General features: G+C 41.8%; 7 protein-coding genes and 2 pseudogenes across 7 annotated transcripts; 7 read left to right on the forward strand and 2 right to left on the reverse strand.

The window, feature by feature from the left end:
• Window positions 1–5,030: 5,030 nt before the first annotated feature.
• Window positions 5,031–6,364, reverse strand: ch25h (cholesterol 25-hydroxylase). Its single transcript, XM_021564786.2, has one exon. It carries the CDS (start codon window positions 6,317–6,319, stop codon window positions 5,561–5,563), a length of 759 nt encoding a protein of 252 aa, XP_021420461.1. The 5' UTR covers window positions 6,320–6,364; the 3' UTR covers window positions 5,031–5,560.
• Window positions 6,365–43,268: 36,904 nt separating this feature from the next.
• LOC118939508 (interferon-induced protein with tetratricopeptide repeats 5-like) lies at window positions 43,269–47,703 on the forward strand. The gene is made up of 2 exons (XM_036946233.1): window positions 43,269–43,332; window positions 45,133–47,703. The coding sequence occupies exons 1-2, from the start codon at window positions 43,328–43,330 to the stop codon at window positions 46,559–46,561; spliced, it is 1,434 nt and encodes a 477-aa protein (XP_036802128.1). The 5' UTR covers window positions 43,269–43,327; the 3' UTR covers window positions 46,562–47,703.
• Window positions 47,704–51,054: 3,351 nt separating this feature from the next.
• LOC118939509 (interferon-induced protein with tetratricopeptide repeats 5-like) lies at window positions 51,055–54,955 on the forward strand. The gene is made up of 2 exons (XM_036946234.1): window positions 51,055–51,231; window positions 53,010–54,955. Exons 1-2 carry the CDS (start codon window positions 51,158–51,160, stop codon window positions 54,436–54,438), a joined length of 1,503 nt encoding a protein of 500 aa, XP_036802129.1. The 5' UTR covers window positions 51,055–51,157; the 3' UTR covers window positions 54,439–54,955.
• Window positions 54,956–59,489: 4,534 nt separating this feature from the next.
• LOC118939510 lies at window positions 59,490–64,018 on the forward strand (annotated as a pseudogene).
• A 3,351-nt stretch (window positions 64,019–67,369) lies between these two features.
• On the forward strand, window positions 67,370–71,732 carry LOC118939511 (interferon-induced protein with tetratricopeptide repeats 5-like). Its single transcript, XM_036946235.1, has 2 exons — window positions 67,370–67,546; window positions 69,325–71,732. Exons 1-2 carry the CDS (start codon window positions 67,473–67,475, stop codon window positions 70,751–70,753), a joined length of 1,503 nt encoding a protein of 500 aa, XP_036802130.1. The 5' UTR covers window positions 67,370–67,472; the 3' UTR covers window positions 70,754–71,732.
• Window positions 71,733–76,068: 4,336 nt separating this feature from the next.
• On the forward strand, window positions 76,069–80,593 carry LOC110491392 (interferon-induced protein with tetratricopeptide repeats 5-like). The gene is made up of 2 exons (XM_021564801.2): window positions 76,069–76,244; window positions 78,023–80,593. Exons 1-2 carry the CDS (start codon window positions 76,171–76,173, stop codon window positions 79,449–79,451), a joined length of 1,503 nt encoding a protein of 500 aa, XP_021420476.2. The 5' UTR covers window positions 76,069–76,170; the 3' UTR covers window positions 79,452–80,593.
• An 8,135-nt stretch (window positions 80,594–88,728) lies between these two features.
• LOC110491393 lies at window positions 88,729–94,398 on the forward strand (annotated as a pseudogene).
• Window positions 94,399–103,756: 9,358 nt separating this feature from the next.
• ifit10 (interferon-induced protein with tetratricopeptide repeats 10) lies at window positions 103,757–106,226 on the forward strand. The gene is made up of 2 exons (XM_021564803.2): window positions 103,757–104,073; window positions 104,239–106,226. Exons 1-2 carry the CDS (start codon window positions 104,039–104,041, stop codon window positions 105,659–105,661), a joined length of 1,458 nt encoding a protein of 485 aa, XP_021420478.2. The 5' UTR covers window positions 103,757–104,038; the 3' UTR covers window positions 105,662–106,226.
• A 13,007-nt stretch (window positions 106,227–119,233) lies between these two features.
• LOC110491395 (monocarboxylate transporter 12-B-like) lies at window positions 119,234–127,012 on the reverse strand (the record flags this gene model as incomplete). The annotated part of the gene is made up of 5 exons (XM_021564804.2): window positions 119,234–119,686; window positions 120,437–120,696; window positions 121,478–122,072; window positions 123,494–123,637; window positions 126,880–127,012. Coding segments are annotated over 5 exons (1,368 nt in total), but the record flags the coding sequence as incomplete, so codon positions are not given.
• Window positions 127,013–144,179: the final 17,167 nt, after the last annotated feature.

Raw genomic sequence — 144,179 nt, forward strand, 5'->3', positions numbered from 1 at the left:
GAGCAACACGGTTGGTAAAGTACTGTAGGATACGACTCACAGGAGTAGGTATTCACACATAGCCTGATGGAAAGAACCTCCATGAAAATATTGTTTTTGCCTGCTAGCAGAGTCTAAACACCATCATCCCCAGGGTAATATCCACATAGCAATTTGGTTCAAATTTGGTTTGGGAAGAGACAGAAGACCATGACACTTGTTTGTAAAAGTACATTATCTTATTGTCATTTAGCAGACATTCTTATCCAGAGCAATCAGGGTTAAGTGTGTTGTTCAAGGGGACATCAACAGATTTTTTTACCTAGTTATTTCAGGGATTTGAACCAGCAAACTTTTGGTTACTGGCCAAATACTCTCAACCACTATTCCACCTGCCGCAACAGGGAATAGTAGACTTGGAAGATTACTATTCTCAGTATGGGTGATATCGCTCCAAATAGTGGTTCCCCGCCTTTAGTTCACCCTTGACTCAGCGGGCTTTGTTCAATCACTGAGTTCAAGGTCAAGTTTTAATTTATACTTGGTTGAGTTGTCAACCAACGTGAATTCAATGTAAAATCAACCAAAAATGTCACCATGTCATTGAATTTAGGTTAAACGTTTTTGCAAATCCAATCAGTTTTCCACCATTTGATTCAACATCATCACATTGATTCTGTTGGTTGAAATGACGTGGAAACAACGTTAATTCAACCAGTTTTTGCCCAGTGGTCATTGCCTCCTATAAACACAATCCAGACTTGACCACATCACAGATTTGATCACAACCCATGGACCTGTGGTGACCCAGTATGGGCCGTAAACCACTATCTGGAAAACACTGCTCTGAAGGCTAAAACAACATTCACAGCGAATCTTACAGACGTAGGATCTTAATTTGAGGCAGTTTGCTACAGCAGGAAAATAATCCTGCAGCAACAGGAAATGTGAATTATTATGTGGATTATAATTCATGGACATTTTTTGTAGGGGTTAATAGATTTTTCATTAGGGCAAATCAAGTCTGAAATTGCAAATTTTAGAAGCCTCTTTAAACCTTGAATTCACTACAAGTTTGCATTTCCTGCTATGCAGGAAAATTCCCATCAACAAAAAATTGTGTTCAAATTAAGATCCTACATCTGTACATTCACAAAGATATAATCATACAATATTATAATGTGTTTGCATAGGCCAGCAAATCTTCAATTATTTATGGGAAATTCCCCATTGTCAATCTCAGTCCTTTCCCTTTTTAGATGAGACATCGGCGACTTCATACGTATTTTGATATTCGGAGGGTGAAAGGGTTGATTAAAGCTTCTTTGTAAGTAGTGGACTTCATTCTGTATTTCCCCTCATGAGGAGAGGTCAGGAAATGTCTGCATCCGTGTCAACAGGCGCTTTTGGCTCTTTCATCTGATTCCAGTAACATTGGAAAGGGCCTAATTAAAGTAAGAAAGTAAACTGTTTGTTAGAAACAATAAAATGAGTATGTGCTACTGTATACATTCCTGTTTCCTGGTCAGGTCACATGGCGGACGAACAACTCCTGGATGTAGCAATGTTTATCAACCTCTATCGCTCACAATGATATCACCTGATCATGATGGACAGAATAGCACATGGCTTGGGTCCCCAGAGAGAGGGACTTTCCAATGCATTGAGACATTGGTAAGAATAAACTTTCCACTTGGAGAACAGGATTCATGAGTCATCAGACTTATAAAAGCTCCAATGAACCACTAGTAGAATCTAAATTTGATTGCCAGAAAAAAAAGGTGCTAGGTAGAACCCTTTGCAGATGGTTTTACCTAGAACACGATGTAGGGTTCTTCAAAAAAAACACTGCATATGGTTCTACCTAGAACTCTCTATGTAGAGTTCTGCCCAAAACCATTTTATTATCTAAAGGTTCTTCCTAGAGCCCTCTATGAAGGGTTCTACCGATAACCCTTTTATTTTTGGAGGGTTCTTCCTAGAAGCCTCAATGAACAGTTCCACCAGCTTTAATGTCCTTTAAAATGCAATTAAGAAGTATATATCATAATGCCTTTCTTTCAGGGCCTAGTTATATCCTAACATAGTAGTGTTGGGAAACTTCTGGTTTACAAGTCACATTATGCTGGTTTGCAATGTGATCCAAAAAGTGGAAATTCTAATCACCTTCTTTCAGAATGACTGCTAGGGTAGGGAAGATTGAATTTTGAGACTACCTCAATCATCTAAGCTGTAACAACCATCTCAGTAACGTGTGCAATAAGTCAAAGTACTAACAGATTGGATGTATGCTATTTATCTTTGTGTAGCATATAATTAATCATCCAATCAATGTACATGCAAAACACAGATATGAAAACACACAAAAATCTGAAAATCACCTTGCAATAGAGCATACTGGGAAATATCATATATAGTTTTATGTAGAACCCTTCTTGTCTTCCAAAGAACCCTTTTTACCTTCCAAAGAATCATCAAAGAACTCTTTCTTCCAAAAACAGTTCTTAGGATGTTAAAGGTTTCTAGGGAGAACCCTTTGCTCTACAAATAACCCTTGTCTTCCAAAAAAGATTCTTCAGATCAAAAAGTTTTTTGGTAGACCCTTCTCCCTACGCAAAGAATCCTTTCCGAACATTTTTTTCTAAGAGAGTACAAATTATGTTTATGTACATTCAGAGTACTCATACATTTTAAGATCTGTAAAATACCTCTAAACTTATTCCACATTTTGTTGTGTTACAGCCTGATTTTTTTTTTTATCTTACCCATCTTCATCATGACAAAGTGAAACATGTTTTTAGAAATGTTTGCAAATATATTGAAATAATATCTAATTTACATAAGTATTCACACCCCTGTGTCAATACTTTGTAGAAGCAACTTTTGCAGCAATTACAGCTGTGAGTCTTTCTGGGTAAGTCTCCAAGAGCTTTCCACACCTGGATTGCACAACATTTGTCCATTATTATTTTCAACCATTTTCAGGTTTTGCCATATATTTTCAAGTATATTTAAGTCAAAACTGTAACTCGGCCACTCAGGAACATTCACTGTCTTCTTGGTAAGCAACTCCAGTGTATATTTGGCCTTTGGTTTTAGGTTATTGTCCTGCTGAAAGTTGAATTCATCTCCCAGTGTCTGGTGGAAAACAGACTGAACCAGGTTTTCCTCCAGGGTTTTTCCTGTATTAGCTCCATTCTGTTTCTTTTTAATCTTTTTTAAAAGGCACGGGGACGAAGCCAAAAACAAACACGTATACAAACACACAGGGGCGTAACCCAAACAGAAGAGCGAGGTAAAACCTCTTATAAATACACGGGACGAGACCCGTAACAACAATACACGAGACGAGACCCGTAACAACAATACACAAGACGAGACCCGTAATAACAATACACAAGAAGAGACCCGTAACAACAATACACAAGACGAGACCCGTAATAACAATACACAAGACGAGACCCGTAATAACAATACACAAGACGAGACCCATAACAACAATACACAAGACAAGACCCGTAATAACAATACACGAGACGAGACCCGTATTAACAAGGGCACAACAATACACGGGACGAGACCCGTAATAACGAGTACACACAACATGCAGCACGAAAGCCGAAACAACAAAGCACAGGTACTCACAAGACCAACGGACATGGGAACAATAACCGACCAAGACAATGGTGAACAGACGGCTAATCAGGGGAAATGGGAAACAGGTGTGCGTAATGAGACAGTTCAGGGACGCCTAGAGGCCGGTGACATAGGCCTCCGGGACTGGTGCACGGGAATGAGCAACAGTGGAAGGGGGGGGTCCATGACACATACTCATAACATGATGAAGCCACCACTGTGCTTGAAAATATGGAGAGTGATACTCAATAGTGTGTTTTATTGGATTTATCCTAGACATAACACTTTGTATTCATGGCAAAATGTGAATTGCTTTTCCACATTTTCTTGTTCTGGAATATTTTGATTCTGTACAGGCTTCCTTCTTTTCACTCTGTCCTTTTAGGTTAGTATTGTGAAGTAACTATAATGTTGTGGATCCATCCTCAGTTTTCTCCAATCACAGCCATTAAACTCTGTAACTGTTTTAAAGTCACCATTGGCCACATGGTGAAATCCCAGAGCGGTTTCCTTCCTCTCCGGTAATTGAATTAGGAAGGATGACTGTATCTTTGTAGTGACTGGGTGTATTGACACACCATCCAAAGTGTAATTAATTACTTCACCATCCTCAAAGGGATATTCAACATTTTACCCATCTACCAATAGCTACTCTTCTTTACACAGCATTGGAAAACCTCCCTGGTCTCTGTGGTTGAATCTGTGGTTGAATCTGTGGTTGAATCTGTGGTTGAAATGCACTGCTCGACTGAGGGGCCTTACAGATAATTGAATTGTATGTGTGGGGTACAGAGATGAGATAGTCATTCAAACATCATGGAAACACTAATATTGCACCCAGAGTCCATGCAACTTGTTATATGACTTGTTAAGCACATTTGTCCCCCTGAACTTTTTTAGGCTTGCTATAACAAAGGGGTTGAATACTTAATGACTCAAGACATTTCAGCTTTTCATGTTGTTATTTTTTTTTTAAATAGAAAAACACAAGTTCACTTTGATATTATGGGGTATTGTGTGTAGGACAATGACAAAAAAAATAATCTAAATTGAATCCGTTTTAAATTCAAGCTGTAACACAACAAAATGTGAAAAAAGTCAAGGGGTGTGAATAGATAGGCGCTGTAGATAAAAAAAAAAAAAGGGGGGTTCTATATAGAACATTTTGGTCAAGAAATGTTTTAACTGCCATTTCAATTAAAAAACTGCCATTCTAGCATGGCAATGCAAGAGAAGGTGCTTGAACTTGCAAATACGTATGTATCATATAAAACCCTCTGGTAGACTGTCTCCTGGTTGTTCTCACGCAGCTTTGTTCTAAATGAAATCTGAAACTGTCATCTCTAGAAATCAAGGACAGAAACTAAAAGGCTTATGAATAATGTAGATTAATGACAGCGAGCCACAGAGACCATTTCTGATATTAGTTTTATTGCTTCTTGTTTTGTAACAAAAATGAGGGGTTCATCCCTTTTTAATAATGCACACAGCTTGAAACAGCTGAACATTTTGTTCAGTGATGCTCACCCAGTAGCACTGAGAAGTTAACACAAACATTTCAATAGTCTTCAGTCATTCAATCCCAGTCAAATTCATTCCGATAGTTCAGTTAACTGGCATCAAAGGTCTAAACTGGTTAATGTTTTCAGTTTTGAAGTGTGACCTATAATTGATCCACATCCAACAATATGTGTTTGTAAATCGTAGAGTCCATAGCATGAATCTTTAGAGATAACCTTCATATACAAGAGTCATAGAAAATCAGCTATAATAAATAACACATTCGGTTGAATAAATACTTAGATTAAAACAGCTCTATCTTAACAATGATAAATAACATCAACATATGATACAATACATCACAAAGTGCCTGCACTCGGTATCCCATTCTTTTAATATAAAAGATATTCAACATATCCATTTGCACCTTTTTCTGTGCATAAATTCAGTCAGAGCTCTTGTGCAAGGTCCCAAAAAGCCTGTCCCAGTGTGTGAAGTACGGAGCGTAGTTGGATTTGAACTTCAGGTGGTGCATGTCATGGTGCGGAGCTCCACCGTAGAGCCCAAAGGGCACCAGTCTATGCGTGGACCAGGGCAGGTCATAGCCACAGTGGTCCTCCACAGAAAGCCAGATATTCAGTACATAGAAGAGCATCTCTGTCAGGGGGTGGCAGCCCAGCAGCAGAGGGTTAACCGACGAGAAGAAGCCCAGAGACAGGGTCTCCCAGGCCCCAGAGTACTCAGTGGTCAGGGCGAAGGTTGTTGTGTGCATGTGGTGCACCTTGTGGAATGTCCGGTACAGCCAGGGCACCTTGTGGTGCAGCATATGCCAGATGAAAGACTGAAAGTCGAAGAGCAGGAGGCAGGCGACCACGTCCCAGATGAGACGCAGCGTCCCCGGGGCTTCGGCTATGAAGCTGGCTGGTCTCCAGTACCAGTGCAGCACAGTGAGAGGGAAGAGGAACACCACATGGTTGTAGAGGGAGTGAGCCAGGCAGCTCCACATCATAGTCCAGGAGACATGGCTCTTCTGCTGGATCTTAAAGGTCCTGATCCAGGCCAGCCTGGGGGAGAGGAGGTCCAGCACCACAAAGGGCAGGCAGAAGGCGAGGTAGACACTGAGTGAGAAAAGCACAGGGAAGAAAGGCGACATAAGCCAAGCATTATACCCCAATATGAGATCCCATAGGCTCTGTAGAAGCATTGTGTCCAGGCTTGTGTGTGCATGAGCTGGAAAAGTGTTGTTCAAACAGGTTCCTGCCAAAGCTGTCTCTCCCCTTTTATGTGTTTGGTATGAAAAGTATCCACCCCCAGAGGTTCCTTATAAGGACTTCCTGAACATTCTGGGGCCTTTTAACTTAGCCCAGTTATCTGACTCTGAGTAAGATTGTTCTGAGGGCTTGTATTGGAAATCAAATTAACGTTTATTGGTTGCGTACACCGATTTGCAGATGTAATTGCAGATGCAGTGAAATGCTTGTGTTTCTAGCTCCAGCAGTGCAGTAATACCTAACAGTACAAAACAATACAGACAAATCCCCAAAATAAAAGGCAATTAAGAAATATTAGAATGAGCAATGACAGAGTCCGGAATATATATATATATATATATATACATATATATATATATATATATATATATATATATATATATATATATATATATATATATAAATAATGGTGTGTATGGACAGTATATGAATAGAAAAGATGTGTACAGCAGTAGTTATATAGGATGAGCCTTGACTAGAATACATGATATACATATGAAGTGGGTAAAACAGTTGGTAAACATTATTAAAGTGACCAGTATTCATTGTAGGGCAGCAGTCAATAAGGTGCAGGGTAGAGTACTGGGTGGTAACCGGCTAGTAAATTGACAAAATATCAATATAATCATTAAAATAAATCCATTCATAAATAGAAATGTGTTTTATTCGATTATACAGTATGTAAATGAGCAATGAGGGCATTCAACTGTTTGTAGACAGTCACAAGTCTGACAAATATTTTGGGGAAATACTGGCTGAAGAACTTCCCTACTTTGTGCATATGAAGCAATGCAACTTCTTTGAGAATTTCTCAAATGATGAATAATAAATGAATGTCTCTTGCATAACTCTGTAATTCGATAGAATAGTAGAATACTACTGTTTTCTCTGTTCTATTTTGGCTGGACATTTGCCTAAAGAGCCTCTGCTCTCTCCCTCATCTTACGCCTTTCCTTTTCCTCTTTATCTAGTACACTACACCGCCAAGTGGTCAAGTTGAATCATCTTATATTCTGCAACTCCATCCAGTTGTTGAGGGGACTGTTGTGTACTCACGTTCTAAAATTGGTTGTAAAGTTTTTGGCAGAATGGAAACTTGAAGTTTCAGATTCTATGCCAAGGAGTGGGTAGGTTTCGGCTGTGTATCAATTGTCAGGCCAACACACTACTCGCTGCCTTCAACAGTAAAGATGAGGTAAGAAGCATAAGAGACAGGATCTCATAGACAAAACAGCATCTTTGACATTCCTGCTTCCTGCTGAAATATGTGTAATTTCTGTTATACTAGTAATTTCTCGAATTGACATGGTATAACACAGTAACTCTAGACCACCTTTACTCCACACACAGAGAAGTGTACAAAGCTCTTCCTCGCCCTCCATTTGGCAAATCTGACCATAATTCCGTCCTCCTGATTCCTGTGTACAGGCAAAAACTAAAGCAGGAAGCACCAGTGACTCGGTCAATAAAGAAGTGGTCAGATGACACAGATGCTAAACTACAGAACTGTTTTGCTAGCACAGACCAGAAGAATCCCGGAACATATTCCAATGGCATTGATCAGTACACCACATCAGTCACTGGCTTCATCAATAAGTGCATTGACAATGTCGTCCCCACAGTGACCGTACTTACATACCCCAACCAGAAGCCATGGATTACAGGCGACATCTGCACTGAGCTAAAGGGTACAGCTGCTGCTTTCAAGGAGTGGGACTCTTACAAGAAATCCCGCTATGCCCTCTGACGAACCATCAAACAGTTAAAGCATCAACACAGGATTAAGATTGAATCCTACTACACCGGCTCCGGTGCTCATCGGATGTGGCAGGGCTTGTAAACTATTACAGACTACAAAGAGAAAGCACAGCCGCAAGCTGCCCAGTGACACGAGCCTACCAGACAAGCTAAATTACTTCTATGCTTGCTTCGAGGCAAGCAACACTGAAGCATGCATGAGAGCATCAGCTGTTCTCGACGACTGTGTGATCATGCTCTCCTTAGCCGATGTGAGTAAGACTTTTAAACAGGTCAACATTTGCAAGGCTGCACGGCCAGACTGATTACCAAGACGTGCATGCGCTGACTCTCCTCCTATGCTTTTCTCCTTATCTCCTCTCCATATCTCCTCTCTTGCTATAAACCTCCCATCCCATTTGTCTCTCTTGTTCAGAGGGAGTCATAGTTATGACAGTATCCTCTCTCTTTCTTGTCTCATCTCTCTCTCTCTCTCTCTCTCTCTCTCTCTCTTTTACAGAGCTGGGTTTCTATAATGGCTCTGTGTCTCAGAGAGTCCAACCCCTGGTGCTTCTTCAGACAGACCTCTGGGGCCATCGGCTGGGCCTACTGCGACTGCCACCAGGGTAAGTTTATAGCAAAAATACTTTATGTATACATAGAGACAATATACTAAGCAAATCCAGTATTATATGCCGGGCCTACTGCGACTGCCAGGGAGGCCGTGTTGTGATTCCACTGAGCCCGTCCTCCTATAGCTCCTCCCATCAGCCTCCCTTGCTGTACAGAGTATATATTCTGTATTTCCAGACAATTAATTGGCTGATGTACCTGTCCTTCTCACCCTCTCTTAGGTGCAGCTCGGCTGGTGGGCGGGACATCGTCAAGAAGTGGACGTGTGGAAGTGTATCTGAATGGTCAGTGGGGGCGGTGTGTGACTCTCATTGGACAGACATAGATGCCAGTGTGATCTGCAGACAGCTGGGGTTGGGGTAAGAGAGTTGTAGGAGTGTGTATGTTTGTGTGTGTGTGCCTCCTCATTGAGATCGGCATTGTAGCATCGCAGCATTTCCATTTCAACTGTGTGTGTGTGTGTGTGTGTGTGTGTGTGTGTGTGTGTGTGTGTGTGTGTGTGTGTGTGTGTGTGTGTGTGTGTGTGTGTGTGTGTGTGTGTGTGTGTGTGTGTGTGTGTGTGTGTGTGTGTGTGTGTGTGTGTGTGTGCGTGCGTGCGTGTGTGTGTCTGTGTCCCCTCAGTGAGATCGGCACTGCTTTGGAGCAGTCCAGGTTCGGCTCGGGCTCCGGCCTCTTCCATTACGAGCGGCTGAGTTGCCATGGTGATGAGAGCTCCGTCAGCCAATGCCAGAGCAGGACATTTGTTACCGGGGACTGTAGCCATGGAAATGAGGCGGGAGTTGTGTGTGTGCTCCACCAGAAGGTCAGTAGGAAGCTAGAGAGAAGGAAACACAGTGCGTACCTCGTGCCCCTACTCAGCATCCATATTGTGCTGTTGTGTCCTCCCCCAGGCAGTGGTCTTCCTCTATGATTGGTTGGAGGAGAAGAATACTTTGAGGGGCGTGTGGAGGTGTTCCACAGTGGTAGGTGGGGCTCTGTCTGCGATGACCAATGGGACGACAGACATGCAGAGGTGGTCTGTCGACAGCTGGGCTTCGGGTGAGTGTGTGTGTGTGTGTGTGTGTGTGTGTGTGTGTGTGTGTGTGTGTGTGTGTGTGTGTGTGTGTGTGTGTGTGTGTGTGTGTGTGTGTGTGTGTGTGTGTGTGTGTGTGTGTGTGTGTGTGAGAGAGAGAGAGAGAGAGAGAGAGAGAGAGAGAGAGAGAGAGAGAGAGACTATAGGAGTAAATATATTAAAGCTAGAGGAAGAGTCATTATTGTTGTTTTGACCCATGTGTGTTTAGGGGTGTGGCGAAGGCCTGGTCGTGGGCTCACTTCGGACAGAGCTCAGGTCCCATCCTATTGGACACCGTGAGGTGTCTTCACTGACATTTTCAACCTGTCCCCAACTGAGTCTGTAATACCAACATGTTTCAAGCAGACAATCATAGTCCCTGTGCCCAAGAACACTAAGGTAACCTGCCTAAATGACTACCGACCCATAGCACTCAAGTCTGTAGCCATGAAGTGCTTTGAAAGACTGGTCATGGTTTACATCAACACCATTATCCCAGAAACCCTAGACCCACTCTGCCTCCAATAGAACCACAGATGATGCAATCTTTATTGCACTCCACACTGCCCTTATCCACCTGGACAAAAGGAACACCTACATCAGACTGCTGTTCATTGACTACAGCTCAGTGTTCAACATCATATTGCCCTCAAAGCTCATCACTAAGCTAAGAACCCTGGGACTAAACACATTTCACTGTAAGGTCTACCTGTTGTATTCGGCGCATGTGACACATGACATTTGATCTGATTTAATGTGTGGGTTCAATTCAATTGAATTCATAATATTTAAATCTCCAAGGGGCAATTATTGCTGGGCATAAAAGGCCATAGGCTGCATGCAGACAATAGGCCTATAATGAAAACATGATCATAAATAAACTACAGGACCGGTGGCGACCCGTAATTCAGAGCAGGTGGGGCAATTTTGACCCCCACCTGTCTAGCACAAAAATATATATACAGTACCAGTCAAAAGTTTGGACACACCTACTAATTTCTCTATTTTTACTATTTTCTACATTGTAGAATAATAGTTAAGACATCAAAACTATGAAATAACACATATGGAATCATGTAGTAACCAAAAAAGTGTTAAACAAATCCAAATATATTTTACATTTGAGATTCTTCAAAGTAGCCATCCTATGCCTTGATGACATCTTTGCACACTCTTGGCATTCTCTCAACCAGCTTCACCTGGAATGCTTTTCCAACAGTCTTGAAGGAGTTCCCACATATGGTGAGCACTTGTAGGCTGCTTTTCCTTCAGTGTGGGCAACATAAGAAAACAACTGGCTGTCTTCAACAAGAGTAGGTATTGGATTAAGAATTTTACTCTGAAATACAAACAGGATCTCTTGATGCGATATAAATATATATGTTACGTTTGAATTTTATTTCATCAATTAACTGAAGGCACACTTTGGCATCACCTGTGATATTTCTCCTTAAAATCGTGATTTATTTAGCCTATACCGTTTTTGTAATTTAGTACTGCTAATAATACCTTTTATTTGTATGATCGACTTGACATAAAACAGTAATAAACACACAGCAACTTTGATATTGCTAGTGCAATATTAATGCTGGGGCAGTAGAGGGAGCTAGGCATTAGTGTAAGTATGTGAAAGCCTAGAGAGGAGATAGATAGTGCCTGTCAGGACTCAGGGGAGAGGGTGTTGATTAACCTGACTACCTTGGGCTCAAATGGGATTATGTGACACTCTGCTTTATGGTCCGACACCTTGGGAGGAGGAAGTGCCAACAACAGTTCAAATGCTGGATGGTAATAATTGTATTTTTCAAGGTAGATATGGAAGTGAAGCTGAAAGCACTTGAGTGTCACTTCACTTGGGGCATAAGGAAGGCTGACATTAAGGAACTGGACAGCCTTCCTGAAAAACTCCTGTATCGCATCATGAAGTTCAGCACTCTGAACCATGCCATACATATCAACTTACTAGCCTTTCTGAGACACCTGGAGGAAAACAATGTTAGTGCTCTTGAGTATCTCCACAAGGCTGAGAGTGCATTGAAGAATAGACAGGATGATACAGAGTTACTGGTAACCTATGCTAACTTTGCATGGGTTCACTATCACTCAGGGAACATGAATGATGTGGATGCCTACACTCTAAAACATTTCAGCCACTCAGTAGCCAGTATATTACTGTAAATTTACAGTACATTTCTTGCAGCACAGAAGCCAGTAAATTACTGTAGATTTACAGGACCTTTACTGTAACAAAAATGTATAACATATAACTGGAACACCTTACTAGAGTACCATACTGTATTTCTAGAATTTACAGTGCATTACTGGAAGCACAGAGGTTAGTAAACTGTTGCATATTTACAGTGCATTACTGGAAGCACAGAGGTTAGTAAACTGTTGTATATTTACAGTGCATTACTGGAAGCACAGAGGTTAGTAAACTGTTGTATATTTACAGGGCATTACTGGAAGCACCGTGGTTAGTAAACTGTTGTATATTTACAGGGCATTACTGGAAGCACAGAGGTTAGTAAACTGTTGCATATTTACAGTGCATTACTGGAAGCACAGAGGTTAGTAAACTGTTGTATATTTACAGTGCATTACTGGAAGCACAGAGGTTAGTAAACTGTTGTATATTTACAGTGCATTACTGGAAGCACAGAGGTTAGTAAACTGTTGTATATTTACAGTGCATTACTGGAAGCACAGAGGTTAGTAAACTGTTGCAGATTTACAGTGCAGGTAGCTTGTGCCACAACAGGTAGTATTTATGTTACATGTATTTGATATTTCAATATTTTAAATACCTATTTTGTATTTTTTTTTTTACTCTGTTTATTAAGTTTTACACACACACACACACACACAGACAAGACAAAGCAATATAAATAATATACTCAACTAGAAACAAATACAAATAAAAATACAAATAAAAAAATAGCTTTAAAGATACCATACTTTAGACAAGTTAAACACACCGGGCAGAAAGCTACAGAGGTTAAAGGGCAATCTATAGTACAGGGACAGAGCAAACACCTCACCATTGTTCCTGTAAACAGTCAAGGGATAAGGGTGGAGAAATGCAACCACTCACAGAGGGTCATGGCCACAGACCTACCATCCACTGGACCAAAAATAAAGTTTACAATGCTTTAAAATAAAAAATAAAAAAATTGAATGATTGTTCATGTAGGCGTGAACAAAATGTAAAAATAACTGGGAAAAACAAGCTCACACTTCAGTCTCTGCCCGGGCAAGATGAACAAGGCATCTGCGGATCACAATCAATAAGCACATGGACCTTAATGCCCCCCCCCAGCAAAAACACAGAGAGAAGCTCCTCCAACCCTTAAGTCACAGACTTATTTTAGTTTTAATTGGAATGCCATCAGAGGATGGACTGTTTAAAGTAAGACCGGAATGGAGCCCAAGCTTCATTAAACAGTTTGGGGTTCCCACGTGAATTGAATTGAATTTTTTCTAGTTTCAGAGACCACAACACATCTCTCACCCAATATTTATAAGATGGGGGAGCTGCCATCTTCCAGTTCTGTAGTATTAGCCGTCTAGCTAAAAGAGTTGTATAAGCAACAGTGTCCGACTGGATTCTTGATAGGGGGTACCCAAGGGCAGTACTCCAAAAAGGGCTGTGAGGGGAGACGGATCTATAACAGTGTCATATATATCAGAGAAACATTTAAATATTAATTCCCAGAAACTTGAGAGTTCATGACAGCCCCAAAACATATGCAACAGTGTGGCTGGTTCCACTTTACATCTGACACAGATAGGATCAAAATCAGAGAATATTCTTCCAAGTTTGGCCCCCGACCAGTGGATACGGTGAACCACCTTGAATTGAATGAGGCTGTGTCTAGTGCTAAAAGAGGACGAGTGCACCCTGTGCAGCACAGATTCCCAGGCATCTTCCCCAAGTTCCTCCCCCAAATCCTTTTCCCATCGAGTCTTTAAAGGCACCAAAGAAGGGTTCTGTAAGTCATGAATGATTGCATATACATCTGAAATTGCGCCCCTAGGAAGCTTGTTCAACTCCAAGATGCTCTCTATAGCTGTATTCGCAGGCCTATTGGGAAATCCAGGTGTGTTAGCTCTGACAAAGTTTCTAGTCTGGAGATAGCGGAAAAAGTGGGATTGGGGGAGATTGAATTTTTCCTGCAGCTGAGAAAAAGAGGCAAATGTATCATCAAAGAATAATTGGGCTAGCGAGGAGAGGCCTAGTGAGTGCCAAATGCCAAAAGCCCCATCATTCAAAGATGGAGGAAATAAAATGTTCTGATTGATTGGGCCTGATAGAGAAAAGCCTCGGAGGCTAAAGGCTAAACAGAACTGATTCCAAATTTTAAGAGACTGCTTTACAATTGGGTTGACACACCTTTTGCCTAGGGACACTGGGAGAGACGAGCACAACACAGAGGAAAGTGCTGCAGGTTTACAAGATTCAGACTCCATCTGGACCCAGAGTGGTCTAGGGCCAGTAGGATCAGTCTGCAGCCAGTACAGAACGGCTCTGAAATTTGCAGCCCAGTAGTATGTCTGAAAGTTTGGCAGAGCTAAACCCCCCAAATGACCTAGGCTTCTGTAAATGTTTTCTACCAATCCGTGGTACCTTGCCATCCCAAATAAAATGCATGAATGTTTGATCCAGTGAAATAAAAAAAGATTTTGGAATAAAAATGGGTACACATTGAAATAAATATAAACATTTGGGCAACACATTCATTTTAATGACATTAATCCTTCCGATAAGAGAAAGGGGTAGCGAATTCCAAAAAGTAAAATATTGTTTCAAGCTGTCTGCTAGAGCAACAAAGTTTTTCTGAAACAAATTTGAATATTTCCTTGTCACTTTTACTCCCAAGTAGGTGAATTGATCCTGGACAATCCTAAACTGAGAACTTGTAAAAGAGCACTTTAAAGCAGCCTTGTTTACCGGAAAAAGCTCACTCTTGCCTAGATTCAGCTTGTACCCTGAGATTAATCCAAACGTTTTAAGACCAGATAGGGCACGTGGCAATGAGGTATCGGGGTTGGAGATAAACAAAAGGAGGTCGTCAGCATATAGCGAGACTTTCTGCTCCCAGACCGCCCTGATTATACCTTGAATGGCATCATTAGAGCGTAGTGCAATGGCCAAAGCAAACAACAAAGGGGAGAGTGGACAACCCTGTCTGGATCCATGGTGCAAGGGAAAATAGTCAGAGGACAAGTTATTAGTCCGTACCGAAACCATGGGGGGAAAATAAAGAATCTTTATCCACGCAATGAATTTGGGGCCAAAGCCAAATCTATAAAGGGCAGCTGTTAGGTAATCCCACTCAACGCGGTCAAACGCTTTTTCGGCATCAAGTGAGACCACCACCTCCGGGTCCTCTGACGCTGGGGAGTACAGTATCTTCATAAGGCGCCTAATATTGAAAAATAAATGCCTATTTCTCACAAAGCCAGTCTGGTCAGAGTCTATTACTTGGTGCAGCAAGCCTTCCATACGGATGGCTAGAAGCTTAGCTAGGATTTTGTAATCACAGTTTAAAAGCGAGATTGGGCGATAGGATCCACATTCCAGGGGGTCTTTGTTTTTCTATAGTAGTAATGAAATTGAAGCCTGATAAAGGCTGATAAGCCTGATAAAGGCGGTAGCTTTGAAGTATTAAGGCACTCTGCAAATAGTCGAGACAAGAATGGGCAAAGCAGACCAGAAAACGTCCTGTAAAATTTGGTTGGAAAACCGTCCAGACCCGGTGATTTACCACTTTTCATTGCGGACACTGCTGTTGCAATCTCCTCAAGCGTAAATTCTTCTTCTAGACAGTCATGGGAGTCTGTATCAATTGAAGGCATATTCAAGCCATTAAAGAAGGAGTCAATCAGCAAAGGGTCTTGAGGGGATTCAGAGCTGTATAGCGCAGAGTAAAATTGTTTAAATTGATCATTGATCTCTTTATGTACAACTGTGGTGGCACCAGACGGGGTCCTTATTTGTGGGATTAAACGTGAAGACTCAGATTTACGGATCTGATGCGCAAGGAGTTTACTGGCCTTGTCGCCTTGTTCATAGACTTTGTATCGAGCTTGCAAGAGTAACTGTTCAGTTTGCCTGGTAGAAAGCTCATCAAATTCAGATTGGAGTAGTTGGCGCTCTTTATGCAGATCAGAGGAAGGATCCGTAGCATATTTCTCATCCAATGTGGCTATGGACTCGCTCAGGTCCCAAAGTCGCTGGGAGCAAACTCTGTTTTGGTTGGCTGTATAAGAAATAATTTAGCCACGTAGGTATGCTTTGAGAGACTCCCATATGGTAGAGCAGGACATACCTGGTGTTGAATTAGTCTCTAGGAATAAGGTGATTTCAGAAGAAATGAAATTGACAAACTCCTTATCTGAGAGTAAAATGGGGTTGAGACGCCATTGATAACACATAGGAGGTCGCTGGGGAAACTCTAGTTCAAGCACTAATGGTGAATGGTCAGAGATAACAATACTCTCGTAAGTACACTGCCGAAGGTTAGGCAGAAGTTTTTTGTCCAAAAAGAAGTAATCAATCCGGGAGTATGTTTGATGAACATGAGAATAAAAGGAATACCGTCTATCTGTAGGATGTAGGAAACGCCAGGCCTCAAACATAGCATATTTCTGAAGAAAGGATTGAATAAGTAGGGCACATTTAGATGGGCCTGTATTTGTTTGTGAGGACTTGTCAAGAACTGGGGACCTTTTACAGTTGAAATCCCCCCCTAAAATCAACAAATGAGAATCTAAATTGGCAATAGCAGACAGAAAGGAAGAAATGAAACTTGTGTCATCCCAATTGGGAGCATAAACACTAGCCAAAACAAGAGGGGTAGAAAACAGTTCACTGGTTACTATGACGTATCGTCCCTTAGGATCAGCAATAACCTCAGAAGCTACAAAGGGAGTAGCTTTATCAACCAGAATAGCAGCACCTCTTGATTTACTATGAAAGTTTGAGTGGAACACTTGACCAACCCAGTCCTTACGCATCCTAAGATGCTCACCAGTCCTCAAGTGAGTCTCTTGTAGAAATGCAATATTTGCATTCAACCCCTTTAAGTGTGTCAACACCCTCTTACGCTTCACCGGGTTGTTAACCCCTTTGGTGTTCCATGAAATGTACTTGATCGCATTATTTCGGCCCCTCTGGGCATTCCCGTTATTCAACCATGTCATTAGAGCATAGATTGGAAAAGCAATGAGCGCCCAAAACCCCCAGAATAACTTGTCTCAGAGTAATAATGTACGGTGGTAAATGTTTGGAAAAAGTACAGGAAAAAAAAAAAAAAAAAGACAGAATGACAACATTAGAACTGAACAATTCAACCTGCCCCCTACCCCCTCCCCCCATCCCATCCCATCCCATCCCATCCCAGACAATACCTCCGCAAACGAGGTACAAGCCTAAATAGAACATGTTCTCTTCGCACAGTATGTCTGTGAGAGTGCGGTCTTAAACCTAAACCCACAGTCCCGCTCTTTAAAGTCGCGTTTTGTTAGTGGATCAAGCAGCAAAAAGAAAGATTTGTATGTATTTTTTCAAATAAAAAAAAGGCGAATCCCTTGTGCAAACGGAATGACAAAAGCACCACTTGTAGATGTATATAATTGTATTCCCAGTCTTATAACAGGCATTGAGAGAGAAAATAAATAAAATGTATAAAGGCTCTCAGCCAAAAATCTAATTTGAAGTAAGGAAATCGTAGTAATAGTAATTATAATAGTAGTCTAGTTGACGCTGAGACAGCTTACAACCAATACCAAAAAACTACGAGTGCGCAACGTTGAACGTTTGCTGGGCATAAATGACGCTCAAAACTTTTAAAATTAAAGTGAGACCCCAAAAACCGTGTAGCCTCGGGAGACATTTACTGTTTACTGGGTCAATGCAAACGGATGCAGTAAAAAAATAACCAAAAATATTTTGAGTCACTGAGACAATGTGTAAACAAACTAAATAGGTGAGCGAGATAGCCTAGAAACACAGGAGTTAAGTAAAACCTCAATACAATTAAATTAAAATGACTGAATGCTTGTAAGGCACGCATACTAGATGATCGGTGGGCTCGATCAATTAGGGGCTTTTCATCTAAGGCAAGAACATCCTTCAGCAGCCCTGAAACGAAATCCGTGGCGCGATGCATTTCCGCTGACTCTGGGACCGATACAAGTCCGAGATTATTGCAGCGAGAGAATCCCTCTAAACTCACACAGCTCTCCTTCACCTTTTTCAAATCCGCAGCTAGGCGTTTAACTTCAGCCTCCAGGGATGTAGTTAAATCGGAGACATTAGTAGCGGAGGTCTCCAGTGCTGCAATCGTTGTAGTGTGTGACGCAGTTGTTGTTTTGAGTAATGTGATTGCTGGCACAGTCTCGTTCCACAGGACGGTTAAATCTGCTTTTAAAGTATCAGAAACCTCCTGTATTCTGGCCTCAATCGTAGCAGCTACCTGTGTTTTCATTTCAACTATCTCAGAGCGTAGTAGTTTGATGGCTTCGAGCATGTTCATTTCAGCGCCGACAGGCCAAGCCGCACCCCTGGGTAAAGTGTGCGTCCCCGGGCCCTCAGAATCAGGAGAGGGCGGTGATGAGAGCCTTATGTTTGGTCGACATGCTGACATTCGGAAGCAAAGTAGTCTTGGTTTTTACGGAAAGGGATCACCAAATTAATATTTGAAAATAAATACGGTTCTGCTGCAAAATTCACATAAACTTTAAGAATACCACGGGAGCAAAAGGAAAACACGTCAGTCGCACATGGCGTCCCCTACCACCCCCCCCCCCCCCCCCCCCATTTTGTAATTTGCATTTCACTGGCCCGAACTAAATTTCATGTAGCCTATTTTGTAAGAGTTTATTTAGAATACTTTTATTTTGTATTTTCTAATACAAATATGTACTTGCAAGTAACACCTCTCTCCATCTTATCCTCTCAGCCTCTATGAGTGCCATCTCATGCTTATCAATTTATTCCCTTTTTTTGATCCTCATTGCCAGTTCTTTCCATGTTTTCATGCAGTTTTGGTGTTCTGGACTGCTGTCGTGTGAAGTCAGCAAAGAACGTGCATGTTTCCAGTCTGTCAGTCCTGGGTTTGCTAAATACATGTTCTTCTTAGAAAAGAACGTGCATGTTTCCAGTCTGTCAGTCCTGGGTTTGCTAAATACATGTTCTTCTTAGAAAAGAACGTGCATGTTTCCAGTCTGTCAGTCCTGGGTTTGCTAAATACATGTTCTTCTTAGAAAAGAACGTGCATGTTTCCAGTCTGTCAGTCCTGGGTTTGCTAAATACATTTTCTTCTTAGAAAAGAACGTGCATGTTTCCAGTCTGTCAGTCCTGGGTTTGCTAAATACATGTTCTTCTTAGAAAAGAACGTGCATGTTTCCAGTCTGTCAGTCCTGGGTTTGCTAAATACATGTTCTTCTTAGAAAAGAGTTTGCATGTTTCCAGTCTGTCAGTCCTGGGTTTGCTAAATACATTTTCTTCTTAGAAAAGAGTTTGCATGTTTCCAGTCTGTCAGTCCTGGGTTTGCTAAATACATGTTCTTCTTAGAAAAGAGTTTGCATGTTTCCAGTCTGTCAGTCCTGGGTTTGCTAAATACATTTTCTTCTTAGAAAAGAGTTCGCAGCAGAAGCAGAAGAGGCTGTTGTTTCTTTCAGAATACACCAACCAACTTCAAGGTCTTCCTGAAATACAAGTGGTGGCATCTTCTTACATCCCTCTCATTCCGTGGGAAAACAAAGTTAGGTGGTACCTCACTTGGTCCTCTGCAAACTAGTTGTGTCCGGATTCTGTCAGTCAGAACTTAAGGCCAGTCAGCAGGGTCTGTAGACAGTGGTTCATCCTCAGCAGCAGGATTTGGTGAGGATGCTGCTACAGGCATTTCTAACAGAGAGCACATGGGCATTAGTTTACACACGTTATTCACAGCATTTATAGTGGTGGAACATCCCACATACAGTGCCTTGCGAAAGTATTCGGCCCCCTTGAACTTTGCGACCTTTTGCCACATTTCAGAATCAATAACAAGTGGGACACAATCATGAAGTGGAACGACATTTATTGGATATTTCAAACTTTTTTAACAAATCAAAAACTGAAAAATTGGGCGTGCAAAATTATTCAGCCCCCTTAAGTTAATACTTTGTAGCGCCACCTTTTGCTGCGATTACAGCTGTAAGTCACTTGGGGTATGTCTCTATCAGTTTTGCACATCGAGAGACTGACATTTTTTTCCCATTCCTCCTTGCAAAACAGCTCGAGCTCAGTGAGGTTGGATGGAGAGCATTTGTGAACAGCAGTTTTCAGTTCTTTTCACAGATTCTCGATTGGATTCAGGTCTGGACTTTGACTTGGCCATTCTAACACCTGGATATGTTTATTTTTGAACCATTCCATTGTAGATTTTGCTTTATGTTTTGGATCATTGTCTTGTTGGAAGACAAATCTCCGTCCCAGTCTCAGGTCTTTTGCAGACTCCATCAGGTTTTCTTCCAGAATGGTCCTGTATTTGGCTCCATCCATCTTCCCATCAATTTTAACCATCTTCCCTGTCCCTGCTGAAGAAAAGCAGGCCCAAACCATGATGCTGCCACCACCATGTTTGACAGTGGGGATGGTGTGTTCAGCTGTGTTGCTTTTACGCCAAACATAACGTTTTGCATTGTTGCCAAAAAGTTCAATTTTGGTTTCATCTGACCAGAGCACCTTCTTCCACATGTTTGGTGTGTCTCCCAGGTGGCTTGTGGCAAACTTTAAACGACACTTTTTATGGATATCTTTAAGAAATGGCTTTCTTCTTGCCACTCTTCCATAAAGGCCAGATTTGTGCAATATATGACTGATTGTTGTCCTATGGACAGAGTCTCCCACCTCAGCTGTAGATCTCTGCAGTTCATCCAGAGTGATCATGGGCCTCTTGGCTGCATCGCTGATCAGTCTTCTCCTTGTATGAGCTGAAAGTTTAGAGGGACGGCCAGGTCTTGGTAGATTTGCAGTGGTCTGATACTCCTTCCATTTCAATATTATCGCTTGCACAGTGCTCCTTGGGATGTTTAAAGCTTGGGAAATCTTTTTGTATCCAAATCCGGCTTTAAACTTCTTCACAACAGTATCTCGGACCTGCCTGGTGTGTTCCTTGTTCTTCATGATGCTCTCTGCGCTTTTAACGGACCTCTGAGACTATCACAGTGCAGGTGCATTTATACGGAGACTTGATTACACACAGGTGGATTGTATTTATCATCATTAGTCATTTAGGTCAACATTGGATCATTCAGAGATCCTCACTGAACTTCTGGAGAGAGTTTGATGCACTGAAAGTAAAGGGGCTGAATAATTTTGCACGCCCAATTTTTCAGTTTTTGATTTGTTAAAAAAGTTTGAAATATCCAATAAATGTCGTTCCACTTCATGATTGTGTCCCACTTGTTGTTGATTCTTCACAAAAAAATACAGTTTTATATCTTTATGTTTAAAGCCTGAAATGTGGCAAAAGGTCGCAAAGTTCAAGGGGGCCGAATACTTTCGCAAGGCACTGTACATACCCAGTAATAATAAAATCATCATTGTTACCTACAATATGGAAACTTAAAACTTTGCAAAAGGGAAATTATTTATTTTGTTTATGTTATGCAGGGTTGCACGCATAAACACATGTGCGTGTACCCATACACACACACACACGTGCGCATGCGCACAAACACACCTGAAGAATCCTGCTGGTGAGCACTGGAAGTAAATGGGTCTTCATCCTCATCCTCAGGCTCAGACAACATTTCTGAAGAGGCCTGTGTGGCTGAGGAGGTAGATGGCTCCTCATCCTGAGGCTCCGAGATCATTTCTGAAGAGGCCTGTGTGGCTGAGGAGGTAGATGGCTCCTCATCCTGGCCAGTGCCAGAGGGTGCTCCAAAATATTTCAGAAGTGCCCCTGAATTTGCATTGAAATACAGTATATGAGTCTGACACCCTAACTACATTTATTCCACAATTAAAATATACATGTCATCATGCACAATTTATCAAACTTTCAGAATAGGAACCAAATTAACCCCACAACCTCCTTGGTTAATTCTAGGCATAAGACACCCCAAAAGACTCAATATATCACAAAATATACAAAATATCAGCATAATATATACGTCTTTTAAGTTAGCCTACAGCATTGGAAATTCCCTTTACTGAGTTCAGGACCTAGTCAATACAATCACACAAAACCTTTATGTCACCTCAATGAAAGTTAACCAAATCAATAATGTGCTAGTTAGGTTGTAATCGTTTTGCAGCAGGCTACACACATTATTATGATGAAACTGTGTGAAATGATATCCAATGTTATGTAAACTAGTTGAACAAAAAACTGAATATTGTCATCCTATGTGTTATAGCACAGCAAGCAACATAGCAACATAGGCTAACAAACATAAGTGTTACACTAACCTATATGGGGCGGCAGGGTAGCCTAGTGGTTAGAGCGTTGGACTGGTAACCGGAAAGTTGCAAGTTCAAATCCCTGAGCTGACATGGTACAAATCTGTTGTTCCTAGGCTGTCATTGAAAATAAGAATTTGTTCTTGCCTAGTTAAATAAAGGTAAAAAATGTCATTCAATGCATAACATTATACTCATAAAGAGATGATATAGTTGCATACCTTTATCTTTTGCATGTTTCTCCTCTTCTTTCCTTTTTTTCCTAAACTGGGCATCTGATGGCTTAGACCTTTTCTTATCCATTTGTGTTGATTTGGCACTGGAGCATCAATACATTACCCATCCCCCAACACTGTCAACCAAGAGTCAAGACTAAACCAATTCACCTTGGTGGTGTGCAGACTGGTTTTGGATTTCACACAAACCAGAAACAAATGCAACAATACTGTGTCGTGTCTTTGGCTATGCTGGATTAAGTGATATGACATGCTATTCTATAAAATAATTAATCCATAATTAATATCACCTGATTGAGCTAATCATGTAAATGTAATTAACTAGAGAGTTGGGCACCACAAAATAATATTTATAGAGCTGTTATCTTCCGAATAAACTCTTCAAGACGTAGTAATATTTTACATCAATAGCAGTCAATATCAATAGTCATCTTAATTCAAGTCTCATCTGAAAGTTGTAAATTATTTTATCTGCACGAACCCTGGCTAACAAGTTGAATCAGCAATACAAAATTGGGTTTAAATATTTATTTACTAAATACCTAACTAATCATGCAGAATTACACATACACACCATTAATCATAACTTGATTACAAATTGCGTCATAAAGGAAAATGTCCCTGGCGGGCGTGACAGATATGACAGCTTGTTACACAAAGGAAAAGGGGCTGGGTTGAGTGAAAGAGCGGGAACAAAGGTGAAGCTGTGCTATCGTAAATATGGTATTTTATGCATTCTAAATTACTGCCCATTTGGAAAAGGAAAATGCAATAAATATTTACTCTGAGCTGCGCTTCAGTAGGTTGGTTGTAGATGGAAGGCCGTGTTGCCCAACCAAGTCCTTTGAAGAATGTCACTGCTAGTAAATTGGATACGTTGTAGTAACATCGCTGTGTGGTAGACGGGATACTCTGTCTGTTCCTTCCTAACCTGCGTTTGCAGCTGCTGTTGCTAACTCAACGGCTAGGAGGTATCACTTCTGTAGTGAATAAGAGTTCAAAGTTCATACCATTCGCAACCAAAGCTCACTCTGATGTTGGCTTCGTTCCGTAGTTATTATCTGGACCATTCTGACATAGGACCGTCATCCTAATGTACCCGGGAACAGAAAGTTATATTGTCATCAAGGCTTTATATAGGAAGGGAGAGAAGGGCATGTTTGAAAATGTGTATAGCCCATGTCCCTTCAATGGGCGGGCCACTGATTGAGCAGCCCTATCTTATGAAAACTCAAATCTCACATTTTAGAAGCTAAAATCACATTTCATCCCATCACGAATAATTTCATATTCAAACATTTAAATTGAACAACAATTCCATGTGAATCCGATAACTCTGATGTGTAGACTTTCCACTGTGGAGTTTATGTCATCTTATCATTGATGAGAATGTCTCAGATGACAACCAAACTGGCATCATATTCATTAAGTACCACCGCATATGTTCAATTGGTCGCATTACCAGAATATAGTTAATTTCCTGCCACCTTCTGATGTTTCCCGAATCTCTATGTTAACCAAGGGTTTTGCAAATGTAACCTCAGTAGGGTAGAGAGAGGAAAAAGGGGGGAAGAGGTATTTATGACTGTCATAAACCTACCCCCCAGGCCAACGTCATGACAACTGTATGTCTGTGAAACTATATATTCACAGTATTATGAATGAATTGTGGTTTATTTTGTAGCATTTCGTAGTGTGATGGATTTAGTATTGTACATAGTAGAGGTGCGTTATTTATACTCCCCCTACCTCGGGCTTCTAGTGGGGAGTTCTGAGGTCAACCTACCCCCGCCCCCCTCCTGATCTTGTACTTCTGAGTGGGAGACCTTCCCAGGCAATAGCCTGTCTAGCTCACAAACTAGAATCAGGGTGCCCACTCTGACAAGGTTAATTGACCCACATTCCCACACGGTGACATGATATTATTGACATAATATTATTGACATGATATTATTGACATGATATTATTGACGTGCAGTGCAAATGAGCGATAGAAAACCGATTGCGCAAATGTCACCGTTCCCCAAAAAATTGTGCAGGTGCCCCGTGCCGACCCCGGCAAGATGCCGCCCTGGGAGGCTGCCCATGTTGCCCATACCTAAATCTGCCACTGTAATAAGTAAAGGTTCTTCCAAGGCACGCCTCATAGCAAATTTTTTCACATTATTCACACACTCTGCTTCAACTTCAGTAGCCTACCTCTCCTAGTTGGGTATGAGAGTTGAAGTGCGCCTAGTACTGTATGTGTGGTGTCATTGAAATAGAGTAGGCTGCCTACATAGACGGAGAATCACGTGGCGGTTAACTTCAGTGGCGACTTGTCATTCAGGGCAGGTGGGGCAGAGACCCACATTTTTGGGGGGGCTTGTTTTGCATGTTGTTTTGGCATTAATACGTGTCCCATATCAGTTCGCAAACAATGTCAAAATATATATATATTTGATAAAGCCGCATACAAACGTTTTTGTTTTCTTGAGTAATACAGCTCCAAAATGCAGGTGTTCAGCTTAGCTCAGTGCTTTCTGTGGTGGTGGGGCAAAACAGCAGACAATATGGAGCGCTGCGCCTTGATTGGCTCAGTATTCTGTCACTCATTGGGACACTACGTCACTGCCAAGTCTAACGGTAGAGGTGTACATTTCTAGCCCATTGGGTGCTGCCATAGAGTTACATTAGAAGTGCCCATCCAAGAAGGCTCAAGGTCATTAGCCACAGACAAAATCACGTCAAATCACGTTATGTCTACAGCAGCTTTGATTGGACTGATCATGTCAACATCATACTTTCAAAATCTTAGCTAGCAGTCATCATCATGAATCAAGTCAACAATCTACTGGCAAATCCTTTTTAATCCTTGTCATATGAAGAGAAATAAAGGAGAGAAATAACAGATAAAATGTATCGGTGCTCATCGGCCATTGGACATAAACATTACACAACAAGATGGAAATCGCAAATTCAACAATGAGTGGTTCGGAAGGAATCAGTGGCTAACTGCAAGTATTGCAAAGCAATCATTAGCCTGCTATTCAGTGGAGTGGCATTGGATGTGTGGTCTCAAGTCTAAGATTAAGGGTCTCTTTTCCTAGTTAAAAATGTAAATGCTGTCAAGGAAGTATAATTTGTGTCGCGCTTAAAACAACTGTTAACTTCGGAACTGCAAAATCGGACTTTAGTGAGTTCAAGACTAACTGGGAATTTGCGAAAAATGAGCTATGACTGGGAAAATACTTTTTGAACTTTCATCCAACTCGAAATTGTAAAATCGGGAACTCGGGCCTCTTTCTAGAGCTATGACCTGAAGATCACTTATGTCATCATGATTCCACCTTTTTTGTCCACCCCAACTCCCAGTTGTCTTGAATGCACCACAAATCCAGAGAATGCCAGACTCTGATGACAAAGTTTGATGACAAAGTTTGCCCACAAATGACCGCCACGCCACCGTACTGTTCAAGTGAGCACAGCACAACAGGATGAGGCTGCATAAATGATGTAATATGCCAGGGAGATACAGTTGAAGTCGGAGGTTTACATACGCCTTAGCAAAATACATTTAAACTAAACTTTTCACAATTCCTGACATTTAATCCTAGTAACAATTCCCTGTCTTAGGTCAGGTAGGATCACCACTTTATTTTAAGAATGTGAAATATCAGAATAATAGTAGAGAGAATGATTTATTTCAGCTTTTATTTCATTCATCACATTCCCAGTGGGTCAGAAGTTTACATACACTCAATTATTATTTGGTAGCATTCCCATTAAATTGTTTAACTTGGGTCAAACATGTTGGGTAGCCTTCCACAAGCTTCCCACAATAAGTTGGGTGAATTTTGGCCCTTTCCTCCTGACAGAGCTGGTGTAATGGAGTCAGGTTTGTAGGCCTCCTTGCTCGCACACAATTTTTCAGTTCTGCCCACAAATGTTCTATAGGTTTGAGGTCAGAGCTTTGTGATGGCCACGCCAATATCTTGACTTTGTTGTCCTTGAGCCATTTTGCCACCACTTTGGAAGTATGCTTCAGGTCATTGTCCACTTGGAAGACCCATTTGCGACCAAGCTTTAACTTTTTGACTGAGGTCTTGAGATGTTGCTTAAATATATCCACAGAATTTCCCTTGCTCGTGATGCCATCTATTTTGTTAAGTGCACCAGTTCCTTCTGCAGCAAAGCACCCCCACAACATGATGCTGCCACACCAGTGCTTCACGGTTGGGGATGGTGTTCTTCGGCTTGCAAGCCTCCATTTTTTTCCTCCAAAAATAACAGTGGTCATTAATTGTCAAACAGTTCTATTTTTATTTCATCAGACCAGAGGACATTTTTACAAAAAGTTCGATCTTTGTCCCCATGTGCAGTTGCAGACTGTAGTCTGGCTTTTTTATGGAGGTTTTGGAGCAGTGGCTTCCTCCTTGCTGGGTGGCTTTTCAGGTTAGGTTGATATTGGACTCGTTTTACTGTGGAAATAGATACTTTTGTACCTTTTTCCTCCAGCATCTTCACAAGGTGCTTAGCTGTTGTTCTGGGATTGATTTGCACTTTTTGCACCAAAGTACGTTAATCTCTAGGACACAGAATGCATCTCCTTCTTGAGCAGTATGATGACTTTGTGGTCCCATGGTGTTTATACTTGCGTACTATTGTTTGTACAGATGAACGTGATACCTTCAGGCATTTGGAAATTGCTCCCAAGGATGAACCAGACTTGTGGAGGTCTCCAAAAAAAAAAAGAGGTCTTGGCTGATTTCTTTTGATTTTCCCATGATGTCAAGCAAATAGGCACTGAGTTTGAAGGTAGGCCTTGAAATACACCCACAGCTACACCTCCAATTGACTCAAATTATGTCAATTAGCGTATCCGAAGCTTCTAAAGCATTGAAATCATTTTCTGGAATTTTCCAAGCTGTTTAAAGGCACAGTCAACTTAGTGTATGTAAACTTCTGACCCACTGGAATTGTGCTACAGTGAATCTATCTATCTGATCAGTCATCTATCAAACCAATTAGTCAGAACCAAACCAACTATCAAACCAATTAGTCAGATAAGTATCCACCCCAGAGTTTTCTGCCAAACCGTGAGCCATGGTGGTCAAACCAGCTGAGGCTTCGGTCACTGATTCGTCCGGAGCTGTGTTATTTGGGATGTAAGCACAAACATGGTCACGAAAATCACGCATACTCCTCCCTTTTCAGCCAATAACATGTCTAATGTAATTCTATTCTGCCAAGCCATCAGGCTGGTTGCTTCAGTCTGTTCTGCAAAACCTTTAATAGCATCTCTGGTACAATTGGTAAAACGCTGTTGATTATAATAAATATAATTAATCCAGTCCATGTTCTTATTGAGAGTAGACCACCTGGAAATGCTTAACTCTAATCCTGCTAGGATCTGATTTCTTGCTTTGAACTCATCTGGCACCCCCCCCCCCCCCCCCCCCCCCCGTGGAACCCCAATGTTATCAATGTATACTTTGTCATCAAAAGACCCAGATGGAGTAGCTCTTTTCTCCCATTTGGCTAAACTTCATGTCTTGGTGTTGAATGAGTGTGAAAGGCATTCCCAAATGTACAAGGGAGCATAATCCTGTTCAATCTGCCGGTAAAACCTCACCCTGACATAATTTCCCAAGAGTACTGTACCGGGCCAAATGGTAATAATCTCCTCCGGTCACTGTAAAGGGAGGAACCTGTGGATATAAATAGTGCAAATCAATGAAACTGTCATTATCTGGCATTCCTGTTTTCGTGAACAGCTTTACCATACTGGCCTAACCTCCTCTACCCGGAACAGTACTAGGGTGTTGACCAAAAACTGGTCATATCCATCATACCACAACCCTAGATCCTCCTTCATTACTGTTTAAAGGGTAAGGCGTATCTTTATGCAATACATCCCTCTCTCCGGATTACAGTCAAAAACTCTCACCTTCACTATACTCCACCTCCTTCCATACTGGGTGAGTGGATTCATATAGCCCTCTCTCTCCTATGACCTGTGTCCATGATCAATATGGGGACCTGCACCGATATATACCATAATGGCTCAGAGTCCTAGACTGCCATGTAGTTAGGGACCCCATTTGGTCTACATAAAACTCCATTGAGAGATCCTTCCCACCCTCTACTCTAACTTCCTGTCTACCCAGATCTAGGGATCTCTTATGCTTGTTTTGTAACAAAATCCTCATTGTCTAAACCATGGGTCAAATTACCACTTTCCGCATACTCAGGTAGGACGTGCTGTATCAGGAATATGGCACCCGCGATAAGACAGCTCAGACGAACAGTGCCCATGTGAAGCCCCACCCTCTCCCCGAGAACACATCACTAGCAAGAGCCAGACATACCTTCACTTCTATGAACAAAAACAGGGGTGAAAAGACAGGAAGGATTTTCTTCATTCGAGAGATGTCCCCCAGAATTCTGTTAATTCCAGTTCTCCTCTTGAACACTGTTTATTGTTCGACAGTGTCATTGTGTCTTACCCTCCCGCCGTGTGATATGAATCCGGGTAGCTCTTTCAGCTAGCTGTCACCAGGAGTCCTTGGTATGGTCCCCCCAACAAGCCTCAGGGACTGGATTGAGTGACTTCACCTGTAGTTCACCTGTAATGCATAAAATCCTGGACATACAGGCTTGGTTAACAAACAGTTTCTCATAGGTTTTATCTGATTATATCTTTAACTTCTATGCCTATTTGTTAGCTAAACATTTTTTTATTTTATTTTTATTTTATTATTAGTTTATTATCCAATAGGCCACTAACTTACCCATCCCCCTTTGATACCTGGCTCTGCCCAGGTAACAACCTTATATACCCTAAATAATGACTTAGGTAGGATTAGTAAATTGTCCTTATATTCTGACATTATCATGTATGTCCAATTCTCCCTTTGGCATCCATTCATATCAATTCTGTATCAATTCTCTGTCAAGTGTCTTATCTAGTTTAAGAAGTATCTGTGCTATTTATATATGTTCTTAAATATATATATTTATCGATTTAAACAGTAACCCCTTTCTCTCCTATCTCTCAAATGCCACTAAGCGTCTCACTGTTTGACTTCATCTAAAATCATTGATTTTAGAAAAAACATGTCTATAAGTGGCAATCTCTAAAGTCCTTACAATTCCTTAATCAATCTATCTTAATCCTTACAATAATCCTAAATCATCACAGATGTCCTATATTCCTGTTAAATGTAATACTATTTTTAAAAAACTCCTAATAGTCAAACAGAGCCAAAACAAATGCTAACCATATCAAAATCCTTCCTACACTTACAAGCTCTTTCCTTCAGGGATCCTCAGTATTCTATCTGACAATAACATTAATTGAATATGTGTTGCATAGTGTGGAATACCTTATCTACAGTAATTTATCACCCCTAAGAACTGAAACTTATTTTTCTATGTAATTTCCTGCCCTATTGGCTTAATACAGTGTCCTGTCCAAACCTCAAAGGACCATGCTTTATCTCCCCCTATTTATTCTCAATGATAAATTTGATCTTTCCTGTTGTAATACCAAATCAATAATAGCCAATTAAAAAACTGTGAGCATGCCTCTTTAAAATACCTTTGCACTAAAATAAATAGTCATAACAAATGTTTTATGTGTATATATTTGCAAACCTTAATGAATAAACAATACTTCTGGGCCTTTTTCAATTTGGTCGTTTATGGCCTCACTCTCCCCAAGATTATAATCCCAGGAAACATCTAAAAGTGAGACACATAAACATCAATTTTCCCAGAAGAACACAACACGCCTAACTAGCATTCACTATGCTACTTCGATTCAGAAACTCAAAAGTGAACTATAAACTAAACCTAATGATAATTCCCCTTTTTACCTCAAATCATTAATCATAAATTGTAAACAACGTCTATGTATATGTTTACTTAAATGACCATGCTACCCTTAAATACAATTAACCTGATAACATTATTATCCAATGTATTCCTTTTTCCCTCTGCCGCAAATGTTGTACATTTCTCAGTGTAAGAAATCCGTAATTTAATCCCAGATATTTAATAAAAATGTAAACGCATTCTCCCATGGCTCCTTCAACTTACATATTTTAGATAACTTCCATCCGTCCCGGGAATAAGGAAACCTACTTAAACACACCAGAATACAATGATTAATTAAGTTAAATCAAACCCTAAAATTGACCATAACCAGTAACCAAATAAACAAAACACTTTCATCAGCAAACAATTTTCTCCGTTTCCCCCAGTCACAGCATCATTTCCGTGGCGACAAAAGTGCCTTGCGAGTGATGTCATCAACAAGCGCTCAACCTCAAGAGCCGATTTGCAACGACCTTCAATGAACAGTAAATAATTGTTGGCTGTCTGCAGCATCAGTAGTAGGGTTCGACAAACCAAACCAAATGTATCACATCTGTTGAATCCTGAATTAGAATTTACAACCTCAATCAACATCTCTCATCTCTCAAGTCGCTAAATTTATACGAACATTTCGATGGGCATAAATCGTAATTGTCTCTTCGTTATTATTTAGAATTCATTTTGATTTAAGTAACTGTCTCGTCTTTGACTTAGCATTTTAATTACGACTCTATTCACAATACTTATCTAATTAAAACTCCTAATAATCCATGTGAGTGTACCCCTTTATGATATCTTGTCCCTGGGAACAGGGAAATCCCCTTAACCCAAACTTTTACTACTACAACGAAACCTAATAATTATGATAATCCCTTCACATCATTTGTTTTAAATCTCTCGATGTTTCATGTAACTCATTCAGTCTATCTACAAATTGTCGTCCCAAAATATTTTATACACTGCCATACACTCAAACCACTGTGATAAACGTGCACTGTCCCTTTAAGATAAGACATTTACTTGTTCCCCTTAATGAAAACAGATAATGTTTTTAGAATACGTTAACTTCTTGTTCGAATTCACTGGCGTTACCTAACCAAAAATCAATACTCGGGAAAACAATCACAAGTTTTTACGATTCAACTATTCTTACCTATTTTATAGTCCAAAGTAGTGCACTATATAGGGAATAGGACTCTGGTCTAAAGTAGTGCACTATTTAGCCCAATTGAATGCCTAGCAATTCCGTTGCTAGCTGTAGCATCTTTTCAGACTATTCTTACGATATTTAGCTCCTTTAAAAAAAATGTATTTGGAACTTTTAGCCACTTTTGAAAAGTAACTCCAAGCTATAATGCACGCATTTTCCCTCTAAATGCCACAACCCATTTTCTGTGTTTAAATTTGAGGAACGGCGTTGTCAACGTAAAACGACGCCGCAAGTCAGCCTGCCTCTGTAAAATATATATTCCCTATTCAGATTGAGTTCTGCTTTAAATTCTATCAACAAAGTAAAACCAACCAAACTTCTCAACTTTCTATACCCTAACATTTAAACGTACCATGTTCTGTGCTAAATTTATCGTATGTCAGTCAATTCATAAAAAAATATAACATCCTGGTAGCGCAAAACTGTATATCTCTCCGTTATTCCCTACATTTAACTTTAGGTGACTTTCTCTTCTATGATACATTTATTTAAATATGACTCCCATCTCAATACATTATTCCAGCAGATCATTTTGGTCAAAATAGCGTATTACATCGAAATTGTCTCGCCATTATTTTTAATGACTTCTTTTTTCAATTCATTCTAAAACAACATATTTTACGTTCAGTTCATATCTTATACAAACACTAGCGACCGTATTTTTTCAGGCAAAACATACAAATAGATGAATTACAATCTAAAATCTATTTTAGTCTATCGGTTTCAAAGCTGAAATACGAACCTCGGTGTCCAGCTATTAAAATGATTGAGTTTCCCCGCCAATAACTATATTATTATAACTGTCTGTAGTCGCAAACTTCGACACCGAGAATTCTCAGAAAATCGTGCTAATTTAAAACCCTTCCTGACTATATTAGTAATATCAGCTTCTATTCAGGTTCTTTGTCTGAGTCAGATTTTGGACGCCTCCCTTTCATTCTCTTTGTTCTCCTATAACGGCAATCTCCCGTTAGTTCCGGCACCCCCTTTGAGGAATTTCTACCCATCCTTAATCGTTACCGTTACTAGTAGCTATGGTATTTAATTACTTATCTATGCCTTTCTATATTTAATTTTACCTTCTATGTGGGTGTATTTCTATGAATCTGCTATTTACCGTTACTTAGTTACTTTAGTTGCTTTTCTGTCTGACTATGTGTGTGTCTCTTTAATGATAATCAGTATGTATTTCTCCTTTCTGGAAACCTCATCTATAGATGACTTTTGATCGGACATTACATTTCACCCGTATACAATTATAAGCTCATTATAAACTATTGTTCCTTGGGACTTTCAACGTTAATATCTCATATCTCACTACTCTAGAATTGGCTTCCCTCTCCTCCCCTTAGATATGAATTTCTTTCAGCACTGTACAGGTTCAATTATGCTGTTCGCCTAGAATTACCCTGCCTTCTCACCAAGCCTAATTTATCCTCACCTGTTTTAATATATTTATCTGCTACTTCTTCATAGTCAGACTACTTCCCATATACAGATAGACTACTCAGGTTAAAACTTTATTTAGGTATGTTTTTTGAATTAATGGCTATCCTATTTGTACAGAACAAGCATCCTATCACACAATACGTATTATATCTCTCCTTAATAACCTTCCGGCTTGCAAAACCAGGATTTATTAAGCTCTTGTTTATTTATGGTAGTGCACCTTACCACAGGTCAATTTCAGACCTGTTTCCTTCCTATCGATTTTGGTTAAAACACAAAGTAGAAACCCATTGTATTTGTTCAGAATATTCAAGCAACTATCATTGATCAAATCCAAACTCCTTTAGAACATTCAATCAAAAATATCCCAAATAATCCCTCCCAAATTTGAGAATAAAGGCTACTGACCTTGCTGCCGACTGGGAAAAGCACTGTTCGTTGGATCTAGTCACCGTCCCTGTCGGTCTGGGGTGTACATCGGCCTAGTCTTTTCCCTCAATTCAGAGGCCAGGTCTTAAATAACGGGACCAGACCCGCTCGAGTACGATTTTTTCGGCGTACGACCTCCAGATGGCAGGGACGGATATTTAGATCCCGGTTCGAAGGACCAATTGTTGCAGGAATTAAATTCCTCTGTTTTAATACCCAATTAAAATTAAAGACTCTGTCAATTCATAAGGATTTGTATGACCCTTATTTTATAAAAATGGACATAGCCCAGTCTTAAAGTCAAACAGCAGATTTTATTCACGAGAGTACTGCTCCTTACACATTTTACCACAGGTTATAAACTGAAAATGACGTCAGCGTTTTCTAAATGTTCCGTCTCTTCTTGACACTGGTAGAAAGGCTCTATAGTTCTCAAGCCTTCCCACCTCACCTAGAGCCAAGGTCAGCCTGTGTAGATAAGCATTCTAGCCAGTCTGGCGATATAGTTCATTCATTTCTACCAAGGAACAGACAGTCATTGTTCTAATTCTTGATTATATTTACACACATTATATTCAGTACTAGGATTAAAAAGAAAATTCATACATATACAGTAACATAATAGTATTCTGATTAGTACATATACAGTAACATAATAGTATTCTGATTAGTACATATACAGTAACATAATAGTATTCTGATTAGTCAGTCCTGATTGAAATGTATACATAATTAGTCATTATTGATAAAAATGCCCTTAACAGTAATACTAATTGTTTGTTGTGTAGTATCTGACAGATAACTAGAGGCTAGAGCCGACCCCTGGCTGTGGTAGCTACTTGCTACTGTGGTAGCTACTGAATCCCAAACAGATTGTTCACATCAGTCACCACGTCTGAATCCCAAACAGATTGTTCACATCAGTCACCACGTCTGAATCCCAAACAGATTGTTCACATCAGTCACCACGTCTGAATCCCAAACAGATTGTTCACATCAGTCACCACGTCTGAATCCCAAACAGATTGTTCACATCAGTCACCACGTCTGAATCCCAAACAGATTGTTCACATCAGTCAGCGTGTCTGAATCCCAAACAGATTGTTCACATCAGTCACCGTGTCTGAATCACAACACAGATTGTTCACATCAGTCATCGTGTCTGAATCACAACACAGATCATTCACATCAGCCACCCCGTCTGAATCACAACACAGATCGTCCTTTCACATTACAGGGAAACACTTAGAGGCACCACTATTATGTACTGGGGAATGAAGGATGGAAAGATGTGTGTGTGTGTGTGTGTGTGTGTGTGTCTGTGTGTGTGTGTGTATGTGTGTCTGTGTGTGTGTGTGTCTGTGTGTCTGTGTGTGTGTGTGTGTGTGTGTGTGTGTGTGTGTGTGTGTTTTGAACACTGCATCTGCTCTCTGCTGGTCTCTGGGTCTTCAGCTTCAAAAGGAGAAGATAACAAAAACCTGAAAGATCAACATACACCCACATCGTCCGTCCGTGAAGAGCACTTATCCTTCATTAGAATCAGAAAAACATTCTGTGGTAACATTGCATTCACCTAAATCGAGAGGGGATAAAATATTACCTAACGTTACATGTCAGTTACAATACTAGCTCAGCACTGCAAATAAACAGTAGTTCAGTTGTTTTCTTTTAAGTTAAACAAGTTACCTTGCCAGCTACATCAGTCAACTAAAGAGCAGCTAATCTCTTCTCTGCTTCCTTTTACAACTTGGTGATGAAAGAGCGCAACACATACACTGAACTATGCTCATACACACTGAACTATGCTCATACACACTGAACTATGCTCAACTCTCCTGTGCTGGTCCAGCCAGAATGTCAGCCCACTCTGTGGTGTCTCACGGTCTAAAATCCAGCTGGTTACACACACCAGACAGCCTACCCGACAGCTTGGAGGCATCTGCATGGTTTTAAACCATACTGTTACCAATCTTTGTCTCACATTCCAATGATAAAACTGGACGGCACACAAATGCAATTTCAGAATGGTGAGGGTTGTTGCACCCCTGATCCCAACAGCCTGGTTATTCACACAACCCTGGCTGGGTCAAAATTACTCAATGTGTGTTCTGTCCAATATTTACCCGGCGCTGGGTAACCAAATCACACAAATTGGGTTGTTTTTAACCCAGCATTTTGTTTGAGTGTAGCTACAAATCGCCATCAATAGGTTAAAACAAGTCATGACAAAAAAGATGCATGCCGTTAGGATGGTGCGTGCACAATCTAGGTAAGTTTAGATTCAGTTGTTGATGGTACTGTTCTTCTTCATTCATAGCTTGTTGGCAGAATGAACATACAGTGGGGAGAACAAGTATTTGAAACACTGCCGATTTTGCAGGTTTTCCTACTTACAAAGCATGTAGAGGTCTGTAATTGTTATCATAGGTACACTTCAACGGTGAGAGACGGAATCTAAAACAAAAATCCAGAAACTCACATTGTATAATTTTTAAGTAATTAATTTGCATTTTATTGCATGACATAAGTATTTGATCACCTACCAACCAGTAAGAATTCCGGCCCTCACAGACCTGTTAGTTTTTCTTTAAGAAGTCCTCCTGTTCTCCACTCATTACCTGTATTAACTGCACCTGTTTGAACTCATGGATTAAAATCCTGCAGCGCACGCAAGGTCCCCATGCTCAAACCAGCGCATGTCCAGGCCCGTCTGAAGTTTGCCAATGATCATCTGGATGAGCCAGAGGAGGAATGGGAGAATGTCATGTGGTCTGATGAGACAAAATAAAGCTTTTTGGTCTAAACTACACTCGCCGTGTTTGGAGGAAGAAGAAGGATGAGTACAACTCCAAGAACACCATCCCAACCGTGAAGCATGGAGGTGAAAACATCCATCTTTGGGGATGCTTTTCTGCAAAGGGGACAGGATGACTGCACCGTATTGAGGGGAGGATGGATGGGGCCATGTATCGCAAGATCTTGGCCAACAACCTCCTTCCCTCAGTAAGAGTATTGAAGATGGGTCGTGGCTGGGTCTTCCAGTATGACAACAACCCGAAACACACAGCCAGGGCAACTAAGGAGTGGCTCCGTAAGAAGCATCTCAAGGTCCTGGAGTGGCCTAGCCAGTCTCCAGACCTGAACCCAATAGAAAATCTTTGGAGGGAGCTGAAAGTCCGTATTACCCAGCGACAGCCCCGAAACCTGAAGGATCTGGAGAAGGTCTGTATGGAGGAGTGGGCCAAAATCCCTGCTGCAGTGTGTGCAAATCTGGTCAAGAACTACAGGAAACGTATGATCTCTGTAATTGCAAACAAAGGTTTCTGTACCAAATATTAAGTTCTGCTTTTCTGATGTATCAAATACTTATGTCATGAAATAAAATGCAAATGAATGACTTAAAATTCATACAATGTCATTTTCTGGATTTTTGTTTTAGATTCCGTCTCTCACAGTTAAAGTGTACCTGTGATAAAAATTACAGACCTCTACATGCTTTGTAAGTAGGAAAACCTAAAAAATCATCAGTGTATCAAGTACTTGATCTCCCCACTGTATATGGCAAGCACGTATCAGTTTCGTTTTCCTTTCTGCTAAATGAAAAGCTTTGATATAACAGGATGTGGGTAGTGTCTCTGAGGTTTATTATCTTAATACTGTAGCCTATCTTCTCTGCCATTGACTATAAAATGAGGTAAGAATTGTACAAAATTATAACATACTTGAATGACATGCATATACATAATCTCTCTCTCTAATGTACTTAATATAACACAATAATAAACAATGTTGTTGTGTTAGGAGTGAGAAAGAGAGAGTGGAGTTATGGTGGACTGAACACTTTGCTGCAGAACGTCTCAAGATAAAAACGGAATATTCAATATTTGTAAATTTGACTAAATATTAGCACTTGAATCCACCTACTCGTGTGCAATAACCTTCCATCTGGATAACACAAAACAAATTATAAGGCTAGAGAAATGTATCGACCAATATTACCAATATAATCAACACTCAAACATGTTGGAAAGTAAGCATGGTGAACCAATCCCCAAAAGAAAACACAACTCCTCGATAACTATTGTAAAATAAACTGTGTCCATAAAATGTACATAGGTTCAGATCTTTTGTGAAACAGCACAGTTAAAAATATATGGCAAATAAAAATCTAACTGGATGGTCTTCAGAGATAGATCGGAAGGGTTGAGGGTAGATGAAGAAAAACAAACAAAAGATAACTATTGTAAAATATATTGTGTCTGTAAAGTGTATAAAGTATGTATAAGCTGGAAGTAGAAACCTATGTGTTGTCGTCCATTAGTTTACTCCAATTATGGGAGAGTGGTAAGGTTAGGGGAAAATAATAAACAAATATATATACAGTGCCTTGCGAAAGTATTCGGCCCCTTTGAACTTTGCGACCTTTTGCCACATTTCAGGCTTCAAACATAAAGATATAAAACTGTATTTTTTTGTGAAGAATCAACAACAAGTGGGACACAATCATGAAGTGGAATGACATTTATTGGATATTTCAAACTTTTTTAACAAATTTAAAAACTGAAAAATTGGGCGTGCAAAATTATTCAGCCCCCTTAAGTTAATACTTTGTATCGCCACCTTTTGCTGCGATTACAGCTGTAAGTCGCTTGGGGTATGTCTCTATCAGTTTTGCACATCGAGAGACTGAAATTTTTTCCCATTCCTCCTTGCAAAACAGCTCGAGCTCAGTGAGGTTGGATGGAGAGCATTTGTGAACAGCAGTTTTCAGTTCTTTCCACAGATTCTCGATTGGATTCAGGTCTGGACTTTGACTTGGCCATTCTAACACCTGGATATGTTTATTTTTGAACCATTCCATTGTAGATTTTGCTTTATGTTTTGGATCATTGTCTTGTTGGAAGACAAATCTCCGTCCCAGTCTCAGGTCTTTTGCAGACTCCATCAGGTTTTCTTCCAGAATGGTCCTGTATTTGGCTCCATCCATCTTCCCATCAATTTTAACCATCTTCCCTGTCCCTGCTGAAGAAAAGCAGGCCCAAACCATGATGCTGCCACCACCATGTTTGACAGTGGGGATGGTGTGTTCAGGGTGATGAGCTGTGTTGCTTTTATGCCAAACATAGCGTTTGGCATTGTTGCCAAAAAGTTCAATTTTGGTTTCATCTGACCAGAGCACCTTCTTCCACATGTTTGGTGTGTCTCCCAGGTGGCTTGTGGCAAACTTTAAACTACACTTTTTATGGATATTTTTAAGAAATGGCTTTCTTCTTGCCACTCTTCCATAAAGGCCAGATTTGTGCAATATACGACTGATTGTTGTCCTATGGACAGAGTCTCCCACCTCAGCTGTAGATCTCTGCAGTTCATCCAGAGTGATCATGGGCCTCTTGGCTGCATCTCTGATCAGTCTTCTCCTTGTATGAGCTGAAAGTTTAGAGGGACGGCCAGGTCTTGGTAGATTTGCAGTGGTCTGATACTCCTTCCATTTCAATATTATCGCTTGCACAGTGCTCCTTGGGATGTTTAAAGCTTGGGAAATCTTTTTGTATCCAAATCCGGCTTTAAACTTCTTCACAACAGTATCTCGGACCTGCCTGGTGTGTTCCTTGTTCTTCATGATGCTCTCTGCGCTTTTAACGGACCTCTGAGACTATCATAGTGCAGGTGCATTTATACGGAGACTTGATTACACACAGGTGGATTGTATTTATCATCATTAGTCATTTAGGTCAACATTGGATCATTCAGAGATCCTCACTGAACTTCTGGAGAGAGTTTGCTGCACTGAAAGTAAAAGGGCTGAATAATTTTGCACGCCCAATTTTTCAGTTTTTGATTTGTTAAAAAGTTTGAAATATCCAATAAATGTCCACTTCATGATTGTGTCCCACTTGTTGTTGATTCTTCACAAAAAAATACAGTTTTATATCTTTATGTTTGAAGCCTGAAATGTGGCAAAAGGTCGCAAAGTTCAAGGGGGCCGAATACTTTCGCAAGGCACTGTATTTTTTAAAGATATACAGTACCAGTCAAAAGTTTGGACACACCTACTCATTCCAGGGTTTTTCTTTATTTTTACTATTTACTACATCAAACTATAAAATAACACATATCATATCGGAATCATGTAGTAACCAAACAGTGTAAAACAATATATATTATATTTGAGATTCTTCAATGTAGCCACCCTTTGCCTTGATGAGAGCTTTGCACACTCTTGAAATTCTCTCAACGAGCATCATGAGGTAGTCACCTGGAATTAATTTCAATTAACAGGTGTGCCTTGTTAATTTCTGGAATTTCTTTCTTTCTTAATGCGTTTGAGCCAATCAGTTGTGTTGTAACAAGGTAGGGGTGGTATACAGAAGATAGCCCCATTTGGTAAAATACCAAGTCCATATTATGGCAAGAACTTCAAAAATAAACAAAGAGAAACGACAGTCCATCATTACCTTAAGACATGAAGGTCAGTCAATACGGACAATTTCAATAACTTTTAAAGCTTCTTCAAGTGCAGTCGAAAAACCATCAAGCGCTATGATGAAACTGTCTCTCATGACGACCTCTACAGGAATGGAAGACTCAGAGTTACCTCTTCTGCAGAGGATATATTCATTAGATTTACCAGCCACAGAAAAAGCAGCCCAAATAAATGCATCACAGAGTTCAAGCAACAGACATATCTCAACATCAACTGCCAACAAGTGCTCAGCATATGTGGGAACTCCTTCAAGACTGTTGGAAAAGCATTCCAGGTGAAGCTGGTTGAGAGAATGCCAAGAGTGTGCAGTGCTGTCATCAAAGCAAAGGGTGGCTATTTGAAGAACCACAAATATAACATTTATTTTGATTTGTTTAACACTACTTTTGTTAATACATAATCCCATACATGTTATTTCATAGTTGTGATGTCTTCACTATTATTCTACAATGTAGAAAATAGTTTAAAAAAATAAAGAAAAACCCCTGAATGAGTAGGTGTTCCAAAATGTTTGAAACGGTAGTGTAAGTATTCAGACCCATTGCTATGAGACCCAAAATTGAGCTCAGGTGCATCCTGTTTCCATTGATCATCCTTGAGATGTTTCTATAACTTGATTGGAGTCAACCTGTGGTAAATTCAGTTGATTGGACATGGTCCCAAAGTTGACAGTGCATGTCAAAGCAAAAACCAAGTCATGAGGTTGAAGGAATTGTCTGTAGACCCCCGAGACAGGATTGTGTCAAGTTACAGATCTGGGGAAGGGTACCAAAAAAATGTCTGCAGCACTGAAGGTCCACAACAACACAATGGCCTCCATCATTCTTAAATGGAAGAAGTTTGGATCCACCAAGAGTCTTCCCTGAGCTGGCTGTCCAGCCAAACAGGGGAGAGCGGCCTTTCAGAGTTCCTCTGTAAAGATGGGAGAACCTTCCAGAAGGACTACCATCTCTGCAGCACTCGACCAATCAGTCCTTTATGGTAGAGATGCCAGACGGAAGCCACTCCTCAGTAAAGACACATGACAGCCCACTTTTAGTTTGCCAAAAGGAACCTAAAGGACTCTCAGACCATGAGAAACAAGATTTTCTGAGGAGGTTAGGGCCCTGGGAGTGTGGTGCCAGGAAAATAACCTCTCACCCAACATTAACAAAACAAAAGAGTAGATTGTGGACTTCAGGAAAGGGCAGAGGGAGCAACCCCGTGTCCACATCGATGGGACGGCAGTGGAGAAGGTGGAAAGCTTCAAGTTCCTCAGCGTACATATCACTGACAAACTGAAATGGTCCACCCACACAGATAGTGTGGTGAAGAAGGCACAACAGCATCTCTTCAACCTCAGGAGGCTAAAGAAATTTGGCTTGGCACCTAAAACCCTCACAAACTTCTACAGATGCACAATTGAGAGCATCTTGTCGGGCTGTATCACCGTCTGGTACGGGAACTGCACCGCCCGCAACCGCAGGGCTCTCCAGAGGGTGGTGCGGTCTACCCAATGCATCACCGGGGGCAAAATACCTGCCCTCCAGGACACCTACAGCACCCGATGTCACAGGAAGGCCAAAAATATCATCATGGACAACAACCACTTGAGCCACTGTCTGTTCACTCTGCTATCATCCAGAAGGCGAGGTCAGTACATGTGCATCAAAGCAGGGACCGAGAGACTGAAAAATAGCTTCTATCTAAAGGCCATCAGACTGTTAAGGATCTGACAGCAGGGGTTAAAACTGTAGAAACTAGTTCCTACATTAGAATATAAAAATTGATTTTATCAAACAAACCAGTTGTCAAAATTACTCAATGTGTGTTCTGTCCAATATTTACCCGGTGCTGGGTAACCAAATCACACAAATTGGGTTGTTTTTAACCCAGCATTTTGTTTGAGTGTAGCTACAAATCGCCATCAATAGGTTAAAACAAGTCATGAAAAAAAAGATGCATGCCGTTAGGATGGTGCGTGCACAATCTAGGTAAGTTTAGATTCAGTTGTTGATGGTACTGTTCTTCTTCATTCATAGCTTGTTGGCAGAATGGACATACAGTGGGGAGAACAAGTATTTGAAACACTTCCCGATTTTAAAGGTTTTCCTACTTACAAAGCATGTAGAGGTCTGTAACTGTTATCATAGGTACACTTCAACTGTGAGAGACGGAATCTAAAACAAAAATCCAGAAAATCACATTGTATAATTATTAAGTAATTAATTTGCATTTTATTGCATGACATAAGTATTTGATCACCTACCAACCAGTAAGAATTCCGGCTCTCACAGACCTGTTAGTTTTTCTTTAAGAAGCCCTCCTGTTTTCCACTCATTACCTGTATTAACTGCACCTGTTTGAACTCATGGATTAAAATCATGCAGCGCATGCAAGGTCCCCATGCTCAAACCAGCGCATGTCCAGGCCCGTCTGAAGTTTGCCAATGATCATCTGGATGACCCAGAGGAGGAATGGGAGACTGTCATGTGGTCTGATGAGACAAAAATATAGCTTTTTGGTCTAAACTACACTTGCCGTGTTTGGAGGAAGAAGAAGGATGAGTACAACCCCAAGAACACCATCCCAACCGTGAAGCGTGGAGGTGGAAACATCAATCTTTGGGGATGCTTTTCTGCAAAGGGGACAGGACGACTGCACCATATTGAGGGGAGGATGGATGGGGCCATGTATCGCGAGATCTTGGCCAACAACCTCCTTCCCTCAGTAAGAGGATTGAAGATGGGTCGTGGCTGGGTCTTCCAGCATGACAACGACCCGAAACACACAGCCAGGAGAACTATGGAGTGGCTCCGTAAGAAGCATCTCAAGGTCCTGGAGTGGCCTAGCCAGTCTCCAGACCTGAACCCAATAGAAAATCTTTGGAGGGAGCTGAAAGTCCGTATTACCCAGCGACAGCCCCGAAACCTGAAGGATCTGGAGAAGGTCTGTATGGAGGAGTGGGCCAAAATCCCTGCTGCAGTGTGTGCAAACCTGGTCAAGAACTACAGGAAACGTATTATCTCTGTAATTGCAAACAAAGGTTTCTGTACCAAATATTAAGTTCTACTTTTCTGATGTATCAAATACTTATGTCATGAAATAAAATGCAAATGAATGACTTAAGAATCATACAATGTAATTTTCTGGATTTTTGTTTTAGATTCCGTCTCTCACAGTTGAAGTGTACCTATGATAAAAATTACAGACCTCTACATGCTTTTTAAGTAGGAAAACCTGCAAAATTGTCAGTGTATCAAATACTTGATCTCCCCACTGTATATGGCAAGCACGTATCAGTTTCGTTTTCCTCTCTGCTAAATGAAAAGCTTTGATTTCACAGGATGTGGGTAGTGTTTCTGAGTGTTATTATTTCAATACTGTTGCCTTCCTTCTCTGCCATTGACTGTAAAATGAGGTAAGAATTTTACAAAAATTATAATGACATGCACGTGCACATAATCTCTCTCTCTAATCAAATGTACTTAATATAACACAATAATAAACAATGTTGTTGTGTTATGAGTGAGAAAGAGAGAGAGTGGAGTTATGGTGGACTGAACAGTTTGCTGCAGAACGTCTCAAGATAAAAGCAGAATATTCAATTTTTGTAAATTTGACTAAATATTAGCACTTCAATCCACCTACTCGTGTGCAATAACCTTCCATCTGGATAACACAAAACAAATTATAAGGCTAGAGAAATGTATCGACCAATATTACCAATATAATCAACACTCAAACATGTTGGAAAGTAAGCATGGTGAACGAATCCCCAAAAGAAAACACAACTCCTTGATAACTATTGTAAAATATACTGTGTCCATAAAATGTACATAGGTTCAGATCTTTTGTGAAACAGCACAGTTAAAAATATATGGCAAATAAAAATCTAACTGGATGGTCTTCAGAGATAGATCAGAGGGGTTGAGGGTAGATGAAGGAAAAACAAACAAAAGATAACTATTGTAAAATATATTGTCTCCGTAAAGTGTATAAAGTACGTATAAGCTGGAAGTAGAAACCTATGTGTTGTCGTCCATTAGTTTACTCCAATTATGGGATAGTGGTAAGGTTAGGGGAAAATAATAAAGAAATATATATATTTTTTAAAGATATACAGTACCAGTCAAAAGTTTGGACACACCTACTCATTCCAGGGTTTTTCTTTATTTTTACTATTTACTACATCAAACTATAAAATAACACATATGGAATCATGTAGTAACCAAACAGTGTAAAACAATATATTTTATTTATGAGATTCTTCAAAGTAGCCACCCTTTGCCTTGATGAGAGCTTTGCACACTCTTGACATTCTCTCAACGAGCATCATGAGGTAGTCACCTGGAATTAATTTCAATTAATAGGTGTGCCTTGTTAATATCTGGAATTTCTTTCTTTCTTAATGCGTTTGAGCCAATCAGTTGTGTTGTAACAAGGTAGGGGTGGTATACAGAAGATAGCCCCATTTGGTAAAATACCAAGTCCATATTATGGCAAGAACTTCAAAAATAAACAAAGAGAAACGACAGTCCATCATTACCTTAAGACATGAAGGTCAGTCAATACGGACAATTTCAATAACTTCAATAACAATAGCTTCTTCAAGTGCAGTCGAAAAACCATCAAGCGCTACGATGAAACTGTCTCTCATGACGACCTCTACAGGAATGGAAGACTCAGAGTTACCTCTTCTGCAGAGGATATATTCATTAGATTTACCAACAACAGAAAAAGCAGCCCAAATAAATGCATCACAGAGTTCAAGCAACAGACATATCTCAACATCAACTGCCAACAAGTGCTCAGCATATGTGGGAACTCCTTCAAGACTGTTGGAAAAGCATTCCAGGTGAAGCTGGTTGAGAGAATGCCAAGAGTGTGCAGTGCTGTCATCAAAGCAAAGGGTGGCTATTTGAAGAACCACAAATATAACATTTATTTTTATTTGTTTAACACTTTTTTGGTTAATACATAATCCCATACATGTTATTTCATAGTTGTGATGTCTTCACTATTATTCTACAATGTAGAAAAAAGTAAAATAATGAAAAACCCTTGAATGAGTAGGTGTGTCCAAACCTTTGACTGGTACTGTCCATGCTGTTGTGATGATGATGAGGATGATGATGGCTGATAACAACGACAACAATGATGGGCTAATAATAATATTATAATAACAAATACTAATGGGTATTTTTCTTTTTTCTCATAGCGCTTCTGTCACAACAGATATGGAAGTGAAGCTGAAAGCACTTGAGTGTCACTTTACATGGGGAATAGAAAAGGATGACATCAAGGACCGGGACAGCCTCCCTGAAAAACTTCTGGATCGCATCATGAAGTTCAGCACTCTGAACCATGCCACATATTTCAACTTACTAGCCTTTCTGAGCCACCTGGAGGAAAACAATGTTAGTGCTCTTGAGTATCTCCACAAGGCTGAGAGTGCATTGAAGAATAGACAGGATGATACAGAGTTACTGGTAACCTATGCTAACTTTGCATGGGTTCACTATCACTCAGGGAACATGAATGATGTGGATGCCTACATTGGAAAGCTGGAAAACATCAATAAGGGTGTTACGACTGCTATTCAAGGCAATTTACCTGCAATACATGGTGAGAAGGCTTGGAGTTTTCTAAGGCTTGGGGGGCTATTTTATTTGGGGGCAAAGGAGAGCTTTCAGAAAGCTCTTAAGGGAGAACCAGAAAATGCATCCTTCAACGTGGGCTATGCCATGGTCCTGTACAGGTTGGAGGGATTAGCCATGGATGGAACAGAGAGATTGGCGCATACTGAAGGTGCTACTCAGCTAAGGAAAGCCTTATCCTTAGAGCCCGATAACACTGAAATCATGGTCCTACTAGCTGTGCAGCTTCAAAACCAAAGTCGACATGAGTCCATGAAACTCATCAAAGAGGCCCTCAGACTGTCTCCTGACGTGCCTCACGTCACATATTACTTGGCCGAGTATTGCAGGCATGCGGACATCAATGAGACCCTGGAGGTTTTGGAGGAAGCTGTCGAACTGTCTGTAAACTCCCCCTTCATGCATTACCAAATCGGCCTGTGTCACAAACAGCAGTTCCACCAGATGTCTGAGCAGAAGAGGGAAGGGAGTTGGATCAAAGCACGCCAGATAAAAGAGAAGAGAGAGCTCTGCATCCATCACTTCTCCAGAGCTGTGGAACTGAAGCCATCCAACGTCCAATTCAGATTGAACCTGGCTGAGGCTTACGGAGACAACTACCAGCTGGAGGAGGCGATGAAGATCTTCACCAACCTGCTGAAAGATGAGTCCCTTAGTGACTCAGACAAGCAGCAATGCCACTCCTGTTTCGGACGGTTTCTGTACTACAAGAAGAAAGACGTGTATGGTGCTGTGACCCAGTTCAAAAAGGCCTACCAGATTCCGATTGAGAGTTGGCACAGGAATAAGGCTAGGAAGATACTGATGCAGATAGCAGAGTGGTGTCAGACTAAAAAGAAGACAGTTGGTGATGCCTCTGAGATTTTGGAATTCCTCGCAATTGAAGACAAAAAAGGCAGGAATGCTGAAGAGCCAAGGAGAGTCGAGGTGCACTCTTCAGACACAGATGACCTTACAGATGCCCTAGGCAAAGGAATGAAACTGATATGATATAGGGGAGACCGGTGATGGTTGTCACAGTGCTAATTACTCCCAATTGAAATGGCGCTGTGTAATAATTGGAAGGTTAAAATGTATGAATTTGAAAGAACTCATCCACCTGGTCAATTTATGTCAACATGACAAAACATTGTGGTGAGATGAATTTGTGTTTTTCATAGGTAAAAGTTTTTTAAAAAAGTATGACATTTTCTTTGTAAATGTTTGAATTATCAGAGTATCCATGAACAAGGATGTTTGTTGAAAAAAGGAAAGGGAGAGATATTTAAATTCCTAGGTCAAGTCATGGGGTAACTAACATCTTAATTAGCATTGGGGGGTGGTGTAGTTGGGGATGGTTGTCACATGGAATACGGGGTTGGTTGTCACTTTCAACATTGCCACCCCCGGTATACAATAAATTGCAAGCTATTTTGTTCTTGTGATATAAAGAGCTCCCTTCGTTGCTTTTCTCTCAAACACACATGTTTTCTGTCACACACCCACACACGCATGTGCAAGCACACACACACACAAATTCACTGAAAATGTCACGTGTTATCCTCACGGCATAAAATGCTGAATTTTGTTAGAAATATTGTTTGATCAAGTAAAGGAATAAGCTACTAGCAAATATTGTGACAACCAACCCCATACTGTGTGACATCCAAACCCGCAATGGGACTGGTTGTCACAAGTGGACAGAGTGTGTTTGATGGCTTTTAACTCCATGTTGGGATAAGATAAGAGGATAAAAACAGGTCCCCATTTCAACCCATGACCTTGGTCTTTCTCCTAACATCGAAAAGAGTCTTGTAAGATATACTGGTGCTGAGAAATACACATATTGTTACACAACACATGGCTTATTGGAGTACTGCTACATGCATTTTAAATGGTTTTAATCATAAAGTGTAACAGTAACTTCAAGTTGCGTGCATTTTTCTTATGTTCGATTTTTTTGTGTAAAATTCCAACATGTATTTTTTTTAATTAGAATGTATTACTTTAGGAAAACATGTTTTTATGTCTTTGGATGTGTCACCTTTCAGGTAGTTGATTAGATATCTTCACCGACCGTTCAACTGTTGTTGCTCTTGTAACTGGCATTAACATTGTGAAAGAGATAATAAAACATACTGCCATAAACTTGATGATCTTTGAGCTTGTTAACGTGCTTCTTTCTACTTTGCTCCAAAAACCAACCAACCTTGTCAAATAAGACAATAATATTTTGATGTTGTTCACATTTAAAGATACATTCCTTAACTAAATAAAACATATTTCATTACAGATATTAACAAGTGTAGTGATTGGATAGGCTATGTAGGCCTAATGCAATTTCCCTGCGAATTCTTCAAGGCCACGAATAAAAGAAAGCTTGCTTCAGATTAAAAAGTCAAAGTGAGAGATCATGAATCAGTCTCTTAACGTCGTAATATCCTAAGTAGAATGCTGCTGATTTTTCTGCTCTATTTTGACTGAGCATTTGCCACGGATGGAGCCCAAACTTTAAGCACACTGTATGTTTTTACATCTCAATAGCTTTGCCCCTCTACACCAAAACATACTGGGTTGTTTGGTTGACCCAACTGCTGGTTTGCAGGCGATGGGTCACTTAGTTGGGTTGTTCTCTTTAAAAACTGTTGGGTTATTGATGCTGGGTGCTGGGTTGTCGCTGATGGGTTACTGAGATCAGAACACTGGAGGTGTAGTTTATTAGGGGTGTGGCTTTCAGGTAGTTATTTTTAGCCACCAGTGAGAGTAAATGTCATTCCTATTCATCTGTTCTGTTGTATAGTTATCAAATGTTAAGGTCGAACATTGATCATGTTGTAGTTTCAATGACGCTTACAGAAGAGTACGAGTTCCCGAAAAGTTCCTTAACCTGGCAGTGTGTCAGGGGGTCCTCTCCTAGAATTTGTTGAGCATCTAAAGGTAATTTAAAGATTTTTACACAATCCAATATGCTGTCTCCGTTTAGAACAAAAAGTAAGCAAAAATACCCACAGTCATCAAGCTAGGTAAGAGATCATTATTCAAAATGCTTACGTGATTAATAAGACTGAACTAGACCAAAGGTAATTCAATAATAAATATTGTGTTGCACCTTTGACCAAGAGCCTAACAACTGAACAACTCTTGAAAAAAATACAAAGACTTTTGATTGTCTTTATTAAAACTCTCTATATAAAAATTTTCCCAGACCGACCAGCCAGCCCTAGCCGCCTGCACGCCCAACCCCCACCAAATTAGTCAATAACTCAACTCCCTCGCAACACAATTTCCTTCCCAGTTCACAACATTCATTTTTTAAATTGGAAACAAAAAAAATAATTAAAAGAAACATATACACCGCAAATATAAAGTACATTAACACACAGAAACAGCAAATCCGCCATAAAATGTATCTCACTGTCACGTTCTGACCTTAGTTTATTTTTATGTCTTCGTGTTAGGTGGGCAGGGCGTGAGTTGGGGTGGGTAGTCTATGTTCTTTTTCTATGTTATATTTCTATGTCTTGGCCGGGTATGGTTCTCAATCAGGGACAGCTGTCTATCGTTGTCTCTGATTGAGAACCATACTTAGGTACTCTTTTCCCCCACCTGTTTTGTGGGAAGTTAACTTTGTCTTTGTTCAGGGCACATAGTCCAAAGCGTCACGGTTTGGTTTTTGTTCTTTGTTTTGTCGGCGTAATTTTTGATCATCATTCTATCATTCTTAGACGGAAGAAGTTTGGATCCACCAAGAGTCTTCCCTGAGCTGGCTGTCCAGCCAAACAGGGAAGAGCAGCCTTTCAGAGTTCCTCTGTAAAGATGGGAGAACCTTCCAGAAGGGCTACCATCTCTGAAGCACGCGACCAATCAGGCTTTTATGGTAGAGTTGCCAGACGGAAGCCACTCCTCAGTAAAAGGCACATGACAGCCCGCTTTTAGTTTGCCAAAAGGAACCTAAAGGAATCCCAGACCATAAGAAACAAGATGTTCTGGTCTGATGAAACCAAGATTGAACTCTTTTGCCTGAATGCCAAGCGTCACGTCTGGAGGAAACCTGACATCATCCCTACGGTGAAGCATGGTGATGGCAGTATCATAATGCTGTGTGGATGTTTTTCAGCTGCAGGGACTGGGAGACTAGTCAGGATCGAGGGAAAGATGAACGGAGCAATGTACAGAGAGATCCTTGATGAAAACCTACTCCAGAGCGCTCAGGATCTCAGACAGGGGCAAAGTTTCCCCATCCAACAGCACAACGACCATAAGCACACAGCCAAGACAACGCAGGAGTGGCTTCGGGACAAGTCTCTGAATGTCTTTGAGTGGCCCAGACAGAGCCCGGCCTGACACCCTAGGCCCACTTCAATTTGCTTACCGCTCCAATACATCCACAGATGATGCAATCGCAATGCACGCTGACCTATCCCATCTGGACATGAGGAATACCTATGTAAGAATGCTGTTCATTGACTATAGCTCAGCATTCAACACCATAGTACCCTCCAAGCTCATCATTAATCTTAAGGCCCTGGGTCTGAACACCGCCCTGTGCAACTGGGTCCTGGACTTCCTGATGGGCCACCACCAGGTGGTGAAGGTAGGAAAAAAACACCTCCACTTCGCTGATACTCAACACTGGGGCCCCACAAGGATGCGTGCTCAGCCCCCTCCTGTACTCCCTCCAACTCAATCATTAAGTTTGCAGACAACACAACAGTAGAAGGCCTGATTACCAACAATGATGAGACAGCCTACAGGGAGGAGGTTAGGGCCCTGGGAGTGTGGTGCCAGGAAAATAACCTCTCACCCAACATCAACAAAACAAAAGAGTAGATTGTGGACTTCAGGAAAGGGCAGAGGGAGCAGCCCGGTGTCCACATCGATCGGATGGCAGTGGAGAAGGTGGAAAGCTTCAAGTTCCTCAGAGTACATATCACTGACAAACTGAAATGGTCCACCCACACAGATAGTGTGGTGAAGAAGCATCTCTTCAACCTCAGGAGGCTAAAGAAATGTGGCTTGGCACCTAAAACCCTCACAAACTTCTACAGATGCACAATTGAGAGCATCTTGTCGGGCTGTATCACCGTCTGGTATGGGAACTGCACCGCCCGCAACCGCAGGGCTCTCCAGAGGTCATTGGCAAACTTCCATGATCATTGGCAAACTTCAGAAGGGCCTGGCCATGCGCTGGCTTGAGCAGGGGGACCTTGCGTGCGCTGCAGGATTTTAATCCATGAGTTCAAACAGGTGCAGTTAATACAGGTAATGAGTGGAGAACAGGAGGGCTTCTTTAAGAAAAAGTAACAGGTCTGTGAGAGACGGAATTCTTACTGGTTGGTAGGTGATCAAATACTTATGTCATGAAATAAAATGCAAATGAATGACTTAAGAATCATACAATGTCATTTTCTGGATTTTTGTTTTAGATTCCGTCTCTCACAGTTGAAGTGTACCTATGATACAAATTACAGACCTCTACATGCTTTGTAAGTAGGAAAACCTGCAAAATCGTCAGTGTATCAAATACTTGTTCTCCCCACTGTATATGGCAAGCACGTATCAGTTTCGTTTTCCTTTCTGCTAAATGAAAAGCTTTGATTTCACAGGATGTGGGTAGTGTTTCTGAGTGTTATTATCTCAATACTGTTGCCTTCCTTCTCTGCCATTGACTGTAAAATGAGGTAAGAATTTTACAAAAATTATAACATATTTGAATGACATGCACATACATAATCTCTCTCTCTAATGTACTTAATATAACACAATAATAAACAATGTTGTTGTGTTATGAGTGAGAAAGAGAGAGTGGAGTTATGGTGGACTGAACACTTTGCTGCAGAACGTCTCAAGATAAAAGCAGAATATTCCATTTTTGTAAATTTGACTAAATATTAGCACTTCAATCCACCTACTCGTGTGCAATAACCTTCCATCTGGATAACACAAAACAAATTATAAGGCTAGAGAAATGTATCGACCAATATTACCAATATAATCAACACTCAAACATGTTGGAAAGTAAGCATGGTGAAACAATCCCCAAAAGAAAACACAAATCCTTGATAACTATTGTAAAATATCCTGTGTCCATAAAATGTACATAGGTTCAGATCTTTTGTGAAACAGCACAGTTAAAAATATATGGCAAATAAAAATGTAACTGGATGGTCTTCTGAGATAGATCAGAGGGGTTGAGGGTAGATGAAGGAAAAACAAACAAAAGATAACTATTGTAAAATATATTGTGTCCGTAAAGTGTATAAAGTACGTATAAGCTGGAAGTAGAAACCTATGTGTTGTCGTCCATTAGTTTACTCCAATTAGGGGAGAGTGGTAAGGTTAGGGGAAAATAATAAAGAAATATATATTTTTTTTAAAGATATACAGTACCAGTCAAAAGTTTGGACACACCTACTCATTCCAGGGTTTTTCTATTTACTACATCAAACTATAAAATAACACATATGGAATCATGTAGTAACCAAACAGTGTAAAACAATATATATTATATTTGAGATTCTTCAAAGTAGCCACCCTTTGCCTTGATGAGAGCTTTGCACACTCTTGACATTCTCTCAACGAGCATCATGAGGTAGTCACCTGGAATTAATTTCAATTAACAGGTGTGCCTTGTTAATATCTGGAATTTCTTTCTTTCTTAATGCGTTTGAGCCAATCAGTTGTGTTGTAACAAGGTAGGGGTGGTATACAGAAGATAGCCCCATTTGGTAAAATACCAAGTCCATATTATGGCAAGAACTGCAAAAATAAGCAAAGAGAAACGACAGTCCATCATTACCTTAAGACATGAAGGTCAGTCAATACGGACAATTTCAATAATTTCAATAACAATAGTTTCTTCAAGTGCAGTCGAAAAACCATCAAGCGCTATGATGAAACTGTCTCTCATGACGACCTCCACAGGAATGGAAGACCCAGAGTTACCTCTTCTGCAGAGGATATATTCATTAGATTTACCAGCAACAGAAAAAGCAGCCCAAATAAATTCAAGCAACAGACATATCTCAACATTAACTGCCAACAAGTGCTCAGCATATGTGGGAACTCCTTCAAGACTGTTGGAAAAGCATTCCAGATGAAGCTGGTTGAGAGAATGCCAAGAGTGTGCAGTGCTGTCATCAAAGCAAAGGGTGGCTATTTGAAGAACCACAAATATAAAATGTATTTTGATTTGTTTAACACTTTTTTGGTTAATACATAATCCCATACATGTTATTTCATAGTTGTGATGTCTTCACTATTATTCTACAATGTAGAAAAAAGTAAAATAAAGAAAAACTCTTGAATGAGTATGTGTGTCCAAACCTTTGACTGGTACTGTCCATGCTGTTGTGATGATGATGAGGATGATGATGGCTGATAACAACGACAACAATGATGGGCTAATAATAATATTATAATAACAAATACTAATGGGTATTTTTCTTTTTTCTCATAGCGCTTCTGTCACAACAGATATGGAAGTGAAGCTGAAAGCACTTGAGTGTCACTTTACATGGGGAATAGAAAAGGATGACATCAAGGACCGGGACAGCCTCCCTGAAAAACTTCTGGATCGCATCATGAAGTTCAGCACTCTGAACCATGCCATATATTTCAACTTACTAGCCTTTCTGAGCCACCTGGAGGAAAACAATGTTAGTGCTCTTGAGTATCTCCACAAGGCTGAGAGTGCATTGAAGAATAGACAGGATGATACAGAGTTACTGGTAACCTATGCTAACTTTGCATGGGTTCACTATCACTCAGGGAACATGAATGATGTGGATGCCTACATTGGAAAGCTGGAAAACATCAATAAGGGTGTTACGACTGCTATTCAAGGCAGCTTACCTTCAATACATGGTGAGAAGGCTTGGAGTTTTCTAAGGCTTGGGGGACTATTTTATTTGGGGGCAAAGGAGAGCTTTCAGAAAGCTCTTAAGGAAGAACCAGACAATGCATCCTTCAATGTGGGCTATGCCATGGTCCTGTACAGGTTGGAGGGATTAGCCATGGATGGAACAGAGAGATTGGCGCATACTGAAGGTGCTACTCAGCTAAGGAAAGCCTTATCCTTAGAGCCCGATAACACTGAAATCATGGTCCTACTAGCTGTGCAGCTTCAAAACCAAAGTCGACATGAGTCCATGAAACTCATCAAAGAGGCCCTCAGACTGTCTCCTGACGTGCCTCACGTCACATATTACTTGGCCCAGTATTGCAGGCATGCGGACATCAATGAGACCCTGGAGGTTTTGGAGGAAGCTGTCAAACTGTCTGTAAACTCCCCCTTCATGCATTACCAAATCGGCCTGTGTCACAAACAGCAGTTCCACCAGATGTCTGAGCAGAAGAGGGAAGGGAGATGGGTCAACGCACGCCAGATAAGAGAGAAGATGGAGCTCTGCATCCATCACTTCTCCAGAGCTGTGGAACTGAAGCCATCCAACGTCCAATTCAGGTTGAACCTGGCTGAGGCTTACGGAGACAACTACCAGCTGGAGGAGGCGATGAAGATCTTCACCATCCTGCTGAAAGATGAGTCCCTTAGTGACTCAGACAAGCAGCAATGCCACTCCTGTTTCGGACGGTTTCTGTACTACAAGAAGAAAGACGTGTATGGTGCTGTGACCCAGTTCAAAAAGGCCTACCAGATTCCGATTGAGAGTTGGCACAGGAATAAGGCTAGGAAGATACTGATGCAGATAGCAGAGTGGTGTCAGACTAAAAAGAAGACAGTTGGTGATGCCTCTGAGATTTTGGAATTCCTCGCAATTGAAGACAAAAAAGGCAGGAATGCTGAAGAGCCAAGGAGAGTCGAGGTGCACTCTTCAGACACAGATGACCTTACAGATGCCCTAGGCAAAGGAATGAAACTGATATGATATAGGGGAGACCGGTGATGGTTGTCACAGTGCTAATTACTCCCAATTGAAATGGCGCTGTGTAATAATTGGAAGGTTAAAATGTATGAATTTGAAAGAACTCATCCACCTGGTCAATTTATGTCAACATGACAAAACATTGTGGTGAGATGAATTTGTGTTTTTCATAGGTAAAAGTTTTTTTAAAAAGTATGACATTTTCTTTGTAAATGTTTGAATTATCAGAGTATCCATGAACAAGGATGTTTGTTGAAAAAAGGAAAGGGAGAGATATTTAAATTCCTAGGTCAAGTCATGGGGTAACTAACATCTTAATTAGCATTGGGGGGTGGTGTAGTTGGGGATGGTTGTCACATGGAATACGGGGTTGGTTGTCACTTTCAACATTGCCACCCCCCGGTATACAATAAATTGCAAGCTATTTTGTTCTTGTGATATAAAGAGCTCCCTTCGTTGCTTTTCTCTCAAACACACATGTTTTCTGTCACACACCCACACACGCATGTGCAAGCACACACACACAAATTCACTGAAAATGTCACGTGTTATCCTCACGGCATAAAATGCTGAATTTTGTTAGAAATATTGTTTGATCAAGTAAAGGAATAAGCTACTAGCAAATATTGTGACAACCAACCCCATACTGTGTGACATCCAAACCCGCAATGGGACTGGTTGTCACAAGTGGACAGAGTGTGTTTGATGGCTTTTAACTCCATGTTGGGATAAGATAAGAGGATAAAAACAGGTCCCCATTTCAACCCATGACCTTGGTCTTTCTCCTAACATCGAAAAGAGTCTTGTAAGATATACTGGTGCTGAGAAATACACATATTGTTACACAACACATGGCTTATTGGAGTACTGCTACATGCATTTTAAATGGTTTTAATCATAAAGTGTAACAGTAACTTCAAGTTGCGTGCATTTTTCTTATGTTCGATTTTTTTGTGTAAAATTCCAACATGTATTTTTTTTAATTAGAATGTATTACTTTAGGAAAACATGTTTTTATGTCTTTGGATGTGTCACCTTTCAGGTAGTTGATTAGATATCTTCACCGACCGTTCAACTGTTGTTGCTCTTGTAACTGGCATTAACATTGTGAAAGAGATAATAAAACATACTGCCATAAACTTGATGATCTTTGAGCTTGTTAACGTGCTTCTTTCTACTTAATATCCTAAGTAGAATGCTGCTGATTTTTCTGCTCTATTTTGACTGAGCATTTGCCACGGATGGAGCCCAAACTTTAAGCACACTGTATGTTTTTACATCTCAATAGCTTTGCCCCTCTACACCAAAACATACTGGGTTGTTTGGTTGACCCAACTGCTGGTTTGCAGGCGATGGGTCACTTAGTTGGGTTGTTCTCTTTAAAAACTGTTGGGTTATTGATGCTGGGTGCTGGGTTGTCGCTGATGGGTTACTGAGATCAGAACACTGGAGGTGTAGTTTATTAGGGGTGTGGCTTTCAGGTAGTTATTTTTAGCCACCAGTGAGAGTAAATGTCATTCCTATTCATCTGTTCTGTTGTATAGTTATCAAATGTTAAGGTCGAACATTGATCATGTTGTAGTTTCAATGACGCTTACAGAAGAGTACGAGTTCCCGAAAAGTTCCTTAACCTGGCAGTGTGTCAGGGGGTCCTCTCCTAGAATTTGTTGAGCATCTAAAGGTAATTTAAAGATTTTTACACAATCCAATATGCTGTCTCCGTTTAGAACAAAAAGTAAGCAAAAATACCCACAGTCATCAAGCTAGGTAAGAGATCATTATTCAAAATGCTTACGTGATTAATAAGACTGAACTAGACCAAAGGTAATTCAATAATAAATATTGTGTTGCACCTTTGACCAAGAGCCTAACAACTGAACAACTCTTGAAAAAAATACAAAGACTTTTGATTGTCTTTATTAAAACTCTCTATATAAAAATTTTCCCAGACCGACCAGCCAGCCCTAGCCGCCTGCACGCCCAACCCCCACCAGTTTAGTCAATAACTCAACTCCCTCGCAACACAATTTCCTTCCCAGTTCACAACATTCATTTTTTAAATTGGAAACAAAAAAAATCATTAAAAGAAACATATACACCGCAAATATAAAGTACATTAACACACAGAAACAGCAAATCCGCCATAAAATGTATCTCACTGTCACGTTCTGACCTTAGTTTATTTTTATGTCTTCGTGTTAGGTGGGCAGGGCGTGAGTTGGGGTGGGTAGTCTATGTTCTTTTTCTATGTTATATTTCTATGTCTTGGCCGGGTATGGTTCTCAATCAGGGACAGCTGTCTATCGTTGTCTCTGATTGAGAACCATACTTAGGTACTCTTTTCCCCCACCTGTTTTGTGGGAAGTTAACTTTGTCTTTGTTCAGGGCACATAGTCCAAAGCGTCACGGTTTGGTTTTTGTTCTTTGTTTTGTCGGCGTAATTTTTGAATAAAGAGAAAATGTACGCTTACCATGCTTCACCTTGGTCCAGTCCTTCAGCCAGCCGTGACAGAACGTCCCATCACCAACGGACCAAGCAGCATAGTAAGGTGGACTCCTGGACATGGGAGGATGTTCTGGACGGCAAGGGAGTCTACACATGGGAGGAGATCAGGTGGAGAACAGGTGGAGGCAGCTAGGAGAGCAGAGGCAGCCGGAGAAAGGAACCAGCGGTATGTGGGAACACGGCTGGCAAGGAAGCCCGAGAGGCAGCCACCTCATGAAGCTGGTTGAGAGAATGCCAAGAGTGTGCAAAGCTGTCATCAAGGCACAGGGTGGCTATTCGAAGAACCACAAATAAAACATTTATTTTGATTTGTTTAACACTTTTTTGGTTAATACATAATCCCATACGTGTTATTTCATAGTTGTGATGTCTTCACTATTATTCTACAATGTAGAAAATAGTAAAAAGAAAGAAAAACCACTGAATGAGTAGGTGTTCTAAAACGTTTTACCGGTTGTGTAAGTATTCAGACCCATTGCTATGAGACCCGAAATTGAGCTCAGGTGCATCCTGTTTCCATTGATCATCCTTGAGATGTTTCTACAACTTGATTGGGGTCAACCTGTGGTAAATTCAGTTGATTGGACATGGTCCCAAAGTTGACAGTGCATGTCAGAGCAAAAAACAAGCCATGAGGTTGAAGGAATTGTCTGTAGACCCCCGAGACAGAATTGTGTCAAGTTACAGATCTGGGGAAGGGTACCAAAAAAATGTCTGCAGCACTGAAGGTCCCCAACAACACAGTGGCCTCCATCATTCTTAGACGGAAGAAGTTTGGATCCACCAAGAGTCTTCCCTGAGCTGGCTGTCCAGCCAAACAGGGAAGAGCAGCCTTTCAGAGTTCCTCTGTAAAGATGGGAGAACCTTCCAGAAGGGCTACCATCTCTGAAGCACGCGACCAATCAGGCTTTTATGGTAGAGTTGCCAGACGGAAGCCACTCCTCAGTAAAAGGCACATGACAGCCCGCTTTTAGTTTGCCAAAAGGAACCTAAAGGAATCCCAGACCATAAGAAACAAGATGTTCTGGTCTGATGAAACCAAGATTGAACTCTTTTGCCTGAATGCCAAGCGTCACGTCTGGAGGAAACCTGACATCATCCCTACGGTGAAGCATGGTGATGGCAGTATCATAATGCTGTGTGGATGTTTTTCAGCTGCAGGGACTGGGAGACTAGTCAGGATCGAGGGAAAGATGAACGGAGCAATGTACAGAGAGATCCTTGATGAAAACCTACTCCAGAGCGCTCAGGATCTCAGACAGGGGCAAAGTTTCCCCATCCAACAGCACAACGACCATAAGCACACAGCCAAGACAACGCAGGAGTGGCTTCGGGACAAGTCTCTGAATGTCTTTGAGTGGCCCAGACAGAGCCCGGCCTGACACCCTAGGCCCACTTCAATTTGCTTACCGCTCCAATACATCCACAGATGATGCAATCGCAATGCACGCTGACCTATCCCATCTGGACATGAGGAATACCTATGTAAGAATGCTGTTCATTGACTATAGCTCAGCATTCAACACCATAGTACCCTCCAAGCTCATCATTAATCTTAAGGCCCTGGGTCTGAACACCGCCCTGTGCAACTGGGTCCTGGACTTCCTGATGGGCCACCACCAGGTGGTGAAGGTAGGAAAAAAACACCTCCACTTCGCTGATACTCAACACTGGGGCCCCACAAGGATGCGTGCTCAGCCCCCTCCTGTACTCCCTCCAACTCAATCATTAAGTTTGCAGACAACACAACAGTAGAAGGCCTGATTACCAACAATGATGAGACAGCCTACAGGGAGGAGGTTAGGGCCCTGGGAGTGTGGTGCCAGGAAAATAACCTCTCACCCAACATCAACAAAACAAAAGAGTAGATTGTGGACTTCAGGAAAGGGCAGAGGGAGCAGCCCGGTGTCCACATCGATCGGATGGCAGTGGAGAAGGTGGAAAGCTTCAAGTTCCTCAGAGTACATATCACTGACAAACTGAAATGGTCCACCCACACAGATAGTGTGGTGAAGAAGGTACAACAGCATCTCTTCAACCTCAGGAGGCTAAAGAAATTTGGCTTGGCACCTAAAACCCTCACAAACTTCTACAGATGCACAATTGAGAGCATCTTGTCGGGCTGTATCACCGTCTGGTACGGGAACTGCACCGCCCGCAACTGCAGGGCTCTCCAGAGGTCATTGGCAAACTTCCATGATCATTGGCAAACTTCAGACGGGCCTGGCCATGCGCTGGCTTGAGCAGGGGGACCTTGCGTGCGCTGCAGGATTTTAATCCATGAGTTCAAACAGGTGCAGTTAATACAGGTAATGAGTGGAGAACAGGAGGGCTTCTTTAAGAAAAAGTAACAGGTCTGTGAGAGACGGAATTCTTACTGGTTGGTAGGTGATCAAATACTTATGTCATGAAATAAAATGCAAATGAATGACTTAAGAATCATACAATGTCATTTTCTGGATTTTTGTTTTAGATTCCGTCTCTCACAGTTGAAGTGTACCTATGATACAAATTACAGACCTCTACATGCTTTGTAAGTAGGAAAACCTGCAAAATCGTCAGTGTATCAAATACTTGTTCTCCCCACTGTATATGGCAAGCACGTATCAGTTTCGTTTTCCTTTCTGCTAAATGAAAAGCTTTGATTTCACAGGATGTGGGTAGTGTTTCTGAGTGTTATTATCTCAATACTGTTGCCTTCCTTCTCTGCCATTGACTGTAAAATGAGGTAAGAATTTTACAAAAATTATAACATATTTGAATGACATGCACATACATAATCTCTCTCTCTAATGTACTTAATATAACACAATAATAAACAATGTTGTTGTGTTATGAGTGAGAAAGAGAGAGTGGAGTTATGGTGGACTGAACACTTTGCTGCAGAACGTCTCAAGATAAAAGCAGAATATTCCATTTTTGTAAATTTGACTAAATATTAGCACTTCAATCCACCTACTCGTGTGCAATAACCTTCCATCTGGATAACACAAAACAAATTATAAGGCTAGAGAAATGTATCGACCAATATTACCAATATAATCAACACTCAAACATGTTGGAAAGTAAGCATGGTGAAACAATCCCCAAAAGAAAACACAAATCCTTGATAACTATTGTAAAATATCCTGTGTCCATAAAATGTACATAGGTTCAGATCTTTTGTGAAACAGCACAGTTAAAAATATATGGCAAATAAAAATCTAACTGGATGGTCTTCTGAGATAGATCAGAGGGGTTGAGGGTAGATGAAGGAAAAACAAACAAAAGATAACTATTGTAAAATATATTGTGTCCGTAAAGTGTATAAAGTACGTATAAGCTGGAAGTAGAAACCTATGTGTTGTCGTCCATTAGTTTACTCCAATTAGGGGAGAGTGGTAAGGTTAGGGGAAAATAATAAAGAAATATATATTTTTTTTAAAGATATACAGTACCAGTCAAAAGTTTGGACACACCTACTCATTCCAGGGTTTTTCTATTTACTACATCAAACTATAAAATAACACATATGGAATCATGTAGTAACCAAACAGTGTAAAACAATATATATTATATTTGAGATTCATCAAAGTAGCCACCCTTTGCCTTGATGAGAGCTTTGCACACTCTTGACATTCTCTCAACGAGCATCATGAGGTAGTCACCTGGAATTAATTTCAATTAACAGGTGTGCCTTGTTAATATCTGGAATTTCTTTCTTTCTTAATGCGTTTGAGCCAATCAGTTGTGTTGTAACAAGGTAGGGGTGGTATACAGAAGATAGCCCCATTTGGTAAAATACCAAGTCCATATTATGGCAAGAACTGCAAAAATAAGCAAAGAGAAACGACAGTCCATCATTACCTTAAGACATGAAGGTCAGTCAATACGGACAATTTCAATAATTTCAATAACAATAGTTTCTTCAAGTGCAGTCGAAAAACCATCAAGCGCTATGATGAAACTGTCTCTCATGACGACCGCCACAGGAATGGAAGACTCAGAGTTACCTCTTCTGCAGAGGATATATTCATTAGATTTACCAGCAACAGAAAAAGCAGCCCAAATAAATTCAAGCAACAGACATATCTCAACATTAACTGCCAACAAGTGCTCAGCATATGTGGGAACTCCTTCAAGACTGTTGGAAAAGCATTCCAGATGAAGCTGGTTGAGAGAATGCCAAGAGTGTGCAGTGCTGTCATCAAAGCAAAGGGTGGCTATTTGAAGAACCACAAATATAAAATGTATTTTGATTTGTTTAACACTTTTTTGGTTAATACATAATCCCATACATGTTATTTCATAGTTGTGATGTCTTCACTATTATTCTACAATGTAGAAAAAAGTAAAATAAAGAAAAACTCTTGAATGAGTATGTGTGTCCAAACCTTTGACTGGTACTGTCCATGCTGTTGTGATGATGATGAGGATGATGATGGCTGATAACAACGACAACAATGATGGGCTAATAATAATATTATAATAACAAATACTAATGGGTATTTTTCTTTTTTCTCATAGCGCTTCTGTCACAACAGATATGGAAGTGAAGCTGAAAGCACTTGAGTGTCACTTTACATGGGGAATAGAAAAGGATGACATCAAGGACCGGGACAGCCTCCCTGAAAAACTTCTGGATCGCATCATGAAGTTCAGCACTCTGAACCATGCCATATATTTCAACTTACTAGCCTTTCTGAGCCACCTGGAGGAAAACAATGTTAGTGCTCTTGAGTATCTCCACAAGCCTGAGAGTGCATTGAAGAATAGACAGGATGATACAGAGTTACTGGTAACCTATGCTAACTTTGCATGGGTTCACTATCACTCAGGGAACATGAATGATGTGGATGCCTACATTGGAAAGCTGGAAAACATCAATAAGGGTGTTACGACTGCTATTCAAGGCAGCTTACCTTCAATACATGGTGAGAAGGCTTGGAGTTTTCTAAGGCTTGGGGGGCTATTTTATTTGGGGCAAAGGAGAGCTTTCAGAAAGCTCTTAAGGAAGAACCAGACAATGCATCCTTCAACGTGGGCTATGCCATGGTCCTGTACAGGTTGGAGGGATTAGCCATGGATGGAACAGAGAGATTGGCGCATACTGAAGGTGCTACTCAGCTAAGGAAAGCCTTATCCTTAGAGCCCGATAACACTGAAATCATGGTCCTACTAGCTGTGCAGCTTCAAAACCAAAGTCGACATGAGTCCATGAAACTCATCAAAGAGGCCCTCAGACTGTCTCCTGACGTGCCTCACGTCACATATTACTTGGCCCAGTATTGCAGGCATGCGGACATCAATGAGACCCTGGAGGTTTTGGAGGAAGCTGTCGAACTGTCTGTAAACTCCCCCTTCATGCATTACCAAATCGGCCTGTGTCACAAACAGCAGTTCCACCAGATGTCTGAGCAGAAGAGGGAAGGGAGATGGGTCAACGCACGCCAGATAAGAGAGAAGATGGAGCTCTGCATCCATCACTTCTCCAGAGCTGTAGAACTGAAGCCATCCAACGTCCAATTCAGGTTGAACCTGGCTGAGGCTTACGGAGACAACTACCAGCTGGAGGAGGCGATGAAGATCTTCACCATCCTGCTGAAAGATGAGTCCCTTAGTGACTCAGACAAGCAGCAATGCCACTCCTGTTTCGGACGGTTTCTGTACTACAAGAAGAAAGACGTGTATGGTGCTGTGACCCAGTTCAAAAAGGCCTACCAGATTCCGATTGAGAGTTGGCACAGGAATAAGGCTAGGAAGATACTGATGCAGATAGCAGAGTGGTGTCAGACTAAAAAGAAGACAGTTGGTGATGCCTCTGAGATTTTGGAATTCCTCGCAATTGAAGACAAAAAAGGCAGGAATGCTGAAGAGCCAAGGAGAGTCGAGGTGCACTCTTCAGACACAGATGACCTTACAGATGCCCTAGGCAAAGGAATGAAACTGATATGATATAGGGGAGACCGGTGATGGTTGTCACAGTGCTAATTACTCCCAATTGAAATGGCGCTGTGTAATAATTGGAAGGTTAAAATGTATGAATTTGAAAGAACTCATCCACCTGGTCAATTTATGTCAACATGACAAAACATTGTGGTGAGATGAATTTGTGTTTTTCATAGGTAAAAGTTTTTTTAAAAAGTATGACATTTTCTTTGTAAATGTTTGAATTATCAGAGTATCCATGAACAAGGATGTTTGTTGAAAAAAGGAAAGGGAGAGATATTTAAATTCCTAGGTCAAGTCATGGGGTAACTAACATCTTAATTAGCATTGGGGGGTGGTGTAGTTGGGGATGGTTGTCACATGGAATACGGGGTTGGTTGTCACTTTCAACATTGCCACCCCCCGGTATACAATAAATTGCAAGCTATTTTGTTCTTGTGATATAAAGAGCTCCCTTCGTTGCTTTTCTCTCAAACACACATGTTTTCTGTCACACACCCACACACGCATGTGCAAGCACACACACACACAAATTCACTGAAAATGTCACGTGTTATCCTCACGGCATAAAATGCTGAATTTTGTTAGAAATATTGTTTGATCAAGTAAAGGAATAAGCTACTAGCAAATATTGTGACAACCAACCCCATACTGTGTGACATCCAAACCCGCAATGGGACTGGTTGTCACAAGTGGACAGAGTGTGTTTGATGGCTTTTAACTCCATGTTGGGATAAGATAAGAGGATAAAAACAGGTCCCCATTTCAACCCATGACCTTGGTCTTTCTCCTAACATCGAAAAGAGTCTTGTAAGATATACTGGTGCTGAGAAATACACATATTGTTACACAACACATGGCTTATTGGAGTACTGCTACATGCATTTTAAATGGTTTTAATCATAAAGTGTAACAGTAACTTCAAGTTGCGTGCATTTTTCTTATGTTCGATTTTTTTGTGTAAAATTCCAACATGTATTTTTTTTAATTAGAATGTATTACTTTAGGAAAACATGTTTTTATGTCTTTGGATGTGTCACCTTTCAGGTAGTTGATTAGATATCTTCACCGACCGTTCAACTGTTGTTGCTCTTGTAACTGGCATTAACATTGTGAAAGAGATAATAAAACATACTGCCATAAACTTGATGATCTTTGAGCTTGTTAACGTGCTTCTTTCTACTTTGCTCCAAAAACCAACCAACCTTGTCAAATAAGACAATAATATTTTGATGTTGTTCACATTTAAAGATACATTCCTTAACTAAATAAAACATATTTCATTACAGATATTAACAAGTGTAGTGATTGGATAGGCTATGTAGGCCTAATGCAATTTCCCTGCGAATTCTTCAAGGCCACGAATAAAAGAAAGCTTGCTTCAGATTAAAAAGTCAAAGTGAGAGATCATGAATCAGTCTCTTAACGTCGTAATATCCTAAGTAGAATGCTGCTGATTTTTCTGCTCTATTTTGACTGAGCATTTGCCACGGATGGAGCCCAAACTTTAAGCACACTGTATGTTTTTACATCTCAATAGCTTTGCCCCTCTACACCAAAACATACTGGGTTGTTTGGTTGACCCAACTGCTGGTTTGCAGGCGATGGGTCACTTAGTTGGGTTGTTCTCTTTAAAAACTGTTGGGTTATTGATGCTGGGTGCTGGGTTGTCGCTGATGGGTTACTGAGATCAGAACACTGGAGGTGTAGTTTATTAGGGGTGTGGCTTTCAGGTAGTTATTTTTAGCCACCAGTGAGAGTAAATGTCATTCCTATTCATCTGTTCTGTTGTATAGTTATCAAATGTTAAGGTCGAACATTGATCATGTTGTAGTTTCAATGACGCTTACAGAAGAGTACGAGTTCCCGAAAAGTTCCTTAACCTGGCAGTGTGTCAGGGGGTCCTCTCCAAGAATTTGTTGAGCATCTAAAGGTAATTTAAAGATTTTTACACAATCCAATATGCTGTCTCCGTTTAGAACAAAAAGTAAGCAAAAATACCCACAGTCATCAAGCTAGGTAAGAGATCATTATTCAAAATGCTTACGTGATTAATAAGACTGAACTAGACCAAAGGTAATTCAATAATAAATATTGTGTTGCACCTTTGACCAAGAGCCTAACAACTGAACAACTCTTGAAAAAAATACAAAGACTTTTGATTGTCTTTATTAAAACTCTCTATATAAAAATTTTCCCAGACCGACCAGCCAGCCCTAGCCGCCTGCACGCCCAACCCCCACCAAATTAGTCAATAACTCAACTCCCTCGCAACACAATTTCCTTCCCAGTTCACAACATTCATTTTTTAAATTGGAAACAAAAAAAATAATTAAAAGAAACATATACACCGCAAATATAAAGTACATTAACACACAGAAACAGCAAATCCGCCATAAAATGTATCTCACTGTCACGTTCTGACCTTAGTTTATTTTTATGTCTTCGTGTTAGGTGGGCAGGGCGTGAGTTGGGGTGGGTAGTCTATGTTCTTTTTCTATGTTATATTTCTATGTCTTGGCCGGGTATGGTTCTCAATCAGGGACAGCTGTCTATCGTTGTCTCTGATTGAGAACCATACTTAGGTACTCTTTTCCCCCACCTGTTTTGTGGGAAGTTAACTTTGTCTTTGTTCAGGGCACATAGTCCAAAGCGTCACGGTTTGGTTTTTGTTCTTTGTTTTGTCGGCGTAATTTTTGATCATCATTCTATCATTCTTAGACGGAAGAAGTTTGGATCCACCAAGAGTCTTCCCTGAGCTGGCTGTCCAGCCAAACAGGGAAGAGCAGCCTTTCAGAGTTCCTCTGTAAAGATGGGAGAACCTTCCAGAAGGGCTACCATCTCTGAAGCACGCGACCAATCAGGCTTTTATGGTAGAGTTGCCAGACGGAAGCCACTCCTCAGTAAAAGGCACATGACAGCCCGCTTTTAGTTTGCCAAAAGGAACCTAAAGGAATCCCAGACCATAAGAAACAAGATGTTCTGGTCTGATGAAACCAAGATTGAACTCTTTTGCCTGAATGCCAAGCGTCACGTCTGGAGGAAACCTGACATCATCCCTACGGTGAAGCATGGTGATGGCAGTATCATAATGCTGTGTGGATGTTTTTCAGCTGCAGGGACTGGGAGACTAGTCAGGATCGAGGGAAAGATGAACGGAGCAATGTACAGAGAGATCCTTGATGAAAACCTACTCCAGAGCGCTCAGGATCTCAGACAGGGGCAAAGTTTCCCCATCCAACAGCACAACGACCATAAGCACACAGCCAAGACAACGCAGGAGTGGCTTCGGGACAAGTCTCTGAATGTCTTTGAGTGGCCCAGACAGAGCCCGGCCTGACACCCTAGGCCCACTTCAATTTGCTTACCGCTCCAATACATCCACAGATGATGCAATCGCAATGCACGCTGACCTATCCCATCTGGACATGAGGAATACCTATGTAAGAATGCTGTTCATTGACTATAGCTCAGCATTCAACACCATAGTACCCTCCAAGCTCATCATTAATCTTAAGGCCCTGGGTCTGAACACCGCCCTGTGCAACTGGGTCCTGGACTTCCTGATGGGCCACCACCAGGTGGTGAAGGTAGGAAAAAAACACCTCCACTTCGCTGATACTCAACACTGGGGCCCCACAAGGATGCGTGCTCAGCCCCCTCCTGTACTCCCTCCAACTCAATCATTAAGTTTGCAGACAACACAACAGTAGAAGGCCTGATTACCAACAATGATGAGACAGCCTACAGGGAGGAGGTTAGGGCCCTGGGAGTGTGGTGCCAGGAAAATAACCTCTCACCCAACATCAACAAAACAAAAGAGTAGATTGTGGACTTCAGGAAAGGGCAGAGGGAGCAGCCCGGTGTCCACATCGATCGGATGGCAGTGGAGAAGGTGGAAAGCTTCAAGTTCCTCAGAGTACATATCACTGACAAACTGAAATGGTCCACCCACACAGATAGTGTGGTGAAGAAGCATCTCTTCAACCTCAGGAGGCTAAAGAAATGTGGCTTGGCACCTAAAACCCTCACAAACTTCTACAGATGCACAATTGAGAGCATCTTGTCGGGCTGTATCACCGTCTGGTATGGGAACTGCACCGCCCGCAACCGCAGGGCTCTCCAGAGGTCATTGGCAAACTTCCATGATCATTGGCAAACTTCAGACGGGCCTGGCCATGCGCTGGCTTGAGCAGGGGGACCTTGCGTGCGCTGCAGGATTTTAATCCATGAGTTCAAACAGGTGCAGTTAATACAGGTAATGAGTGGAGAACAGGAGGGCTTCTTTAAGAAAAAGTAACAGGTCTGTGAGAGACGGAATTCTTACTGGTTGGTAGGTGATCAAATACTTATGTCATGAAATAAAATGCAAATGAATGACTTAAGAATCATACAATGTCATTTTCTGGATTTTTGTTTTAGATTCCGTCTCTCACAGTTGAAGTGTACCTATGATACAAATTACAGACCTCTACATGCTTTGTAAGTAGGAAAACCTGCAAAATCGTCAGTGTATCAAATACTTGTTCTCCCCACTGTATATGGCAAGCACGTATCAGTTTCGTTTTCCTTTCTGCTAAATGAAAAGCTTTGATTTCACAGGATGTGGGTAGTGTTTCTGAGTGTTATTATCTCAATACTGTTGCCTTCCTTCTCTGCCATTGACTGTAAAATGAGGTAAGAATTTTACAAAAATTATAACATATTTGAATGACATGCACATACATAATCTCTCTCTCTAATGTACTTAATATAACACAATAATAAACAATGTTGTTGTGTTATGAGTGAGAAAGAGAGAGTGGAGTTATGGTGGACTGAACACTTTGCTGCAGAACGTCTCAAGATAAAAGCAGAATATTCCATTTTTGTAAATTTGACTAAATATTAGCACTTCAATCCACCTACTCGTGTGCAATAACCTTCCATCTGGATAACACAAAACAAATTATAAGGCTAGAGAAATGTATCGACCAATATTACCAATATAATCAACACTCAAACATGTTGGAAAGTAAGCATGGTGAAACAATCCCCAAAAGAAAACACAAATCCTTGATAACTATTGTAAAATATCCTGTGTCCATAAAATGTACATAGGTTCAGATCTTTTGTGAAACAGCACAGTTAAAAATATATGGCAAATAAAAATCTAACTGGATGGTCTTCTGAGATAGATCAGAGGGGTTGAGGGTAGATGAAGGAAAAACAAACAAAAGATAACTATTGTAAAATATATTGTGTCCGTAAAGTGTATAAAGTACGTATAAGCTGGAAGTAGAAACCTATGTGTTGTCGTCCATTAGTTTACTCCAATTAGGGGAGAGTGGTAAGGTTAGGGGAAAATAATAAAGAAATATATATTTTTTTTAAAGATATACAGTACCAGTCAAAAGTTTGGACACACCTACTCATTCCAGGGTTTTTCTATTTACTACATCAAACTATAAAATAACACATATGGAATCATGTAGTAACCAAACAGTGTAAAACAATATATATTATATTTGAGATTCTTCAAAGTAGCCACCCTTTGCCTTGATGAGAGCTTTGCACACTCTTGACATTCTCTCAACGAGCATCATGAGGTAGTCACCTGGAATTAATTTCAATTAACAGGTGTGCCTTGTTAATATCTGGAATTTCTTTCTTTCTTAATGCGTTTGAGCCAATCAGTTGTGTTGTAACAAGGTAGGGGTGGTATACAGAAGATAGCCCCATTTGGTAAAATACCAAGTCCATATTATGGCAAGAACTGCAAAAATAAGCAAAGAGAAACGACAGTCCATCATTACCTTAAGACATGAAGGTCAGTCAATACGGACAATTTCAATAATTTCAATAACAATAGTTTCTTCAAGTGCAGTCGAAAAACCATCAAGCGCTATGATGAAACTGTCTCTCATGACGACCGCCACAGGAATGGAAGACTCAGAGTTACCTCTTCTGCAGAGGATATATTCATTAGATTTACCAGCAACAGAAAAAGCAGCCCAAATAAATTCAAGCAACAGACATATCTCAACATTAACTGCCAACAAGTGCTCAGCATATGTGGGAACTCCTTCAAGACTGTTGGAAAAGCATTCCAGATGAAGCTGGTTGAGAGAATGCCAAGAGTGTGCAGTGCTGTCATCAAAGCAAAGGGTGGCTATTTGAAGAACCACAAATATAAAATGTATTTTGATTTGTTTAACACTTTTTTGGTTAATACATAATCCCATACATGTTATTTCATAGTTGTGATGTCTTCACTATTATTCTACAATGTAGAAAAAAGTAAAATAAAGAAAAACTCTTGAATGAGTATGTGTGTCCAAACCTTTGACTGGTACTGTCCATGCTGTTGTGATGATGATGAGGATGATGATGGCTGATAACAACGACAACAATGATGGGCTAATAATAATATTATAATAACAAATACTAATGGGTATTTTTCTTTTTTCTCATAGCGCTTCTGTCACAACAGATATGGAAGTGAAGCTGAAAGCACTTGAGTGTCACTTTACATGGGGAATAGAAAAGGATGACATCAAGGACCGGGACAGCCTCCCTGAAAAACTTCTGGATCGCATCATGAAGTTCAGCACTCTGAACCATGCCATATATTTCAACTTACTAGCCTTTCTGAGCCACCTGGAGGAAAACAATGTTAGTGCTCTTGAGTATCTCCACAAGGCTGAGAGTGCATTGAAGAATAGACAGGATGATACAGAGTTACTGGTAACCTATGCTAACTTTGCATGGGTTCACTATCACTCAGGGAACATGAATGATGTGGATGCCTACATTGGAAAGCTGGAAAACATCAATAAGGGTGTTACGACTGCTATTCAAGGCAGCTTACCTTCAATACATGGTGAGAAGGCTTGGAGTTTTCTAAGGCTTGGGGGACTATTTTATTTGGGGGCAAAGGAGAGCTTTCAGAAAGCTCTTAAGGAAGAACCAGACAATGCATCCTTCAATGTGGGCTATGCCATGGTCCTGTACAGGTTGGAGGGATTAGCCATGGATGGAACAGAGAGATTGGCGCATACTGAAGGTGCTACTCAGCTAAGGAAAGCCTTATCCTTAGAGCCCGATAACACTGAAATCATGGTCCTACTAGCTGTGCAGCTTCAAAACCAAAGTCGACATGAGTCCATGAAACTCATCAAAGAGGCCCTCAGACTGTCTCCTGACGTGCCTCACGTCACATATTACTTGGCCCAGTATTGCAGGCATGCGGACATCAATGAGACCCTGGAGGTTTTGGAGGAAGCTGTCGAACTGTCTGTAAACTCCCCCTTCATGCATTACCAAATCGGCCTGTGTCACAAACAGCAGTTCCACCAGATGTCTGAGCAGAAGAGGGAAGGGAGATGGGTCAACGCACGCCAGATAAGAGAGAAGATGGAGCTCTGCATCCATCACTTCTCCAGAGCTGTGGAACTGAAGCCATCCAACGTCCAATTCAGGTTGAACCTGGCTGAGGCTTACGGAGACAACTACCAGCTGGAGGAGGCGATGAAGATCTTCACCATCCTGCTGAAAGATGAGTCCCTTAGTGACTCAGACAAGCAGCAATGCCACTCCTGTTTCGGACGGTTTCTGTACTACAAGAAGAAAGACGTGTATGGTGCTGTGACCCAGTTCAAAAAGGCCTACCAGATTCCGATTGAGAGTTGGCACAGGAATAAGGCTAGGAAGATACTGATGCAGATAGCAGAGTGGTGTCAGACTAAAAAGAAGACAGTTGGTGATGCCTCTGAGATTTTGGAATTCCTCGCAATTGAAGACAAAAAAGGCAGGAATGCTGAAGAGCCAAGGAGAGTCGAGGTGCACTCTTCAGACACAGATGACCTTACAGATGCCCTAGGCAAAGGAATGAAACTGATATGATATAGGGGAGACCGGTGATGGTTGTCACAGTGCTAATTACTCCCAATTGAAATGGCGCTGTGTAATAATTGGAAGGTTAAAATGTATGAATTTGAAAGAACTCATCCACCTGGTCAATTTATGTCAACATGACAAAACATTGTGGTGAGATGAATTTGTGTTTTTCATAGGTAAAAGTTTTTTAAAAAAGTATGACATTTTCTTTGTAAATGTTTGAATTATCAGAGTATCCATGAACAAGGATGTTTGTTGAAAAAAGGAAAGGGAGAGATATTTAAATTCCTAGGTCAAGTCATGTGGTAACTAACATCTTAATTAGCATTGGGGGGTGGTGTAGTTGGGGATGGTTGTCACATGGAATACGGGGTTGGTTGTCACTTTCAACATTGCCACCCCCGGTATACAATAAATTGCAAGCTATTTTGTTCTTGTGATATAAAGAGCTCCCTTCGTTGCTTTTCTCTCAAACACACATGTTTTCTGTCACACACCCACACACGCATGTGCAAGCACACACACACACAAATTCACTGAAAATGTCACGTGTTATCCTCACGGCATAAAATGCTGAATTTTGTTAGAAATATTGTTTGATCAAGTAAAGGAATAAGCTACTAGCAAATATTGTGACAACCAACCCCATACTGTGTGACATCCAAACCCGCAATGGGACTGGTTGTCACAAGTGGACAGAGTGTGTTTGATGGCTTTTAACTCCATGTTGGGATAAGATAAGAGGATAAAAACAGGTCCCCATTTCAACCCATGACCTTGGTCTTTCTCCTAACATCGAAAAGAGTCTTGTAAGATATACTGGTGCTGAGAAATACACATATTGTTACACAACACATGGCTTATTGGAGTACTGCTACATGCATTTTAAATGGTTTTAATCATAAAGTGTAACAGTAACTTCAAGTTGCGTGCATTTTTCTTATGTTCGATTTTTTTGTGTAAAATTCCAACATGTATTTTTTTTAATTAGAATGCATTACTTAAGGAAAACATGTTTTTATGTCTTTGGATGTGTCACCTTTCAGGTAGTTGATTAGATATCTTCACCGACCGTTCAACTGTTGTTGCTCTTGTAACTGGCATTAACATTGTGAAAGAGATAATAAAACATACTGCCATAAACTTGATGATCTTTGAGCTTGTTAACGTGCTTCTTTCTACTTTGCTCCAAAAACCAACCAACCTTGTCAAATAAGACAATAATATTTTGATGTTGTTCACATTTAAAGATACATTCCTTAACTAAATAAAACATATTTCATTACAGATATTAACAAGTGTAGTGATTGGATAGGCTATGTAGGCCTAATGCAATTTCCCTGCGAATTCTTCAAGGCCACGAATAAAAGAAAGCTTGCTTCAGATTAAAAAGTCAAAGTGAGAGATCATGAATCAGTCTCTTAACGTCGTAATATCCTAAGTAGAATGCTGCTGATTTTTCTGCTCTATTTTGACTGAGCATTTGCCACGGATGGAGCCCAAACTTTAAGCACACTGTATGTTTTTACATCTCAATAGCTTTGCCCCTCTACACCAAAACATACTGGGTTGTTTGGTTGACCCAACTGCTGGTTTGCAGGCGATGGGTCACTTAGTTGGGTTGTTCTCTTTAAAAACTGTTGGGTTATTGATGCTGGGTGCTGGGTTGTCGCTGATGGGTTACTGAGATCAGAACACTGGAGGTGTAGTTTATTAGGGGTGTGGCTTTCAGGTAGTTATTTTTAGCCACCAGTGAGAGTAAATGTCATTCCTATTCATCTGTTCTGTTGTATAGTTATCAAATGTTAAGGTCGAACATTGATCATGTTGTAGTTTCAATGACGCTTACAGAAGAGTACGAGTTCCCGAAAAGTTCCTTAACCTGGCAGTGTGTCAGGGGGTCCTCTCCTAGAATTTGTTGAGCATCTAAAGGTAATTTAAAGATTTTTACACAATCCAATATGCTGTCTCCGTTTAGAACAAAAAGTAAGCAAAAATACCCACAGTCATCAAGCTAGGTAAGAGATCATTATTCAAAATGCTTACGTGATTAATAAGACTGAACTAGACCAAAGGTAATTCAATAATAAATATTGTGTTGCACCTTTGACCAAGAGCCTAACAACTGAACAACTCTTGAAAAAAATACAAAGACTTTTGATTGTCTTTATTAAAACTCTCTATATAAAAATTTTCCCAGACCGACCAGCCAGCCCTAGCCGCCTGCACGCCCAACCCCCACCAGTTTAGTCAATAACTCAACTCCCTCGCAACACAATTTCCTTCCCAGTTCACAACATTCATTTTTTAAATTGGAAACAAAAAAAATAATTAAAAGAAACATATACACCGCAAATATAAAGTACATTAACACACAGAAACAGCAAATCCGCCATAAAATGTATCTCACTGTCACGTTCTGACCTTAGTTTGTTTTTATGTCTTCGTGTTAGGTGGGCAGGGCGTGAGTTGGGGTGGGTAGTCTATGTTCTTTTTCTATGTTATATTTCTATGTCTTGGCCGGGTATGGTTCTCAATCAGGGACAGCTGTCTATCGTTGTCTCTGATTGAGAACCATACTTAGGTACTCTTTTCCCCCACCTGTTTTGTGGGAAGTTAACTTTGTCTTTGTTCAGGGCACATAGTCCAAAGCGTCACGGTTTGGTTTTTGTTCTTTGTTTTGTCGGCGTAATTTTTGAATAAAGAGAAAATGTACGCTTACCATGCTTCACCTTGGTCCAGTCCTTCAGCCAGCCGTGACAGAACGTCCCATCACCAACGGACCAAGCAGCATAGTAAGGTGGACTCCTGGACATGGGAGGATGTTCTGGACGGCAAGGGAGTCTACACATGGGAGGAGATCCTGGCGGGAGGCAGCCATGGGAACAGGTGGAGGCAGCTAGGAGAGCAGAGGCAGCCGGAGAAAGGAACCAGCGGTATGTGGGAACACGGCTGGCAAGGAAGCCCGAGAGGCAGCCACCTCATGACGCTGGTTGAGAGAATGCCAAGAGTGTGCAAAGCTGTCATCAAGGCACAGGGTGGCTATTCGAAGAACCACAAATAAAACATTTATTTTGATTTGTTTAACACTTTTTTGGTTAATACATAATCCCATACGTGTTATTTCATAGTTGTGATGTCTTCACTATTATTCTACAATGTAGAAAATAGTAAAAAGAAAGAAAAACCACTGAATGAGTAGGTGTTCTAAAACGTTTTACCGGTTGTGTAAGTATTCAGACCCATTGCTATGAGACCCGAAATTGAGCTCAGGTGCATCCTGTTTCCATTGATCATCCTTGAGATGTTTCTACAACTTGATTGGGGTCAACCTGTGGTAAATTCAGTTGATTGGACATGGTCCCAAAGTTGACAGTGCATGTCAGAGCAAAAAACAAGCCATGAGGTTGAAGGAATTGTCTGTAGACCCCCGAGACAGGATTGTGTCAAGGTACAGATCTGGGGAAGGGTACCAAAAAAATGTCTGCAGCACTGAAGGTCCCCAACAACACAGTGGCCTCCATCATTCTTAGACGGAAGAAGTTTGGATCCACCAAGAGTCTTCCCTGAGCTGGCTGTCCAGCCAAACAGGGAAGAGCAGCCTTTCAGAGTTCCTCTGTAAAGATGGGAGAACCTTCCAGAAGGGCTACCATCTCTGAAGCACGCGACCAATCAGGCTTTTATGGTAGAGTTGCCAGACGGAAGCCACTCCTCAGTAAAAGGCACATGACAGCCCGCTTTTAGTTTGCCAAAAGGAACCTAAAGGAATCCCAGACCATAAGAAACAAGATGTTCTGGTCTGATGAAACCAAGATTGAACTTTTTTCCTGAATGCCAAGCGTCACGTCTGGAGGAAACCTGACATCATCCCTACGGTGAAGCATGGTGATGGCAGTATCATAATGCTGTGTGGATGTTTTTCAGCTGCAGGGACTGGGAGACTAGTCAGGATCGAGGGAAAGATGAACGGAGCAATGTACAGAGAGATCCTTGATGAAAACCTACTCCAGAGCGCTCAGGATCTCAGACAGGGGCAAAGTTTCCCCATCCAACAGCACAACGACCATAAGCACACAGCCAAGACAACGCAGGAGTGGCTTCGGGACAAGTCTCTGAATGTCTTTGAGTGGCCCAGACAGAGCCCGGCCTGACACCCTAGGCCCACTTCAATTTGCTTACCGCTCCAATACATCCACAGATGATGCAATCGCAATGCACGCTGACCTATCCCATCTGGACATGAGGAATACCTATGTAAGAATGCTGTTCATTGACTATAGCTCAGCATTCAACACCATAGTACCCTCCAAGCTCATCATTAATCTTAAGGCCCTGGGTCTGAACACCACCCTGTGCAACTGGGTCCTGGACTTCCTGATGGGCCACCACCAGGTGGTGAAGGTAGGAAAAAAACACCTCCACTTCGCTGATACTCAACACTGGGGCCCCACAAGGATGCGTGCTCAGCCCCCTCCTATACTCCCTCCAACTCAATCATTAAGTTTGCAGACAACACAACAGTAGAAGGCCTGATTACCAACAATGATGAGACAGCCTGCAGGGAGGAGGTTAGGGCCCTGGGAGTGTGGTGCCAGGAAAATAACCTCTCACCCAACATCAACAAAACAAAAGAGTAGATTGTGGACTTCAGGAAAGGGCAGAGGGAGCAGCCCGGTGTCCACATCGATCGGATGGCAGTGGAGAAGGTGGAAAGCTTCAAGTTCCTCAGAGTACATATCACTGACAAACTGAAATGGTCCACCCACACAGATAGTGTGGTGAAGAAGGTACAACAGCATCTCTTCAACCTCAGGAGGCTAAAGAAATTTGGCTTGGCACCTAAAACCCTCACAATCTTCTACAGATGCACAATTGAGAGCATCTTGTCGGGCTGTATCACCGTCTGGTACGGGAACTGCACCGCCCGCAACCGCAGGGCTCTCCAGAGGTCATTGGCAAACTTCCATGATCATTGGCAAACTTCAGACGGGCCTGGCCATGCGCTGGCTTGAGCAGGGGGACCTTGCGTGCGCTGCAGGATTTTAATCCATGAGTTCAAACAGGTGCAGTTAATACAGGTAATGAGTGGAGAACAGGAGGGCTTCTTTAAGAAAAAGTAACAGGTTTGTGAGAGACGGAATTCTTACTGGTTGGTAGGTGATCAAATACTTATGTCATGAAATAAAATGCAAATGAATGACTTAAGAATCATACAATGTCATTTTCTGGATTTTTGTTTTAGATTCCGTCTCTCACAGTTGAAGTGTACCTATGATACAAATTACAGACCTCTACATGCTTTGTAAGTAGGAAAACCTGCAAAATCGTCAGTGTATCAAATACTTGTTCTCCCCACTGTATATGGCAAGCACGTATCAGTTTCGTTTTCCTTTCTGCTAAATGAAAAGCTTTGATTTCACAGGATGTGGGTAGTGTTTCTGAGTGTTATTATCTCAATACTGTTGCCTTCCTTCTCTGCCATTGACTGTAAAATGAGGTAAGAATTTTACAAAAATTATAACATATTTGAATGACATGCACATACATAATCTCTCTCTCTAATGTACTTAATATAACACAATAATAAACAATGTTGTTGTGTTATGAGTGAGAAAGAGAGAGTGGAGTTATGGTGGACTGAACACTTTTCTGCAGAACGTCTCAAGATAAAAGCAGAATATTCCATTTTTGTAAATTTGACTAAATATTAGCACTTCAATCCACCTACTCGTGTGCAATAACCTTCCATCTGGATAACACAAAACAAATTATAAGGCTAGAGAAATGTATCGACCAATATTACCAATATAATCAACACTCAAACATGTTGGAAAGTAAGCATGGTGAAACAATCCCCAAAAGAAAACACAAATCCTTGATAACTATTGTAAAATATCCTGTGTCCATAAAATGTACATAGGTTCAGATCTTTTGTGAAACAGCACAGTTAAAAATATATGGCAAATAAAAATCTAACTGGATGGTCTTCTGAGATAGATCAGAGGGGTTGAGGGTAGATGAAGGAAAAACAAACAAAAGATAACTATTGTAAAATATATTGTGTCCGTAAAGTGTATAAAGTACGTATAAGCTGGAAGTAGAAACCTATGTGTTGTCGTCCATTAGTTTACTCCAATTAGGGGAGAGTGGTAAGGTTAGGGGAAAATAATAAAGAAATATATATTTTTTTTAAAGATATACAGTACCAGTCAAAAGTTTGGACACACCTACTCATTCCAGGGTTTTTCTATTTACTACATCAAACTATAAAATAACACATATGGAATCATGTAGTAACCAAACAGTGTAAAACAATATATATTATATTTGAGATTCTTCAAAGTAGCCACCCTTTGCCTTGATGAGAGCTTTGCACACTCTTGACATTCTCTCAACGAGCATCATGAGGTAGTCACCTGGAATTAATTTCAATTAACAGGTGTGCCTTGTTAATATCTGGAATTTCTTTCTTTCTTAATGCGTTTGAGCCAATCAGTTGTGTTGTAACAAGGTAGGGGTGGTATACAGAAGATAGCCCCATTTGGTAAAATACCAAGTCCATATTATGGCAAGAACTGCAAAAATAAGCAAAGAGAAACGACAGTCCATCATTACCTTAAGACATGAAGGTCAGTCAATACGGACAATTTCAATAATTTCAATAACAATAGTTTCTTCAAGTGCAGTCGAAAAACCATCAAGCGCTATGATGAAACTGTCTCTCATGACGACCGCCACAGGAATGGAAGACTCAGAGTTACCTCTTCTGCAGAGGATATATTCATTAGATTTACCAGCCACAGAAAAAGCAGCCCAAATAAATTCAAGCAACAGACATATCTCAACATTAACTGCCAACAAGTGCTCAGCATATGTGGGAACTCCTTCAAGACTGTTGGAAAAGCATTCCAGATGAAGCTGGTTGAGAGAATGCCAAGAGTGTGCAGTGCTGTCATCAAAGCAAAGGGTGGCTATTTGAAGAACCACAAATATAAAATGTATTTTGATTTGTTTAACACTTTTTTGGTTAATACATAATCCCATACATGTTATTTCATAGTTGTGATGTCTTCACTATTATTCTACAATGTAGAAAAAAGTAAAATAAAGAAAAACTCTTGAATGAGTATGTGTGTCCAAACCTTTGACTGGTACTGTCCATGCTGTTGTGATGATGATGAGGATGATGATGGCTGATAACAACGACAACAATGATGGGCTAATAATAATATTATAATAACAAATACTAATGGGTATTTTTCTTTTTTCTCATAGCGCTTCTGTCACAACAGATATGGAAGTGAAGCTGAAAGCACTTGAGTGTCACTTTACATGGGGAATAGAAAAGGATGACATCAAGGACCGGGACAGCCTCCCTGAAAAACTTCTGGATCGCATCATGAAGTTCAGCACTCTGAACCATGCCATATATTTCAACTTACTAGCCTTTCTGAGCCACCTGGAGGAAAACAATGTTAGTGCTCTTGAGTATCTCCACAAGGCTGAGAGTGCATTGAAGAATAGACAGGATGATACAGAGTTACTGGTAACCTATGCTAACTTTGCATGGGTTCACTATCACTCAGGGAACATGAATGATGTGGATGCCTACATTGGAAAGCTGGAAAACATCAATAAGGGTGTTACGACTGCTATTCAAGGCAGCTTACCTTCAATACATGGTGAGAAGGCTTGGAGTTTTCTAAGGCTTGGGGGGCTATTTTATTTGGGGGCAAAGGAGAGCTTTCAGAAAGCTCTTAAGGAAGAACCAGACAATGCATCCTTCAACGTGGGCTATGCCATGGTCCTGTACAGGTTGGAGGGATTAGCCATGGATGGAACAGAGAGATTGGCGCATACTGAAGGTGCTACTCAGCTAAGGAAAGCCTTATCCTTAGAGCCCGATAACACTGAAATCATGGTCCTACTAGCTGTGCAGCTTCAAAACCAAAGTCGACATGAGTCCATGAAACTCATCAAAGAGGCCCTCAGACTGTCTCCTGACGTGCCTCACGTCACATATTACTTGGCCCAGTATTGCAGGCATGCGGACATCAATGAGACCCTGGAGGTTTTGGAGGAAGCTGTCAAACTGTCTGTAAACTCCCCCTTCATGCATTACCAAATCGGCCTGTGTCACAAACAGCAGTTCCACCAGATGTCTGAGCAGAAGAGGGAAGGGAGATGGGTCAACGCACGCCAGATAAGAGAGAAGATGGAGCTCTGCATCCATCACTTCTCCAGAGCTGTGGAACTGAAGCCATCCAACGTCCAATTCAGGTTGAACCTGGCTGAGGCTTACGGAGACAACTACCAGCTGGAGGAGGCGATGAAGATCTTCACCATCCTGCTGAAAGATGAGTCCCTTAGTGACTCAGACAAGCAGCAATGCCACTCCTGTTTCGGACGGTTTCTGTACTACAAGAAGAAAGACGTGTATGGTGCTGTGACCCAGTTCAAAAAGGCCTACCAGATTCCGATTGAGAGTTGGCACAGAAATAAGGCTAGGAAGATACTGATGCAGATAGCAGAGTGGTGTCAGACTAAAAAGAAGACAGTTGGTGATGCCTCTGAGATTTTGGAATTCCTCGCAATTGAAGACAAAAAAGGCAGGAATGCTGAAGAGCCAAGGAGAGTCGAGGTGCACTCTTCAGACACAGATGACCTTACAGATGCCCTAGGCAAAGGAATGAAACTGATATGATATAGGGGAGACCGGTGATGGTTGTCACAGTGCTAATTACTCCCAATTGAAATGGCGCTGTGTAATAATTGGAAGGTTAAAATGTATGAATTTGAAAGAACTCATCCACCTGGTCAATTTATGTCAACATGACAAAACATTGTGGTGAGATGAATTTGTGTTTTTCATAGGTAAAAGTTTTTTTTAAAAGTATGACATTTTCTTTGTAAATGTTTGAATTATCAGAGTATCCATGAACAAGGATGTTTGTTGAAAAAAGGAAAGGGAGAGATATTTAAATTCCTAGGTCAAGTCATGTGGTAACTAACATCTTAATTAGCATTGGGGGGTGGTGTAGTTGGGGATGGTTGTCACATGGAATACGGGGTTGGTTGTCACTTTCAACATTGCCACCCCCGGTATACAATAAATTGCAAGCTATTTTGTTCTTGTGATATAAAGAGCTCCCTTCGTTGCTTTTCTCTCAAACACACATGTTTTCTGTCACACACCCACACACGCATGTGCAAGCACACACACACACAAATTCACTGAAAATGTCACGTGTTATCCTCACGGCATAAAATGCTGAATTTTGTTAGAAATATTGTTTGATCAAGTAAAGGAATAAGCTACTAGCAAATATTGTGACAACCAACCCCATACTGTGTGACATCCAAACCCGCAATGGGACTGGTTGTCACAAGTGGACAGAGTGTGTTTGATGGCTTTTAACTCCATGTTGGGATAAGATAAGAGGATAAAAACAGGTCCCCATTTCAACCCTTGACCTTGGTCTTTCTCCTAACATCGAAAAGAGTCTTGTAAGATATACTGGTGCTGAGAAATACACATATTGTTACACAACACATGGCTTATTGGAGTACTGCTACATGCATTTTAAATGGTTTTAATCATAAAGTGTAACAGTAACTTCAAGTTGCGTGCATTTTTCTTATGTTCGATTTTTTTGTGTAAAATTCCAACATGTATTTTTTTTAATTAGAATGTATTACTTTAGGAAAACATGTTTTTATGTCTTTGGATGTGTCACCTTTCAGGTAGTTGATTAGATATCTTCACCGACCGTTCAACTGTTGTTGCTCTTGTAACTGGCATTAACATTGTGAAAGAGATAATAAAACATACTGCCATAAACTTGATGATCTTTGAGCTTGTTAACGTGCTTCTTTCTACTTTGCTCCAAAAACCAACCAACCTTGTCAAATAAGACAATAATATTTTGATGTTGTTCACATTTAAAGATACATTCCTTAACTAAATAAAACATATTTCATTACAGATATTAACAAGTGTAGTGATTGGATAGGCTATGTAGGCCTAATGCAATTTCCCTGCGAATTCTTCAAGGCCACGAATAAAAGAAAGCTTGCTTCAGATTAAAAAGTCAAAGTGAGAGATCATGAATCAGTCTCTTAACGTCGTAATATCCTAAGTAGAATGCTGCTGATTTTTCTGCTCTATTTTGACTGAGCATTTGCCACGGATGGAGCCCAAACTTTAAGCACACTGTATGTTTTTACATCTCAATAGCTTTGCCCCTCTACACCAAAACATACTGGGTTGTTTGGTTGACCCAACTGCTGGTTTGCAGGCGATGGGTCACTTAGTTGGGTTGTTCTCTTTAAAAACTGTTGGGTTATTGATGCTGGGTGCTGGGTTGTCGCTGATGGGTTACTGAGATCAGAACACTGGAGGTGTAGTTTATTAGGGGTGTGGCTTTCAGGTAGTTATTTTTAGCCACCAGTGAGAGTAAATGTCATTCCTATTCATCTGTTCTGTTGTATAGTTATCAAATGTTAAGGTCGAACATTGATCATGTTGTAGTTTCAATGACGCTTACAGAAGAGTACGAGTTCCCGAAAGGTTCCTTAACCTGGCTGTGTGTCAGGGGGTCCTCTCCTAGAATTTGTTGAGCATCTAAAGGTAATTTAAAGATTTTTACACAATCCAATATGCTGTCTCCGTTTAGAACAAAAAGTAAGCAAAAATACCCACAGTCATCAAGCTAGGTAAGAGATCATTATTCAAAATGCCTACGTGATTAATAAGACCAAAGGTAATTCAATAATAAATATTGTGTTGCACCTTTGACCAAGAGCCTAACAACTGAACAACTCTTGAAAAAAATACAAAGACTTTTGATTGTCTTTATTAAAACTCTCTATATAAACATTTTCCCAGACCGACCAGCCAGCCCTAGCCGCCTGCACGCCCAACCCCAGCCACCTGCACGCCCAACCCCCACCAGTTTAGTCAATAACTAAACTCCCTCGCAACACAATTTCCTTCCCAGTTCACAACATTCATTTTTTAAATTGGAAACAAAAAAAATCATTAAAAGAAACATATACACCGCAAATATAAAGTACATTAACACACAGAAACAGCAAATCCGCCATAAAATGTATCTCACTGTCACGTTCTGACCTTAGTTTATTTTTATGTCTTCGTGTTAGGTGGGCAGGGCGTGAGTTGGGGTGGGTAGTCTATGTTCTTTTTCTATGTTATATTTCTATGTCTTGGCCGGGTATGGTTCTCAATCAGGGACAGCTGTCTATCGTTGTCTCTGATTGAGAACCATACTTAGGTACTCTTTTCCCCCACCTGTTTTGTGGGAAGTTAACTTTGTCTTTGTTCAGGGCACATAGTCCAAAGCGTCACGGTTTGGTTTTTGTTCTTTGTTTTGTCGGCGTAATTTTTGAATAAAGAGAAAATGTACGCTTACCATGCTTCACCTTGGTCCAGTCCTTCAGCCAGCCGTGACAGAACGTCCCATCACCAACGGACCAAGCAGCATAGTAAGGTGGACTCCTGGACATGGGAGGATGTTCTGGACGGCAAGGGAGTCTACACATGGGAAGAGATCCTGGCGGGAGGCAGCCATGGGAACAGGTGGAGGCAGCTAGGAGAGCAGAGGCAGCCGGAGAAAGGAACCAGCGGTATGTGGGAACACGGCTGGCAAGGAAGCCCGAGAGGCAGCCACCTCATGAAGCTGGTTGAGAGAATGCCAAGAGTGTGTAAAGCTGTCATCAAGGCACAGGGTGGCTATTCGAAGAACCACAAATAAAACATTTATTTTGATTTGTTTAACACTTTTTTGGTTAATACATAATCCCATACGTGTTATTTCATAGTTGTGATGTCTTCACTATTATTCTACAATGTAGAAAATAGTAAAAAGAAAGAAAAACCACTGAATGAGTAGGTGTTCTAAAACGTTTTACCGGTTGTGTAAGTATTCAGACCCATTGCTATGAGACCCGAAATTGAGCTCAGGTGCATCCTGTTTCCATTGATCATCCTTGAGATGTTTCTACAACTTGATTGGGGTCAACCTGTGGTAAATTCAGTTGATTGGACATGGTCCCAAAGTTGACAGTGCATGTCAGAGCAAAAAACAAGCCATGAGGTTGAAGGAATTGTCTGTAGACCCCCGAGACAGGATTGTGTCAAGTTACAGATCTGGGGAAGGGTACCAAAAAAATGTCTGCAGCACTGAAGGTCCCCAACAACACAGTGGCCTCCATCATTCTTAGACGGAAGAAGTTTGGATCCACCAAGAGTCTTCCCTGAGCTGGCTGTCCAGCCAAACAGGGAAGAGCAGCCTTTCAGAGTTCCTCTGTAAAGATGGGAGAACCTTCCAGAAGGGCTACCATCTCTGAAGCACGCGACCAATCAGGCTTTTATGGTAGAGTTGCCAGACGGAAGCCACTCCTCAGTAAAAGGCACATGACAGCCCGCTTTTAGTTTGCCAAAAGGAACCTAAAGGAATCCCAGACCATAAGAAACAAGATGTTCTGGTCTGATGAAACCAAGATTGAACTCTTTTGCCTGAATGCCAAGCGTCACGTCTGGAGGAAACCTGACATCATCCCTACGGTGAAGCATGGTGATGGCAGTATCATAATGCTGTGTGGATGTTTTTCAGCTGCAGGGACTGGGAGACTAGTCAGGATCGAGGGAAAGATGAACGGAGCAATGTACAGAGAGATCCTTGATGAAAACCTACTCCAGAGCGCTCAGGATCTCAGACAGGGGCAAAGTTTCCCCATCCAACAGCACAACGACCATAAGCACACAGCCAAGACAACGCAGGAGTGGCTTCGGGACAAGTCTCTGAATGTCTTTGAGTGGCCCAGACAGAGCCCGGCCTGACACCCTAGGCCCACTTCAATTTGCTTACCGCTCCAATACATCCACAGATGATGCAATCGCAATGCACGCTGACCTATCCCATCTGGACATGAGGAATACCTATGTAAGAATGCTGTTCATTGACTATAGCTCAGCATTCAACACCATAGTACCCTCCAAGCTCATCATTAATCTTAAGGCCCTGGGTCTGAACCCCGCCCAGTGCAACTGGGTCCTGGTCTTCCTGATGGGCCGCCCCCCAGGTGGTGAAGGTAGGAAAAAAACACCTCCACTTTGCTGATACTCAACACTGGGGCCCCACAAGGATGCGTGCTCAGCCCCCTCCTGTACTCGCTCCAACTCAATCATTAAGTTTGCAGACAACACAACAGTAGTAGGCCTGATTACCAACTATGAAGAGACAGCCTACAGGGAAGAGGTGAGAGCCCTGGGAGTGTGGTGCCAGGAAAATAACCTCTCACAAAACAACAACAAAACAAAAGAGTAGATTGTGGACTTCAGGAAACAGCAGAGGGAGCAACCCGTGTCCACATCGATGGGACGGCAGTGGAGAAGGTGGAAAGCTTCAAGTTCCTCAGCGTACATATCACTGACAAACTGAAATGGTCCACCCACACAGAGAGTGTGGTGAAGAAGGCACAACAGCGTCTCTTCAACCTCAGGAGGCTAAAGAAATGTGGCTTGGCACCTAAAACCCTCACACACTTTTACAGATGCACAATTGAGAGCATCTTGTCGGGCTGTATCACCGTCTGGTACGGGAACTGCACTGCCCGCAACTGCAGGGCTCTCCAGAGGGTGGTGCGGTCTACCCAATGCATCACCGGGGGTAAAATACCTGCCCTCCAAGACACCTACAGCACCCGATGTCACAGGAAGGCCAAAAAGATCATCAAGGACAACAACCACCTGAGCCACTGCCTGTTCACTCTGCTATCATCCAGAAGGCAAGGTCAGTACATGTGCATTAAAGCAGGGACCGAGAGACTGAAAAATAGCTTCTATCTCAAGACCATCAGACTGTTAAGGATCTGACAGCAGGGGTTAAATCTGTCGAAACTAGTTCCGACATTAGAATATAAAATGTTTAATTTATCAAACGAAACTATACTACATTTTATCTCTGGGACCCTCGGGATGACAAATCAGAGCAAGATTACCAAATGTAAGTGCATTATTTACCTTCAGAGGTGAATGTATCAACAATATCAACAATATCATGGTATTTTTTCACTGTAAAAGCTACTGTAAATTGGACAGTGCAGTTAGATTAACAGGAATTTAAGCTTTCTTCACATTTAAGACCTGCATATGTCCTGGAAATTTGGCTGTTACTTACAATGTCATTCTAGTCATATTAGCAACAACCATCCATCACTATCACAATAGAGGCTGCTTTAGATTTACTTTAGATTTGTGTGTATTGTTGTGAAATTGTTAGATATTACTGCACTGTTAGAACTAGAAACACAAGCATTTCGCTTTACCTGCAATAACATCTGCTAAACACGTGTGACAAATACAATTTGATTTGGTTTGATTTGACTGACTTGAACTCAGTCTAACATCTCTGGAGAGATCTGAAAATAGCGGAGCAGCAAAGCTCCTCATACAACTTGACAGAGCTTCAGAGGATCTGCAGAGAAGAATGGGAGAAATTCCACAAATACAGGTGTGCCAAGTATGTAGCGTCATACCCAAGAAGACTCGAGGCTGTAATCACTGCCAAAGGTGCTTTAACCAAGTACTCAGTAAAGGGTCCAAATACTTATGTAAATGTTATATTTCCAGAGGGGTGGGGGGGTTTATACTTTTGCAAACATTTCTAAAAACCTGTTTTTGCTTTGTCATTATGGGGCATTGTGTGTAGATTGATGAAGGGGAAAAACAATGTAATTAATTTTAGAACAAGGCTGTAATGTAACAAAATAAGGAAAAGGGGAAGGGGTCTGAATACTTTCTGAATGCACTGTTAAATGCCTCCAGTATCAATATTTCCAAGAAAACAAAAACAGGGAGAAAAGAGAATATGTAGACATGCTGAGATGAAAGAACATACTCTTTTCCAGAATTCATTCAGCCTTCATGAGACCATAACATGTGCAAATATGTCCCCTTTTGTGTTTTACACCTCCAGCAGAGGTATTGCATTTCTGAATGCGTGATATTCAGTTTGACTGACATATAGTATGTTCTATGGATGGCCTTAAACTGCAGTAATTTACGTCTGAGATTATATTAACATGACTGAGCATTAATTCAAATATGTATCCATTCATCATCATCATCATCAATAGCTTCTACCAGGTCTTCCTCACATTTTTGTTTTACATGTTAAGTGTTATTCTGGAAAAGCCTCTATCAACCATTGATACAGTTTGGAAATCAACTTGAGGTTTGGCAGACTGCCTTAAAATAGCATCAGGCTTGTCCAGTGTTTGCTGCACAGAGTGAATAAAGTGAAGTATCTGCTGGTCTTCCCTGGCTGCCTGACCCTGCTGAGACCCCAGTCACCATCTGATCCTCCTAAAATGACAAATAATTACCTTGGAGTACATTTATACATTATATTATCCAAGAATACAATCAATGGTTCAATAATTGAAATGACCATTACTTCCAGATCCCAGACTGTAGCTTTAAGCTTAAACTGCTGTCCTGTAACTACCTATCAACACAAGATGGAACATTGTATCATTCAATGGTATTGTTAATATATTGCAAAATTCACCTGAGCTCCGTAGACTGATCTTCCCTGGCTGTCTGACCCTGCTGTCACCATCTAATCGTGCTAAGACATGATGAGCATAGTGTTGTGTACTGACTGCACTAGAGGACTGCATTCCTGCGGCGAGCCTGCGGGACCTGCAGGTCCTGACAGAGATCATTGTGGCGCAGTGGGCGGGAGCTGGCATTCAGACAGACAACTTCGGGAGGAAACTAGTTTTGTTGTCCCATCGATTATTTGGAAACGGTTCTCTTTCTGCATTGTATGCATTAGCCTACCTATTGTATTAAAAGCACATATTTTTTGCTGCATCAACTTCAGTAGCCTACTACTCCTAGCTAGGCATGAGAGTTCAAGTGCGCCTAGTATGTGTGGTCTCATTGATATAGAGTAGGCTGCCTACATGTGCGGAGAATCATGTGGCAGTTAACTTGAATATGAAATTAATTCAAATGTTATTCGACTGTAGTTTATTACAGTGTCTGTAAATAAATATTGATCATGGAAAGTGGAGGGCGCTCAACCATGTGCAATGAAAAAATGTAATCATCCTTGAAAAGGAAAGGGCTCAAAGCGCACATCGGTTAGGCTACTATGGTGAGTGATCGTTGCGCCTTTTCATTTTCTATAAGTATTGATTACTCATTTATTTGTCTCTGCCTGCAAATCGTCCTCCTAAAAGGTAGACTATTACCTATAGGACTATGAAAAACGTAGCAGGTGTCGTTGTCATCATTCTTGCTGCTTCCAGTTCACGAGAACAGGTGCACGTGTGGCCTCTATTAAATACAGTAGGCTATAGCCTATGCATATGCGAAGAAGCACGGGGCAGTTATCTTTCCAGGGAAATGTACTGCCTAAATAGGCCTATGATTAGCCTATAGTTTACTACATTGCCTAGAAATAGGCCTAAATATTGGTCACCCATTATTTCTCTGTCCAAAAATCCTCCCTCTGGTAAAGGGTATAGCTCAAGAGAAAGTGCAATCTTTTTCTACAAAATGCATGCTGTGTGTTCACAATACATTTGACATGATATTGATTCCATACTGTTCTTGCAGTAGCGGGCGGGAGTCAGTCTGACAGAAATCCAACAGGGAAGAACTGGAGAGGGATGAAGAAATTGGTCCTGCGCAGACTTTTACAATGCACCATGAGAGTGAAGCCTGTAACATTAGAGCTGTTTATATTCTCTATTTCACATTTATTTAACCAGGTAGGCCAGTTGAGAACAAGTTCCCATTTACAACTGTGACCTGGCCAAGATAAAGCAAAGCAGTGCGACACAAACAACAACACAGAGTTACACATGGAATAAACAAACATACAGTCAATAAGACAACAGAAAAGTCTATATACAGTGTGTGCAAATGAGGTAAAATTAGGGAGGTACGGCAATAAATAGGCAGTACTGGCGAAATCATTACAATTTAGCAATTAAACACTGGAGTGTACTGATGTGCAAGTTGAGATACTAGGGTGCAAAGGAGCAAAAAATAAATAAATAACAATATGGGGATGAGGTAGTAGGATGGGCTATTTACAGATGGGCTATGTACAGGTGCAATGATCTGTAAGCTGCTCTGATAGCTGATGTTTAAAGTTAGTGAGGGAGATATGAGTCTCCAGCTTCAGTGATTGTTGCAATTCGTTCCAGTCATTGGCAGCAGAGAACTGGAAGGAAAGGCGGCCAAAAGAGGAATTGGCTTTGGGGGTGACCAGTGAAATATATCTGCTGTAGCGCGTGTTACTGGTGGGTGCTGCTATGGTGACCAGTGAGCTGAGATAAGGCGGGGCTTTACCTAGCAAAGACTTATAGATGACCTGGCGCCAGTGGGTTTGACGAGGAATATGAAGCGAGGGCCAGCCAACGAGAGCATACAGGTCGCAGTATATGGGGCTTTGGTTACGAAACTGATGGCACTGTGATAGACTGCATCCAATTAATGTGTCAGTGTGAAAAGTAGAGAATTAGCTAGGGAAACTGACAGATCAATAACCTTATTGACTAATACAACTCACATTGCACTGAAAAAACGTCACATAATCAATCTTAAATCGTTTGGCTGATGGTTTCATGTTTGATTCAGGCTTAGTGTGATTGAGGCAAAAATAATAGCTAATGTCAGCCAACTTTTGGCCAGCTCTCTCTCTAAAGTACATCAACTGGTAAAAGCTTGCCAAGATCATTTACTTCTGAAACGGGACAAAACAAAGGATACAAGACAGTTTCTGCTCTGCTTCCTTTTACAACAGGGTTATTCACACAACCCAACTGGCTGGGTCAAAATTACTCAGCGTGTGTTCTGTCCAATATATACCCAGCGCTGGGTTACCAAATAAACCAAATTGGGTTGTTTTGAACCCAGCATTTTGTTTGAGTGTAACGTTAGCTTCAAATCGCCATTTCTTGGTTAAAACGAGTCATGAAAAAAAGATGCATGCCGTTGGGATGGTGCGTGCACATCCTGGATACATTTGGATTCAGTTGTTGATGATACTGTTGTCCTTCATTCACAGCTTGTTGGCAGAATGGACATATATGGCAAGCAAGTACCTGTATCAGTTTCGTTTTCGTTTCTGCTAAATATAACTCTTTGATATACCTGGAAGTAGGTAGTGTCTCTGATTTTTATCATCTCGTACTGTAGCCTGCCTTATCTGCCACCGACTGTAAAATGAGGTAAGATTCTTGCAGAAATGATAACGTAATTGAATGACATGCACATACATAATCTCTCTCTCTAATGTACTTAATATAACACAATAATAAACCATGTTGTTGTGTTAGGAGAGAGCAAGAGAGAGAGAGGTCAATGCGGACTGAACACAGCGCTGCAGAACCACTCAAGATAAAAACGGACTATTTAATATCTGGAAAATGTACTAAATATTAGCACTTCACTCCATCTACTCGTGTGCAATAACCTTCAATCTGGATAACACAAAACGAATTACAAGACTAGAGAAATGTGTCGACCAATATTATCAATGCAATCAACACCCTAACATGTTGGAAAGTAAGTAAGAAACAAACAGTCAATACGATTCAAACGGACGTTAAAGAACTTCAAAAGGAGAACATATTTCTGAGAGAAGCCTTACTTGAAATACAGACTAGGTGTATGAGAGAAAGTCTGCTACTTAATGTTATCCAAGAAAAAGAGGATGAAGATCCTGAAAGTGTGGTGAAATAATTATTTCTTACACTGCTACTGATCCAAGGCGATACTGTCGACAAAATCAAACTCGAACGTGTACAGTTTCGGACAGAGATATGAGCGCACAATCACTACCAGATTTTCATTCTTTAAGGATGAAATAATGGTTAAAAGCCTGGGTAAAATACTCGCTGGCACGAAAATAGGCATGAATGATCAGTTCCCGAAAGAAATTGTAGAACGGTGTAATAATTACAAGGAAAATGTTGTCAAATAATTAGTATTCGACGTTATATCTATAGTATTTATAAATATATAAGACAGCATGAGAAGAAAGCATCATTATTGAAATAATACATCTTCAAATATCAGGAACTGGAACACAAAAGTACTGAAAAACCTGAAATTAGGTAGGAATCAACATGGTATGGACAAAACACAGCAAACAGAAGACATAGGAGGCACAGTATGTGGGTATGTGCTGGTATATTGGTTGCAAATGCCATAGCCCATGTGTGTCTGCGAGCAGGAGTTGTGACAGAGAGAGCTTTCAATTTTGTGCAGATATGAGATATAGATGTTAAATAAATTATAAATATAGTTTATTTATTGTCCTATCATGATGGAACGGTCCCCAACCCTCAACACCCATCTGAGTGACCCATACAGTAAGGAGAAGTCCTTATCTGTTTTATAGGCTTACTGCAAGTAGCCTATACGCAGCCAAGACATAAAGATAAATATGGTCAGAGACCAACTAGAGCAGCACTGCCCCCTCAAAATTCTGAGCCTGCCTGGCAGGGTTGGTCCTACAAAGCCAAAGCTAGAAATCCAGGGCTTAAAAACAAAGGTGTCATTGTACGCTGATGATTCATGTTTTCTTTAAATCCACAATTTGTATCCCTGCACAGCCTCATAGAGGATCTAGATACTTTTTCTAACCTCTCTGGATTACAAACAAATTATGTGTACTATATTACATAAGGGATCACAAAATAATACAACTTTTACATTACCGTGTAGTATAAAATGGTCATACACTGCTCCAGAGTGGCGCAGCGGTCTAAGGCACTGCATCTCAGTGCTAGAGGCGTCACTACAGACCCTGGTTCGATTCCAGGCTGTATAACAACAGACCGTGATTGGGAATCCCATAGGGTGGTGCACAATTGGCCCAGCGTCGCCCGGGTTAGTGTTTGCCCGGGGTAGGCTGTCATTGTAAATAAGAATTTGTTCTTAACTGACTTGCCTAGTTAAATAAAGGATAAATAAAAATAAAATGTGGACAAACGCGGTATTCATATCCTGAAAGAAATAAATGATCTCCCTACAGTACATTTTCATATAATGTTAGAAAAAACAGATAAGATCTTGCTACCATGGAAAGGAAAATACCTGTCTATTTTTATGAAAAATCACCCTGATTAACTCTTTAGTCATATCCCGGTTTACCGATTTGCTTATAGCCTTGCCTATCACGTTTTAGGGAAGACCCAGATACAGACAGTGCCGAAGTAACAAAGGTTTATTACTAGAACAGGGGGCAGGCAAAACAACAGGTCAAGGGCAGGCAGAGGTCAGTAATCCAGATCAGAGTCCAAAAGGTACAGAACGGGCAGACAGTCTCAGAGTCAGAGCAGGCAGAATGGTAAAACCGGGAAACAGGAACTAGATCCAGACAGGAGTAAGGGGGAAACCGCTGGTAGGCTTGACGAACAAAGCAAACTGGCAACAGTTTGGGGGGTAAGAGTAGGTGAAGGATGGGGTTCAAAACAAACAAAAGATAACTGTGGTAAAATACATTGTGTCCGAAAAATGTATATAGTATGTATAAGCTGGAAATAGAAGCTTAAGTGTTGTTGGCCATTAGTTTACTCCAATTAGGGGAGGGGTGGTAGGTTTGGAGGGAAATAATGAAGAAACCCCCCCCCCTCCATGCTTTACGGTGGGAACCACACATGGAGATCATCTGTTCACCTTTTGCGTCTCACAAAGTCACGGCGGTTGGAACCAAAAATCTCACATTTGGATTCATCAGACCAAGGGACAGATTTCCACTAGTCTAATGTCCATTGCTCATGTTTCTTGGCCCAAGCAAGTCTCTTATTATTATTAGTTTATTTTATTAGTGGTTTCTATACAGCAATTAGACCATGAAGGCCTGATTCACGCAGTCTCCTCTGAACAGTTGATGTTGCGATGTGTCTGTTACTTATTTGGGCTGCAATCTGAGGTGCAGTTAACTTTAATAAACATATTCTCTGCAGCAGAGGTAACTCTGGGTCTTCCATTCCTGTGGCGGTCGTCATGAGTGCCAGTTTCATCATAGTGCTTGATGGTTTTTCGACTGCACTTGAAGAAACTTCTTGAAATGTTTTGTATCGACTGACCTTCATGTCTGAAGGTAATGATGTACTGTCATTTCTCTTTGCTTATTTGAGCTTTTGATTAAAAAAATATATATATTTTAGCTTTAACCAAATAGGGCTATCTTCTGTATACCACCCCTACCTTGTAACAACACAACTGATTGGCTCAAAAGCATTAAGAAGGAAAGAAATTCCACAAGTTAACTTTTTAATTAACACGTGGTAATTGAAATGCATTCCTGGTGACTACCTCATGAAGCTGGTTGAGAGAATGCCAAGCGTGTGCAAAGCTGTCATGAAGGCAAAGGGTGACTACTTTGCAGAATCTCAAATATAAAATATATTTTGATTTGTTTAAAACTTTTTTGGTTACTACATGATTCCATTTGTGTTATTTCATAGTTGTGATGTCTTCACTATTATTCTACAATGTAGAAAAAAGTAAAATAATGAAAAACCCTTGAATGAGTATGTGTGTCCAAACCTTTGACTGGTACTGTCCATGCTGTTGTGATGATGATGAGGATGATGATGGCTGATAACAACGACAACAATGATGGGCTAATAATAATATTATAATAACAAATACTAATGGGTATTTTTCTTTTTTCTCATAGCGCTTCTGTCACAACAGATATGGAAGTGAAGCTGAAAGCACTTGAGTGTCACTTTACATGGGGAATAGAAAAGGATGACATCAAGGACCGGGACAGCCTCCCTGAAAAACTTCTGGATCGCATCATGAAGTTCAGCAGTCCGAACCATGCCACATATTTCAACTTACTAGCCTTTCTGAGCCACCTGGAGGAAAACAATGTTAGTGCTCTTGAGTATCTCCACAAGGCTGAGAGTGCATTGAAGAATAGACAGGATGATACAGAGTTACTGGTAACCTATGCTAACTTTGCATGGGTTCACTATCACTCAGGGAACATGAATGATGTGGATGCCTACATTGGAAAGCTGGAAAACATCAATAAGGGTGTTACGACTGCTATTCAAGGCAGCTTACCTTCAATACATGGTGAGAAGGCTTGGAGTTTTCTAAGGCTTGGGGGGCTATTTTATTTGGGGGCAAAGGAGAGCTTTCAGAAAGCTCTTAAGGAAGAACCAGACAATGCATCCTTCAACGTGGGCTATGCCATGGTCCTGTACAGGTTGGAAGCGTTAGCCAGGAAAGGAAATGTGAGGTTGGCGCATACTGAAGGTGCTACTCAGCTAAGGAAAGCCTTATCCTTAGAGCCCGATAACACTGAAATCATGGTCCTGCTAGCCCTGCAGCTTCAAAAGCAAAGTAGACATGAGTCCATGAAACTCATCAAAGAGGCCCTCAGACTGTCTCCTGACGTACCTCTTGTCATTCGTTACGTGGTTGAGTTTTTCAGTCACGAGGGCATCAATGAGAGGTTCTGAAGAAAGCTGTGAAACTGTCTCCACACTCCTCCTTCATGCATTACCATATCGGCTGGTGTCACAAAAGTCAGTTCAACCAGATGTCTGAGCAGAAGAGGAAAGGGAGATGGGTCAACGCACGCCAGATAAGAGAGAAGATGGAGCTCTGCATCCATCACTTCTCCAGAGCTGTGAAACTGAAGCCATCCAACGTCCAATTCAGGTTGAACCTGGCTGAGGCTTACGGAGACAACTACCAGCTGGAGGAGGCGATGAAGATCTTCACCAACCTGCTGAAAGATGAGTCCCTTAGTGACTCAGACAAGCAGCAATGCTACTCCGGTTTCGGCCTGTTTCTGTTCTTCAAGAAGAAAGACGTGTATGGTGCTGTGACCCAGTTCAAAAAGGCCTACCAGATTCCGATTGAGAGTTGGGACAGGAATAAGGCTAGGATGAGGCTGAAGCAGATCGCTAACCAGAAGAGAGTTGGTGAGGCCTCTGAGATTTTGGAATTCCTCGCCACTGAAGACAAAAAAGGCAGGAATGCTGAAGAGCCAAGGAGAGTCGAGGTGCACTCTTCAGACACAGATGACCTTACAGATGCCCTAGGCAAAGGAATGAAACTGAAATGATATAGGGGAGACCGGTGATGGTTGTCACAGTGCTAATTACTCCCAATTGAAATGGCGCTGTGTAATAATTGGAAGGTTATGTTTGTGAATTATTTGAAATAACAATCCATTTCAGAATGACAAAACATTGGGCTGAGCGGAATTTTGTTTTTTTTTCTTAGTTAAAAGTAAAAAAATATATTAAAAAAAAATCTTTGTAAATGTTTGATATATCGGAGTATCCATGAACAATGTTTGTTGAAAAGAGGAAAGAGAGAAATATATATTTCAAACCAATTCCTAGGTCAAGCTAACTAGCATCTTAATTAGCATTGGGAGGATCTTTGGGGATGGTTGTCACATGGAATACGGGGTTGGTTGTCACTTTCAACATTGCAACTGCCAGTATACAATAAATGTCACGCCCTAACCTTAGAGCTTTTTATGTCTCTATTTTGGTTTGGTCAGGGTGTGATTTGGGTGGGCATTCTATGTCCTTTTTCTATGTTCTTGTATTTCTTTGTTTTGGCCGGGTATGGTTCCCAATCAGGGACAGCTGTCTATCATTGTCTCTGATTGGGAACCATACTTAGGTAGCTTTTTCCCACAGGGTTTTTGTGGGTAGTTCATTTCTGTTTAGTGTTTTCACCTTACAGGACTGTTTCAGTTATTCTCTTGTTTATTTTTGTTATAGTGTTCAGTTTTAATAAAACAAGCATGAACACTTACCACGCCGCTCTTTGGTCCGATGATTCCTCTTCTTCAGACGACGAATACCGTTACAATAAATCCCAAGCTATTTTGTTCCCGTGATATAAAGAGCTCCCTTCTTTGCCTTTCTCTCACATATGTTTTCTGTCACACACCAACACGTGCGCACACACACACACACGCATGTGCAAGCACGCATGCACATAAAAATCCACTATAAATGTCATATGTTACCCTCACGGCATAAAAGGCTGAATTTTGTTAGGAATATCGCTCAATCAAAGAAAGGAATAAGCTACTAGCAAACATTGTGACAACGAACCCCATGCTGTAGGACATCCAACGGGGCTGGTTGTCACAAGTGGACAGAGTGTGTTTGAGGGCTTATAACTCCATGTTGGGATAAGATAAGAGAATGAAAAGGGTCCCCATTTCAACCAGTGGTGTTAAAGTACTTAAGTAAAAATATACTACCGGTCAAAAGTTTTAGAACACCTACTCATTCAAGGGAATAATAGTGATGACATCAAAGCTATGAAATAACACATATGGAATCAAGTAGGAACCAAAAATGTGTTTTTGGATGCTACATGATTCCAAATGTGTTGTTTCATAGTTTTCATGTCTTCACTATTATTCTACAATGTAGAATATAGTAAAAATAAAGAAAAACCCTTGAATGAGTAGGCGTTCTAAAACTTTTGACCGGTAGTGTACTTCAATGTAGTATTTCATTTGTTTTTTGGAGTATCTGTATTTTACTTTACTATTCATTTTTTTGTCAACTTTTACTTTTTCTTCACTACATTCCTACAGAATTTGTTTGACTTTTTACCCCATACATTTTCCCTGACACCCAAAAGTACACGTTACATTTTGAATGCTGATCCAATTTGCACACTTATCAAGAGAACACATGGCCATCACCACTGCCTCTGATCTGGCGGATTCACTCAAAACAAATGCATCATTTGTAAATGGTGTCTGAATGTTGGAGTGTGCCCCTGGCTATCTGTACATTTTAAAAACAAGAAAATTGTGGCATCTGCTTTGCTTAATATAAAGAATTTGAAATGATGTATACATTCACTTTTGATACTTAAAGTATATTTAGAACCAAATACTTTGACTTTTACTCAAGTAGTATTTTACTGGGTGACTTACATTTTTTCTTGAGTAACTTTCTATTAATGTATAGATACTTTTACTCAAGTATCACAATTGGGTACTTTTTCCACCACTGATTTCAACCCTTGACCTTGTTCTTTCTCCTAACATCAAAACGAGTCTTGTAAGATATACTGGTGCTGAGAAATACACACAAGAGTAAAAAGTGTGACAACCAACTACCCCTATCTTACTGTTACACAGTGCATGGCTTATAGGAATACTGTTACATGCATTTGAATGGTCTTAATTGTAAAGTGTAACATTAACTTCAAGTTGCGTGCATGTTTCTTATGTTCATTTTTTATATTTTTTATTGCAACAACAACAAAAAATGAATTAGAATGTATTACTTTAGGAAAACATGTTTTTATGTCTTTGGATGTGTCACCTTTCAGGTAGTTGATTAGATATCTTCACCGACCGTTCAACTGTTGTTGCTCTTGTAACTGGCATTAACATTGTGAAAGAGATAATAAAACATACCGCCATAAACTTGATGATCTTTGAGCTTGTTAACGTGCTTCTTTCTACTTTGCTCCAAAAACCAACATAAAGGCCAAATATTAAATCTTCTTATTGTTCCCTCTAAGTATTTCCATGCTGGCACTTTGCCAGACATTTGTAGGGAGTCACCTTTCATTTAGTCGAAAAGGTACAGTAAGACAATAATATTTTGACATTGTTCACATTTAAAGATACATTTCTTAACTAAATAAAACATATTTCATGACAGATATTAGTACGTGTAGTGAGTAGGCTGTGTCACGGCCCTTCCTCTGCATTGCAGGGGCGGTTCCTCCTGCAGGCAGAGGAGGGTCGTTAGTGACTGGAGCCACCTGGGCTCAGGGTATTTAAACTGCTTCACTAACCACTCTTGTCTCTCTCTCTGCTCCTCCAGGTATGATCCTGTTTTGTTTGTTCCTTTGTAGTTTTACAAGTTTTCACTCAGTCATATTCACACACACAGATTCACACATCCATGCACTTTACATACACCATACATACACCCTTTACATACACCCTATGATACTTTCACACCTCATTCCTTTTTCATTGTTTAAAGTTAATAGTTTTTGGTTTATAATGAACCTTTTTGATTGGCCTATACCTGTTGTTCGTGTCCCCTCATTTTTGTCACAGGCTATGAGCCGGCCTGTGACAGCTGTATATAAAGGGGTAGGCCATGGCTCTGGTGACAGATATTGTAGTGCTGACTATCACCATCTGAAGACAGATTATTCAAATTACTCCATTTATTTTAGATTTGGGTTTGAAAATACTGTTGGGATATAACCAACTGGCTGAAAATGCCCCTACTTGCATGTTGTATGTAGGCCATAAAGCAACTTCCGATGATGTTCACTGTCCTGTTAGAGGATGATTCCCGCAGTGACTCAGAAAAGCAGCGCTGCTACTCTGGCTTCGGCCCGTTTTTGTTCTACAAGAAGAAACACCAGGATGGCGCTGTGACATACTTCAAAAAGGCCTACCAGATTCAGACAGAGTTGGGACAGGAAGCAGGCTAGGAAGAGGATGAAGCGGATCACAGGGATCTGCCACCAAGACTCTCTTCTTGGTGTACTCAAGAAGAGAGTGTGCGAAGCCTTTGAGATTTTGGCATTCCTCGTCACTGAAGACAAAGAGGAAGGCTGAGGAGTACACCAGGAGAGCTAAGATTCACTCTGCAAGCCACTTTACCCCTACCTACATGTACAAATTACTTTGACTAACCTGTACCCCTGCACATTGACTCTGTACCGGTACCCCCTGTATATATCCTCGTTGTTGTTATTTTATTGTGTTGCTTTTTATTTTATTTCATATTTTTTACTTTATTTTATTTAGTAAATATTTTCTGAACTCTATCTGTTGAACTGCATTGTTGGTTAAGGGTTTTTTTTACGGATTTGTAACTAAGCTATTCCCGGTAAGGAATAGCTTACTGTAACACAACACAACAACACAACATGTGTTACATTGAAATACTGCTGTATGCATTTAAATGTGTTTCTGTAACTAAATTCAAGTGGTGTGTACGTTTCTTCATTTTGATTTCAAAATAAATATAGAGTTAGACTATATTACCTATGGAGAACATGTTTCTATGTCTTTGGATGTGTCCCATTTCAAGTTAATTAGATATGACCATTCAACTGCAGTAGCTCTTGTAACTGACATTAACATTGTGTAGAGAACATATTACCAACATCTTTGAGCGCGTTAACATTATTTTCTACTTGATTAGTCAACATTGCCTGTGTATTTCTTGACTGCATGACATTTATTTTTATTACAGAACTATCGTGTGTAATGCAGTCAGACAGGGAAAATAAGGCTCTCGTGACAGTGACATTTGTATACTGACTATAATCACCCGAAGACAGCTTCTGTATTATGGCCAACGTCATTTTCATATTATAATAAAATGTTGTGACTTATTACATGGTTAAGTATTCATCAAATGCAGCTCTACCATGTTGAAGATACATAGGCTACAGTATCTCAAATGAAAATGGATCCATCATCACATTTCCTGAAACATGAGCTTTGATGAAAATGAGATAAATCTGTGTGGCAGTTTGAAGGAATGGGCCTCTGTCACGTTCTGACCTCTATTTCTGTTGTTTTGTATTTATTTAGTATGGTCAGGGCGTGAGTTGGGTGGGCAGTCTATGTTTGTTTTTCTATGTTTTGGGGCATTTCTATGTTTTCGGCCTAGTATGGTTCTCAATCAGAGGCAGGTGTCATTAGTTGTCTCTGATTGAGAATCATACTTAGGTAGCCTGGGTTTCACTGTGTGTTTGTGGGTGATTGTTCCTGTCACTGTGTTTGGTGTCACAGGATAGGACTGTTTTGCGTTTTCACATTTCTTGTTTTTGTTAGTTTGTTCATGTGGAGTGATTTATTAAAACATGAATAACCACCACGCTGCGCTTTGGTCCGCTTCTCTTCCTCCTACAGACGAACGCCCTTACAGAATCACCCACCGCAACAGGACCAAGCGGCGTGGTAACGGGCAACAGCGGCACAAGGAGGAATGGACTTGGGATGATGTGTTGGACGGCAAGGGTTGCTACACATGGGAGGAGATCCTGGCGGGAAAGGATCGCCTTCCATGGGAACAGGTGGAGGCAGCGAGGAGAGCAGAGGCAGCCGGAGAGAGGAGCCGGCGATATGAGGGAACACGGTTGGCAAGGAAGCCGGGGAGTCAGCCCCAAAAATTTATTGGGGGGGGGCTAACAGGGAGTATGGCTACGCCAGGTAGGAGACCTGAGCCAACTTCCTGTGGTTACCGGGGGGCTAGAGAGACCGGGCAGGCACCGTGTTATGCTGTGGAGCGCACGGTGTCCCCAGTGCGGGTGCACAGCCCGGTGCGGTACATTCCAGCTCCGCGTATCGGCCGGGCTAGAGTGGGCATCGAGCCAAGTGCCATGAAGCCGGCTCTACGCATCTGGTCTCCAGTGCGTCTCCTTGGGCCGGCTTACATGGCACCAGCCTTGCGCACGGTGTCCCCGGTTCGCCTGCATAGCCCAGTGCGGGCTATTCCACCTCGCCGCACTGGCAGGGCGACCGGGACCATTCAACCGGGTAAGGTTGGGCAGGCTCGGTGCTCAAGAGCTCCAGTGCGCCTGCACGGCCCGGTCTATCCGTCACCACCTCCACGCACCAGCCCTCCGGTGGCAGCTCCCCGTACCAGGCTGTCTCTCCGGCCCATCCTTGCAGGGGCTCTCTCCTCTCCAGCGCTGCCGGAGTCTCCCGCCTCTCCGGCGCTACCAGAGCCTTCCTCCCCTCCAGCGCTGCCGGAGTCTCCCGCCTGTTCGGCGCTACGAGAGCTACTCAGTCCGGCGCTTCCAGAGCCTTCCTCCTCTCCAGCGCCGCCAGTGCCGCTCGTCAGCCCAGCGCCGCCAACGCCGCCCGTCTGCCCAGCGCCGCCAGTGCCGCCCGTCTGTCCAGCGCCGCCCGTCTGTCCAGCGCCGCCCGTCTGTCCAGCGCCGCCCGTCTGCCCAGCGCCGCCAGCGCCGCCCGTCTGCCCAGCGCCGCCAGCGCCGCCCGTCTGCCCAGCGCCGCCAGCGCCGCCCGTCTGCCCAGCGCCGCCAGTGCCGCCCGTCTGCCCAGCGCCGCCAGTGCCGCCCGTCTGCCCAGCGCCGCCAGTGCCGCCCGTCTGCCCAGCGCCGCCAGTGCCGCCCGTCTGCCCAGCGCCGCCAGTGCCGCCCGTCTGCCCAGCGCCGCCAGTGCCGCCCGTCTGCCCAGCGCCGCCAGTGCCGCCCGTCTGCCCAGCGCCGCCAGTGCCGCCCGTCTGCCCAGCGCCGCCAGTGCCGCCCGTCTGCCCAGCGCCGCCAGTGCCGCCCGTCTGCCCAGCGCCGCCAGTGCCGCCCGTCTGCCCAGCGCCGCCAGTGCCGCCCGTCTGCCAGGAGCCGCCAGTGCCGCCCGTCTGCCAGGAGCCGCCAGTGCCGCCCGTCAGCCAGGGGCCGCCAGTGCCGCCCGTCAGCCAGGGGCCGCCAGTCAACCAGGGGTCGCCAGTGCCGCCAGTCAGCCAGGGGCCGCCAGTAAGCCAGGGGCCGCCAGTGCCGCCAGTAAGCCAGGGGCCGCCAGTGCCGCCAGTCAGCCAGGGGCCGCCAGTCAGCCAGGGGCCGCCAGTAAGCCAGGGGCCGCCAGTGCCGTCAGTCAGCCAGGGGCCGCCCGAGCAGCTGCCCCTCTGTCCCGAGCAGCTGTCCCTCTGTCCCGAGCAGCTGTCCCTCTGTCCCGAGCAGCTGTCCCTCTGTCCCGAGCAGCTGTCCCTCTGTCCCGAGCAGCTGTCCCTCTGTCCCGAGCAGCCGTCCCTCTGTCCCGAGCAGCCGCCCCTCTGTCCCGAGCAGCCGCCCCTCTGTCCCGAGCAGCCGCCCCTCTGTCCCGAGCAGCTGCCGCCCCTCTGTCCCGAGCAGCTGCCGCCCCTCTGTCCCGAGCAGCTGCCGCCCCTCTGTCCCGAGCAGCTGCCGCCCCTCTGTCCCGAGCTGCTATCGCCCCTCTGTCCCGAGCTGCTACTGCCCCTCTGTCCCGAGCAGCTGCTTCACCTCTGTCCCGAGCTGCCCCTCTGTCCCGAGCAGCCCCTCTGTCCAGTGGGGTCATTGAGAGGGGTGGCCATGGTGAGTAAGCCAGGGAGGCGGACAATAAGGCGGACTAAGACAATGGTGAAGTGGGGTCCGCGTCCCGCGCCAGAGCCGCCACCGCGGACAGACGCCCACCCAGACCCTCCCCTATAGGTCAAGGTTTTGCGGCCGGAGTCCGCACCTTTGGGGGGGGGTACTGTCACGTTCTGACCTCTATTTCTGTTGTTTTGTATTTATTTAGTATGGTCAGGGCGTGAGTTGGGTGGGCAGTCTATGTTTGTTTTTCTATGTTTTGGGGCATTTCTATGTTTTCGGCCTAGTATGGTTCTCAATCAGAGGCAGGTGTCATTAGTTGTCTCTGATTGAGAATCATACTTAGGTAGCCTGGGTTTCACTGTGTGTTTGTGGGTGATTGTTCCTGTCACTGTGTTTGGTGTCACAGGATAGGACTGTTTTGCGTTTTCACATTTCTTGTTTTTGTTAGTTTGTTCATGTGGAGTGATTTATTAAAACATGAATAACCACCACGCTGCGCTTTGGTCCGCTTCTCTTCCTCCTACAGACGAACGCCCTTACAGCCTCAACTTGTCCGTATGGAACAGTAAGCCTATAGGTATTTACAGTTAAAAGCCTGTCCTCAGTAAACCCTATTTCTAGTTATAATCATTCACTACCTGATGACATTGTCAGAGGAAATTCAACTTTGAAAAGCAACTCAAAGCAGCGATTCGATAAACCCATGTTTATTGGCCAACAACTGGTTAAAAGGCCCTAATTTGGCTACAGTCTTAGTTTTAGGCCTTTGGTTGGTCTGCTATAACAATATATACTTTGCACACCAATATTCTGCTCTTCTGTTTTCGTTATAAAATACAGGTAACTGCCAAAATAAAGGAAATACTAAAATAAAGTGTCTTAATAGGCCGTTGGGCCACCACGAGCCAAAACAGTTTCAATGCACCTTGGCAAAGATTCTACAAGTATCTGTAACTCTATTGGAGGGATGAGATACCATTCTTTCATGAGAAATTCCATCAATTGGTGTTTTGTTGATGGTGGTGGAAAACACTGTCTCAGGCGCCGCTCCAGAATTTGAGTCTTGCATGAATTTTTAAGCCCAAGCCCTACCCATTCCCACGACGTTCAGGTCCTACCCTACCCAGACCCAATTGCTTCTGCCAAATTTAAGGCCTGGCCCGGGCTTGACCGAAACCAGAAATAACTTCCTCCATTGCTAAATCCATGAGCTGCTCCTCTCTGTCTGTCACTTGCTCACTCTCCATGAGCTCTGCTCATGGTGGCTCTTAGGGTAGTATGAGGCTACCCTTTTAGGGTAGGGTAGCCTAGTGGTTAGAGTGCTGGGCTAGTAACCGAAAGGTTGCAAGTTCAAATCCCTGAGCTAACAAGGTACAAATCTGTTGTTCTGCCCCTGAACAAGGCAGTTAACCCACTGTTCCTAGGCCATCATTATAAATAAGAATTTGTCCTTAACTGAGTTGCCTAGTTAAATAAAGGTAAGATACAAAAAAAATGGTGGGTCTGAGTCTATGAATATCCATGGCAACTGCTCTGCTTGGGCTGCTCTGCTCAATGGTGAGAGAAATTAGCTGTGTGACACTTTTTGTCACTCTAAACTCCGACAAAACTCAAGGAACATGATCATTTTTGTAAAATAATCTTTCCTGTTTTATATTTGACAAGGTTGAAGCACTTCTGACACCATCTCATGATCTTAGTCAGAAATTACTATACAGCGCAGCAGAACACGAGCAAAAGGCTCAGCTTCAAAATGTTAGTGATTCATTTAATGATACTCGAGCACTGCCCGTACCCTAGTTATTGATAAAAAAAAATCAGGCCCTACCTGGCCCTGACCCGATGTATAATGTCGGGCTCAGGTCGGGTAGCAGAGCTCAATCCAGAATCTCCCATAAGTGTTGAACTCTGGTGACTGAGACGGCCATGACATATGGCAGACGGCCATACATCATTTTCATGCTCATCAATCATTCAGTGACCACTCGTGTTCCCTGTGGATGGGGGCATTGTGATCCTATGGGGGCATAGCCATGATAGTCAAAATAATGGCCTAAATAATGGCCTGCCCAGCATTTTTATACATGACCCTAAGCATGATGGAATGTTAATTGCTTAATTAACTCAGAAACCACACCTGTGTGGAAGCACCTGCTTTCAATATATTTTGTATCTCTTATCTACTTAAGTGTTTCCGTTATTTTGGCAGTTACCTGCATCTGACGTGCACTGTATCTGGTGGTTTATAAACGGACTGGAACATCATTGTCAGAGAATAGGAAACTCTCAGTACAGTAGTAATATACCAGAGTAAAATATGGTCTGTCTCTATATCTCGAGGTTTGGATGAATGACCTGCACTCAACTGTTATTAAATTGACATTTACTTTCTGAAGTTTTACAATGCCATTTATTTCAAATTTAAGATATATTTTCTTCATAATATCTCTAAAACAGAATTTATGTGGAGCAGCGTAACTCCAAGCAGTGATTAAACTGCTTGGAGTTACCCTGGATTGTAAACTGTCATGGTCAAAGCATATTTATACAGCAGTAGCTAAAATGGGGAAAAGTATGTCCATGATAATGCACTGCTCTACCTTCTTCACGGTACCGTCAACAAGACAGGTCCTACAGGCCCTAGTTTTGTCGCACCTAGACCGCTGTTCAGTCGTGTGGTCAGGTGCCACAAAAAAAGGACGTAGGAAAATTGCAATTGGTTCAGAACAGGGCAGCACTGCTTGGCAGCAGCTAATGGGAATCCATAATAAATGCAAACAAAAATATGTGCCGTGTTATGTCTATTGCACACAGCACTCTCGCTGAGGCTGCGCGCGTCATCAATTCAAGGACACTCCCACGTGAGGTAATCGTTCACTGGCTGAGAAGAAACGAAACTTAGGCTAGTGTACTAGTATTCCAGAGTGACGATACTCATCCTTTCGCTTCATATAGGGACGCCAACTGGTACTATTGTGGTAAATGTGTCAACTTCCGTAGGCTACTTTATACTTCTGCTTAATACAAACAATTATTGTACCTGGGCAGGGAACGCGCGTAATATTAACAAATATTATAGCTGGGCAGGGAACGCGCATGGTGTGACAGCAGGCCAGCACACAAGATGTTCATTATCAGTGTGGCCACCTGAGCATTGTTGCTTTATGTGCTGGTGCAACTTTACAACTATTGAAATGAGGTAAGTTTGCCATCTTATATCTTTGTATGACTACTTTACTAAGCACATGGTAACACAGTGAACAAAATTAGATTCTGAATGAACACATGCCGAAATCTATGATTTTGAAATAATGAGCTGTGTAAAATTGTCAATAACATAGTCACTAAAATATATTATTTACAGCTCCGTTTTAACCAAACTACTTCAACTGGAGTGCCGCTTCACCTGGGATTTGAGGCAAGATGACATGGATATTGATAATCTACAGACCAGGCTCAAGGACCAGATTGAGTTAGGTCTTGGGAAAGAGGCAGGGGTTGCACGGACATTCAGCAATCTGGCCTACATCAAATACCTGAAGGGTTACCCAGAAGAGGCAATGGCTAACTTGTTAAAGGCTGAGGAGCTCACGAGAGAGTACCATGGTGAGGACTGTGAGAAACATCTCATTGTCCCCTATGGAGACCTTTCCTGGTTACATTACCATGTGGGTGATTACATCAAGTGCCAGAGTTACTTAGAGAAACTGGAGGAGATGAAAGAGAAGTTTCCAACTAGTTCCACATCTGTCCTCCATCCTGAGGTCTATGGTGAGAAGGGTTGGACCTTCCTCAAGTTCTCCTATAAATACTATGACAAAGCACTAGAATGCTTCAAGAAAGCTCTGGAGCTGGAGTTTGAGGAGAGTGAGTGGAATGCAGGTTACGCCATTGCATTGTATCGTACAGAAAAAGAGCTCTCAAGTGTTAATGACTCACCAGCTATTAAACAACTGAGACGTGCCATAGAGATTGACCCACAAGACGCAGTCCTCATGGTCCTTTTGGGCCTGAAACTGGCGGTCTATAAAATATTTGGGGAGGCAGAGGAGTTGGTGGAGAAAGCTCTGGATATGTCCCCAGACTGTCCGCACGTGACACGTTATGTAGGGAAGTTTCTCCGACAGCAGGGGCACGTTGACAAGTCGATTGCTCTGTTGCACAGAGCACTAGAGCGTACAAGCCAGTCTGTCATAATACACCATCAATTGGCTCTCTGCTACAAGAGGAAAAAGATCTCAGTATGCAAGAGTGGAAGCTTCCATGGTAAGGGGGCTGAGATCCAGCAGCTACTCCGTAAGTGCATTCAACATCTGGAGATGGCTACTTCACTGAAGCCTTCCTTCATCTATGCCATGGCTGAGCTGGCACTGCTCTACGGAGAGGATAAAGACATCACCAAGGCAGAGGAACTGTTCAAGAAAACCTTTGAGAAAGCCCTAGCTAATAATGACAGTCTGCAGGTGGTCAACTTCAACTATGGCCAGTTCCAGCAGTATCACAACAAATGTGAACCTCTGGCCATCAAGCACTACACAGAAGGTTTGGAACTACAGAAAGACACTGCCAATGGGAAGAGTTGTGCCCAGAAACTGAAGATGATCGCAGAGAGGCGCATCTCCCAAGACCCCATGGATGGAGAGGCCTGTGGTATTCTGGGGTTTGTCTATAGAATGCAGGGGAAGAAAGAACAGGCCATACAGTGGTATGATAAGGCTGTTGTGCATGATTGCAATGACAAATACCTCTCTGCACTCTGTGAACTTCGCCTGTCTCTTCAGCAATAATACTCCGGAGTCAAACATGAATCTGCACTCTGTAATCTAGTAATAAAGCCTGAAAGTGTGCATGCCTCCACTTAAATCTTTGTTAGACTTAGTTTAAATTCTCCCTGATTCAAGATTGATAGGATTTAGCATAGTAACAAAAAAAATGAAATTGATATGTTTGTGTGTGGAAATATGGTTTGGGTCATTTGAAGATATAGTTATGAAATTGAAATATATTATTGTATTCTACATGCGCTTTTAGGTTTACAGGCATTTACTGCACTTTTATTCACAACACACTTTTGTTGTTTATTTTTGCATTTTCCGATTAAGAACATTCAAAACAAAAATTAGAAGATATTGGACAACAATATAACAAAGTGACAATAACCTTTGAAGACGACAGACAAGAATGTGAGTGAAATAATATTTTTTGTTTTTAAAGAATAAGACATTGACCGTAAGCTACCTATTATACATTAAGTGTGAAACATTACGTGAGGAATATATAGAGAATCAATCAATGTGATGTAAGGGGAGATTCTCCATATAAACAATTAAAGGTTGTCAAATGTCTCCAAATTATTCCTCAAGCAGTAAGTCATTTTCTCCAGTGGGATAAAACTATTAACTTCCGATAGCCACATTGCAACTGGCAGGGAGGAATCCGATTTCCATTTCAAGGCAATACATTCCTTTGCAATCGCTAGCAATATTTCTGTTAGCTTTATAGTATGACGTGGCCTAAGATTGTAATTAGTAAAGTTACCCAGTAGACAGATCTTCGGGTCTAAAGGGAATGTGTAACGGCTTTCTTCCTGGGAAAGAGAGGACCAAAGCGCAGCGTGGTGAGTGTTCATCTTCTTTAATAATAAATCCCAACTGAACACTTCAAATTACAAAACAACAAATGTGAAACCCAAAAACAGTCCTATCTGGTGCATAGACACAAAGACAGGAAACAATCACCCACAAACCCCAACACAAAACAGGCTACCTACATATGGTTCCCAATCAGAGACAATGACTAACACCTGCCTCTGATTGAGAGCCATATCAGGCCATACATAGAAACAGACAAACTAGACACACAACATAGAATGCCCACCCAGCTCACGTCCTGACCAACACTAAAACAAGGAAAACACACAAGAACTACTAAGAACGTGACAGAATGCAGCCCCATGAATTGAGGAAATGGTATTGCATACCCGTTGCCAGAAACGGTGTAGTTTTGAACACTGCCAAGGAATGTTCCTTCATCTGAGCCACATCTTAAACCGAGAGAGGAGATATCAGGGTTGAACTTGTGCAGATGGGGTGATATAGAGCTGATGGAGGAAATTAAACTGGATCAGTCTGTATCTGGAGTTCAATGTGGATATAACACCATCCCTGCATAGGTCACTCCATAGTCCCTAATCAAGATTAATACCCAGGTCTTTTTCCCATCTAAGTCGGCGTTTATCTAGTTAAGAGCATCGTAGACACGGGAAATGGTCCTAAACAGTGGTTGGTTTGCATGGCAGAGTTGTTCATTGGGTGACATCTTAGGTAGGTTCCCTTGGCCCTTGAGATTCACCCTAATAAAATGTTGTAGTTGTAGGAATTTAAGAAGTCCTTGTTAGACAGGTGGTATTTCTGTTTCAGCTGTTTGAAGGACATAAGAATTCCCTCCTCATAGCAATATTCCAGAAGAGTGATATCCTTATTCGACTATGGTCTAAAGTTACTATTCTGGAAAAACACAAGAATCAATCTATTGTTCCGTAGAGGGGTTTTAGGGGAACAAAATTCCTCTCGTCTTTACAGCTCATGCAGTTTGCACCATGCCAAGCAGAATGTGTAATTAAAGGGTTGTCTGTGATAGTTTTTATAGATTTCATGTACCATTTGTTAAACATTTCTGCCCGTGTCCTCATGTACATCAAACTTTTCAATGTTCAACCATGAGGGAGAAGGACCATTGTTAAACCTTTGACCCATAAATCTAGACTGCCAGTAATACATTCTGAAATTGGGGAGGTTTAAGCCCCCTTGACCATAATCAAGGGTATCACGTTTCAGGTAAGATCCAGAAGTAACAACAGTTTATTAATCCAACAGGGGCAGGCAAAAGAGAGGTTAAAGGCAGGCAGGTTTCAGTAATCCAGATAGGTGGGGCAAAGGTACAGGACGGCAGTCAGGGTAGGCAGAGGTCAGTAATCTAGATAGGTGGGGCAAAGGTACAGGACGGCTGGCAGGCTCAGGGCAGGCAGAGGTCAGTAATCCAGATAGGTGGGGCAAAGGTACAGGACGTCTGGCAGGCTCAGGGCAGGCAGAGGTCAGTAATCCAGATAGGTGGGGCAAAGGTACAGGACGTCTGGCAGGCTCAGGGCAGGCAGAGGTCAGTAATCCAGATAGGTGGGGCAAAGGTACAGGACGGCAGAGGTCAGTAATCCAGATAGGTGGGGCAAAGGTACAGGACGGCTGGCAGGCTCAGGGCAGGCAGAGGTCAGTAATCCAGATAGGTGGGGCAAAGGTACAGGACGGCAGAGGTCAGTAATCCAGATAGGTGGGGCAAAGGTACAGGACGGCTGGCAGGCTCAGGGCAGGCAGAGGTCAGTAATCCAGATAGGTGGGGCAAAGGTACAGGACGGCAGTCAGGGTAGGCAGAGGTCAGTAATCCAGATAGGTGGGGCAAAGGTACAGGATGTCTGGCAGGCTCAGGGCAGGCAGAAAAGGTAAACACCCGGAAACTAGAAAACAGGAACAACCCTTGAGGGGGGTGGAGACAATCACTAAAACAGGTGAAACAGATCAGGGTCTGACAAAGGGTCAGTTTGTCCAGACTAACCATAAGGGTTTTGCTGTGCCAGATAAACTGTCTGGTCAGCTTGTCGAAAGAGGAAAATAATGCTGCGGACACAGGGATGTGGAGAGATTGAAACAAATATACAACATTCATTTTAATTATATTAATTCTACCAAGTACAGTGAGAGGTAAATCCGTCCATTTACACAGGTCACCCTCCATCTTTTGCAACAAACTGTCCAGATTGAGTTTATAGAGGTTGTTCAGGTTACCATCCACCATTATGCCCAAATATGTGAAGCCCACAGGCGACCATCTAAAAGGAAACCTATGCTTGATGGTATGATGGTCAAATACAGACAATGTTAAGATTTATCTTTTATCAAAATTGATCTTATATCCAGAGATATAACTATAAAACTGTAATAGGTTCTGTAAGTGAGAGAGAGAATGTTCTGGGTTTGTTAGAAATAAGATAAGGTCATCCCCAAAATGTGATAACTTATGGGTATGGTGGCCTACCTCAAAGCTATGTATGTCAGCACATGTTCTAATGGCCTCAGCCAACTGTTCGATGGTGGGGGCTATTTGGGAAACCTTGTCTGTTCCCCCTATAGAGAGGGAAAGAGGACAAAGTAATCCCATTGGTAGCAATCCTAGCTGTCTAAACCAAACATTTCCAAGATGTGAAAGAGGTATAGCCATTTGACCCTATCAAAGGCCTTTTCGGCGTCGAGGGAGACTGCGACACTAGGTATTTTGTTTTTGTTAGCAAGGTGAATTATAGCAAAGAACCTTCTGAGATTATTGGAGGACAATCTATTAATTATGAAGCCAGTCTGATCTGGGTTGACCAACAGGGGGAGACATGACTCCAGATTGGTCTATAGGAGGTGCACTTTAGTGGGTTTTTAGATTTCTTGGGAATTACCGTAATCACAGTTTGAGAGAAAGACCCTCGGAAGCAGTAGTCCTCCCCAGCTTTTTTAAGTACCCCCATAAGGTAGGGTACCAACAGCTCCTTAAATTATTTATAAAACTCTGGAGGGAAGCCATCCTCTCCAGGAGATTTATTAGAAGGTAAAGATGTAATGGCCTCCAACAATTCAGGGACTGAGAACTGTTCACTCAGGTGCCCTCTGACAGGCATGGGCGGTTGAGAGAGGAGAGAAAGGAGTGATAGATCATCGCTTGATTGGGAAGTATAGAGGTCCTCGTAATATTTCTTAAAAGTATCATTAATTTCTGTAGGGTCGAAAGATATCTTGTTAGTAAGAGTTTCTATAGTGTTAATTGTCCACTTACTTTCCTCTGCTTTCAGTTGCCATGCCAATACGTTGTGTTCGTTCTCTCCAAGCTCGTAGTAACGCTGTTTTGATTTAGTGATGGCCCTCTCAGCTTGATAAGTGTTCAGGGTATTATATTTCAGTTTATTATTTACCAAAAGCCTTTATAGGTCTTTAGTCGGGCCTCTTTGGTAGGTTTTCTCTAGTTCAGATATTTCAGATTCAAGGGCATTCAGTTCGGCACTGTGTTTTCTCTTCAGCCCTTTAGTATAGGCAATGATCTGTCCCCTCAGATAGGCTTTCAATGCGTCCCAAAGAATGAAACTGTCAGGAGCAGAGGGTTTGTTTGTCAAATTAAAAACTATTGATCAGCTCTATGATGAATGCACAAAATTCAGGTTCCTTCAGGAGTGTAGAATTTAGTCTCCATCTATATGCTCCATTTACCTTGGAGATTGATAATACCAGAGGAGAATGGTCACTAAGCAAGCTGGGAAGATAATCGGTATCTAACACTCTATGAAGCAGTTGGGTTGATAGCAAAAAGTTATCTACAGTATGTGTGTGTGTTTGTTGTGTGGGAGTGAATAAAAAAGAGTAGTCCTGATCCTGTGGGTGCATCTGTCTCCAGATGTCTAGTAAATTGAGATCCTTCAAGAATGACATGGTGAGCTTAGCAGCTTTGGTACGAGGGGAGGGTTTATCAGAGGACATATCAAGAACTGAATCTAAAGAAAAATAAATATTTCCTCCAGCCAGTAGCCATCCTGGTGGTGCTTGAGCAACCTGAAGTAAGACATTTTGAATCAACATATGGTCTTTACAATACGCTTTAATAAATAAATAAACGTTATTATTTCCAATACCGTATGACAAAAAAATAATTGAAAGAAAAATCAATCAACATCAAAATTCTTAGTGCTAGTCTGTCACGTTCTGACCCTAGTTATTGTGTTAATTGTTTGTTTTAGTTGGTCAGGACGCGAGTTGGGTGGGCATTCTATGTTTTGTGTTTCTAGGTTGTTTTTCTGTGTTCGGCCTAGTATGGTTCTCAATCAGAGGCAGGTGTCGTTAGTTGTCTCTGATTGAGAATCATACTTAGGTAGCCTGGGTTTCACTGTGGTTTTGTGGGTGATTGTTTCTGTGTCTGTGTTTTACACCACACGGTACTGGTTTCGGTTGTTTACGTTTATTGTTTTTGTATAGCGTGTTCAGTTTATGTGTTTAAATAAACAACCATGGACAATTACCACGCCGCATATTGGTCCTCCGATCCTTCTCGCCTCCTCTTCAGATGAAGAGGAGGAAAACCATTGCATCGTCTGAGTCTTCTTGAAGTTGTAACAGCTTTCAGGGCTTTACAGAGTCTAAATGTACATTGTCAATGACAGTGGTACTCATGCAATTAAACCAAGGGTGCCAGGACACCTCCCCTTTCATCTTAGTCCATTATGGGTAGAATCAACAAATATGACATTACCCATTCAGTATGATGTCATATGGCTGAGTACACCTTTAAGTCCAAGCTCAGAAAGGTCCAACAAGGGTTGTTCTAATATAGAACAAGAGAATTGTCCTCCTAGCCCTCTGACTTAACTACACAGTAACATGCTGCATGTAATAATCAATGTTGTATATCTTTACGCAACTATGCAATTTGATGTCCACTACAGTACAGTATAAAGACAAAATCATCCCGTATTTAATGTCATCAATTACTGTATATGAAATTGGTATGAAAATGTACATCACCAACCTTTATAAATGAATAATTAATTCATCATTAACTCATAAGTAGTTCCTGTCATAAAGAGGTGTCCATTATCATACCTTTTGATAGATCATAGACCAAGGCCCAACAGGGCTTTTAAAGTAGGTGGTTTTATTTGTCCGCCCCCCCCCCCCCCCCACGCCCAATTTTTCAATTTTTGATTTGTTAAAAAAGTTTGAAATATCCAATAAATGTCGTTCCACTTCATGATTGTGTCCCACTTGTTGTTGATTCTTCACAAAAAAATACAGTTTTATATCTTTATGTTTGAAGCCTGAAATGTGGCAAAAGGTCGCAAAGTTCAAGGGGGCCGAATACTTTCGCAAGGCACTGTATATATACATATACATATACACTACCGTTCAAAAGTTTGGGGTCATTTAGAAATGTTCTTGTTTTTTAAATAAAAGCATTTTTTTTGTCAATTAAAATAACATAAAATTGTTCAGAAATACAGTGTAGACATTGTTAATGTTGGAAATGACTATTGTAGCCGGAAACGGCTGATTTTTAATGGAATATCTACAGCTGAAGTCGGAGGTTTACATACACCTTAGCCAAATACATTTAAACTCAGTTTTTCACAATTCCTGACGTATAATCCTAGTAAATATTTCCTGTCTTAGGTCAGTTAGGATCACCACTTTATTTTAAGTATGTGAAATGTCATAAAAATAGTAGAGAGAAAGATTTATTTCAGCTTTTTTTTCTTTCATCACATTCCCAGTGGGTCAGAAGTTTACATACACTCAATTAGTACTTGGTAGCATTGCCTTTAAATTGTTTAACTTGGGTCAAATGTTTCGGATAGCCTTCCACAAGCTTCACACAATAAGTTGGATGAATTTTGGCCCTTTCCTCCTGACAGAGCTGGTGTAACTGAGTTAGGTTTGTAGGCCTCCTTGCTAGCACACGCTTTTTCAGTTCTGCCGACACATTTTCTATACGATTGAGGTCAGGGCTTTGTGATGGCACCTCCAATACCTTGACTTTGCTGTCCTTAAGCCATTTTGCCACAACTTTGGAAGTATGCTTGGGGTCATTGTCCATTTGGAAGAACCATTTGCGACCAAGCTTTAACTTCCTGACTGATGTCTTTAGATGTTACTTCAATATATTTACATAATTTTCCTGCCTCATGATGTCATCTATTTTGTGAAGTGCACCAGTCTCTCCTGCAGTAAAGCACCCTCACAACATGATGCTGCCACCCTCGTGCTTCACGGTTGGGATGGTGTTTTTTGGCTTGCAAGCTTCCCCCTTTGTGTGTTAGCTAATCCAAGTTTATCGTTTTAAAAGGTTAACTGATCATTAGAAAACCTTTTCGCAATTATGTTAGCACAGCTGAAAACTGTTGTTCTGTATAAAGAAGCAATGAAACTGGCCTTCTTTAGACTAGTTGAGTATCTGGAGCATCAGCATTTGTGGGTTCGATTACAGGCTCAAAATGGCCAGAAACAAAGATCTTTCTTCTGAAATTCATCAGTATATTATTGTTCTGAGTAATGAAGGCTATTCAATGTGAGAAATTTCCAAGAAACTGAAGATCTCGTACAACGCGGTGTACTACTCCCTTCACAGAACAGCACAAACTGGCTATAACCAGGATAGAAAGAGGAGTGGGAGGCCCCGGTGCACAACTGAGCAAGAGGACAAGTACATTAGTGTCTTGTTTATTAAGAAACAGACGCCTTACAAGTCCTCAACTGGCAGCTTCATTAAATAGTACCCGCAAAGCACCAGTCTCAACGCAAACAGTGAAGAGGCGCCCCCGGGATGCTGGCCTAGGCAGTGTTCCTCTGTCCAGTGTCCCTCTGTCCAGTGTCTGTGTTCTTTTGCCCATCTTAATCTTTTATTTTTATTGGCCAGTCGGAGATATGGCTTTTTCTTTAGAATATTAACAATGTCGACACTGTATTTCTGATCAATTCGATGTTATTTTAATGAACAATTTTTGGGGGCTTTTCTTTCATAACAAGGACATTTCTAAGTGACCCCAAACCTTTGAGCGGTAGTATATACAGTGCTGTGCAAAAGATTTAGTCCGGTGTGAAAAATGCTGTAAAGTAAGAATGCTTTCAAAAATAGACATGTTAATAGTTTATGTTTATCAATTAACAAAATGCAAAGTGAGTGAACAGAAGAAAAATCTACATCAAATCAATATTTGGTGTGACCACCCTTTGCCTTCAAAACAATCAATTATTCTAGGTACACTTGCACACTGTTTTTGAAGGAACTCGGCAGGTAGGTTTACCCAAACATCTTGGAGAACTAACCCCAGTTCTTCTGTGGATTTATGCAGCCCCAGGTGCTTCTCTCTCTTCATGTAATCCCAGACAGACTTGATGATGTTGAGATCAGGACTCTGTGGGGGCCATACCATCACTTCCAGGACTCCTTGTTCTTTACGCTGAAGATAGTTCTTAATAACTTTCGCTGTATGTTTGGGGTCGTTGTCATGCTGCAGAATAAATTTGGGCCCAATCAGATGCCTCCCTGATGGTATTGCATGATGGATAAGTATCTGCCTATACTTCTCAGCATTGAGGAGACCATTCTTTCTGACCAAATCCCGAAGTCCATTTGCAGAAATGCAGCCCCAAACTTGTAAGGAACCTCCACCATGCTTCACTGTTGCCTGCAGACCCTCATTCATGTACTGCTCTCCAGCCCTTCGGCAAACAAACTCCCTTCTGCTATAGCCATATATTTCAAATTTTGACTCATCAGTCCAGAGCATCTGCTGCCATTTTTCTACACCCCAGTTCCTGTGTTTTCGTGCATATTTGAGTCGCTTGGCCTTGTGTCCATGTTGGAGGCATGGCTTTTTGGCCGCAAGTCTTCCATGAAGGCCACTTTTGACCAGACTTCTCAGGACAGTGGATGGGTGTACCAGCATTCCACTGTTTTCTGCCAATTCTGAGCTGATGGCACTGCAGGACATCTTCCGATTGTGAAGGGATGGACGCAAGCATGATGTGTCTTTCATCTGCTGCAGTAAGTTTCCTTGGCCGACCACTGTGTCTACAAACTCAACGTTGCCTGTTTCTTTGTGCTTCTTCAAAAGAGCTTGGACAGCACATCTGGAAACCCCTGTCTGCCTTGGAATTTATAACTATAACTACCTTGTGTCTTGTTGTTGTGCTCAGTCTTGTTATGGTGTATGACTTTTGATGGTAAACTGTCTTCAGCAACCTCACCTTGTTAGCTGAGTTTGGCTGTTCCTCACCCAGTTTTATTCCTCCTACACAGCTGTTTCTGTTTCCGTTAATGATTGTGCTTCAACCTACATATTTAATTGATTATCATGAGCACCTGTTTGGTATAATTCTTTAATCATACACCTGACTACATGCCAACAAAATCCTTGACTTTGTGAAAATGTACCTAGAAGAATTGATGCTGTTTTGAAGGCAAAAGGCGGTCACACCAAATATGCACTTGATTTAGATTTTTCTTCTGTTCACTCACTTTGCGTTTAAATCAAATCAAATCCAATTTTCTTTGTCACATACACATAGTTAGCAGATGTTAATGCGAGTGTAGCGAAATGCTTGTGCTTCTAGTTCCGACCATGCAGTAATATCTAACAAGTAATATAACCTAACAATTTCACACCAACCACCTTATACACACAAGTGTAAAGGAATGAATAAGAATATGTACATAAAAATATATGAATGAGCGATGGCCGAACGGCATAGGCAAGACGCAGTAGATGGTATGGAGTACAGTATATACAGTACATATGAGATGAGTAATGTAGGGTATGTAAACATTATATTAAGTGGCATTGTTTAAAGTGGCTAGAGATACATTTATTACATAAATTTCTCATTATTAAAGTGGCTTGAGATGAGACAGTATGTTGGCAGCAGCCACTTAATGTTAGTGATGGCTGCTTAACAGTGTGATGGCCTTGAGATAGAAGATTTTTTTCAGTCTTCCGGTCCCCGCTTTGATGCACCTGTACTGACCTCGTATTCTGGATGATAGCGGGGTGAACAGGCAGTGGCTCGGGTGGTTGTTGTCCTTGATGATCTTTTTGGCCTTCCTGTGAGATCGGGTGGTGTAGGTGTCCTGGAAGACCGGTAGTTTGCCCCTGGTGATGTGTTGTGCAGACCTCACTACCCTCTGGAGAGCTTTACGGTTATGGGCGGAGCAGTTGCCGTACCAGGCGGTGATACAGCCCGACAGGATGCTCTCGATTGTGCATCTGTAAAGGTTTGTGAGTGTTTTTGGTGACAAGCCAAATTTCTTCTGCCTCCTGAGGTTGAAGAGGCGCTGCTGCACCTTCTTCACCATGCTGTCTGTGTGGGTGGACCATTTCAGTTTGGCCGTGATGTGTACGCCGAGGAACTTAAACTTTCCACCTTCTCCACTACTGTCCCGTCGATGTGGATAGGGGGCTGCACCCTCAAAAAATAGCCCTATTTGGTAAAGACCAAGTCCATATTACGGCAAGAACAGCTCAAATAAGCAAAGAGAAATCACTGTCCATCCTAACTTTAAGACATGAAGGTCAGTCAATCCGGAAAATTTCAAGAACTTTTAAAGTTCCTTCAAGTGCAGTCGAAAAAGCATCAAGCGCTTTGATGAAACTGGCTCTCATAAGGACCGCCAAGGGAAAGGAAGACCCAGAGTTACCTCTGCCGCAGTTCATTAGAGTTATCAGCCACAGAAACTGCAGCCCAAATAAATGCTTCACAGAGTTCAAGTAACAGACACGTCTCAACATCAACTGTTCAGAGGAGACTGTGTGTAGCAGGCCTTCATGGTCAAATTGCTGCAAAGAAACCACTACTAAAGGACACCAATAAGAAGAAGAGACTTGCTTGGGCCAAGAAACTCGAGCAATGGATATTACCCCAGTGGAAATCTATCCTTTGGTCTAATGAGTCCAAATTAGAGATTTTTGTTTCCAACCACCATGTATTTGTGAGACGCAGAGTAGGTGAATGGATAATCTCTGCATGTGTGGTTCTCACCGTGAAGCATGGAGGAGGAGGTGTGATGTGGTGTGGTGGTGATTTGCTGGTGACACTGTCTGTGATTCATTTAGGATTCAAGGCACACTTAACCAGCATGGCTACAACAGTATTCTGCAGTGATACGCCATCCCATCTGGTTGGCATTTGTTTTTCAACAGAACAATGACCCAACACACCTCCAGGCTGTGTAAGGGCTATTTGACCAAGAAGGAGAGTGATGTAGTGCTGCATCAGATGACCTGGCCTCCACAATCACCCGACCTCAACCCAATTGAAATTGTTTGGGATGAGTTGAAAGCAGCCAACAAGTGCGCAACATATTTGGGAACTCCTTCAAGACTGTTGGAAAAATAATTCCTGGTGAAACTGGTTGAGAGAATGCCAGGAGTGTGCAAAGCTGTCATCAAGGCAAAGGGTGGCTACTTTGAAGAATCTCAAATATAAAATATATTTTGATTTGCTTATCACTTTTTTTGGTTACTACATGATGTATGTGTTATTTCATATATTTGATGTCTTCAAAATTATTTTACAATGTAGAAAATTGTCAAAATAAAGAAAAACCCTTGAATGAGTAGGTGTGTCCAAACTTTTTAATGGTACTGTATATATACAATGTTTAAAAAAAAAATGTTGTTGGACATAAAATACTGTAAAATCACCAGAAAATCAGCTGAAAGTCATTTTAATTGATTAAATCTATTCCCAAGTATTCCCACGCATAGAGTGGCATATGTATTTGTGTAATCATTTGTATTGTAATCAAGGTTCGAAATGATTCTGTTTGACTCAAATACTATATCTCTTTGGTCTTCCCTGACCATCTGCTCAAGAAAAAAAAAACGGCCTTCAGCTGTGAATAGACTTTTACAAAGGAGCCATCCCACACTGGCCTTGGATCATGACTGCCCTCTCTTGTCAAAATAAGGTATTACGAAAAAACATGAAGACTGTCCACTTCAGAATTAATCTATTACAGAAAGGCACTATAACCCTGTCATAATCTTCAGTGATATTAAAATTGATCAACTTCCTTAGTTCAATTTTAATTGGCAATCATGTCAACCCTGAAAAAGAAAGGCACATAAAATGTGCAATAGCATCACAGGCATGATAGAGAGATTATTTAAAGTCCATATTTTGGCTAAAGTTTATCTGGTTACGGCAGAATTACTGTATTTACAGTGCCTTGCGAAAGTATTCGGCCCCCTTGAACTTTGCGACTTTTTGCCACATTTCAGGCTTCAAACATAAAGATATAAAACTGTATTTTTTTGTGAAGAATCAACAACAAGTGGGACACAATCATGAAGTGGAACGACATTTATTGGATATTTCAAACTTTTTTAACAAATCAAAAACTGAAAAATTGGGCGTGCAAAATTATTCAGCCCCCTTTACTTTCAGTGCAGCAAACTCTCTCCAGAAGTTCAGTGAGGATCACTGAATGATCCAATGTTGACTTAAATGACTAATGATGATAAATACAATCCACCTGTGTGTAATCAAGTGTCCGTATAAATGCACCTGCACTGTGATAGTCTCAGAGGTCCGTTAAAGCGCAGAGAGCATCATGAAGAACAAGGAACACACCAGGCAGGTCCGAGATACTGTTGTGAAGAAGTTTAAAGCCGGATTTGGATACAAAAAGATTTCCCAAGCTTTAAACATCCCAGGGAGCACTGTGCAAGCGATAATATTGAAATGGAAGGAGTATCAGACCACTGCAAATCTACCAAGACCTGGCCGTCCCTCTAAACTTTCAGCTCATACAAGGAGAAGACTGATCAGAGACGCAGCCAAGAGGCCCATGATCACTCTGGATGAACTGCAGAGATCTACAGCTGAGGTGGGAGACTCTGTCCATAGGACAACAATCAGTCGTATATTGCACAAATCTGGCCTTTATGGAAGAGTGGCAAGAAGAAAGCCATTTCTTAAAGATATCCATAAAAAGTGTTGTTTAAAGTTTGCCACAAGCCACCTGGGAGACACACCAAACATGTGGAAGAAGGTGCTCTGGTCAGATGAAACCAAAATTGAACTTTTTGGCAACAATGCAAAACGTTATGTTTGGCGTAAAAGCAACACAGCTGAACACACCATCCCCACTGTCAAACATGGTGGTGGCAGCATCATGGTTTGGGCCTGCTTTTCTTCAGCAGGGACAGGGAAGATGGTTAAAATTGATGGGAAGATGGATGGGGCCAAATACAGGACCATTCTGGAAGAAAACCTGATGGAGTCTGCAAAAGACCTGAGACTGGGACGAAGATTTGTCTTCCAACAAGACAATGATCCAAAACATAAAGCAAAATCTACAATGGAATGGTTCAAAAATAAACATATCCAGGTGTTAGAATGGCCAAGTCAAAGTCCAGACCTGAATCCAATCGAGAATCTGTGGAAAGAACTGAAAACTGCTGTTCACAAATGCTCTCCATCCAACCTCACTGAGCTCGAGCTGTTTTGCAAGGAGGAATGGGGAAAAAATTCAGTCTCTCGATGTGCAAAACTGATAGAGACATACCCCAAGCGACTTACAGCTGTAATCGCAGCAAAAGGTGGCGCTACAAAGTATTAACTTAAGGGAGCTGAATAATTTTGCACGCCCAATTTTTCAGTTTTGGATTTGTTAAAAAAGTTTGAAATATCCAATAAATGTCGTTCCACTTCATGATTGTGTCCCACTTGTTGATTCTTCACAAAAAAATACAGTTTTATATCTTTATGTTTGAAGCCTGAAATGTGGCAAAGGGTCGCAAAGTTCAAGGGGGCCGAATACTTTCGCAAGGCACTGTACCTTCCATTTAGTGTCCATTTAGCATCTGAGGGAAGTCATTCCCAATTCTGAACTATCACGCTAGATTATGTGTACCAGTTGATGACCGTTTCTCATAATCTTCAATGTGCTTTGATATTCTAACAAAACAAATGCATAATTACACAAAAGCGTCCAATGTTAAGAATTTGCTGTGTTGACTGAAGGGTTCACATCTTTACTTGAGGCTGTGTAGAAGTCTGATCGGCAAGGCTCCTGTTTGGGGTCTGTGTTTTTATTTTTGGTTCTGTGCTTTTGGGTCCTGCGACAGTGGCGTATCCCCGTCACCGTGCTGATGACCAGGGAGCTGGAGATGAGGGCAAAGCCACTGAGGAAGAAGGTGGCCGTGTAGGTGCCTGTGGTGTCAACCAGCCAGCCTGCAGAGCGAGGAGGAGGAGGAATGAGGTATGAACATTGACTTTGGCTTTCACTTGATGGAAGAAAAAAAACGCATGTCTTGTGGACTTCCTGACTAATGCATGTGTTAATACATTCATAATTAATCATTTTATTCAGTAAACGTACACTGGTGGGTAATTTAACAAACTATTGCTGCACTTATGAAACAATATTTTCAAAGTAACGTCACGTGAACATTTGCAACTTTTGTCATTAATTGACCAATCAAGCATTGATGGGGTATTGTTCATACCAAGATACATCCTTGACAAAACATTATCATCCAAAGGTAAACTTTTGCAACATTGGTCATTAATTGACCAATGAAACATCAATGGTGTACTCTTCAGGCCAGTTTCCCAGACACAGATGGAAGTTCTCCATTGAAATAGATTTTTAGTCCAGGAATAGGTTTAGTCAGCAACTACAAATCATTTCAGAATCAGGACTGAATAATTGGGTCACTTTAGAATTACATAAGGTAAGTGAGATTGTTTTCTGTTGAATTTGTTCAAAGAGACCAGCAGGCTTACTCTACTTGATCAGAGGGAGTATATGGGAGGTCCAGAAAGAAGTTAAATGTCTACTAATTGTTTACAACTTGCAAATGTGGTCTTGTACCACTAAGAGCTTTCATAAAGACCACTTTTGCGATCAGCAAACAACGTGGAGACATTTACCGCTATCTCTTTTGTACACCACCTGTTCTACGATTGGTTAGTACTTACCTCCTATTGGAGGGCTGAGCAGGTAAGGAATGGCATGTAGGAAGTAGACAATCCCTAGGGCGGAGGAGAGGTTATGTGTCCCCACAATGTCCGAGGTCACCACAGGTATGAGGGCAACGTAGGCGCCATCAAAGTACCCATAAAACACAGAGAAAGGCACCAGCAGGGCGAACGTCCGCAGGAGAGGGATGAAGAGGCAGCACACCCCCTCCATGCCCACTGCTATCATGTAGCACACATTATGATACTTCTTCAGGCACCTGGGGGTGAGAAAAACAGTGAACACAATCAGTCTGAAAACACCGATTTTTCATGTTGACCATCTGAACGATTGGCGGCTTAACATCCAATGGCTTGTCAGAGGAAACCAGCTTTATCTTCAAGATACAATTGGGTAACAGCTCCATTTCGTTAGAGTAAAACTGGGTGACAAACAGTTCACTAAAAGGTGAGATTACAAGAAATGACTGAAAACTCTACATGTGACTGTTAAACACTCTGAATATGAATCTTTACTGGATAAGAAAAGGCTGGACCCATATCTATGTTAATGCATAGCTTCTCATTTTCACACAAAGACCTAAAGAAAGAGACAACGCAACAAATTAAGGTACATTTTGAACCTGTCTTCCGTTCCTAATAAAGGTAAGTTTTGAACCTGTCTTCCGATCCAAATAAAGGTTGAACCTGTCTTCCGGTCCAAATAAGGTTGAACCTGTCTTCCGGTCCTAATAAAGGTACATTTTGAACCTGTCTTCCGGTCCTAATAAAGGTACGTTTTGAACCTGTCTTCCGGTCCAAATAAGGTTGAACCTGTCTTCCGGTCCTAATAAAGGTACATTTTGAACCTGTCTTCCGGTCCTAATAAAGGTACGTTTTGAACCTGTCTTCCAGGCCTAATAAAGGTATGTTTTGAACCTGTCTTCTGGTCCGAATAAAGGAATGCCGGCCTATTAAAGAGCAAGGGTGATTCGTGGAATGAAAATACCTATATTGTGTTGGCATACTCAATGGAACAACATCTTTAAAACTTTGGCTTACCTCCTGTCTACGAGCCAGCCGAAGGTGATGTTCCCCACGATGTCAATGACCCCCAGGATGGACATGAGGAAGGCGGCCTGGTGGTGGGTCACACCCACGTCCAGTGCATACGGAACCAGGTAAACGAAGGGCAGACTGCAGCCACTGGCTAGGAACAAGAAGCTCACTGCCAGCATCAGGAAGTCAGGCATGAGCAGGAAGCAGTACTCCTGCATGGACTGGAAACAGAAGCAGCGGTGGCTGTTGTTGTTGTTGATCGCCAGTGATTCCTCTAACATGCTAACCACCGGAGCTTTCACCCCATATCCACACTCGGTGTCCAATGGGATTGGACCATGAGCCTCCTCTTCTTCTTTCAGAGTGATAGGGCGCAGTAATGCCCCACAAACACACAGGTTGGCAACAACACCCCCTAGGATGAGCAGGGCCCCACGCCATGAGTAGTGCTCTATGAGTATCTGGACGGCAGGGGCCAGGATGAAGGTCCCGATGCCACTGCCTGACATGGCGATCCCGTACGCCAGGGCTTTCCTTTCACAGAAATATGAGCCCACCATGGCTATGGCAGGGGTGTAGCAGAGGGCAAATCCAATACCTGTAAATTCAAAGACGATAAGGTTTTTGTTGTTTTTCTATGAGACATACTAGGGCATTCCTTTTGTCCCTGAATTACATTATTTGCATGATGTATAGGGGCCCTAATGATAATAATAATAATAATAATAATACATTGGATTTAAAGTGCCATAAAGGGGACAGCACTGAGCTAGCCTGCAACATCACTTCCTGGATTAGCTCAAACTGTGCATGTTGTGTCCACAGAAATCTCCTACGTGAGACGCCATCTCAACCGACTTCCTTGGCTTCAAATGAGCTATTGAGTCTTCACATAGGAATTAATGGTGTCACATGTTTGATGGCTTTGTCCATTCATATATATATATATATATATATATATATATATATATATATATAGGGCATTCGGAAAAGTATTCAGACCCCTTCACATTTTCCACATTTTGTTACATTACAGCCTTATTCTAAAATTGATTAAATAAGACACATATCTGGGGAAGGGTGCCAAAAAATGTCTGCAGCATTGAAGGTCCCCAACAAAACAGTGGCCTACATCATTCTTAAATGGAAGAAGTTTGGAACCACCAAGACTCTTTCTAGAGCTGGCCAAACTTTTGGAGTTTGCCAAAAGGCACCTAATGGACTCTCTAACCATTAGAAACAAGATTCTCCGGTCTGATGAAATCAAGATTGAAGTCTTTGGCCTCATTGCCAAGCTTCACATCTGAAGGAAACCAGGCACCGCTCATCACCTGGCCAATACCATCCCTATGGTGAAGTATGGTGGTGGCAGCATCATGCTGTGGGGATGTTTTTCAGTGGCAGGGACTGGGAGACTAGTCAGGATCAAGGGAAAGATGAACGGAGCAAAGAACAGAGAGATCCTAGATGAAAACTTGCTCCTTCCAACAGTACAACGACCCTAAGCACACAGCCAAGACAATGCAGGACTGGCTTCGGGACAAGTCTCTGAATGTCCTTGAGTGACCCAGCCAGAGCCCGGATGAACATCTCTGGAGAGACCTGAAAATAGCTGTGCAGCGACATTCCCCATCCAACCTGACAGAGCTTGAGAGGATCTGCAGAAAGGAATGGGAGAAACTCCCCAAATACAGGTGTGCCAAGCTTGTGGTGTCATACCCAAGAAGACTCGAGGCTGTAATCGCTGCCAAAGGTGCTTCAACAAAGTACTGAGTAATGGATCTGAATACTTATGTAAATGTGATATTTCAGTTTTTTTCAAATTATACATTTGCACGCACACACACACACACACACACAAAAAAAAAAATGTTTGCTTTGTCATTATGAGGTATTGTGTGTAGACTGATGAGGGGAAAAAAATATTTGATACATTTTAGAATAAGACTGTACCATGGAAAAACTCAAGGGGTCTGAATACTTTCCGAATGCACTGTACAGTCATTGGGGGGGACCCACCTGTGAGGACCCCCAGGGTGAGGTACAGGTACTCCAGGCTGGTAGCGAAAGAGCTGAGGACCAGGCCGATGGAGGACAGAAAGCCACCAAGGATCACAGCGATGCGGCACGACAGACGGTTCCCAATGAAGCTGCCTAGAGGAGCTGTCAATCACAACAAAGTACACATGTTAATATGGGATTGTCTGCTGCACTACAGTAGTACAGTCAGTGCTCGTGAGAGGGGATAGCTTGGTGGCTCTGAGGTACCGGAACGCATGAGAATAAAAAAATGCTATAGGCAAAGAGCTTTGATCTGGTCGGACAATTCAAGCCCGACCCTACCAGAGCCCTACATTAAAAATATTTTATGAGACCCTACCAGAGCCCTACATAAAAAACATATTTTATGAGCCCAAGCCTAAATTACAAAACATGATTGTGCCGTAACGTTTGTACAATATATTGCCCTACCGCATATTACGCACGGCAACAAAACATAAAAGCACACTTTTAAGAGGTCTTTGAATAATTTGGTAAATAATTGGTTTAGGCTAGTGAAACAAACTCTAGCAGGCCTATCATTTTTGACTGTGGACTGCATTATTATGCATATACTGTATGCATTGGTTAGGGTAGACTATATCGACAATATTAATGTTCCCGAACAGATTTCAGTTGGTTTTCAATGTGGTGGCTTAAATGGGCTACTGTCTGTTTATCAAACCGCAGATGCGTTCCCGTCTGCGCTCTATAGGCCAGCATTCTACCGCCAACAACGTGCCTTTACCGTCTCTATTCTATCCTATTCAACCGCAAATAATGTTACATACCAGAACAATCCTATAAGAAAAAAATACAACTAAAAGGCATATTAAATAATTTGAGATAAATGTTAAAGTGCAAGGATGGAGAGAGTTGCATGTTGTCTATCAGAGCAGAGAAAAGGATAGGCTACAGATGCACGTTCTCTTTCTGTTTCACCACGGCAACTGCCACATCGTCTACAAGGTTGTGGAAGCCTAAACCAAGTCCCGGCTGCCCTAATCAATTCTCAGAGTATCAGGCTCGGGCTAAAACTCTGTGTTTTCACATTTATGGGTTTTTTGAGCAGTAGGGTAATTAATGAGGAGGAGTCATGGATTTAACTCTGAACGCTCTTATTCAAATTGTCACATTGCAAACTGTGAATATAATGTTTCATACAACTAGAGTTACTGGATCCGAGCACATAGTTTCCGGAACACAGTCTTACAAAACTCAGTACAGTATGTTCTTAGTTGTTTTACCTCTGCCAAAGACAGGTGTATCATGATTGATTTGTGGTTGGTGTACAATGCCAAGTACATCTTGTACTCTGATTTGACAAATATGATGAGTCATATGCTGAGTAAAAAAGAGCAGGGGGAAAATACACATCCAGGTTGATAACTGAAAAGCTTATGTGTCATTGCGCAGGGGGTAATATGAGGACAAACCAGTTCTTGACTTTTACCACAGCTCTCACACCTCGACATGAACAAACACATGCAGATTCAGGAACAGAGGGAGTAACACCAATTCAGCAAAAAGTTCAGCTCCAAAAAGATACCCCACTGCTAATTTCAACACATATTAAATAGTTGCAAGTTAACATTTACTAAAATGTGTGTCACTTTGGACCATTGATACTGTGAGTTAATACAAGCCCATGAGAGGGGTTTGTGATCCGCAGCAGTCCTCTGTGACCCATGCTGACTAGCCTTGGCATACGCCTGCCTAAACATGTTACCTAAGTCAGTCTTGATAATGGCTGACACGAGTCAGCATAAAGGTCTATTTTTACATGCCTTTACCGTCTCTATCATAGTATCACATTTCACTGGGTGCAAGCAAAATAAACAAACTCCGTATGTGTTGGGGTCATAGGGTTGTAACACTGTTTTGGTATTTCAAGATGTTCTCTGTGTGTCGCTAACGTCTGTGTGTTGCTAACATTGTTCTCTCAAGAGCTAAATCGACAGGGAAAGAAGCAACCTCCTCTCTCTGTCTACTTTAGTCAGACAAGGGGTTGTCAGTACTTTGTTCTTAAATACTACTGCACTAATGTGTACAAACTAACAAGAAACAATGCTATGTCTTCAACCAAAAAGGTTTTTAAATTAAAGGGCAATCAACATGTCCAAAAGATCCAAGGAAGATCTCCATGGTGGAGATGAGAGAAAGCAGTGTATCCTGGAGAGTTGGGTGAGACTAACTAAAATAGCCAAAACATTCATACTTTCCTATGTAAGAGGGGTTAAAGATCCCAATCTAAGAGAAGCAGCAAAAACTGACCGATGGGTTGACTGAGTTACACACTGCCAGTCAGCGGCTTGAGACTTTATCAACTGAAGCATACCGTAACTTTGCTGTGTGATTGTAAAAAGCACATTTACATGACATTGTCTTCAGTCTTATATCTGGAGTATTTCTCCTGTCTTATCCAGTGTCCTGTGTGAAATTAAGTATGCTCTCTTTAATTCTCTCTCTTTTTCTCCTTTCTCTCTCTCTCTCTCTCTCTCTCTCTCTCTCTCTCTCTCTCTCTCTCTCTCTCTCTCTCTCTGTTTCTCTCGGAGGACCTGAGCCCTAGGACCATGCCTCAGGACAACCTGGCCTGCCTGATGACTCCTTGCTGTCCCCAATACACCTGGTCGTACTGCTGCTCCAGTTTCAACTGTTCTGCCTGCGGCTATGGAACCCTGACCTGTTCACCGGACGTGCTACCTTGTCCCGGACCTACTGTTTTCAACTCTCTAGAGTTGACTACAACAGGAGCGGTAGAGATACTCTGAGTGATCGGCTATGAAAAGCCAACTGACATTTACTCCTGAGGTGCTGACCTGTTACACACTCTACAACCACTGTGATTATTATTATTTGACCCTGCTGGTCATCTATGAACATTTTAACATCTTGGCCATGTTCTGTTATAATCTCCACCCGGCACAGCCAGCAGAGGACTGGCCACCCCTCGTAGCCTGGTTCCTCTCTAGTTTTCTTCCTAGGTTTTGGCCTTTCTAGGGAGTTTTTCCTAGCCACCGCGCTTCTATGACTGCATTGCTTGCTCTTTGGGGTTTTAGGCTGGGTTTCTGTACAGCACTTTGTGACATCAGCTGATATAATAAGGGCTTTATAAATACATTTGATTGATTGATCATGCGTCCTAATTGGAAGTGAAATGATGCACCAAATATCACACCTAGTTGTTTTAGTTGTCAAACTGAGTTAACTTCTCCTTAGTCCTTTAACAGCTTTTATGTTTACATCCAATGAACCAAATTCATTTTATCACTACCCTGGGCATTGAGCAAGCCAATGCCAGGCCCAGCGTGAAGCCAGATCACTGTTGCTGAAGCAGCACTTGACTGAGGGCCATGATGACTTACCACACAGCATAGTGGTGCAGTCCACCAGACTGTGGATCCAGGCTGTCCCTGAATAGTCCACTCCAAAGTGCATCTGAAACTCCACAAAGAAGATGGAGATGCATCTGGAACAGAAGAAAAGGCTCAAGATGAAACAAAATCATGACAAATAACAACCATCTTGCACATTTCAAATAGGTATATTTTTCCTAGTGGTTTGTTTTGACTCAAATTTGACATGATACAACGTTGCACACACACACACACACACACACACACACACACACACACACACACACACACACACACACACACACCATTGGAGACTGCTGGAGAGAACGGCTCATAATAATGGCCATAACGGAGAAAAGGGAATGGCATCAAACACCTGTAAACCATGCGTTTCATGTATTTGATACCATTCCACTGATTCTGCCACATTCATTACCACTAGTCTGTCCTCCCCAATTAAGGTGCCACCAACCTCCTGTGGTACACACACACACACACACTTCTGAGTGTATACAGCACATGTTCTCGGAACACACTGAGGTTTCTTCAATTATGTAATTACTCTTCTCCAGCTAGACATGGTGATGACCTGAGTGGTCAGAGGGAGTGATGCAATTGTAATGAATTGTGTAATCATGGAGCTGAGGGGAGAGCTGTAAAAAGCCTGGGACGTGTGGGAAGAACGCCTGCTTGGGGGTTAATGAGCCACAAGCTCCTCCGTCCGAGTCTGCAGCAAGGCTGCACCTGTACAAACTGTCCAGGACTAGCACCACGCAGACGATAAGAGACAAATCACTCACTGTGAATGTGACGGCCATCTGATTTTCATGTCCTCTCCAGCACTGGCCAGAGAACACACATGGGGGACCTATCGCACGGCAGGCCCCTATCGCACTGCAGGCCTCCGTCAGCCTGCTGTTTCCTCACACACGCACACACAAAAACGTGTACGCACCCTGTCTGCTACAGCTGTTTTAGGGGTTTAAACTCACTCACTAGACCTAAAAGAATCTCAGGATCACTGATGCATATCGAGAAAGCAGAGGAACAGGAGTTCACTGCCTAGATTTATTACCTTGGGTTACTTTCAAACCCTTGGTGGAATTTTCCCCATTCCTTCCAATTCTGACCAATTACTACTTTAGATTATATCTGGCAGAGTCACAACGTGCAATAGGGTAAAAGCTCAAGGTGACAATCTGAGCCGGCAAAATCAGTTTACAAATTATTGAATAATGTTGGAGGGACAAACGTGCTCTTCCCTGTTTGATTGTTTTCTAATTCTATTCTACACAAAGGATTGCATGATGGAAATGTGAGACTATAATCTCCTTCTTTATCCCTCACCCAACAGGCAACCTGACTGAACTAGTTTTTTCAGTAATGCAATTCATTAAATCCCATTTAACCCTTGGCCTATAATGGTCGCGCTCCCGAAAAAATCCAATTAACATAATACAACATGTCCCCATCAAAATCCATCTGTTTAACTAGAGATATGTGTTTTTTTGCTGCATCTCAATCCACTGCATCCGCCAATATTGCCCTTCAGCATCTGCAATTAAAGGTTGCAGAGCTAGAGCGTGTTTTTCAGTCCATGAAACATCCTGAAAATCAGTCCTCTCATTCTTATATCTCTCAGATATAAGGCAGACACTTCAGAACAAATGTCCATGTAGTGAATCTGTTATTCAATGGGTTTGTTTATATTGGTTAATAGCAGAAATGCCAAATTCAATGTTTAATTCAATACTTTTTGTATATTTGTTTTTATACCTTAAGGGGTTTTAAAATTCAAAATCAAATAGCTAAATGATCTTTGGTATGACCATCTTAAAATAATTCCATATGTTAGCTTAGAACCCTCCTCCCCCAGCTTAGACAGGGTTAGACTCTAGAGGGTACACTCGGTAACAAAACTTGAAACATTGTGAAACCTTGAAACTACATTTTAGAGGAAATGTTCAAACACAACCATCCTCAGTCAGGGTCTGTAGTGCTTCACTGTAGTCCTATACTGAAGACTTTCTACTGACCTGCAGGTTGTTTACTAGGCACCCAGTGTAACCTGAACTGGAGAGTGTGATGGCAGAAGATACCTCTTGTCACTTTAGTAAATCTTGTTCTCATGTCATACTCAGTCCAAGTTGCACTATATATAGAGTTGACCTACAGTACCAGTCAAAAGTTTGGACACACCTACTCATTCAAGGGTTTTCCTTATTTTAACTTTTTTCTATTATTATAGAATAATAGTGAAAACATCAAAACTATGAAATAACACATATGGAATCATGAAGTAACCAAGAAAGTGTTAAAGAAATATTTTATATTTGAGATTCTTCAAAGTAGCCACCCTTTGCCTTTAACAGGCACACCTGTTAATTGAAATATATTCCAGGTGACTACCTCATGAATCTGGTTGAGAGAATGTCAAGAGTATGAAAAACTTTTATCAAGGCAAAGGGTGGCTACTTTGAAGAATCTCAAATATAACTGTCACGTTCTGACCTCTATTTCTGTTGTTTTGTATTTATTTAGTATGGTCAGGGCGTGAGTTGGGTGGGCAGTCTATGTTTGTTTTTCTATGTTTTGGGGCATTTCTATGTTTTCGGCCTAGTATGGTTCTCAATCAGAGGCAGGTGTCATTAGTTGTCTCTGATTGAGAATCATACTTAGGTAGCCTGGGTTTCACTGTGTGTTTGTGGGTGATTGTTCCTGTCACTGTGTTTGTTGTCACAGGATAGGACTGTTTTGCGTTTTCACATTTCTTGTTTTTGTTAGTTTGTTCATGTGTAGTGATTTATTAAAATATGAATAACCACCACGCTGCGCTTTGGTCCGCTTCTCCTCCTCCTACAGACGAACGCCCTTACAATAACATACAGTGGGGCAAAAAAGTATTATATTTACTTATTTTCCACCATAATTTGCAAATAAATTCATACAAAATTCTACAATGTGATTTTCTGGAATTTTTTCCCTCATTTTGTCTGTCATAGTTGAAGTGTACCTATGATGAAATTACAGGCCTCATTCATCTTTTTAAGTGGGAGAACTTGCACAATTGGTGGCTGACTAAATACTTTTTTGCCCCACTGTATATTTTGATTTGTGTAACACTTTTTTGGTTACTACATGTTTCCATATGGTTTGATGTCTTCACTAATATTTCAGAAATGTAGAAAAACCATTGAATAAGTAGGTGTATCAAAACTTTTGACTGGTAATGTATATTACATACACAGTTTGGAACTGTTTCAGGGAACAGAACCAGAAACAAAAGTGATCTTTACTGTTCCCAAACAGAACCGTTATTTTAAAAGTATTAGAAATGGTTTATAACGTTCTTTACGTAACAAGCATTTTTTTTCCAGACCCACATCACATAGAATAAACATTACATCATATGTAATAACATTTGTATCATACTATAACCGTGCAATTATTCAAAAAAAAATTGTAATGAAAAGGATGTACAATGTTTCTGTGTAAGATAATACAGATTTTTGAACACTTTTCACCTCATACACTAAATACATAGCCCACCATTATAGAATGGATGGATAGCCTACATCAAGTTTGTGTCACACCCTGATCTGTTTCACCTGTCTTTGTGATTGTCTCCACCCCCCTCCAGGTGTCACCCATCCTCCCCATTATCCCCTGTGTATTTATTCCTTTGTTCAAGGTTTGTCTGTTGCCGTTCGTCCTGTTTGTTCAAGTCAACCAGCGTTTTGTGTCTCAGCTCCTGCTTTTCTTATCTCTCTTTTCTCGCCCTCCAGGTTTTGATCCTTGCATGTTCTGACTCCAAGCCCACCTGCCTGACCACTCTGTCTGTCCCTGCCCCTGATCCTGCCTGCCGACCTGTACCTTTGCCCCCCTCTGGATTACCGACCTCTGCCTTACCCTGAACCTGAGCCTGCCTACCGGCCGGTACCATTGCCCCGCCTCTGGTTTACCTTGTCCTGTCTATTGCCTCTCCTTGTTGGAATATTAAACCATTGTTTATTCGACGCGGTCTGCATCTGGGACTTACCTTCATACCTGAGAGTATGAACTGGCCATGACTGACCCAGCAGACCCGGGCCAGCTGCACAACCTATCTCCTCCCAAGGAGCCTCCATTGGTAGGCACTAGGAATTGCTTCGTGGGCTGATGGAGGGGTCCAAACGTTGGCTGAGCACCATGACCGGGCGTCGGAGAAGAAGGTAGACGTTTTACGTGTCCCCAACTGATTGTGTTTTTTTGTTTGTTTATCTGCGTGGTTTGTAATTTATTATTTTACTATTTTTTACATAATGTTGCCGTTACAGTCTCTTATGACCGAAAATAACTTCTAGACATCAGAACTGTGATTACTCACCAAGGACTAGCAGAATCCTTTTTCTTCTTTCACGACTCTGATGAGTCCGAGGATATACGGCTCCTTCGGGAACAGGCCCTGACCCTCGATGATCTGCGTGAAAAGGATGTGGAGAAAGATAGGCCGGAAGGCAGGCTGCCTTCTGAGGAGTAGGAGGCGATCGCAAACATGCAATCTTTGGATAATAAAATGGATGAGGTATTAGGAAGAGTAAATACCAATAGGACGTTAAAAACTGTAACATCTTATGCTTCACGGAATCGTGGCTGAACAATGACAATATCAACATTCAGCTGGCTGGTTATATGACATCCCGGCAGGATAGAACAGAGGCATCTGGTAAGACAAGGGACAGCGGTGTATGTATTTTTGTAAACAACAGCTGGTACACGATATATTAGGAAGTCTTGAGCCATTGCTCGCCTGAGGTAGAGTTTCTCATGATAAGCTGCAGACCACATTACCTACCGAGAGAGTTTTCATCTATATGCTTTGTAGCTGTTTACATCTCACCACAGTCAGAGGCTGGCACCAAGATAGCATTGAATGAGCTCGATTCCTCAAAGCAAACAAAAAAACGCTCACCCAGAGACGGCGCGCCCAGTAGCCGGGGACTTTAATGCAGGGAAACTTAAATTAGTTTTACCTAATTTCTATCAACATGTTAAATTTGCAACCAGAGGGAAAATAACTCTGGACCACCTATATTCCACACACAGAGATGCATACAAAGCTCTCCCTCACCCTCCATTTGGCAAAATCTGACCATAACTCTATCCTACTGATTCCTGCTTACAAGCAAAAATTAAAGCAGGAAGCACCAGTGACTAGATAAATAAAAAAGTGGTCAGATGAAGCAGATGCTAAGCTACAGGACTGTTTTGCTAGCACAGACTGGAATATGTTGCGGGATTCCTCCAATGGCATTGAGGAGTACACCACATCTGTCATTTGCTTCATCAATAAGTGCATTGATGACGTCTTCCCCACAGTGACCGTACGTACATACCCCAACCAGAAACCATGAATTACAGGCAGCATCCGCACTGAGCTAAAGGCTAGAGCTGCCGCTTTCAAAGAGTAGGACTCTAACCCGGAAGCTTATAAGAAATCCCGCTATGCCCTCCGATGAACCATCAAACAGGCATAGCATCAATATAGGACTAAGATCGAGTCGTACTACACCGGCTCTGACGCTCGTCGGATGTGGCAGGGCCTGAAAACCATTACAGACTACAAAGGGAAGCACAGCCAAGAGCTGCCCAGTGACACGAGCCTACTGGACGAGCTAAGCAACTTCTAAGCTCGCTTCGAGGCAAATAACACTGAAACATGCATGATAGCACCAGCTGTACCGGAAGACCTTTAGACAGGTCAACATTCGCAAGGCTGGCAGGGTCAGACGGATTACCAGGATGTGTACTGAGAGCATGCGCTGACCAACTAGCAAGTGTCTTCGCTGACATTTTGAACCTCTCTCTTTGTCCGAGTCTGTAATAGTTTTGTAACATGTTTTAAGCAGACCACCATAGTGCCTGTGCCCAAGAACACTAAGGTAACCTGCCTAAATGACTACTGATCCGTAGCACTCACGTCTGTAGCCATGACGTGCTTTGAAATGCTGGTCATGGCTCACATCAACACGATCATCCCAGAAACCCTAGACCCACTCCAATTTGCATACCACCCCAACAGATCCACAGATGATGCAGTCTCTATTGCACTCCACACTGCCCTTTCCCACCTGGACTGAAGGAACACCTATGTGAGAATGCTATTCATTGACTACAGCTCAGCATTTAACAAAATAGTGCCCTCAAAGCTCAACAATAAGCTAAGGACCCTAGGACTAAACATCTCCCTCTGCAACTGGATCCTGGACTTCCTGACGGGCCGCCCTCAGGTAGTAAGGGTAGGTAACAACACATCCGCCACGCTGAGCCTCAACACAGGGGCCCCTCAGGGGTACGTGCTCAGCCCCCTCCCGTACGCCCTGTTCACTCATGACAGCACGGCCAGGCACGACTCCCAACACCATCATTCAATTTGCCGAAGACACAACAGTGTGTTGTGTTTGTTGCCTGATCACCGACAACAAAGAGACAGCCTATAAGGAGGAAGTCAGAGAACTGGCCATGTGTATTGCCAGGACAACAACCTCTCCCTCAACATGATCAAGACAAAGGAGATGATTGTGGACTACAGGAAAAGGATGACCGAACACACCCCCATTCTCATCAACGGGGCTGCAGTGGAGCAGGTTGAGAGCTTCAAGTTCCTTGGTGTCCACATCAGCAACAAACTAACATGGTCCAAGCACACCATGACAGTCGTGAAGCGGGCACGACAAAACCTAGGAGACTGAAAAGATTTGGCATGGGTCCTCAGATCCTCAAAAGGTTCTCCAGCTGCACCATCGAGAGCATCCTGACTGGTTGCATAACTGCCTGGTATGGTAAATGCTCGGCCTCCGACCGCAAGGCACTACAGAGGATAGTGCGAACGACCCAGTACATCACTGGGCCCAAGCTTCCTGCCATTCAGGACCTCTATACCAGGTGGTGTCAGAGGAATGCCCTGAAAATTGTCAAAGACTCCAGCCACCCCAGTCATAGACTGTTCTCTCTGCTACCACATGGCAAGCGGTACCGGAGAGCCAAGTCTAGGTCCAAGAGGCTTCTAAACAGCTTCTACCCACAAGCCATAAGACTCCTGAACATCTGGTCAAATGACTACCCAGACTATTCACATTGCCCCCCTCATCTATGCATTGTCACTTTAATTAACTCTACCTACATGTACATATTACCTCAGCTAACCGGTGCCCCCGCACATTGACTCTGTACCGGCACCCCCCTGAATATATTGTTATTTTTTTACTGCTCCTCTTTAATTACTCGTTACTTTTATCTCTTATTCTTATCTATATTTTTTAAACTGCACTGTTGTTTAGGGGTAAGTAAGCATTTCACTGTAAGGTCTACACCTTGTATTCGGCGCATGTGACTAATAAAATTTGATTTTATTTGGACATGCTGCTGGAGCAATTCAGCGGGTGGTCTGGGGGGCAGCCTACCACGGTGGTAACCCCACCACCCCTCAGCAACTCGGGAGTTAGCAGTGCCGCCCCACTGGCCACTTCACCTTCCCGGGAGCCGGAATGCTTTAATGGAGAGCCGAGCACGTGTTGGGCGTTTCTAGCTCAGTGTGGCCTCATTTTCAAGCTTCAGCACCCACCTTCCCCTCTGATCGCTCCAAAATAGCCTACCTCATCACGCTGATGTCTGGAAGGGCTCTCTCCTGGGCTACCGCCGTATGGGAACAGGAGCCGACCATATGCACGAGCCTGGAGGTGTTCATGGGAGAGTTGAGGAAGGTCTTTGATGCCCGGAAGCTAATCCAGCTCCTGTAGGATTCCCGCACTGTGGCCGACTATGCGGTGGATTTCCGTACGTAGGCAGAGAAGAGTGCGTGGAACCCGGAAGCACTCTTCGACATGTTCCTGCATGGCGTCTCGGAGGAGGTTAAGGACGAGCTTGCAGCTCGGGAGTTACCCACAGTTACCCACTTTTATCGCCGCTTTATCCAGGGTTACAAAACCCTGGCCTCCCCCTGCCCTCACCTCTACCAAGGTTCTGTTCACGTGGGCCACGGCCACGGACTGGGCGTTCCGGGACCTTAAACACCGCTTCAACGCGGCCCAGCTCATGGTGCAACACATCTTCCGGATCCATGGACTGCCCGTGGACATGGTCTCTGACCGCAGCCTTCAGTTCTCATCCCGGTTCTGGAAGGCGTTCTGCACCCTCTTTGGGTCGTCGGCCAGCCTGTCCACAGGGGTCCACACCCAGTCTAATGGACAGTTGGAGCAGGACCTCAACCAGGACCTCAAGACCATCCTGAGCTGCCTGGTCTCCACCAAACCCCACCACCTGGAGCCAGCAGCTGGTGTGGGTGGAACACGCCCGCAACACCCTTCCCTGGTCTGCCACGGGCATATCATCGTTTGAGTGTTCCCTGGGGTATCAGCCCCCGCTCTTCCCTGAGCAAGAAGAGGAGGTCGGCATACCTTCTGCCCAGATGTTTGTCCGCCACTGTCGCCATGCCTGGAGGAGAGCCCGGTCCGCCCTCCTCAAGACCACCTCCAGGTGTAGATGACAAGCGGATAACCATCGGAATCCCGGTTCCCGGTATCGTCTCGAGCAGAAGGTATGGCTATCCATCCTTGATTTGCCCCTCCGAGTGGAATCCCCAAACTCTCCCCCCGGTTTATCGGCCCTTTCCCCATCTCCAAGATCATTAGCCCCTCTGCTGTTCATCTTCTGTTTCCCCGTACCCTTCGTATACATCCCACCGTTCATGTGTCCAGAGTCAAACCCATGTCTCACAGCCCTTTGTCTCCCGTTTCCAGGTCCAACCCTCTCCCCCATCTCATCGACGGCCAACCGGCTTACACGGTGATGCGTCTCCTGAAGGTTCGACATCGGGGCTGGGGGTTCCAGTATCTTGTTGGCTGGGAGGGTTATGGCCCGAAAGAGAGGTGCTGGGTCACTGCCAGGGACATCCTGGACACAGGCCGCATTGCGGATTTTCAGCGCTGACACCCCGGTCATCCAGGTATGTGCCCTGGTAGGACGCCAGGTGGTGGTACTGTCACACCCTGATCTGTTTCACCTGTCTTTGTGATTGTCCCCACCCCCCTCCAGGTGTCACCCATCTTCCCCATTATCCCCTGTGTATTTATACATGTGTTCTCTGTTTGTCTGTTGCCAGTTTGTCTTGTTTGTTCAAGTCAACCAGCGTTTTGTGTCTCAGCTCCTGCTTTTTTCAGTCTCTCTTTTCTCTCCCTCCTGGTTTTAACCCTTGCCTGTCCTGATTCCGAGCCCACCTGCCTGACCACTCTGCCTGCCCCTGATCCTGCCTGCCGACCTGTACCTTTGCCCCCCTCTGGATTACCGACCTCTGCCTTACCCTGAACCTGAGCCTGCCTAACGGCCGGTACCATTGCCCCGCCTCTGGTTTATTGACCCCTACCTGCCTTATCCTGTCTATTGTCTGCCCCTGTTGGAATACTAAACTATTGTTTATTCGACGTGGTCTGCATCTGGCTCTTACCTTCATACCTGATAGTATGGTTAAGTTTTGTTTGACATTATAACGTGTCCCACAAACGTAACTGTACTTAAACATGTAAAAACAAATGCTGATAATCTGATTTGATGGTACGCCCACTTATACTGTAAAATAAACACACAGGCTTATCACTCCACAGTTCTCAGAGTTGTGTCAGGACCAAGCTAGGGGGAACTCCATGACCCTCTCTTCCTGACAGACTTACCTGGTGACGGCACGTGTGCAGACAGTGACCAAGAAGCAGCCGGCCACAATCATCCAGCCCCAGCCCCCATCAGGAGGGGGGACCGCTGGTCTCTTTTTCCCCTGAGCCATAGCCGCAGCATGAACCATGCTTAGATCCTTTTTCTGTTCCCTCTGTTTTTCTCCTGTTCTCAGTTAAGACCCAGGGACACCTTGCAGACAGACAGCCTGACACAGTCACACCCAGCATGGGATTGCACTGGTTGTTGAAGAGGCTGTTCAGTTCACTTCAGTTACACTGTTGTAGAAAACAGGGAGAAGCACATATACTAGCTAAGACTATGAATAAGTCAAAAGGTGGCTCGGAATCATTAACAGGCATCAACAAAAACACCTCAGACATCTTCTCTGGGTCTGGGTCCGAAACGTGTCCAGCCCATTCAGCATTTGTTGAGGACTCAGCCTACAAACAAGACTAATCACTGCTGATGTGTGTGTTGAAATACTTTACTCCCCCGGCCCAAGCAGAACAGTGAGGTGACAGGGTTATTGACATAGGAGTCCATGAGAGGATGTGTTTACTGCCAGGGTGTCTGGGATAACTCGGGACGATTACAATATTAACTTCAGACCCTAGCTGCCGTCTGCTTTTATGATCTCTCTGAGCCCGTGGCATGTGCTGCTCTTAAACACTTCCTATAGAAACACATCTCTGCAGCTTTGGTTCCATTAGGCACTTGACTTGGCTACCCTCCATTAGTTTAACAGCAATTCTCTGAAATGTACTTAATAAGCATGTAGCAACAAACGGCAATCATGTTTTGATTGATGCATGTCAGTTAATGTCAGTATGTAAAGGAAAAATCCACTCAAAAACTATATGTTGGTTGTTGTTTTTGTTTTTTTTGGGGGGGGTCACCAACCACATGATGCAAAATGCATCATCATCACTTTGCATCTTGAAAATTCTATATTATGAAAACTGGACTGCTGACATGCAAAACATGTTGCGACTGTATCAACAATGTAATAATGAAGAAAATACCAGTGGTATTTTCCTTTAAATTAGAATTTCAGTCTGATACCAAACACACTATATCTATGATATCTTTGTATGGAAACTAAATAAATAAATACCTTTTTAAACTAAGAATGTGGAGGATATAAAGTTGCATAATTGTTTGACTCCTTAAAGGCTAATTGTATAGTTTCATTGTTCCAGCTGCTGAGCCCATGTCAGCCACATGTCTGGTTCCAAACTGGACTAAGGGGTAAACGTAAGATAGTAAATGTAAGTATGATATGTGACATTTCGTGTAGTTTGTATTAATTTGTGGATATCCATCATCCATTTTGTATGATCTGTTACAAATTACGATTACTATTATAATACGTTAGGAATTGTAATTCGTACAATATGTTATGATTTGAAATTCATACAATGTGTTACAAATTTGCAAAATGTATGATATGTTACACATTACAATTTGTTGAGGCTAACGTTAGCTAGGTGGCTAATGCTAATGTTAGCTAGGTGTCTAACGTTAGCTAGGACAGATATTAGGGTTAGGGGTTACGTTAAAGGGTTATGGTTAGTGGAAGGGTTAGCTAATATGATAAGTAGTTGAAAAGTAGTTCAAAAGTAGTATGTAATTGCAAAGTTGTTAATAAGCTAAAATCATGAAGTTGTCCATGATGAGATTCGAGTACACAATCTTTGGGTTGCCAGATGTTCACATGATACCAAACGTTACATATCATACTAATTTAAGTATCTCAGAATTACGTTTACCATGTTACATCTAGTCTATGAGACCAGGCAGCTGGTTCACCAAGGCCACCGCTACATTATTGCACAGCAGAGAGAGGAAAATCCGATATCCCTTAGAGTTCATTAAATCCCAACTATAACTCAATCTTACATAGCCTACTGTGGAGAAACTGTCCATCTAAATTTAGCTGATTTGATCAAAAAAGACGATAATTTCATGCCTTGCTGGTTTATCATTGTTTTGTTGACCTTAAGACATGTAGTCAGCAAAGTTTTGAGTAGGATATCAAGTTCAGGAGATGTCTGAACATTCAATATTGCGCTTGAAATATATACGTGAATACACACTACCGGTCAAAAGTTTTAGAACACCTTCTCATTTAAGGATTTTTCTTTATTTTTTACTATTTTCTACATTGTAGAATAATAGCGAAGACATCAAAACTATGAAATAACACATATTAGTAACCAAAAAAGTGTTAAACAAATCAAAATATATTTTATATTTGAGATTCTTCAAATAGCCACCCTTTGCCTTGATGACAGCTTTGCACACTCTTGGCATTCTCTCAACTAACTTCACCTGGAATGCTTTTCCAGCCGTCTTGAAGGAGTTCCCACATTTGATGAGCACTTGTTGGCTGCTTTTCCTTCACTCTGCTGTCCAACTCATCCCAAACCATCCCAATTTGGTTGAGGTCGGGGGATTGTGGGGGCCAGGTCATTTGATGCAGCACTTCATCACAATCCTTCCTGGGCTCTCAAGTGGCACAGCAGTCTAAGGCACTGCATCTCAGTATAAAAGGTGTCAATACAGCCCCTGGTTCAAATCCAGGCTGTATCACATCTGGCTGTGATTGGGAGTCCCATAGCGCGGTGCACAATTGGCCCAGCGTCATCTGGGTTTGGCCAGGGTAGGCCGTCATTGTAAATAAGAATTTGTTCTTAACTGACTTGCCTAGTTACATTTGATTGTCCCACTAAACCCAACCCAGATGGGATGGTGTATCGCTGCAGAATGTTGTGGTAGCCATGCTGGTTAAGTGTGCTATGAATTCTAAATAAATCACAGACAGTGTCACCAACAAAGCACCCCCATACCATAACACCTCCTCCTCCATGCTTTACGGTGGGAAATACACACGGAGATTATCCATTCATCCACACTGCATCTCACAAAGACAAGGCAGTTGGAACCAAAAAGCTCCAATTTGGAATCCAGACCAAAGGACAAATTTCCACGAGTCTAATGTCCATGTTTCTTGGCCCAAGCAAGTCTCTTCTTATTATTGGTATCCTTTAGTGGTGGTTTCTTTGCAGCAAATCGACCATGAAGGCCTGAGTCACACAGACTCCTCTGAACAGTTGATGTTGAGATGTGTCTGTTACTTGAACTTCTGAGGCTGGTAACTCTAATGAACATATCCTCTGCAGCAGAGGTAACTCCAGGTCTTCCATTACTGTGGTTGTCCTCCTGAGAGCCAGTTCCGTCATAGAGCTTGATGGTTTTCGCAACTGCAATTGAAGAAACTTGAAGTTCTTGAAATGTTCCGTATAGACTGACCTTCATGTCTTAAAGTAATGATGGACTGTCGTTTTTCTTTGATTATTTGAGCTGTTCTTGCCATAAAATGGACTTGGTTTTTTACCAAATAGGGCTGTCTTCTGTATACCACCTCTACCTTGTCACAACACAACTGATTTGCTCAAACGTATTAAGGAAAGAAATTCCACAAATATTTTTTTAGAAGGCACACTTGTTAATTCAAATGCATTCCAGGTGACAACCTCATGAAGCTGGTTGAGAGAAGGCCAAGAGTGTGCAAAGCTGTCATCAAGGCAAAGGGTGGCTATTTGAAGAACCACAAATATAACATTTAATTTGATTTGTTTAACACTTTTTTGGTTACTACATAATTTGTGTTATTTCATAGTTGTGATGTCTTCACTATTATTCTACAATGTAGAAAATGGTTTTTTTAAACAAACTTGAATGAGTAAGCGTTCCAAAACCTTTGACCGGTAGTGTTTGTCATACAACAATATGTTTGAGACTCGTATAATTAAGGCTGCAGAAAATATAAAATCACCCAAAGACATCTAGCACAATATAGACAAAATATGTCACAGAGGGCTGACATTGTATGGTGTATCACACGGCTGAAATGTCGACAATTTGGACTGGGTCCGTAATGAAATATCCCCCTAAAGAAAATAGCTACTTTTACGTCTCGTGAATTACATGCACATTCTTTTGAAAACCAGTTAGCCTTACATCTAAATCTCACGAGGAGATGCAACAGTTCTGAAAAACGTGGAGCGGGGAAACGTGTCAAACACACTGACCCATGAAGTTCCTTTCTCTTTTTGTTATTTGTGTTGTCTTAAAGACTGCAATAATCTACAGTTGATATAATACAACACTTGTGAATCAGTAAACGTGCAACGGTTCAGCAGAATCAACCATTTTGGAGACTTTGTTACATTTTGTTCTGATAGAACACGTCTCGTTCTCATCATCATCGGTGAAAGCTCCAATAGGCTACTTGAACGTCAAAGGCTCTTGGCTGCGTCGCTACAAATGTTTGAAAAACAATCAATGGGAATTAATACACACAGTAAAAAGCTTCGAAAAAATATATATATTTTTAATCATAATTTCCCCCACAGTTTCTAAGATGGAGCAATAATAAGCTTCTTACCTTTAGGTCACACACATCCAGCTGTTGTTCAGTTGCATAGTTCAGTCAAGTCGTTTGCAGCTCCCTGTTCATTAATCAAAACGTACACAGTATGTGTTCTGTGACATTAAGTGACCTCACAATCCACTACAGAACCTTTGATCCTGCATGTATTCTGGCATCAAAAACGTTTAGGGATAAGTGAAAAGTCTGCGCAGATTGGGGGATGTGCAGGCTTGGGACAGACCCCAGACTCATGTGGCAGAACAGGAGGAACTTGATAACCTCCACCCTGGCTGGATGCCCCCCTCCTCCTGCACTCCTCTCAACACATGAGAATAAATTATGCAGTTAAACTCTCTAAACACCATGTCCACAACTCTTGGTAAACCAAATGTAAATGGTGATGAATATCCGACTGTACATCGATGAATACTGGATACTGTAAGATCAATAGTTTACTGGTGATCATTTCATATGTCAAATTCAATAGCACTGCACTGTGTGTACATGATACTCACATTTTCCCTTTACCCATCATGAGGTTGCTTCAACCTAGCCTACAAATTAAAGTTTATAATGTAGGTGCACATGTCAAGAGACAAGTTGGAGTTATCAAGGTGACAGCAGTAAAACATTCAATACCGCCTTCCACACTCCTGCCTGTATCTAGCTGATCTGGGGTGTAATCATTAGTCCAAACTGTTGCAAAACGTTCCATTTTGAGGAGAGTTTCTATTGGACAAATTTAGGTAGGTCTATCCCGGATTCGTTCCTTTTGCTTCCGTTTTTTTACTTTTTTTTCAACAGAATAGGCAGAATGAATACACCCCTGATCACCCACACACACAGTTTACTTTCATAGCAGCCACATTCAAACAACATCATTACTTTGCTCCTTGTATAATTCATCCTCTCACCTTTTCCCTTTGCTTGTGGACTTCAATGCACTGTTGTAGCTGTCTGTGACCAGACGAAAACACCTCTAAAAGCTACACCTTCACACCATAACCGCTAACCGCTACACATAGCCTACATCATTATTACCATATTAGCTAATATCATAGTAAACATAGCTACTAGAAATCTCTCTTTGAGTTAACCACTCATCACATTGTATGCACTGTATTGCTAGCTAACTGCAGTTTATGCTTTCAGAAGTAGATTCATTCTCAGATCCTTTGATTGGGTGGACAACATCTCAGTTCATGCTGCAAGAGCTCTGATAGATTGGAGGACATCCTCCGGAAGTTGTCATAATTACTGTGTACGTCTATGGAAGGGGGTGAGAACCATGAGCCTCCTAGGTTTTGCATTGAGGTCAATGTGACCAGAGGAGGATGGAAACTAGCTGTCCTCCAGCTACACCATGGTGCCTCCCCAGAGAGTGCAGTTAAGGCTACTGTAGTCCTTCATTGCAAAACAGTGTGTTTTAGTATATTGTTAGGTGACATATGCACATATTTAGTATATTTTTATCTAAAAAGGATTACTTTAAAAATATTTCTCTAGTTTAATTAGCATGAAATTCACTGAGTAGGATGGTCCTCTGAGGAGCCTTCACTGGTGTTGATGTTGTCACGCCCTGACCATAGAGAGCCCTTGGTTCTCTATGGTGTAGTAGGTCAGGGCGTGACTAGGGGGTGTTCTAGCATGTCTATTTCTATGTTGGTGCTAATATGGTTCCCAATTAGAGGCAGCTGTTTATCGTTGCCTCTGATTGGGATAATATTTAGGTAGCCATTTCCCCACCTGTGTTTTGTGGGATATTGTTTGTGTTTAGTTGCCTGTGTGCACGTCATGACGTCACGTTTCATTGTTTCTTTATTGTTTTGTTTGTTTCACGGAGATTAAAAATATGTGTAACTATACTCATGATGCGCCCTGTTCCACTCATTACAACGATCGTGACAGATATATTTAAAGTTATTATGTATTGAACTGGGAATCATTTCAAGGGAATTGGTTCTGTTTTCTCCAGGTGTAACAATATTCAGTAAGACCACTTTATCGCTAACACAATTCAGTCAACTTTTAAACTTTAGAATCATTTTATTTGCTTTTTCCTATAGAGCTATTATTTGAATTTAATACAGCCACCACTCACATTTTGTAAGGCCTGCGAGTTAACATTATGTACAAGCAACCGGTATGGTTATATCCTCCTAATATGTCTTTAGGAACATTAATGGTTAGATTTATTTCGAAATCATGTGAATACAGTACACCATTTTATATACATAATTTTGTGGAAGAGAATAATCTCCTTAAATGAAAACAAACAATAAGTGCTCATATTGATTTACATTTAGCATAATTCAAACATTTTTACCAGATGTTTTGTTTATTCAACAGAGCCACAATACGTATGTAACATGAAAACACAGGAGTGTCTTTACCAATGTAGGCTATCTGCATGGTATGTCAAGATGGATTGCAAAAGATACATTCTCAGATACATTCTCTAAATTCTCATAGCTGAAGCAGAGTTAACCCGTTCAAATTTCCATTCACAAACAACCCCACATACTGTTTAACACCTTAATTCATCTTAGTACTTGTTACAAACAATAAGATAGCACATTCCTTAGCCCCCAAATTCCTTTGGGAGGGGGCTGTAATAGTCATGTTTTGACATACTGGGAAAAACGAAAGGAAACGTTATTCTTTTAGTAAATACTTTATTACACAATGGGTGTGCAAATGCTCAACAACAAAAAAAGGTTTCAAGAGGCTCTCAGGCACACGCAGACCTCTCCAACACAAAAACACACCTGCACACACGTGCGCACACACAGGCTTGGGAAGGTTACTTTCTAAATGTAGTCCGTTACAGTTACTAGTTTCCCAAACTCAGTAACGGAATCTGATTACTTTCAGTTACTTTTGGATAACTTTCCCCTTAAGAGGCATTAGAAGAAGACAAAAAGGATCCATCAAAAGCATTTGGTGTGTCATCATAGTGGTCTCTGACTTGTGGTCAGACTCGCTCAGGTGGAACAAACTTGAACTTGCACCCTTTTTCATTGCTGAATTGAATGTCATTGAGAAAACAGAAAGCTATCATTTTGTTATTTTTGCAAAACTCCTTTCTGAATTTAAAAATAATCCAATAAGTAATCATCCAGTTTCTCAAAAGTATCTGTAATCTGATTACAATATTTTTGCTGGTAAC

Source organism: Oncorhynchus mykiss, chromosome 16 (assembly GCF_013265735.2).
Source record: "Oncorhynchus mykiss isolate Arlee chromosome 16, USDA_OmykA_1.1, whole genome shotgun sequence".
Taxonomy (NCBI): Eukaryota; Metazoa; Chordata; class Actinopteri; order Salmoniformes; family Salmonidae; genus Oncorhynchus; species Oncorhynchus mykiss.

What these genes read in the sequence shown, in the direction of transcription:
- ch25h (XM_021564786.2), bottom strand. Translation starts at nt 6,319, where the DNA reads ATGCTTCTACAGAGCCTATGGGATCTCATATTGGGGTATAATGCTTGG.
- LOC118939509 (XM_036946234.1), top strand. Translation starts at nt 51,158, where the DNA reads ATGTGGGTAGTGTTTCTGAGTGTTATTATCTCAATACTGTTGCCTTCC. An exon ending in GCCATTGACTGTAAAATGAG is followed by an intron (nt 51,232 to 53,009) that starts GTAAGAATTTTA and finishes TTTTTCTCATAG; the next exon opens with CGCTTCTGTCACAACAGATA.
- LOC118939511 (XM_036946235.1), top strand. Translation starts at nt 67,473, where the DNA reads ATGTGGGTAGTGTTTCTGAGTGTTATTATCTCAATACTGTTGCCTTCC. An exon ending in GCCATTGACTGTAAAATGAG is followed by an intron (nt 67,547 to 69,324) that starts GTAAGAATTTTA and finishes TTTTTCTCATAG; the next exon opens with CGCTTCTGTCACAACAGATA.
- LOC110491392 (XM_021564801.2), top strand. Translation starts at nt 76,171, where the DNA reads ATGTGGGTAGTGTTTCTGAGTGTTATTATCTCAATACTGTTGCCTTCC. An exon ending in GCCATTGACTGTAAAATGAG is followed by an intron (nt 76,245 to 78,022) that starts GTAAGAATTTTA and finishes TTTTTCTCATAG; the next exon opens with CGCTTCTGTCACAACAGATA.
- ifit10 (XM_021564803.2), top strand. Translation starts at nt 104,039, where the DNA reads ATGTGCTGGTGCAACTTTACAACTATTGAAATGAG. An exon ending in TTTACAACTATTGAAATGAG is followed by an intron (nt 104,074 to 104,238) that starts GTAAGTTTGCCA and finishes TATTATTTACAG; the next exon opens with CTCCGTTTTAACCAAACTAC.